This window comes from Microcebus murinus, chromosome 1, assembly GCF_040939455.1.
Source record: "Microcebus murinus isolate Inina chromosome 1, M.murinus_Inina_mat1.0, whole genome shotgun sequence".
Lineage (NCBI taxonomy): Eukaryota > Metazoa > Chordata > Mammalia > Primates > Cheirogaleidae > Microcebus > Microcebus murinus.
In genome coordinates this window covers 27,690,260-27,834,438 of record NC_134104.1, presented here as the reverse complement: position 1 = coordinate 27,834,438, position 144,179 = coordinate 27,690,260, and the positions used below count along the sequence as shown (strand labels likewise).

At 33.8% G+C, this 144,179-nt stretch overlaps 2 protein-coding genes across 7 annotated transcripts; one reads left to right on the top strand and one right to left on the bottom strand.

Moving 5' to 3' along the window:
• Nucleotides 1-53,582: 53,582 nt before the first annotated feature.
• On the bottom strand, nt 53,583-112,470 carry LIPI (lipase I). 6 transcript variants are annotated; one of them, XM_076005386.1, is made up of 11 exons: nt 108,450-108,539; nt 104,841-104,856; nt 97,600-97,985; nt 96,310-96,418; nt 93,323-93,424; nt 87,907-87,996; nt 86,834-87,001; nt 85,002-85,106; nt 71,848-71,959; nt 66,764-66,940; nt 53,761-53,848 (listed from the first exon to the last, which is right to left on the bottom strand). In XM_076005386.1, exons 1-11 carry the CDS (start codon nt 108,537-108,539, stop codon nt 53,761-53,763), a joined length of 1,443 nt encoding a protein of 480 aa, XP_075861501.1. The 6 variants fall into 6 exon arrangements, with proteins under 6 accessions (XP_012641438.2, XP_012641439.2, XP_012641442.2 ...); XM_012785984.2 differs by lacking the exons at nt 104,841-104,856; nt 108,450-108,539 and adding an exon at nt 112,315-112,470 and having other exon boundaries at nt 53,583-53,848; XM_012785985.2 differs by lacking the exons at nt 104,841-104,856; nt 108,450-108,539 and adding an exon at nt 112,315-112,470 and having other exon boundaries at nt 53,583-53,848; nt 85,020-85,106.
• Nucleotides 112,471-117,584: 5,114 nt separating this feature from the next.
• On the top strand, nt 117,585-132,840 carry RBM11 (RNA binding motif protein 11). The gene is made up of 5 exons (XM_012786030.2): nt 117,585-117,768; nt 121,151-121,313; nt 122,711-122,783; nt 128,160-128,256; nt 129,902-132,840. The coding sequence occupies exons 1-5, from the start codon at nt 117,673-117,675 to the stop codon at nt 130,187-130,189; spliced, it is 717 nt and encodes a 238-aa protein (XP_012641484.2). The 5' UTR covers nt 117,585-117,672; the 3' UTR covers nt 130,190-132,840.
• The last annotated feature ends 11,339 nt before the right edge of the window (nt 132,841-144,179 follow it).

Sequence of the window (144,179 nt, the reverse complement as noted above, 5' to 3'; positions counted from 1 at the left end):
AAAGTCAAAGCCTTTGTGATATTTTAAGAAACAACTGGGGTCTGGGTGCTGTGCCTCATGCTTCAGCCTCTTAAAGTGCTAGGATTGTAGGCATGATCCTACGAGTTTGAGTCTACAGTGAGCTATGATGATGCCACTGCACTCAAACCTAGGTGACAGAGTGAGACCATCTCAATAAAAAGGAGAAACAACTGGGGAAGTTTATTTTTTAAAAACAGATTTTTATACTTATTCATAATATATCACCAAATACATTACAGATGTTCATGACCAAGTTATTTTCACACAAACATAAGCTGTTCTTACATAGAATTGACATTTTATCAAAAAGTTAAAATCTTTGAAGTTTATTTGAAGGTTATTTTCTATTTCCTCAACCTTCCCTTTTGGAGTTCTTTTCTTCCCTGAGTGGTTATAAAATTTTCCCTAATTTCAGGCATCTCAAAAAGTTCTGGGCTTTTCTACTCTTATCACTCACATAGATTACAAATGACCTGATAGCAGACAATTACTAGAGAAGCATTTGATCTGTAAAATATGTTTTGAACTTTCTGAAGATAATGTGTGTGTTAAGCTTTTTTTTACCTCCAAATGAGGAATAATGTCTCATTGACCCTTAAAATTACAAGGCCTAGTCAAAATGAACTAAAATTCATCCAGATGAGAATGCTGCATGTCTACTTCAAGGGGTTCATAATAGTGATAGCCTATAGATCACATTTGGCAGTTTACTTCCAAAGTAAGCAGGTTTCCAAATTAACCTACCTTGGATAGGTCTTGTGATTCATGGTGACCTCCTGTCTCTAAATAAAGATCTTATCGTGAGTTCCTCAAATCGTTGATATAGTGATTAATATATGATCCACTAATGTAGAAAAGGATGCTGATTTATTTCTGAATCATAAAGTTTTACTGATGGTCTTGCATGTAGATATTTTAGCTTGCATGTTGCAGTATGTAGCTAATGATTTTAACTTCTGTGTTTTACTCTCTAATGAAAAGGAAAAACTCTAGTATGAAGACCTCTTCTCCCTTCTTCCAAACTCTCCTATAAAAGCCTTCCAACTTGTAACAGACTCCAGAACACTCTTATCTTTATTGGTATGTCTTCTCATGTTGATCCTCACATTTGGCTTCCAATAAACTTTTATCAAATTATTTCTGCTTTAGCTGCCTTAATTACAGTTGAAAGCAGTAAAAGCATCCTTTTCCTCAATAGGTGGCTTCATCCATGATGCTTCCAGCCTTGTTCTTTTACTAGGCTCTCCCCTTCCAAATACACTAATTTTGAATGCCAGTTCTAGAAAGGGACTTGTTGGGTTTGAATCTAAGCTATAATGATAATGAGAAATTAACTTTAACCCTAGTCTCATTTTCTTTACTGGTAAATTAGGGGTGATCAGAGAATATACAGATGGGATCAGGTAGTTCACACATACTAATGGGTAAGAAGACAGAGTATATGGGTACAGATGTGGGAAAGTTTAGTCTTTCCCACATCTGTACCCATATACAAGTTCGTTTCTCTTTGATTCAATGTTTTCAAGGAAGCAGGAACCAAAAGGGAATGATAATTTCTGAGAAGGTGCTGCAGGTTTAAGAGACAGGAGAAGATGCAAAACTATGATTTAGGTAAATTAGAGTGAAACGACTGGGGCATATGAAATATGATTGAAAGGCAGCACTGAGATTCTTAGTTATAAATTTCAAGTGGGATAAAATACTGTGGTTCTGTAATTTCTTCTACATATCCAGTTGCTCAAGTGTAGATGAGGATTAGGTAGAAATCTGGATCTCACCAGGGTTGATTATTCTCCAAGCTGATTCAACAAAGTGAATAAGAAACAAGGAGGTTGAGAGTACATGGGAATGACTGACCATGGAATTTAGGTAAGAAAAAAAGGCAAGAGATTAAAGGGTGAAGGCCAATGTTAAAAATCAACGTTGAAAAGCTAATAGTTTGGAGGTCCCAGAAACATTGGAAGATTTTTAAAGTCAGGGTATTAAAGGGAATTAAAGGAGGAGTTTAGAGAATGAGGCAAACAAAATTGTGAGTATAGAAAAAAGTTGCTGTCATATGACAATGTTTTGGCTAATGATCCTGAAAATGTCTTTGGGCCAGCAATACCAGCATCATCACGTAACTTGTTAGAACTGTACATTCTAAGGCTCCACTCCAGATCTATCATATCAAAAAGTCCAAGAGTAGGACACAATTGTCTCTTATTTTAACACGTTTAGGCAATTTTGAGGCGCACAGTAGTTACAACCACTCAACTACAGTATGTGCTATAAGAGTGAGTGCCCAAGGTAGGGTGATATGACATTGAGATATAATATGAAGTATATATTTGGTCTTCCTCCCTAGTTCATGGCACAGAGTTCCTAAAGGCAATTTCAGGAGTGATAGGATTGAGAGGGACATCTTGTGTTATTCATAATAAGTCTCTTTCAACCATACCTGAGTTTATGCTAATGACATGATCGGTGGCTGGAGGCTCCTAGATGGCTTCAGGCTGGGTGCTAGTCATCAGAAAGACCACAGTATGATTAGAAGGTTGGCACTGTCAGCCCCCTACCTCCTCACTTCTAAAGAGGCAAGAGGGGTTGGAGATTGAGTCAATCACCAATGGCCAATGACTTAATCAATCATGCCAATGTAATAAAACCTCCATGATATCCTCTAAATGATGGAGATTGGATAGTTTCTGTTTGGTGAACACATCACAGTGCTGGGAGGGTGGTTCAGTCAGAGAGAACATGGAACCTCTGTGCTCCTTTCTTTTTCCTATACCTTGCCCTATGCATCTCTTCCATTTGACTGTTTCTGAGTTATATCCTTTATAATAAGTAGTAAATGTAAATACAGTGCTTTTTTGAGTTCTGGGAGCCATTCTAGCAAATATGGAACCTGGGGAAGGGGTTGTGGGAACTTCTGATTTATAGCCAGTCACTCAGAAGTACAAGAAGCCTGAGATTGCGGTTTAAGCAAGGAGACGGGGTATGAGTTTTGTGGGACTGAGTCCTTAACTTGTGGGGTTTGACACTTTATCTAGGTAGACAGTGTCAGAATTCAACTGAATTGTAGGATGCCAGTCGATGTCTTGAGAATTGAAGAACTGGCTGGTGTGAGAATAAACCCACACATTTGGCATCGGAAGTGCTATGAGTAGAAATAGTTCAGGTGGATAACATTGTTATCAGAGCAGAGGAATTCAAAGAACTGAAAAATCAAGATGGCAAATAGTCATCTCTTATTATACAGTATTCATATCAGTTAGAATTAAAACAGGAGTATGTAGGAGAGAGTTACATTGAGCAAAGGGTAAAAATGGTCAATCTATTGATTAGAATTCACTAAAGGCAGTTTTTTAAATTTCTTAAAAATTACCTCCATTTTGACTTGAAATTTTTAATGGAAAAATTGCTATTTTATCTAACTTATCCCCAGTCCAGTACCCTCCATAAATGGAAATTGACAAAGACTACCAAAATACTTTGACAAAATATCTGCCCTTTTTATTCCCAAGAGGAAAAATAGCCAACCACATTAAACACATATTTAAAACTTTCATAATTTTTTAAATTATCATATTTTACATAATTGAACAAGGGGAATTATTAACCAGACTGGAGAATGAAGTCTTCTGTTTAATGCAGTTTTCTTGCTTTTTGGATAAGATCGTTGTAGAACATCTTAATCTTCCTTTGATAATTCTGTTTTCAAAGCCTGATGTTAATGATTCATGGAACTCTCATTAAATGCCATTGTGCATCTGATTTGGGAATCATAGCAACTCTATATTACTATGTCACTAGATATCTGTCCTTGCTGCCCATGTCACTACTTATAAGTCTAGTCTTGAGTGTTTGTTACATATTTTACCTTTGAAGATTAAAAATAATGTATTTTTTGGTGGAAAATTATGTTTCCTTGGTTGCAGGAGGGACCAGTTTCTGTCTTTTCTGTTTAGCTTGGAGCTATGAAAGCATGTGATTTTGGAATCACACAAACCTGAGTTCCACCATGGTTATTTCTCTGGTAAGCTATGAAATCTACAGCAAGTAAGTGAACATTTCAAAGCTTCTTTCCCCACCTTTTTTCAAATGCAAAAAAATAATATTAATTAGAAGAATAGGTGTGATAATTAAAAGAAATGGTATCAATAAAGTTCCTGGAACATAGTCAGTCCTAACAAATGTTAGCTATCTTCTTTTATAATTCAAAATCTAAATAGATATCATCTGGGAATTCCAAGATATTAGTATAAAGATAAATAGAGTTTGTTAGCTGTCCTTCAAACATTGAGATCTTACCTTATAGGAGGCAAAATTAGCAAACATTTTCTTCCTTCCACACCCACAAAAACTCTGAGACAGAAAGACAGGGTTCCCTTCAAGATGGGGATAGTATTCTGTGAGGATTTAAGAGGAGAAGAAGAATATCAGAAAAGAAGAATGATTTTATTATCAGGTACTCTCTTGTTACTGGCAATAACATTTGAAGAACCTAAGGGCATAAGAAATAGATGTTAAATGGACTTAATGCTGGGAAATTTTCATAAGGGTGTCTTATTTCTTCTGTGGTAAATCTAGGAACCAATAAAATTGCTTTGATAACTCATTCAGCAGATTCTTTCCAAAGTAAACTACTTATATTATAAACTTTATTGATATACTATGCTTTTGAATTAATAATTAGACTGTATCTCATTTGTGAATGCATGAAAACTAGCTATATAACAAGGAAAATGTAATTTAGAAACATCTCCAAGGAGGGCTACATAATTTAACAATTGTTTATGAATTTCTGTCCTTACTGTAAAAGACAGTATATGGCTGAAGGTAAAATTACCTCTTTCAGGAATCTGTTTATCATCATGAGCTATGTTTTTTATTTCCACACAAACTATAGTGGTGTTGTACTATGATTAAAAAGAAATCACTTGAAAGTGAGAATAAAGATATAGCTTATTAACACCTCATTTTGTGGATGAGACCTGCAAAATTAAACCTTTCTTCTAGAGACAAAGTGGTGTTAGCTGTGTATTATAGAGTGCGAATAGATAGTGTCCATATTTTACTCTAAATATTTAAGCAGAACTACACAATTTGCACTTCAAAATCCTATTACAAATTAGCTGTGTCATAAGCAATTATTTGGAAGTGTTAAAATTAGCTCATTAATGATCAAATCGGCCTTTGGCTCATTATAATGAGATGTTCTTATAAACCAAAGTTGAAAGATAAAGATAGATTTAGGAATCTTCAATCCTTGGAAAAAATCAGCAGTCCTAATTAGCGTAATATTACAGAATACTATTTCTACTTAAACATATTTTCATTTACAATGCATTTTATAACTGTTAACCACACAAATGTTTTTACCTATCAGGAATAATAATGATAGTTATAGGTAATTATGCAGGGATAAATTAAACATGTAGATTGAAAGAATTTTCAAGGGTCCCAGAAATAAATGTAATATTGGGCATTTCTTATCTAGTACTATATTTGAGTGCCATTATTGACAATTATAAAAATCATAAATGGCTTGGGTATTTAGTTTAGTTATCAAAAAATATGCCAAGGCATGATTATTTTATAAGTGTGTCACATGTGTAAATCAAGGCCAAAATCTCTAAGTTTAAAATTGTCTCTAAAAAAAGGAATCAAAATCAACAAGAAGCCAATGGGTTACTGTTTTTGGACACACTGATCACCAAGTAACAAGAGGACCTTTGCTAATAAAAATTCCAATTATCCACATACCTTATTAAAACCATTTTCACTCACAAAGGCTTATAGGAGAAAGAGAGAATTTTGTGGAATCCCATTGTATTTAAACCATAGATTTACCAATTATTAGTTACAAACAACTTGAAGGGCACTGTTAGGGTCTGAAATATTTGGCCTTCTTCTAAAAAAAATATCCATTAAGATAGTCAGTTGGATTTTAATTTCAATATTAAATCCCTTGGAAATAATGCATGTTCTCTTGAAATATCAGAAATTATCCATCTTTCTTGGATTATCCTATGTTTGAATTACACAGTTCAAATGCCAAGATTTATCAATCTGGGTGAACACATACCAAATTAACCCTTATTTAAATCTCAAAATTTGGTTGATTATGACAGCTGAAGAAATTTTCCAGGATTGATATATTCTGGTAAACTATGGATGATAGCATGTGCCCTCTTACTAACTAAACTCACTATTGAAAACACTATTAAATGGAAAAATCCATTGAGTGACTGAGTGATTATTTTTAATTCTGATAAATTAATACACAGAAAAAGAAATATATCTATTGTGTACACCTGGAATATACATTCTCCATCAGTCTATGATTATGGTTTATAATACGATTTTTAAATTACTATTTTCCTTAAATTTTCACAAAATCCATAGGTTTTTAATCTGGGAGAGCTTTGACGAAGTGTTCAGATAATTTTATATATAGAAAAATAAATTTAGGCATGTAAAATTCAGTTTGTGATCTAGCTAGTGGATGGAAACGAAAAGTCTTCAAGTCCTATAAACAGAAATGAAAGGATAATTTGCCTGAAAATGTTACCTGGACTGTCCTAAAACTCACACAATATGGTATATTCTATATCAGCAATACATAAAGATAGTTTTGCATACCATATGGAATTTATACTTACACTAAATTTAAGTAAGAAATGCATACTTTTTATTGGAGTAGGATAATAGGCTTTCACCAGAACTGATTTGCATGAATAGCTATTAAAATATCATTGTTGTAGAAATTAAACAATATATTCAGCCCCATATGTATGAGAGACAAAAAATTTAAATTTAGTAGTTTGGCTACTAAATTCCTTCTCCAAAAGATCTTTGAGTTTGAAGACAGCTTCAGCCATCACTTAGCCTTAGAGTCTTATGGCCCAAACCACAATCCATTGTAACTGTAAAGTAACCAAACATTTCAAAAGAAACAATCAAAGACCTTGGCAAGTAGTTATGATAAGGAAGTAGGGAGAGCCATGGCAGGGGTACAGAGTGAGCCAAATGATAGGTTTACCAGAAAAAGAACAAAAGAACATATCAAAAGTAGAGTCCCATTTACAAGTGGAGCCCAGGTAAATGGCATGGGATTCCCATTTCTTACAGTTAGCAACTAGAATTTTAATGTCCTCTGAGGCAGAAGTAATATCCTTCAATCTTTTTTTTCTTTTTAATTGCCTGCATAGTTTAGGACTATATGTTGAATTTAATATCTATTTGTTGAATAAATGATTAATTACTGATGGTGAAAATCTGTCCTCAGGTGCTGTGTAATACTGAAGAAGTATCTCATCTGTTGAGATATCTATTATAAGTCTTACTCTCTAAAAAGCCTCTGATCAATTATGGGTATGTGTTTCTGGCTATTTCACCCTCATAAGGTAGAGGAAACAATGGAGTTATCTGGCCTCTTGGTTCTTCTTCTTATGCCTTCCACAACTTTCTCCTCCCCTGGTACATAGAGAGACACTAATCTGGCTCCCCATTCATCTTGCACTTCTGCTAGAATCTCTTTCCATCCTCAAGTCTAAACAATTTGTCCTATGACCAACACTCATTCATGAAGGGACAGAGAATGAAAAGATATCACACTCCATATCACAAAAGGAAAAGTACATCACTTGGCCCAAATGATTGTCTGTTACACTCAGGATGGATATTTCTGATTGCTATCAGCACTCTTTTTTCCCCCAGGATATTGCTGGGGTACAGATGTTTATGTTACACATATTGCCTTTGTCCCACCTGAGTCACAGCTATAAGCATGTCCATCCCCCAGACAGTGTGTGCCGTATGCATTAGGTGTGAATATACCCATCATGCCCGACACCCAATGAATGTTAGTACCATATGTGTACATAAGTGTTAATCAGTTATTACCAATTTGATGGTGAGTACATGTAGTATTTGTTTTTCTATTCTTGTGATACTTCACTTAGTAGAATGGGCTCCAACTCTATCCAGTATAATACAAGAGGTGTTATATCACCATTGTGTTTTGTGGCTGAGTAAGGTGCCATGGTATACATATACCACATTTTATTAATCCATTCATGTATTGATGGGCACTTGGTTTGTTTCCACAACTTTGCAATTGTGAATTGTGCTGCTATAAGCATTCGAATGCAGGTGTCTATTTTTATAGAATGTCTTTTTTTCTACTGGGTAGATAGATGCCCAATAATGGGACTGCTGAATCAAGTGGTAGTTCTACTTGTAGCTCTCTGAGTTATCTCCATATTACTTTCCATAGAGGTTGTACTAGTTTGCAGTCCCATGAGCAGTATATGAATGTTCCTATCTCTCCTCATCCACACCAACATTTGTTATTTTGGGACTTTTTGATAAAAGCCATTCTCACTGGAGTTAAGTGTTATTTCATTGTTGTTTTGATTTGTGTTTCCCTGATGATTACAGATGTTGAGCATTTTTTTCATATTTTTGTTGGCCATTAGTCTATCTTCTTTTGAAAAGTTTCTGTTCATGGCCTTTGCCATTTTTAATGGGGTTGTTCGATTTTTTTCTTGTTGATTTTCCTGAGTTCTATATAGATTCTTGTTATTTGCCCTTTATTTGATGTGTAGCATACAAATATTTTCTTCCATCCCATAAGTTGTCTATTTGCTCTTGTGATAGTTTCCTTGGCTGTGCAAAAGCTTTTTAATTTGACCAAGTCATATATATTTATTTTTGTTGTTGCTGTGATTGCCTTTGGGGTCTTCCTGATAGATTCTTTGCCTATGGTAATGTCTATAAGAGTTTTTCCAACATTTTCTTCTAGAATTCTTATGTTTTCATGCCTTAGGTTTAAGTTTTTATATATTGTGAGTTGATTTTTGTGAGAGGTGTGGATGCTGTTTCAGGAATTGATAAACAAATTCACCAAAGTCTCATGTTACAAAATCAGTGTACACAAATCAGTAGCATTTGTATATGCCAACAGCAGTCAAACTGAGAACCAAATCAAAGACTCAATACCCTTCACAATAGCAACAAAGAAAATAAAGTACCTAGGAATATACTTATCTAAGTAGGTGAAAGACCTCTATAGGGAGAACAATAAAACACTGAGGAAGGAAATAGTGGAGGATGTAAACAGATGGAAAACCATAGCATCAGCACACTTTTCCACCAGGCCCATGTCCCAGAAAGGCCCTGAGTTAGTTAGAGGACAAAAGAGCTGGAAGTTGTTTACTCAAAACTTCCCTAATATAATTACCAAGTTGAACAAAGTAAACACTCAGCCCAGCCTTCCTCATTTATCCATCTCAGGATTGCTGGTTGTATTGAAGCTCCTATTCATAATAACCCACAGTTCAAAATTGTTAATAATTTGCCCAATTTCCTTCTCTCTTTGCGTAATTAAGCCTCAAGTCCACCTCCCAGCCACCCAGTCCTGCATCTAAGCTGAGTCCTCATCACAGCCAACTTCAATTACAAGTAAGACCATATCAGAGGCCGCAGTATCCTGAGACCCGATTTGCTGCCATCATCATGGCTAAAACAAAACATTCTGGCCTCTAGAAAAGTTAATACATAGGCAATTCCCATTGGAGATCAATTTTTTAAGTTTAAAATTTATGATATCACCAGCGTCACATAACTGAAATAAAACTAGGATTACATTTAAAAAGGATAAGAATACTTAAAGACTAGAACTTTTTAAAATTCATTATTTTTTCCTGTGTCTTTTAGATGTTGTGTTTTGTCAATGTAATTCTTATGTTTTTAATGAAGCATCCTTTTTATAATACTAAATAAATAGAAAATATACCATAATATTTACATCAAAAAAGCTATAGGAGGAGTATCTGTATGTCCAACAATTACCATCATTTACCTTGTGGCCACTTAACCAAAAACCAGAAAGAAAGAAAGAAAGAAAGAAAGAAAGAAAGAAAGAAAGAAAGAAAGAAAGAAAGAAAGAAAGAAAGAAAGAAAGAAAGAAAGAAAGAAAGAAAGAAAGAAAGAGAAAGAAAGAAAGAAAGAAAGAAAGAAAGAAAGAAAGAAAGAAAGAAAGAAAGAAAGAAAGAAAGAAAGAAAGAAAATTTGTGATGTATGTCTTAAAAGCCCAAATCTATAAAATGAGGAAAAACTTCACAATTATTCATAATTTTCTCTGTGGAACTGTAACAGATGGATTATAAAGATGATTCCATGATAAACATCTAAATGTGGTTACTACCTTCTGTGCTTTCTTGGTTCATATTTTTATTGTTTTTTTTCTTTATAAACAGATAAAACATTCTTTTCTGTAGCAAAGAAAAATTTGCAGATGTATTGAATATGTCATAGTTATTTTTGTTTTCTTTATTGTAGGTGTCTCTGCGTAAAGGTGGAGAAAACAAACAGAGCAAAGTCTGGTGTTGGAAAGGGAAGAAAGAAAAATATCTTGAAAAACGAATGGAAATGAGAGCTATTTAGAGACAAAAATTCTTATGAGATAGGGAAGCTAGTTACTTAATTAGACTAAGGTTCTTTTCTAGTTTCTCCTATTTGTTTATCTCTTAGAAGACACTTAATGATAGCAGAAAAGAAAGAAAGGCTTAGAAATAAAATACCTACGCATGGTGAGACTGACAATTTCACAAAGGCATTACTGGAAACTCGCCTTTTCAGACATTAGTGATCACAGTATTATACATGTATGCAATGTGAAGAAAAGTTAATACACATTGTTATTTGAATGGGTGATCAAATCATGATATCCAAAATAGAACCAGGCATTGATTCATTTTCCATCTGAGATTCCATAATCTTTACATCAAGAATTAAAATTCAGAGGAGGTTGAATTCATCTAAGTTTTTCAAAGTGAATAATTAACAGGAGCCTAGTATGCAGATAAATTTGTTTTATATCATAATCAACACTAAAGAACATCATAGATTTAAAGAATATTTACACAGTTAAAACAATATAATCAAATATGAAATATATTATGCAATGTTTTACAAAATGCTTTCAAACATGAAAATTGACCTTTAAACCATTATTTTTAATTTCAGCACATTATGGGGGTACAAATGTTAAGGTTACGTACACTGCCCTTTCCCCCTTCTCCTCTAGAGTCATAGCTTCAAGCAACTCAATCCCCTAGATGGTGTGCACAGTACACATCATGTATGTATATATCCATCCCCTCCTCCCCCTCCCATCTGCCCGACACGTTATTCCTAATGTCCACTTAGGTGTTGATCAGTTATTACCAATTTGATGGTAAGTACATGTGGTGCTTGTTTTTCCATTCTTGGGATACTTCACTTAGTAGAATGTGTTCCAGCTCTATCCAGGAAAATACAAGAGGTGCTATATCACCATTGTATAGCTGACTAGTACTCCATGATATACATATACCACATTTTATTAATCCATTCTTGGATTGATGGGCACTTGGGTTGTTTCCACAACTTTGCAGTTGTGAATTGTGCTGCTATAAACACTCAAAAGCAGGTGTCATTTTTATAGAATGTCGTTTGTTCTTTTGGGCAGATGCCCAGTAGTGGGATTGCTGGATCAAATGGTAGATCTACTTGTATCGCTTTAAGGTATCTCCATGTTGCTTTTCACAGAGGTTGCACTAGTTTGCAGTCCCACCAGCAATGTATGAGTGTTTCTATCTCTCCGCATCCATGCCAACATTTACTGTGTTGGTACTTTTTGATAAAGGCCATTCTCAATAGAGACAGATGATATCTCATTGCAGTTTTGATTGGCATTTCCCTGATGATTAGAGATGTTGAGCATTTTTCGTATGTTTGTTGGCCATTATTCTGTCTTCTTTTGAAAAGTTTCTGTTCATGTTCTTTGCCCACTTTTTGATAGGGTTGTTTAGAAAAAATAATTTTATGCTTTGTATAGAATCAGAGAAGACCCCAGGTAGCAAAAGCAATTCTAGGCAATAAAAACAAAATGGGAGGTATCAATTTGCCAGATTTCAAACTATACTACAAGGCTGTAGTAATTAAATTAGCTTGAAATTGGCACAAGAATAGAGACATTGACCAGTGTAACAGAACTGAGAACCCAGCTATAAAACCATCCTCATATAGCCATCTAATCTTCGACAAAGCAGACAAAAACATACACTGGGGAAAAGAATCCTTATTTAATAAATAGTGCTGGGAAAACTGGATAGCCACATGCAGAAGACTGAAACAGGACCCATACCTTACACCTCTCAGAAATATCAACTCATGCTGGGTAACAGACTTAAACTTAAGGTATGAAACTATTAGAATTCTAGAGGAAAACCTTGGAAATACTCTTCTAGACATTGGCCTACGCAAAGAATTTATGAAGAAGACTTCAAAGACAATCATAGCAACAACAAATATAAATAAATGGGACATGATCAAACTAAAAAGCTTCTGCACAGCCAAAGAAACTGTCATGACAGCAAACAGACAACCTATAGAATGGGAGAAAATTTTTTCATGCTACACATCTAATAAGGGGCTGATAACTAGAATCTATTTAGAACTCAGGAAAATCAACAAGAAAAATTGAACCATTTTTTGATGGAATAATTTTGCAGGTGAAAGAAAAGAAGTGATATGGTTAAGGCAAAATTTTCTATTCAAATTTCTTACTCCTACGTAACAAGTCGTAGTATAGAAAAAAATATATCACACCTGAAATTTGAAGTTTTCTTCACATTTAGACATATTTATTCTACTTTAATAAATATAGATATCAAACTATTTGGATAATTTTATTCAGCAGTTAAAATATCAAATAGTACAATTATTCTTTAATTGATTTCTAGTTTATAACATTTATGTTTTTAATGTCATTTTTAAAAATTGTTTAAAATTCTTAATGCTGACAGGATTGCTTCTAGAGGTTCTAATTTGAATTTTATATACTTATATTTTACATTAATGTGACAATTATTTGTGTCCTATTTCATCAAAGAGACTTTTAAGGAGTCTTTTTGAGTAAATTTTTAAAAATCAAATATCACAAACTTCTCTGAAGAACTTCCTAAAACAAAAACAATTAAAAAACCTCTTTCTTAGCTTTCATGTACTTAAATTTTTTCATAGTGCCTGAAGAGAGTAACAATAAATTAACCAACATAACTAAATTAGAATTTTTATTTGTATATCTTATGAAATATTATATAAAATGTTCACAAAATCTAGTGTTGATGAGATTTTACAACCTGGACATTCAAAGTACCATTTGTGGAAATGAAAATCAGCCCTGGCATGCTGGATAATGGTTGGCTGTGAGTACTAAAAGGCTATGGTCCTTTGAAACAAGAATCCTAATTTTAAAAATATGCCTAGGTTTAATCAAGAAAGTTTCAGGGCTATAAAGAAGAGCATTTATCCTAGCATTTTATATATGTGTGTATATATATGTATATATATATACACACACAGGTATATATAGATATATATGTATATACCTAAATATACATTATATTTATACGTAATCAGCCATACAAATCAGATAGCGTTAAGTGAAAAAGCAGAAAAAGAGCACACAGAACATGTTTCTCTTTGTGTAAAACTGTAAATGTGTATATCTATCTATGCAAAATTTTACATCTTGGAAGGCTAAGCACCAAAATGTTAACAGTGCTTGTAGTGAGAGGACAAGAAATTTTACTTCCTTATAATTTCATATATATATACACACACAAATACACACAAACATAGATATGCACACACACATATATATATGCACAGATGGTCCACAACTTACAATGATTCAACTTGTGATGTTTCAACTTTATGGTGGTGCAAAAGTGATAACCATTCAGAAGAATACAACTATTCTGTTCTTTACTGTCAGCACAGTATTCAATAAATTACATGAAATATTCAATACTTTATTACAAAATAGGCTTTATGTTAGATAATTTTGCGCAACTGCAGGCTAATGTACATGTTCTGAGCACATTTAAGATAGACTGGGCTACACTATGTTCAGTAGGTTAGGTATATTAAATACATTTTTGACATAATGATATTTTCACCTTACAATAGATTTATAAAGACATAAACCTAATGTACATTGAGGAGCATCTGTATTGTATTAAACATGTAAATATATTTCACTGAAATTATTTGCAACTTTGGAAAGAATGAAACGAATTAAGGTGCTTTGTTTTGGTTAAAATGATTTTTTAAATTATTTCAGCGTATTATGGGGGTACAAATGTTTAGATTACATATATTGCCTTTGCCCTACCCAAGTCAGAGCTTCAAGCATGTCCATCCCCCACATGCACCCAATAAATGTGAACATACCCATCCCCATCCCCCAACCTGCCTGACACCCAATGAACGTTACTACTATAGGTGCACTTAAGTGTTGGTCTGTTAAGTCAGTAGTTACCAAATTGATGGTAAGTACAAATGATACATGTTTTTCCATTCTTGAAATACTTCACTTACTAGAATGTGCTCCAGCTCTATCCAGCATAATACGAGAGGTGCCAGATCACCCTTGTGTTTTGAGGCTGAGTAGAACTCCATGGTATACATACACCACATTTTATTAATCCACTCAGGTACTGATGGGCACTTAGGTTGTTTCCACATCTTTGTAATTGTGAATCATGCTGCTATAAACATTGTAGTGCAGATGTCTGTTTTAGACAATGTCTTTTTTTTCCTTTGGGTTGATGCACAGTGATGGGATTCTGGATCAAATGGTAGTTCTACTTGTAGCTCTCTGAGGTATCTCCATATTGCTTTCCACAGATGTTGTACTAGTTTGTAGTCCCACCAGCAGTGTATGAGTGTCCTTATCTCTCTACATCCACCCAAACATTTATTGTTTTGGGACTTTTTGATATAGCAAATGTGATAAAGGTTTACTTTTTGGCAAATGGAATAAGATTACTTATCAGCCTGGAGGCTGGACTCATCATTGACTGCCAGATGCACGTCCCATCCTGGTAAAGCTAGCTTGTAACTTACACACACACACCCCCCCACACACACACACACAAAGACACACAACTGTTAGCCTGAGTTGTACAATGATGATGGCTTATGTGAGGGGAGAAGACAGACAAACTATGAGGTCTCCTTCAATTTGGAGCACCATGAGGAGCCATTTCCCAGCATGCCACTGATGGGGCCATGCCAGCCTTACTTGGTGGGTGTTTCTGACATGCATGGCACCTTCCTGAACATACAAAAATGACTAAGGCCATTCCTAACTTTAAGGAGCTTACACTTCAGTAGAGAGCACCAGGCTTAAAAACTGGCTGCCCTTTGTGCACACAGCCTGAACCTCATCAAAACTGATTCAGACTCATAGTCACATCACACTTCTCTTGTGATCAATGGGACACTCTTGAAATACAACTGTCTGAGAGATAGTTTATAAAATGGCCCATGGATGGAGGTTTAAGGTGAATGGCCGTGTTTGTAAAATGAATCTCTTCTTAAAACATGTATTCTGTGGCTACTACATATAAGCAAGCTAGAGGCTAAAAATTCAAAGATAAATAAATAAGGCCCTGATGCTGACTTCAAAAAGCTTACATTTATTCCAGGGCACTAACACATTCACAGTTTTAATATGATGTGGCATTCTATTAGAAAAGCATATTAGGCGCAAAAAGGAGGACATCTGGGATAATCAGGAGGCTGGGGGAATGCTGAGCTGAGTCTTAAAAAATGTATAAGCAACCTGATAAGCTAAAGCGATACAAGGGACTGGCATATACACAGGCTTGGGGGAATTCAACCATTCTAACAGCTCCTGCCAAACATTCCTTCAAGGTTTCTCATTCAGAAGTCCCATGCTGCTGCTGTTGCTGCTGCCGCCACCAACGCTATGATCAACCACACTCCACAATGACATAACTTGGAAACCTCCACATCTGTTAGGGGCACTAGTTACCTTTGGCCTTTCCCCAAATAACCTTCATGAGTATTTATGCTACTTGTTATTTGGAACAGTGGGTTGGTCAGGCAAATACAGAAGGGGCCTCTCATGTTCTCACCAATAACAGGAGCTGCCTAAAGCTATGATTGCCAGTGACAGGGGAGGTGGGAAGGAAAAGCAAGGCAAGAGATTGGAGAATGGGATGTATAAAAAAAATCCCAGGGAATGGCCTGGGAAGGCCATGAGGAAACTTTCCAGGAAGATGGACATAGATGTGGGTTACAAAAGCATATTCACTTCTCAAAATTGAATAGTTAAAATGTGTGCAAGAAACTGTAAAAAAATAATAGTAAAATTGAGTGGAGGGTGGACAGTGGACAGAGGGATGAAGAAAACAAGAATGGCAAAATGCTGATCATTGTGGCAGCTGGAGGATGGATTCAGATACTCCTGTGTTCGCTGCATGCTGTACATGTAAAGACTATATTCTTTGTCACGTGTGCCCATCAGAGTCTCTGCTTTGTTAGCTTAGCGGTCAGCTACTGATTTGACAGAGACATCCCTAAATACCTGGAGCCAAGGGAAAAAAAAAGAAAAGAAACAAAAATGAAATTATTCTCCGAGTTTTTGCATATTGGCTATTTTGCATGTTGGGCACTCCTTCAACATTTAGCCAGGCCATTTGCAATTCTGCCTTAGTCTTCACTTCCTGCTTGCAAGGAACCTAAGGTCAGCCAGTGAAAGCTTAGGGTCTTTTCAGGTCTTCTCTGAGCATGTGCCCAACCCTGGGCACGCCATGGCCTTCTAATTCCCTGGTATGCACCAGAGCTTTTCCCAGCCTCTACTCCCCTATGTATCTCCTTCCCCAGCCTCTTCCCTCCCAGGATTTCCATCTCTGCTTGCCCTGATTTCTATCCCTTGCCACAGGTGGCTGTAGCTAGTATATTTGCTTATAAATGCTTCTGACAAACACAGGCTGGAAAAGCCGCTTCAGTCAGGAAAAACAAAGGCAAGCATATCCTGATTGTGTGTTTCAACAAACACAATTCATTAAACTAACTGATTATTAATTCACCATTAATTGTTTTGTTGTTTTTAAAATTTCTTTTATTTCAACACCTCATGGGGGTACAAAGGTTTAGGGTACATATATTGACTTTGCCCCACCCAAATCAGAGCTTCAAGAGTGTCCATTCCCCAGATGGTCTGCATCGCACCCATTAGGTGTGTATTTACCCATCCTTTCCTGCCTCCTCCCAACAGCCACTGAATGTTATTACTATATGTGCACTTAAGTGTTGGTCAATTAATACCAATTCAATGGTGAGTACATGTGGTGCTTGTTTTTCCATTCTTGTGATACTTAGTAAAATGGGCTCCAGCTCTATCCATGATAGTACAATAGGTGCTAGCTCACCATTTTGCGTGTGTGTGGTTGAGTAGTACTCCATGGTTTACATATACCACATATTATTAATTCACTCAGGTATTCATGGGCACTTGGGTTTTTTCCAAATCTTTGCAATCATGAATTGTGCTGCTATAAACATTCTAGTGAAGATGTATTTTTTTAGAGTGTCTTTTGTTCCTTTGGGTAGATGCCCGGTAATGGGATTGCTGAATTAAATGGTAGTTCTACGTGTAGTCGTTTGAGTCTCCTCCATATTATTTTCAACAGAGTTTGTACTAGTTTACAGTCCCACCAGAAGTGTATGTATGAGTTTTCCTATCTCTCCACATCCATGCCAACATTTATTTTTTGGGACTTTTTTCATGAAAGCCATTTTCACTGGAGACAAATGATATCTCATTGTGGTTTTGATTTGCATTTCTCTGATGATTAGAGATATTGAGCATTTTGTCATATGTTTGTTAGCCATTAGTCAATCTTCTTTGGAAAAGTTTCTATTCATGGCCATTGCCTACTTTTTGACAGTGTTATTTGATTTTTTTCTTGCTGATCTTCTTGAGTTCTATATAGATTGTAGTTATCAGCCCTCTATTGGATATGTAGCATGTGGATATTTTTTCCCATTGTATATGTTGTCTGTTTGCTCTCGAAATCATTTTGTTTGTAAGTACCAGAAAATCAACTCATTTTAGAGTAAAATAAAGAGCAATTTTTATCAAATTGCACAACAATTAGATGGTACAAGGGTTAGTAATTCAACATGATCCATTTCTCTATTATTGTCTTGTCTTTCTATCCATGTTTTCAAGATGGCTATAGCAAACCCAGCCTTACAACTTCATGTGACAACATCCCGTGGCAGGAAAACATACGTGGGGCCATTTTAAAACTTGGGGAAGAATTTGAGGGGCTGTAAAACAGGCATACGAAGTGTCCCAGAATGTGAGTATTACCATTCCCAATAAAGGATTGCCATGTGTCCTGAAAGACTTTCTAATATAATGAAGGTGAATAACCTGCATTTTTTTTAATTATTTGAAGTCAAATCTAACTGCAACTAACATATAAGTGTCAAGTACTTTTGCATGGTTTTAATATACCATGAATTTTCCAGGCATGAAACTATTATGTCCATGAGCGAAGATAGTAGATTTTGTTTAGAGTCTCAACAGGAAAAAAGCATATTCAAATGAAAATCATTTAACAAGGGTTTGTTTCCAAAGAGACTATAATACTTCCAAAGGTGTGAGGAGAGAAAGATGGAGGAATCACAATGTGTAACATTGTAACTCTAAGTTAGCAGAGCAGAGTCATGGAAAATAAGAAAGAGAGAGAGGCCAAGGAGACCTAGTAGGGAGGCTATGAAATAATCCCTGAATCTATTTCCTCCTTCCCTTCAATCTCTTAATACATCAAGAAGCCAAAGAGCAAGGGAGCCTATGATATATTCAATACAAGTCATCCTACTTGGACAAAGCTCATAAAGGGAGGAATACAACTAGAAACAAGGAACAAACAGAAAATATCTATCAACTCTGCCAGATAAATCATGGCAAGAATTGGAAGGCAGTTTTTGGATTTGGTTATCCAATAAAACATGTGCATCACTATATTTGTAGCTTTGTATTAATAACAATTCAAGATATGAATGCACATATGAAACTTTCATTATGTTCTATTGTATTTAAGCATGTAAATTCTGGCACACTTACATACATTTTGAATTACAAATTGATTTCAAGGTATTTCTCTTTTGTGTTATCTGCAACATTATATTAATTTTTAAGTAGAGGCATTGAGTCAGATAGAGCTGAAAACCATTGGCTTAGATTATCACCATTCACCCTAAGGTTAAGGCAGGCCCATTGAAGAACACAGATGCTTAATACCTATATGAAGTGGAAGTTCTACTAACCAGAGAAATAGAGAATGGCTCTTAAGAAGGTAATAAGTGTTTCTTCTGTGGCTTATAACAATATGCATTGTCTTATGAATTAACAATCTAATAATTAAAAGTTAATTTCCACCATCATGTGCAAGACATTTGATAAGTACTTTGAGAAAAAAATATGATTCCTATTTTCAAAGAGTTGACAGTCTAAAAAATTGGTGAGGTAAAATAATATGCCTTTTGAAGGGCATTAAATAGCAGAGAATGTAAGAAACTTATCTCCATAATAATGTCTGCAATGTGGATATCCTGTGTTTCCTGAGGGCATATTCATATGATCTAATAACTAACTGAGCAGAGAACAACTTTTGAACAACTTAAAGAAACTTTTGTATTTTTGATTGTTTTTGCCAACTAATGAATTTCTGGATCAAATCCACCATCCTTTCCTCCAAAACTGGCTGTAGGAAAAACTGGAACAATTGTAGCTCCACAATAACTTCACCCTGGAAATATCTATATTGTCTATATCTAAAGCCTAATTTTCTCAGTCAGATCACAATGTCAAAGAGGTAAGCTTGGCACAATTCCTCTTTGTGAATCTCTCATGCCAGCTCTTTATCCTAAGTGTTCTCAAAACACTCATTTAATGGACTTTCTTGAAATTGTGCTCAGGATCAATATAAGGCTCATTGATACAGCATTTCTGGAATTTGCCATTTGTTTCTTTATTAAAACTGGGATAGTTGCCCAGCTTTAGGGTTCTGGCATCTAAAATTCTCCCCATGACTCCCTCAAATCACCAACTTTGTTCCAACACCATTCCTAGAAGACTTTTCTGTGGAGTGTCTTTATTGGACACTTGAGTTCATTTATTGCAAGTAAGAATCTATAATTATCTCCCCTAAAACTAAACTCACATTTACATATTTTGGGTCACTTTTGAGGGTCTTATCCTTAATAGCACAGATGTGATCTATACATTTTAGATTTAGAAACAATTTATACTAGCTTCTTTCTGAATTTAACTGAAATTCCTTACTTTTATTCTTTATTACCCAAATCACATAATATACTGAAGGCTAAAAACTGTTTTCTGACTACATTAATGTGGAAATAGGAATATGGCTTCTTCTTTTCCTAACTCGGCAAAGATCCTGTTTTCCCATGAAGAAATACAAGCATATTTAAGCATTCAGGCTCTGAGATTCTGAGATACTTGAAATTTAACAAGCAGCTTTAATCTAAGTAATTTCAGTCTCTAAATTATATATACCAGTGAACATTAACAGAGGAAAAAACAACTAGCAATTTTCTATAAACATTGCCTTTGGGATGTCCATTCAAAGGAAACCAGGTGTCCTTCTGCTTGGACTCAGAGCAAGAATGTTTAACTTGTTTTTGTATCATTAACAGAGATGTGTGACTATTCATAGAATTGTAATGCTTTTAAGTAATCTCCAAAGTAGAGCTCATGAAGAAAATTATATAAGGAAAGTTCATTGTTTTTTGATATGGCTTTTCTCTGGATTAAATTTACCACTTTCTTAAAAACCCTGCCCCTTTGCAGATCATGTATGATAAATATTCATCCAAATTTCTAGTTGTACACACAAAGCTACTTCCATAGGAAGAGGATGTGTTTGAGTATGTGTGGCTGTGTATGGGTGGGTGTGTGTGTGCATATGGGTCTTTGTGAGAGTGTGTGTGTGTATGAGTGTGTTGGGCATATGGGAGTTGAGTGCATGTTTCTGTGTCTAAAGGTGTGTCACAAACAATGTTCATTTGGATCCAGGTTCTTCTACCAATTACACTCTGAAAATCCCATCTGTTTATACTATTTGTAAAACTACATTAAGTGTTCCCAACTCTAGCACTCACAGATTTTAGATTTTGGCAAATAATTACAATAATAATTTGGCATTAAAGTTAAAAGGAGATTTCTTTATTTGTTTGTTTTTCCTTTTACACACAGCCATAATGCTGTGTTGCTAACTGCCTTCTAGGAGCAAAGTCACACCAATAATAAATATATAATCTAAAGTGAGATGCTTACTACTGTGCTGTGAATTCCATCTCCTATCATGCCTTAAAGATGCTACGAACTTGAGACATTACTATCTAGATGACATTCCCAGCAAGCCCGCCAAAACAATTTATGAGATTTCAATTTCCATGATTATGAAACAACAAAAGATGTAAAGAAATAAAGAAAAACACAGTATATATATAGAAGACATTAAAACAAATTTCAAAATTACAAAAGCATATAATAAGTGCCAAGTTTTATTCTAAGTACCAATTAAATCAGAACCACCATACAGGAAATAAAAGCAAATATTAAACAATTATACTAAAAACAACAACAACACACTTTTTATCTTGCATGAGAGAATTTAGTGTACTATAGGAAAGCAAAGTTCAAGATGCCTATAAGAATCTTTCTACCAAATTTAATAAATGTGTACACTAGAAGACTTAAAAAGTCTTTGTCTAAAAAACTAGAAAAGAAAAACACTAAAAAGCAAAATGAGTATTAGACAACAATAAATAACTGCATTTGTTAATATTACATTAATAATATATTAAATGTACTATTATGCATTAACATTTCAGTTATTCATTGACCCAAAACTCACTTAACATCAACTATGCACAACATTGATAAACTATTGATAAATTATTGAGAAAATAAGAGCTTGTTTTTCAGTCCTCCTAAAGCCTTTACATAGGTCATTTCACACAATTCTTACAATGAATCTATAAGTATATACTGACTTCATTATTTTACAAAGGAAGAAATTGAATCATATAGAGAGTGAGAATGTCACCCAGATAATCAGTGGCAAAGTTGAAATTTGATGTCATATTCTAGTAGAGTACAATTTAGGGAAGCAGCACAAATGATTGTTGAAAGCGGGGAATTTGGGACAAATGGCTTAAATACAAAACCTAACTCATTTCCTAATAATTGTATGATCTTGGGTTATTTCCCTTACCTCTCTGTATCTTAGTTTCTTATTTATACCACTTTATGCCTCACCAGCACATATGAGCTGGTGAGCATTATACTAGTTTATGCTTCTAGGAGACTTAGAACAGTACCTATCTCTCAATACATATTAACCATCTTGTACCATTTTCTTCACCTGAGTAGTTCATGGCCAGATAGAAATCAATGTCAACATGGATAAATGTTCGCAAGTCAACAGGAAGAAATACAAAACCATGTAAACATCTCCATTTTACTGGAAAGCATATTTGAAAGCCATTTTAAATTAAGAAGGGGAAGGAAAAGTCTCTAAAGACATTGATGAATCAGTAACTGGAAACTTTGAGGCTTGTCTGGAATATTGTCTTGGAGACTCTGAGACTTAAAAATAGTTTTGACAAAGGGAAGGAGATGACTGAATACTGTTGTGGAGAAGACATTTTCTGAAGTCAGCAGAGATAGAAGACACAAATATGGCGTGAAAATGATATTAAGTAATAACGTCTACAAAGTACTTTTTAAAGGGTAACACATGTAAAATATGTTAAGTATAAATGATCATGATAATTATAGTATCATCGTTTCCTAATACAGCCACATCCACATCACTTGGCCATGTGAGATCAATTTTCCCACACCTTGGGAAATACCCGTGACTTCCAGTCAGAGGTATCAGAAATGTCTGTCCACAGCTGAGCAGACTCAATTAGCTATTGGATAAAATTGCCTATACCTTCAAATGCAACTTTTCTCAAATTTTTATTGTGAAAAAATACACATAACATAAAATTTGCCATCTCAACCACTTTTAAGCATAAAATTCAGTATTATTAAATGCATTCTTAGTGTCATATAACCATCACCACCGTCCATCTCCATAATTATTTTTGTTTTATAAAACTGAGCCTCTGTACCAGTTAAACAATGGTCCTTAATTCTATCCTCCTCCAAAGTAACCAGCATTCTACTTTCTGTCTCTATGAATCACACAGTATCAAATGAAATTTTTAAGATATTAAAAATCTGTTGTCAGTGAGCAAAGCGGAGGTTAACATCAACACCTATTCCTTCACTGAGTTCTCAGACCACATTAGAAAATAGTTATATATTTATCTTTTATTAAATTCCAGCCTTATTATTTCTTTCTGGTGCAAAAGTATCTTCTTTAAAGATTGTGGCATCTACTGCTATCTGTATACCGTTTTGAGTGTCTGTCTCACCTCTGTCATCCATAGGTCATTAGCCCCTTGTTTCATCTTCAACTTAATGATAAATTCTGTTTATCATATAACAGCACTCCTTCCCTCAGTGCAGTTCCCCAACTGGCTACTCATCCCTGTGACCCACAGTAGTATATTCTCAAATGACTTCACATCTAAGAATATAGGCTCAATTTTTTGCTGACTATACTTTCCCAGTATTTCAGGTGTCCTATATTACTTTTTCATCTGTTCTTGCTTTTCATCTACAAAGAGATCCTAGGTTCATTGGTCCCCTCAGTTTATCAATTTTTAAAAATTTAATCCAAGCCTTTAGGAATCTCTACAATATGTATATGTTATCAGGAATTATGGTCTTATAACGTGCATATGGCAATAGTCCCTGTTCCAGGCATTATGGACATAAGAATAAATAAATCCTAGCCTCTGCCTAGGAGCTAATTAGGAGCAAGCACAGCAACAATAAAAATAAATAAATGGGACCTGATCAAATTAAAAAGCTTCTACACAGCCAATGGAATAATCATTAGAGTAAGTAGACAACCTACAGAATGGGAGAAGATATTTGCATGCTATATATCCGATAAAGGGCTGATTACTAGAATTTATAAAGAACTCAAGCAAATCAGCAAGAAAACATCAAACAATCCCATTAAAAAGTCGCAAAAGACATAAACAGAAACTTCTCAAAAGGAGATAGATTAATGGCCAACAAGCATAGAAAAGAATGCTCAACTTCTCTAATCATCAGGGAAGTACAAATCATATGAGATATCACTTAACTCCACTAAGAATGGATCTTATCCAAAAGTCCCAAAACAACACTAGAGTGGATGCAGAGAGATAGGAATACTCATGCACTGTTGGTGACACTGTAAACTAGTACAACCTCTATGGAAAGTAATATGTAAATAACTCAAAGAACTAAAAGAGGAACTACTGTTTGATCCAGCAATCCCACTGCTGGGTATTTACCCAAAAGAAACAAAGACATTCTATACAAAAGACACCTGCATTTGAATGTTTATAGCAGCACAATTCACAATTGCAAAGATGTGGAAACAACCCAATTGCCCATCAATACATGAGTGAATTAATAAAATGTGGCATATGTATACCATGAAGTACTACGCAGTCATAAAAAAATGGTGAACTAATACCTTTTATATTAACCTAGATGGAACTGGAGATCATTCTTCTAAGTGAAGTATCACAAGAATGGAAAAACAAACACCACAAGTATTCACCATTAAATTTGAACTAATCAATCAACACTTACATGCATATATGGAAATAACATTCACCAGAAATCAAGCAAGTGGGAGGGGGTAGAGGGGATGGGTAAATTCACACTTAATGGGTACAATGTGCACTACCTGAGGGATGAGCACACTTATAATTTTGACTCAAATGGTACAAAAGCAATTTATTGAGCCAAAATGTTTGTACCCCCATAATATTCTAACATAAATAAATAAAATGAATAAATAAATAAGAAACAGGTAAATAATATACCAAGTGGAAAGACTAAGGATACAGATGAGGATATACCTAATTCAGATTGAAAATATCAGGGAAAACTTTTTGAAAGTGGCAATACTTGAGCTGTGTTTAAAAGAATAAAATAATTATCAATAAATAGAAATGAATTATGGGATGAGATAGGTGTGATAGAAAAGTAAGTCTCTTCAAGTCAAGGAAGCTGGGAGAGGAGAGAAGGCATGAGAGCAGATAGGTAAGTTCATCAGCTTGGTATGGTTTGAGAAAACGGTTTACAAGGAGAAGCGGGAGAGAAGACTACAAAGGGAATTAAATAGGCTCTATGTTATGGATTGAGGAAAAAAATAAATGTGAAATATGACCTTTAGATATTGAATAACCCAGATCTTGGATAAGCTTGTGGTAGCTTGCACAAAAGATTGAGACATAATAGCCAGGGATGAAAAGAAAAAAACTATCACAGGGTATTGTATTTCCTTCTTAGTATTATAGAAACCTAAGAAAAACTTACAATTAAATACTTGATCTTTTAACTGTCCTCCACTTAGATTGCTGTTGGTTTAGCATACACACTCTTCTGCCTGCAAAACTTCTCAAGACTTTAGGCCCGTAGGTCTCTTACTACTATGCCCAAGCATTTTAAACAATAGCTGAGTTATGGGTTTATTAAGGGTGCCTAGGTTGTTTTCCATATGTATACTATTTCAACTTATCATTGTACTCAGAAAATTTAAAGAAATATTATGTATATTAATAACATGAGCACAAATTTAACTGTAGATATTATAAAATAAATTGATGTCTTTTGAAAGACTGTCATGTCTTTAGATGCTGAATTTGGAATATGTGTTTCTAATAAATGAATAGTTCACTTTAATTGTTTTGATTCATGAGTGTAATATAAGAGAGTGGTTTTGATCTTGCCCTTAAACTTAGAAAACAAAATACTATAAGAAGAGTAAATGGAAATTTAGAGTCTTTGCAACTTTAGCATAAAACACAGCTTACAAGACTCAACCTTTGTTATTTTAAGGGATAATGCTTATTAGTTAATATTCAAAATTTGTAATTTCAAAAGCAGAAATATTAGTTTGGGTAAATTGCCATGTTTATATGAAAGAATCTTCTTAAGCATAGCAATTCTAATGATGCTCTTCAAATCCAAGCTCATGGTAAGTCTACATAAAGAAAATCTGAAGGGACATCTGAAGGGATATGCAAAAGATATGCATATCCCTAGCTCCTCAATACAGAGCTGCAAGGGAAAAGGCCAAGGAAACTGTATTGTCTTAATAAGTTTGAGACTGCTGTGAGTTACATTACATCCTGTCTAACCATATTAATACATATATATGCATGTATATACACACACATACACACACATATACATACACACACACACACACACATACATATACACACACTTCACATTGTCAGTGAAGTCCTCTAACACTGTCTCTTGACTGCAAGGATTTGAAAATGGCTAGAAGAAAATAGACCCTTCTAAACAGCACTTACTATTCACAACACATATTAAGAGAACATCTACCAAATTTAACATTGTAATAAATAGGCAAAAAAAAATCATAGATATTATGGACTAACTATCAGGTTAGTCCATAATAACTGCAGAAACATCCAAAACAGGCCAATGCCTGTTGTGTTTGGAGGGTGACAAGAAAGTTCATGTTTTCCTAATCTAGCATTTTACCTGATTCACCAGATGCCCTTCATGATGCAGGCCATAGAGAATTCCAGGATTTGTCAGAGATTCCATGTCCTTAGAATGCTGCAGTATTTCCAGAGAATAGCCATGAACGTAGGAAGGAAGCCAATTCCCATTTCAGGTGATCAGAATTTACATTTCCTTCCATCCTTAAAATATCTATAGGCATTTCAATACTATCTTTAATTAGTAAAATTAATTTTCATTATAGTCATGTACCACATGACATTGCAGTCAACAGTGGGCCCCATATGTGATGATGGCCCCATAAGATTATAATACCATATTTTCACTGTACCTTTTCTACATTTAGGTATGTTTACATACACACATACTTACCATCATGTTAGAATTGCCTCCATATTTAGTGCAATAACACACTGTATAGATTTGTAGCCTAGGAGCAATAGGCTATACCCTATAGCCTCGATATGTAGTAGGCTATGCCATCAATGTTTGTGTAAGTTCACTCTAGGATGTTCACATGAAGACACAATTGCCTAATAATGCATTTGTCAGAATGTATCTTTGTCTTTAAGTGATACATGACTGTATGAGGTTATACTGTGGGCACTTCATGAGAAATGGACACTATAGCTCCATCTTATATAGAAATAACTATTTATAGGGAAAAGCACATAAAAATTACACTTGCAAAATTACAACCACTTGCAGATATTTTTTTTAGATCTCCACACATCACAAATTGTCTGAACAACATGCTTATAGCTTCACTTATTCACATTTAATTCCAAGTCATTACATCAATTGTCATAGAAGTATCATACATTAACTTCTCAACTACTGCTTTGGATTGTGTCACCGTTATCATTTTGGATAATAAGAACAAAAAGGTTCATTCAGCAAGGTAATATAGACACTGCCCAGTGAAGTCTTCCTAATGGATGGCACCATTTTCCACCAAGACCAAGGGCAGTCATGCCTACATGCATCTGTATAACATTGAAAAGGGTGAGTTCATAGATGAAAAGTCAATGACAAAGGGTTGTTAGAGAATGTGCAGGCCACCTTGACTCCTGCCTAACCTGAGTCTGATTAAATTCAAAGTGAAAGTCCCATGCATGCCTCTTAGCTCCCTATCTACCGATTTTCTGGCCTGAATCTTCTACTGCTCAAGCTGCTAAATGTATAAAAATTATCAGTGAATATTTATAACCTGGTTTTGTTCCTTTGAGTGACTTTATCTATAATTACGTGCTCCAATCATCTAACTTGGGATTGACTCTAAACTTTGATAAAGTAGAGTTGTTAATACCGGGCTTATTCCTTAATTATCGTTATGCTGATAACTGGTTTACTGAATGCCACAGTGAGCCTAACAGACCTTGATGAACATACTTAGACATGTCCTATAACCTGGACATACCTTGACCAGATATGTTCCTTGGTCTTGCTATGTACAAGAGTGTGTGAAGATTTAATAACCTACAGGATTGCAATTATTTCCTGCAAGACTAATGTAATATTTGGGCCATTGAAGTATGCTTATGCATGGCCTATTTCCCACCAGCAATTTTAGGAATCTCTACCCACAGCCCATATGTCTTTTGGCATGTGAGTTACCTCTGAGAGAGAGAAAAGAACTCTGAACACAAGTGTCAAATGCTTCACAGACTTGTCCCAAAGCTTTTGCATAAACTTGCTTGATAAGCAACTATTGTCCACTGGCACATTCACTATACAATCAACACACCACCAAACTTTACAACAAACTTTACAACTAAATTTATATTTCATGTTTTGTATGAATGAAAGGTATTTTGAATGAAAGGTATTTTTCTTTAAATTATACTGCCTTATGAAAGCAATTATGAGATTATTTTATGCCCAGGATATATGCCCAATTAGAAAATTATTTCTACTTTAACTAGCCCTGTGGGTGGGCTAATTAGTTATACAACACAGTTATACTGGTGGCCAAGAGTCTCAAAAGAAGGTCTCCAGAGTGTTGCTCTACCTTGAAGGACATGAATGAAAAGACAAAAATATCATTCATTAAGTTAGAAGAACTAGTGGCCTAGATCTAATTAATGTTACCATTTAATATTTTATCCTGGTGGGCATTCATCTTAAAAATTTGTAAGAACAGTAGAACTTGAAACTTTCTAAAAATAGAACTATAGATATTCTGTTGACATCGATGGAAATAGCTGTTTGGAGCTGGGCTTTTACCAACTGGACACTCTGAGAAAATCTGTGGGGGTATATTTTCAGGAAGTCATTGTACCATCTAAAAATCAATTTTATTGTTTTTACCATAAACATAAGTAATTTGTCCACTATCAACCATTTTCAGTAGTCTAATAAATAGCCTTTATTGTTTATTTCATTGGCATGATCTACATAAACACATGATCCATCTTCATCTATGATAAGCTCAAAATATGCTACCTGGAAAAGTTGTGTCTTAAAATTATCACCTATCTGATAATTTTCTTATAAAAACATTTCCACCCAAGGGCTTGTTTCTATTTGTTCTTTGTTTTTACCTCCACTCCATCTTTTGTCTTCTGCATGTACCAATGATCAGTGCCCTACATAAAGATATTACATCTAGAAAAAATGAATCACTATAAATCTTTGTTTTGTTTTCTTTGGTTCTGGTTTTGAGACAGAATCTTGCTCTGTTGCCCAGGCTGGAGTTTCCTGGCATCAGCTTAGCTCACAGCAACCTCAAACTCCTGGGCTCAAGCAATCCTTCTGCTTGGCTAATTTTTTCAATTTTTAGTAGGGACAGGTTCTCACTTTTACTAAGGCTGGTCTCAAAGTCCTAACCTCAAGCAATCCTCCCAACTGGGCCTCCCAGAGTGCTAGGATTATAGGTGTGAGCCACTGCACCCAGCCTCAATCTTTGTTTTATTCATAGATATCTTTGCCTACTTACCTGTTAGTAACTTTTTACAGTTTCCATATGCTACTAATTTATATGCACTTTTAGAATTTTCTTCAAAAGCAAAACTTTTGCATAACTTAATTATATGTTATTGTTACTGTAGAGTGTTTCTATTTGCATTTCACAATTTACAAATTGAAGTAATTAATTTTCAGTTGCATAGGATTAAGACTAAAAGGTGCACAGGTTGCTACTGAAAGCTGTCTGCTGTATACCTGTGTCTAGTTACTGTTTATATGATATTATATATACTGATAACTCTGGATGCATGGACTGTCCAGTAACTATATCAAACAAAAGCAAGAAAAGCTGCTCAAACTTCAACCAACAAGCTATGGTGAGGAGTTGACACATTTGAATAAAAGAGACACTAGAAGCCTTTAAAAATTAAACATTTTGATTGTTCTTAAAAATCATATAGCCATGACAGTATGAGGAAAACAATGAAATAATCCATTTTAACTTTTGCCATTTCATTAACCTGAGAGTCCTTACATCCTAACTTCATTAGTGCCCCTTTAAGGTTAAAAGGAAAACTTTCATTGAAAATTCAGATAAATAAATTCATTTCACCATTTATTTGAGGTACTCTTTCACCTCTCAAGAAATATTTTGCAAATTCATTAGCTACATATTGCCATAATACAGGCTAGTAATAAATGGAAATAATGAGTTCATTGGAATGTTTAATCTATTGATAGCATGGTCCAGAATTTTTGTTAACCTAGAATACATAATTAGCTCTAGAGGTGAAATAAAAGACAAAATCACTCACACATTAGTTTAAAAAATGAATTAGAACATAACTTTATAAACTACTGCTATTCTTTTGCTATTAAGAATCAATAGAATCTATAATTAGGGAACATTATGGAAAGGTTAAAGATGAGAATGCATGCAGTCTATCTATAGGAAACTTAAACTGTTTAGGCTAATGAAATGTCTATGAAAGTCATATTAATTAGCAGGTTCACAGGAATCTAACTTTTATTTTATAAATGCCATGGTAGAAAGTAGTAGGGCTCCATGCATACAACTATCTCCCCTCTCAATTACTACACAATGCCTACCTCTTTCAGTCTTCTATCCATTTTTCTCCTAATGATCTATATGTTATTAAGCATTGCATAATTCTAGAAATCCTTCATAAGGCAGAAATTTCATTTACTCATATGGATTTGAAGATATGGGAAACAATGGAAATTTTCAATTTCTTTTTATAAGAAAGGCTAGTTGAATTTTCAAAGTTTCTTTAATATAATGTTAGAAGATGACAAACATATTTCCTTATTTTTCTCTTTCTTGTTATTTCTACCTAATATAACCAAAAACATTTCTGTCATTCAAAAGTGAAAACATTACCAATTAAAATCCAATTTAAGTTGGGAAACAAAGCCAGAACCAGAACCCAGCAGTATATGAGAGATTATGTATTGTATAGGCATGTTATATAGCAGGACTAGAAACAAAGGTGAGTTAGTATTTTAAAAAGACAAAACATTATCTTCAGAATTGATCATTACCACCAAGTTAATTCCACTTTTCTACTCTAAAATTAACTACTTAGTCATAGAAAAGCAAGGATTGAAGACAGAATTCACCAGTGAAAGTTGGTGACTTTTTCCCCTTCTTGCATCAACTAAAACAATGTTATAAATAGTCCTTTTATCATTTTTACTACTTTCAAATATGTGGATGTCTGATTAGTTGAGGCTAGGTTTTATATGGCTACAAGGGAAATTGGGAATTTGAGCCCTGATTCTAATGTTTGCAGAGGATTCAGAACTTGGAAAATGTCCTAAATATACACGGGTTTTTTTCAAAAGTTGGCAGACAAAAGTTTCAATTACATGATATGGTAGTAGAGCATATCTGACTCAAATGCAGAGGGAAAATTATAAACTCTACAAAAATTTAAAACATTTTTGATGGTAATGAAAAACAGAAAATTGGCAGAAATACTAAGAGTATTCAACCATAAACAGTATTCGAACATTGAAAGAAGATAACTGCAATGGTTTAAATTTGCATTAATACAGCTGTATATCTGATGACACTACTCAGTCTGTGCAAAATTAAATGTCTACAAGTAAAGCAGAGAATTTTACTAGCTTCAGTAATAAGAAAACAGATTCCTAGGTCGATGGAACAAATGAGTGGGGAAATTGAGTGGAGTGGGAGGGAATCCCATACCAGTGAAAATCAAAGAAGAGAATGTCACAGAGAGTAAAGATCTAAAATCCACTTGTAAACTCAATTCAGATATATGGGTGGCTCTTAAATTGCAGATATATAAAAGAGACTCCATAGACTACAGCAGAAACCAACAGCTGCATGATTAGAATAGGGCAGAGGTTTCAACTGCTGCATATACTTCAAGGAATGAAAGTTTGGTGTTTGAGTATAATAAAGTGAATAATGTTAGAAAAGGGTCACTCTTCAAAACAAAATAACAGAATCTAGAGTCTCTACAAAATATCAACCACATAATCTTGTCTATAATTTAAAATGCCTAGACATTAAAAAAAAAAACAACCAGGAAAATATGACATGTAAGAAAAAATGTAAATATCTGAATTAGACATTGAAATGGCTCACATGTTGGAATTAGAAGAAAAGTACTTTAAATGAGCTATTAGAAGCATGTTTAAGAATTTAAGGAATAGAGGGTCATAAGGATAAATAAATGGGAAATATCAGCAGAAAATTAAAAACTATAAATAAGGAAACAAATTCTGAAACTGAGAGAATATCTGTTATTAAAAATTCACTGTATGGGCTTCTCAGTAGATTAGATATGGCAGAAGAAGATACCAATATACTTACTCAAAGACAGATAAAGAACAATTTTCTGGTAAAGTGTTAAGAATATAGAGGAAAAAAAGAATAAAAATAGAGCCAGTTTAGCACTAATGTAATTGGAGTCCCGGAAAGAGAGTTCAAAAAGAGAAAATGAAATGGAAAACAGTGTTTGAAAAAGTTAAGACCAAAAGTTTTCCAAGTTGTATGAAAACAACAACTTACAGATCCAAGAAACTCAAAAAACCCTACACAGAATAAAAATGAAGAAAACCAAATGTAGGAATATCATAGTTAAGCCACTGGGAAATAAAAGAATAAATCTTGAAAGCAGAGCTAAAGGGAGAAGGAACATAAGTTACATATATGGGAACAAAACCAAAATGACAGCTGTCTTCTCCTCAGAAATGATAAAGTCTTAAAGTAATGAAACTACGATTCAACCACAACAACAAAATACACATTAGCTCCGAATTCTATAACTAGATAAAATATTTGTTGGAAAAATAAAGATTCACTCAGATAAAAGAAAGCTTAGAAAACTTGTTATCAGCAGACCTAAATGCAAGAAGTGCAAAAGGAAGTTTTTCAGGCCAAGGAAAGACAACACCAGATGGAAATTTTCATCTACAGGAAGCAATGGAAAACATTAGGAATGGTATGTCAGTAAATACGAAAAACTAAGGTTTTTTAATTTTCTTTTTATAAGAATCAACTGATGGTTTAAATAAATAATTAAAAGCATCGTGTAATTGATAATGTATGCAGAGTAAAATATTTTAAATTACAGCTCACACAGGAGGCTGAGTGGAACAATTTTGCCACAGTTTTTCTTGTTACATGAAAAAATTCATTATTAAGTATAAGTGGACTGTGATAAGCTAAGGATATTATAATTTATAATAATCCCTAGAGATTTATTATAATCCCTAGAGATCCATTGCATAATAGAAAAATATTCTGGTAAGATGTCAATAAAGAAATTAAAATGGAATATTGAAAATTTCTCAATTAATGCTAAAAGTCATGAAAGAAAGAGCAGAGGAAGGAAAAATTATAGAACAAATAAAATATAAAGACCAAAGTAGTAGACTTAAGTCCAACCATATCAGTAACTATTTCAAATGTAAGTGAAATAACTACTCCAAATAAAAGGCAGATTGTCAGAGTAGAAAAGAAAAGTACTTACAAGAGTTGCATACAAGAGTTGCATGTCAAATCTAGGATACAGATGGGTTGAAAGTAAAATTATTTTAAAAATATAACATTCAAACAACAAGCATAAGAGAGCTTATGTGGCTACAGTAATACAAGAAAAAGTAAGCCTCCAAGCAAGAAATATTACAACAGATAAAGACATTTTACAATGACAAAATATCAATTAATCATGAAGATATAATGCAGTATTGCTAATTTATAGAATAATTAGATTAAAAATAGAATAAAATGGTTTTGACAACACAATTAACCACCTTGACCTAGTCAATATTTATAAAGACTACATAATACATGTTCTGTTATACTATACATAAAATATTTATCAAAATGGACTATAACTAGGCCATAAGATATCTCTCAATAAAGTTCAAAACATTGAAATCTTAGAAAGCATGCTCTCTGATCATAAAAGAAATAAGTTGAAATAAATAAAAATAAGCTATTTAGGAAAGCCCAAGACACTGGAAGATTTATGCAACACATGTTTAAATAACTTATAGCTAAAAGAATAAATCAATAATAAACATTTCACAATATTATGGACTGAATAAAATAAAACTATGCTATATCAAAATGTGTGGGATAAATTAAGCTGAGCTCAGAGAAAATATTTTTATAAGTATTTGTTTACTTTCTACATTAAAAGACATATAAAACAAGGAGAGCAAATTAAGACCAAATCAAGTAGAAGAAAAGAAATAAACCAGAGAAGATTAGAAATCAATGAAGTAGAAAACAGACATAGGAGAAAATTAACAGAAAGAAAGTAAAAACTATAAATATCAAGAATTAAAGAGATTTTATATTTATAGATACAAGAGACATTAAATATGATAATGGAATATTGTGAAACATTTTATATCCATTTTCATCGCTTGGATGAAATGGTCAAATTCCTTGAAAAAATCTTACCAATAATCACAAAGTTTTCAAAATATTAAATGGAACATTTAAAGTACCCTACATTTACTAGAGTAATTAAATTTATTGTCAAATAACTTCACATAAAATTATATTTATATATATATATACAAACTAAAGAACAAACTCCAGATTCGGATGGTTCCACTGATAAATTCTTTTAAACATTGAAGAAAATAATATAAATTTTAAATATCTTCAGAAATAAAGAAGGACAAAATTCCAAACTTGTTTTATGAGGCCAGAATTAAGCTGACACCAAAACCTTACAAATCCTAGGAATGTAAAACTGATTTTAATTTAAAAATCTATCAAGATCCAGGCCGGGCGCGGTGGCTCACGCCTGTAATCCTAGCACTCTGGGAGGCCGAGGCGGGCGGATTGCTCAAGGTCAGGAGTTCAAAACCAGCCTGAGCGAGACCCCGTCTCTACCATAAAAATAGAAAGAAATTAATTGGCCAACTAATATATATAATATAAAAAAAAAAAAAATCAGCCGGGCATGGTGGCTCGTGCCTGTAGTCCCAGCTACTCGGGAGGCTGAGGCAGGAGGATCGCTTGAGCCCAGGAGTTTGAGGTTGCTGTGAGCTAGGCTGACGCCATGGCACTCACTCTAGCCTAGGCAAGAAAGCGAGACTCTGTCTCAAAAAAAAAAAAAAAAAAAAAAAAAAAAGTCTATCAAGATCCTACTCTCTGTTTTCCATGAGTTTGATTAAATTTTAGATACTTTATATAAGGAGAATCATTTAGTATTTATGCTTCTGTGACTGGCTTACTTCACCTAGCATAATGCCTCCCAGATTCATCTATATCTTTGCATATTATAAGACTGCCTTCTTGTATAAAGGCTAAATAACATTCCATTGTATGTAAATACCACATTTCTTTTACTTATTCATGTGCCAATGGACATGTAGCTTATTTCCACATTTTGACTACTGTGAATAATGCTGCAATGAACCTGGGAGTATAAATATTTCTTTAAGATCCTGATTTCAATTATTTTGGATAAATACCCACAAGTGAGATTGCTAGATCATATGGTAGTTCTATTTTTAATTATGTAAGGAAACTTCGTACTGTTTTCCATAGAGGATGCACCATTTTACATTCTCACCAACAGTGTACAAGTGTTCCAATTTATCCATATCATCACAAACACTTGTTATATATTGGGGTTCTTTTTATGTTTTTAATAAGGCCATTCTACCAGGTCTGAGGTGATATCTCATTGTTGCTTTGATTTTCACTTCTCTGATGATTAGCGATGTTGAGATATTTTCATATACTGGTTGGCCATTTATATGTCTTCTTGGAGAAGTGTCCATTCAAGTCCTTTGCTCACTTTGTAATCAGTTTATTTATTATTTGCTATTGAGTTGTAGGAGTTCCTTATGTATTATAAATATTAATCCTTATCAAATATATGGTTTGCAAATATTTTCTCCTAATCTGTAGGTTGCTTTTTGACTCTATTAATTTTTTTTCTTTGCTATATAGAAGCTTTTTAGTTTGATATAGTCTCACTTGTTTATTTTTGCCTTTGTTACCTGTGCTTTTGGTGTCAGATCCAAGAAATCATTGTCACGACCAAGAGTCATAAGACAGATTAGAATGATTAGATTTCATGGCAACACCAAATGTTAACAACCAAGAAAGACTTACTTGTATTGGGTCTTCAGTTATTAGCCTAGGCAGAATTAACTTCCATGCCCATTTTGTCCTATGCACCACCACAAGGCCTCTTCAGATCTGCCATGTCTGTGGAACACAATGTACTCATCTCAGGTCCACAGGATCACAGTGATGTTCATTGGTTATTATGGAATCGCAAAGAAGTTATATCAGGCCAGTATGCTTCCACCATCTCCCAGATATTTCTCTTGCTTTTACATAAGCCAGGATGGGGAACTTTAGGACCTTCCTTTTTACCACTATTCTTCTATTCTCCAAATCCATATCCAACTATCTACCTTCCCAATGCCAACGCTGGGCTCAGTCTAAAATGAGGACAGGTACTGACCATCAATATCTAAGTTGTCTTTGCTTGCTTCTGTGTCCTCTCTCCCTACAACCTAACCCAAAGGATTAAGGGTCAGGACAACTTCTCTTCATATATAGTTCCAAAATGCTTTAGGTCCTGACCTAAGCATCAAAACTCAAGTGCCTGCTAAGAAAATTGACTGGTTTCTTCTTTGTCCTAGGCATTGCCATCCATATTCAAATAACAACACATGAAGTTATAATTGTTACATCAACTAACAATTGGTTTTTTTCATCTTATTCTCAGCCACTTATTTCGAAAAAATGTCAGGCCACTTTCAAGTTACAATAAATATTCGAAATATATAGTTAAATTAAAACAGGATATAAATAGTTATTTAATTTAGTTTTCTTCCAAGGAATAAATGAGTTCCCTAGAGTCCTAGAGCAAATTCCTAAACTCCTTTGAGTGCACTTATTATAGCAGTCTAAATACAGCAAATATTTTCACTTGCAAAAAAAATAATAAAAACTCAAAAAGTAAAATTAAATGAACACTTTAAAAATAGCAATTTTTAAAAATAAGGAGGAAAATGTAAAACACCTTTCAAAACTCACCAACTATTAAAATTCTGTCAGAAATGAAAAACAATTCTTCCTTTTCGCTATTACATTGTAATTTCATATGGGTGTGTATGTGTGTATGTATCTCTGTGTAAAACACAGAGATACAGACATATATATCAGATCTATTGCATAGCTTATATCGACCCTAGAATTGGTTGGGCTGCTCCTGGGACATGAACATTGGAGTCTGGTGGGACAGATCAAAGAGGAAAGGGTCTGGTTCTAGCATAAAGCCTACACATGAAGTAGGACACATGCTATGAGACTGACCTGCTTTCAACATCACATGAAAAGGGTCCTTGCTACTGGGAAGTAATAGAGATTAAAACTATTTAAATTACATTCAAGATGAAAGGATTAGCTCTGGTATGTAAGATGAAAAATCATCCCACGGGAAGTTAAAGTTCCACAAAAAGGACATTTAGACTAGTCAATACTTTGAAGTTCAGGCAGAAATTAGGCCTGTGGGTGGAGTAAAACTAGCAAGAAGAAAATGGAGACCCATTCCTGAGAGAAAACAGGAGGTTATTTATAATTCAAAACTCAGGAGAAGAAGCCCAGACAGCAGGATACATTGTGGGGCCTTCAAGGCTGTGAGAATAAACTATTAATTAAACTGATCACTTGTGGGGCTAGAGTAGTTGAGGCAGGCCTGTGAGGAGATCAGCTGCTTCTCCCAATGGAGCCAAGTCCCTAAGATAGGGGTCACCACAGAGGAAAAGGAAATTGCTAGACAACAGAAAGAAATAAAAGAATACACAGGGACTAAGATATAGTTTATAGTTTTAGATAGATAGATAGATAGATAGATAGATAGATAGATAGATAGATCAGATAAAACACAGCAGGAGGTTTCTAGGGGGCTGGCGAATCCCCATAACCACCAGCAATATGGTTAGATTCATACAGGTTTTTATAATTATAGACATCAATTACCAGTTGTCAGGGTAACATATTTGCATATCAGGAAATACAGTTGCTAGGGGATACAGGTAGTGGGTTAGGATCAAAAGTCCTCTCAAGGGGCTTCTAATCTATCTAGGTGAGCAAACAGGTACAAAATCTTTCAGGGGCTAGCTTCTAACTTCTAAGAGGTAGTTGTCAATTAACAAAGATAAAACAAAAAAGGTGTAGTGACTCAATATATCTTTCATTAGTTATGGTGGACTTAAAGGTAGACAGACAGGAGAAAGCAGGAAGCCCATCTCTAATAAAACAGTTGTTTATAACTACCGGGTGCTTTTCTGGGTAAAGTGCACTCATTGTCTCTGGCTCCCATCCTGTGGACCATGTTTGCTTTGTCTTGTCTTTTAAGACACAGGGAAGCTCACAGATTTTGAGGTACGGGGAAGCCTTTTTGGGAAACATCCCGACCAGAGATTTGAGAGCTCTGCCATAGTAGCAGCCTTTAATAAGTGAACCATTGAGTCTACACATTCCTTTAGGACAAAACCCTGCAAACTCTTGTTTCTGTCTTTATTATAGTAATATTGGGTTATACAATAAAATAATGGTCATACGAGTCACATTTTATTAATTCCTCAATCATAATTTCCCAACAATCACCAAAGCAGGAACTCAGAAACACGCATTTAATTAGGGAAGAAGATTACTTACCAGAGATTGAGATAATTACTAGGCAGAAAGTGGTAGAGAAAAAGAGCACAGGACTGGACCAAATAGGGTATCCTCACGATTATAACTAGAATAACTCTATCAGAGATGATGCAGAAATAAGTCTTAAATAACATCTCTTAAATCTCATCTGCTTTAGGTCAGAGCTAATCCTGGATGCAGGGAGGAAAGTATGGCCTACAAGTGAAGGGGAGGGAATGGAGGAGTGGACCCAGCTGTGAAAAGGAGAAGGCAATAAGGCTGAAAACCAGATGGGGGTCTTTAAAGCACACAGGGGATTTAGGCCTTTGTAGCTCTCTGCCAGCAGGGGCCAGTAGTTCTCACAATTTAGTTTGCATCAAAATTATCACGGGGGCTTGTGAAACCACAGGTGGCCAGGAACCACCTGTACAATTTCCAATCCAGTAAGTACAGAAAACAAACTGGAGCAAGGTGGAGGTCAGGCATTTGTAGTAGTGTGGTTGCTCGGGGGACATGGGCATGACCTTGGGAGGGTGGCTCTACTCAGCTGAGGGCCATCGCTGGTCAGCTAGAGATGCTGATGCTGCTGATCTGAGGCTGCTCTTTATATGTCTTAGAGATCAAGACCAGCCACACACCAGGAATCCTTGCAATTTACTGTTTACCAACATTTCCAAATAACATTGTGTCTTTAAGTGGGAGGTTAAAAATTAGAAACATACAATTCAGTGACATTCATTGACCCTAGGTTCACGCATTGGTCTGGTTCTTCCAGATAGCCTTTGCTTGGTTAGAATTTTAGGTAGATCAGAGGGGAATTCACATGTGTCAATGTGAGAGGTCTGGTAAAAACTCAGACATTGACCTTGGGGTTTGAAAACTACAACCTACAGAATCTTGGGGTTTGATCTTGGGGTTTGCATCTTGGGGTTTGAAAACTACAACCTACAGAAACCTATCTTTCTTTCTATTAATAATGAGATCATTCACCCCTTGTGTTCCTTGTAGATTAACATTTTTCATTAGCATTAATAACGAAATAACATGCATAAGGCAAAATATCTGCTTGAATGTCCTGTATTGTTTTATTATTTAGTTGTGTGGATTACAGTAACTGCCTCAAAATTTCAAGAAATGGCTAAGAAGCAATTCATGTTAAAAGGCTGCCCTCTTGTGGCAATATGTTGTATTTTTATTGGCAAAAGTGATCTTTATTTTACCATACACCCTCTGCAATCCAACTCATAGCATGAAAAGGAAATAAAACCTTATATAGTTTGGATTAAAAAAATATACCCCATTCATATAGCACCTTTGGATAATAAGGAGTTCAATTTAGGTATATATTCCAGTGAGCTAACGGTTTAAATTCATCTCATTGTTTAACTAGTTTAGTGGATGTATTTCTAAACATATACAACCCACTTCTCTGCTTTAAAAAAAATAAAGTTAGTTGTAGATTGAGATGTTAGGGGCATAGTTTATAGAACATAGTAACTTAAGTTGTCATCTATATTACTGGAGCTACAAATGTTACCCTCAGATTGAAGAATCAGTTAAGCAATGAACATCTCTAATGGAACAATAAATAGGACGTGACCTCTGGCTTTGAAGAGCTGTTGGTTTAATACATGGGATGAATGATGTGAGCAAATAATTGCAAAGCAAAATTACAAATGTTATAGTACAGGTATACACACTATACATGGAAGCAAGGAAGAGAAAGTACTTTGCTTTGGAGAACCAGCGAAATTGACTAGAAGGTTAACATAGGAGTCTATTAAGATGTGAATAAACAGGATTTTATTATGTGCCTAGTAATCCTTAGATCCTGATGATATATTAATGAGAATGCCTAGTCCCTAGGCTTAAGGAAACAAGGTGTACTGCAGAAACCATAGCTGTAAATTTGATTGCAATGTGAAAATAGCTATAATCTTCTGTGGATTCTCCCTCCTTCAGATCTCTTGAAACTATTTCCTTTGTTACATTTTTATCTATTCCATAGTGCAAATACAGTGACTATAAAGTTTTTGTCAAGTTAACTTTTAAAGAGTTATTTTTTTTCCAGTATTTTCCCAGGTCCCTTTGTCCAGTTTCAGAAGCAAAGCTATTCTATCTAGGCTCATTGATTGAAAGGGTTGGGAAGAAAGAGTTTAGTGGAAAGGAATAATAACTTACAATTATTTATGGCTTTTGTTTTCTAAAATCTTGAGCCTTTCTGAGAATTTAGAAGGATTGTGGAACAAATGGTAAGGAGAAGGTATTTGCCGAGTGAGAGAAAATGCTATACATGTAAAAGGAGAAAGATTTTCCCTAAACTAGAAAAAAATATATTCCCTGCACTATTACAATTCCATTCCCATTGTTAAGAGGGGAAGAAAACAGTTAAGCCTCTTGGTGTGCAGTGAGGATCTAAGCACAGTTTCTAGAACAGCGGCCCTCGACCTTTTTGGCACCAGGGACTGGTTCATGGAAGACAATTTTTCCACAGACAGGGGTGGGGATGGGAGGGGAGGCGGAGCTCAGACCATGATGTGAGCTATGGGAAGCAGCTGTAAATACAGATGAAGCTTCACTTGCTGCCCCAAAACTCACCTCCTGCTGTGTGGCTGCACGATTTTTCCATGGATGGATGGGGGAGAGTGGAGGGCAGGGCTCAGGTGATGATGTGCCACCTGGTTCCTAAAAGACCATAGGCCAGCATTAGGCCACTGCTCAGGGGTTGGGGACCACAGAAGGCATAAAAATCCCAGAAAAAGTAGCTACAAGGTTGTGTCTAGGCAGAAGGGCCATGGTTAGACTCATGAGAAGACCTTTTCCCTCTAAATATGGTAAAGAAACAGCAGTGAGCTGGTGGGCCTGAACAGGCCATGCAGAAATGGACAAAGGAGAGGTCAGTAGCAGCTTGTGGGGACAGGTGATCAGACACCAAACATCGAACCAACCATCCAGCCTCCAAGCCCTGGGTCTGTTTAACAAGGCTATGCTATGCGACTCTATGCCTCCCTAGTGACTGAAGCAGCATTCCCCAGCTCCTGGGAGTGCTGAGAGCTGACTCCTGCTGAGTAAAGTCCCCTCATCCAAGTTCACAAGCCATTCCCAGGAACACCCCACATCCATGGAGGTAGAAAGGCCTAGCCTCCCTGGTCCAATATGAGATAGTTTTGCAGATCCATCAACATCCCCACAGATGGGGGCCATGATTCTGACTGAATTATTCTCAACTTCTTGTTCTGCCTAATCTGGCCACCTTCACTCCATATAAGTTGGGATATCCCATTAAACTTTCTACATGCAAATCTCCACCTCAGTCTGCTCCCCAGCATATCTGACTGGTGGCATCTCTATCGTTATGGAACAACCCAGGAGAGAGCATCTCAGAACTGTATGAAACTAACTTTCCTATAGATGTTGGCTTGAAATAGAAACTAAGATTGAGAAAACATGAAGAAAATTGACATTGCATGCTTATCTGTACTTATGGATTGAGCTATATATATGATTCCCAAGAACACTCATGCAGTACATATTTGTACTCTGTAGAGATTACAGTCTCTTTCATTGAAGCAAATAGAGTTTAAAATGAAGTATGAACTTATAGGAAAAGTTGCCTTTGTAGATAGACTAGACTCTGGAGAAGCACTCATGATTTGGGAATAATGGTGGACTGGCTGGGCTATGAGAGGAGAAAACAGTGCATATAGAATATTGGTAAATAAAAAGATTACCATAATATTCAAATTAAGGTGATTTTTTTTCTAGAATTATTCATCAGAAAAATTATCCTCCCTACCTTTAAATCCTCACAAATCTTCCTCTGATGGGTGCTTTTATGATTACTTTGAATAACAAAGCAATATTTAACGAAACTCTATTGCCATGAATATACTTTAATCTATATTAGTTGCTGATATTTATAAAGATCAGTGAAGTCAAGTTACCAAAATAAAAAAAAAAAGGAGAAAAATAACTTAGCAAAGACTTAGGGAATTATTCCTAATAGTGTGACATCAAAATTGCAAGAGAGGAATTAAATATAGCTTTTAGTAATTACTTAAAATGAATAGTTTAACTCTAGTTGGACATATAAGAAATTCGCAACAGCTTTGGCTCTAGGACCAGAAAATCAAGATGCATGTCCTTTAGTATTTTTGGATTCTGCATCATATTGAGATAGAAACCCTTGAACAAGTAATGGGAAATTTCCTGTGACAACATAATACATTCAAAAACCTCTATAACTCAGACATTTTAGATATACATGAAGACTATGGCCTAGAAAAGCCAGTTAACCCTTTAAAAGTTTAACTAATGAAAAAGACATTTATATTAAAAATGCAGTGAAGGGTTTAATTAAAGCATTTCATGAAATGTGATAATTTCTTAATTAGTATATCATCTTATATATGCAATATGCATGTATAACTAATTATTAAATATAGGGTAAACATTTGACTATTTTATTTGCAGCACGATTTACATATTCAATTTACATATTCAATTTTGTACGCATGAAAATCTGGATCTACTCAATGAGAACATTTCCAAGATCTTTAATTCCTTTCCCCCAGGGATGTAAATAAATAAGTTGATATAAATAGTATAAATCAGTGGTTTTTTCCTACGAATAAAGTGAAAAGAAAAATAACATTTTAGACCTCTTATCATTGTCAATGTAAATAACAGAAAGAGGTTCTTAGAAAAATAAAAAGATATTTACTGGGGGTAGGGTATTGCAATAGGATACATGAGCATATTTAGGAAAGTAAACAAAGACAAAGGTTTCTTTTTTTTTTTTTCAAAGCGAGTCAAATTTAGCATTGGGAAAGACAAAGCTTTTGGAAGAAAAAATGAGGAGGATTAGGCAATTGTTTTGTGATAATTATCCTTGGCTATGAAGATGAACAACAAGGGTGACAGCAGTCCAAGGTTAGACAAGCAGTTGCTGGGCAGATGTCCTCTGCAGAAGTAATGTTTGTGTAAGGTTACTACGGCCTTGTGCAAGGTTATGGTTTTGCAAGGTCTTTTGTGATTGTTTTTTATCAGGCATACAAGCATGAGAACTCTCCCTTTATGACCTTCCCCAGCTCTATTTATCAGAGTTTTTTTTTTAACATTAGTGACTCTATTTTGATTCTCACAACTTTCACATCATGATCTCCAATGTTAACAACTACAAAAGTAAAACTCCAAAAGTAAACAACCACAAAAAAAGACCCTTATTCTGGAGAAGGAATGGCAAAGACATGATGAAATTTGGGCCTAGCCCCAGAGAGTATGAATCTAACTCCTTTAGGATATGTTTGATAGGCATGGATTTGTGAAACTCCTCTACTCTCTTTAAATAGCAAATACAATCCAGATTTTTTTCTACTTCGGGGGTCAACTCAACCTACATGTTCCCATATCCCGGCTAATGCCAGAAAGAGAGTCTATTTTTTTTTTAAATAAAACCCACATAATTGTCTAGTGTATGATATACAGCAATATTGAGTTGTTTTCTCTGGTATTTCTCCTCACTGTATTTGAGTTCATTGTTATAGGACTTGCACTAGGATTTCCCTTCAGTGGGGCTGGGAGAGTGGGTTTCAACATGCTCAGAAGACGGGCATGAGAAAACTGTGCTGCAGCAGAGGGCCACGTCTATGCAGTACATGAACTTTTCTTTTGCTCTTGCCAGGCCATTGTAGCAAGATCCCAAGGTATTATATGCTGAATGTCTCCACCTTCTGTTTTCCTTGCACACCTAATACCTCATTTTATTATTCTGCCCCAGTATGTCTAGGGCCCCAGCTTAGGGGTTGATAATAACCTCCCCAGAAATAGTATGAGAGAAACATCTTTTAAAAAAAAACAAAAGTATGCTCATCTCCTGTCTTTACTGGAGAATCTTTTTTTGTTTTTACATAGTCATGTGATGTATTTATTTAAATATATTATAAATTCAATTTTACAAATAATTGCATTTATATTTGCAATTGATTTATGGTTTTCCTTTATTCTGTACTCCTTTTTTCAGCTATTTAGAAAATAGTTGAAGTATCTCTTTTTAAGAGATGTGAAAGGACTCACTGGGGAGAGTATCTGTGCCCATGACCTTTTACGGACTCAATTCTTTAATAACATTTTCAAATTTTTCCCTATGTGTGAAACTTAAAGTTTTCCATTTCTTTAAGATTTCTAAATTCATATATATGAATTTAAAAGAAAATTGTCCCAGATATGGAAAATATGGTATTTTCCTGGATAGAGCTGGGACCCATTCTGATACTTCTAAGTGAAGTATCCCAAGAATGGAAAAATAAGCACCACATGTACTCACCAGCAAATTGGTTTCACTAATTAACACCTAAGGGTACTGGAGAATCTTAAATAGCTCCTGACTAGAATAATGCCTTTTCAATAATACACAAAACTTTTTATAATCTGACCTGTCTATATCACATTGGCTCTCTAACTTCCTGCCTCCTACTCTATGACTATACCAAGCTACATTCTCTCCATAGTTCTCCCTTTGCATGTGCTAATCCTTAAACATCCATCAAGAACCAATTTAATCATCTCTATAATCCACCAAGCCTTCCCAACCCCCTCCCCCCATTTCAGCTTAGCATACTCAGCCTTTTTATTCACACCACCACCATTGGAGTAATCACTATTTCTGCAACCATCACATATTTTTTGCAACATATATTTATACAGGTAGCTTCCCTAATAGAATATAAGTTCCTTGAGTCTAGGAATTTAAACATTTCCCTCTTGGTCTTCCAAATAGCTGTCGTTCAGTTGTAGGAGTTGAGAAAGGCTTTTTGAAGAGATTGATGGAAGTGATTTAGTATACAGTAACTACACACTTTTCAAGGACAGTGTCTGAAAATTTGAGTGTCTGCAAATGTTTTAAAACTGCAAAAGCAAGTGTCCTGAGATATACTCTCTAATAAAATGTTTGAGACCATATGATTTATAATCAATCTGTGCCATGAGAAGCTCCTAATGACCTCCAAGGACACCCCTGGCCTGACGTATCCTGTCCTTGGAGCATATCTGCTCTGTAACTCCTGAGATAGCTGCCTCCAGTGACCAATGCCTGCCTCTCACCTCTACCATACATGCAGGTAATAATTACCATACGTGAAAATAATGATTATAATTATTAGATCTCTTCATATTCCATTAATATGTGCCAGACATTCTAATTATTTAATCCTCATAAGAAGTTTATGTCTCCATGGGATATGATTAATATTATATTTTAGCTGAGGAAACTGAGGCTGTTTACATAAGTATGATTAATATTACAATTTTTCAGCTGAGGAAACTGAGGCACAGTTTCTTCAGGCATATGTGGTTAGATTAAAGGCACACAGTGGTATATGGCTGAGCCAAGATTTGAATCATGGACAATTAGCTCTTGAGTTTGGTCTTGAAACTACTCTCAGTTACCACAGCCCTGTTGCAGGTGCCACCTCCAACACAGTCAGAATCCCAGACATCCCTGTTCAGTGGGAATGTGCTCTGAAGTGCTCAAGACATGGGATTCCTGGGGAAGGACCAATTTCCTTTTACAGCTTATTTCGTAAGGTTTATTTCGTAAGGCTTATTTCAGGGAGGAAATAGTGACTTAATATAGGCATAGAATGTTTCCCCTATAGATTTATTCTTCATAACAGTTGATGCCCAAACTCATAGTTCGTATGTTCATTCCACAATTATAAATAAGTACATTCAATCTGGTAAAAACCTAGAGAAAGTGGGCAGAGCACTTACAATCTTGACAAAATATTTCAAAACAGACCCATTCCTTGAGACGTCAGTTCTTTAAGGCCAGATACAGAGGCAATCATGAACTAGATTCGTCACCCTTTGCTTAATAGCCTTGAACAGGGCATTATGTTGAATTTAACTCTGAGTGTTCTTAATACCAGAAGAGTTGGTACATCCAGACTTTTACAGAGTTTCTCTAGCTCTATCACTCAGTGTTCTCGTGTCCTGGCGGTTCTAGCCATGAAAGGATAATGCTTCGTGGGTGTTTCTGCTGAGATTTTATTCTCAGAAACCAATTCCATTTATCCTCTGTGCATTTGAAAATTTATTATTTTAACTCATTTATTCTACACAAGAGTGATAAACAAAATTTTCTTCTTATGGACAACCTGGCTTTATGTCTTTTGCCTTTCAGGGTAATTAATTATTTGAGAAGTTGTGCAAAGGCAGAAGAGAAAAAGGGGAACAGGAAAAAAAGTGGGACTTGGGAAGCAAGAAGGAGAGAAGATTTATTATATCATGAAAGGAATAGAGATTGTTGGAACCTGTAAGTAGCAGAAAATCAAGTTCAGCTTCCTAGAGCAGCCAAAAGGGGATAAATAAAACTTCAATGTTAGTAATACTGTGGAACACCTAACCAAGCAGTCAAGAAAAACCAAAGTTCATATTTTTTCTCTCTCATTTGTATCTTTAATATTTAAAAAACATTTTGGTCTTATTAATAAATAGTTAATAAATAGTTATTTTCTAAATAACTATTTATAGTTTCCTTCTGGGTATTGAAAGTATATTAACATGTTCTAATTTACCTATTTCTCAACCATTAGGATTCTTTCTTGATATCACCTGAAATTATAAAACCAGATTTTAATTAATTTTTATGTTATGTCCACTCCTTCCACCAGGATGTCAAGCATTTACATTAATTTTATTTTTATTTAAAGTTAGAGCCATATTTCAATGGTGAAAACAGTCACTGCTAGAACCTTTTTATTCTAGTGATTTCCATGTTCCAAAATCTTTTGGTTTCTATCTTAAATGCTGAGATTGTCTTCCTATTCACCTCACATAAACAAATTTGGCCCACATATTTTATTCCAATATAACAAAATTTCAACCTCCCTTCCTCCTTCAAATATTAGTTTTTCTAGTTTTCTTTGGATTTTAGTGTGGCAGAGAATTTATTGCCACAATTTCATTTTTTTTCTACTTACAGTGTTATTTTCTTTATCCTTAACACAAAATCTTTACCAAGCATATATGTAATTGCTTCAGTTTCATTAATTTCACTAAGCTACTTAATATTTCTTATCAATATGCTCTATATTTCAGTATTTTAAAATTATACATTAAATTTATCTTTTCTATTCTACTTTCTGAATGTCTTCAGGAATATTAATTACTATTAATTTGGAATTTTATTCTTTGTCTTTCCTACTTATATTGTTATCACATTTTATCATGTAATGTTTTCCTTTCCAATTTAGAAGCATGCCTCAAATATTTGAACATATCATTTATAATACTGTTAGTGGTACTTCTACTGCTAATCTAAAATGGTTTTTAGTTTCATTAACATATTTTCTTCAGATCTTTTATCATCTCAGCCACTTTCCATTTTCATATTAGTGCATTGGGTTTCCTTCCTATTTTATAATAATTCTTTCTTTGCCCTCTGTATGTTCTCATTTTTGAGAACTCAGTGCAGATGCTCCCTAAAATATCATTGGCTTCTTACGACAATTATGTCAAATGTAAAATTTCATCTACTTGACCCAGAAAACCTTCTTCCTCTATATGTCAGTTATAACATTTTCTTTGTTTTGTTTTATACTACTTTATAATGCATAGAAGTATAAATTTTTATAAATGTTATAATACTTTATAATGCATAGAAGTATAAATTTGTTTTTGTTTTCATAGCTACTGATTATCCAGTGTAGCTGTTGCCAACTGTCCAGGAAAATGGTTTATTCTTGGTCACCTTCAGTGTTCAACTGCTGTAGTTTATGTTTCTAACTCACAAGTTGATGAGGATACAACCAAAGAGATCAGCAGAGTCAGCCCAGATCCGAAGATTCGCACAACTGATTCACAGAATCATGAGTTGAATAAAAGTGGTTGTTGTTTTAAGCCACTGAGATGGTTTGTTATTAAGCAAAAGTTAAGCAGTATACTTTCTGAAATGCAAAAAGTAGAGATGGATGGTGGCAAGAAAAACTGCTGCTTCTACAAGGATGTATTACAGAATGTGTAAATCAGGCATATCTGCGTAGGCAATCATTCATTCATTCAGTAGATATGCATCGAATGTTTATTGTAAGCCTGACATTTTTACTGGAGACATAGCCATGACCAAAACATACCAAGTTCTTGAATTCATGGAGCTTAGTTTTTAGTTGATAAAGAATATAGTAACAAAAAAATATAACTTCAGAGACTGATCAGGCAGTGAGAAAAATAAAGTGGTGAATAGAAATACTGATATTAAAGGGATTGAGATGGTCAAGGGAAAACCTCTCTGAGAAGGTAATATTGGGGCAGAGACCTGACTTTCAAGACACAATCACTCACGCAAAGATCTAAAGAATAACATTTAAAGCAAAGTGTATAGTAAGTATAAGGACCTGAGGTAACAAAGTGCGTTGGGGAAATAGGAAGAAGGCCAATGGAGCTGAAAGAGTAACATTTTGTTCTTCTAAATTGCCTGCAACCACTGGTCTCTGCCCACTTTTCCTCCACTAAGCCAAAAATAACTTACTGCTTCACTTGTTTAATTTTACATTTATCATTCCGCAAATATTTATGGAGCCCCTGAAATAGGCCAGGCATTCATCTAGCCCCTGAAGATATCAAGATGTATACTACAAAATTTCCTATTCTCAAGGCGTTCACATTCTAGTGATGGATACAGACAAGTAAGCAAAGAGCTATAATACCCCATGCTATTAATATAACACAGACAGGAAATAACATTTCTAGTAAACAAAGGAGGAGGCAAAGGCAAAAGTATGCATGTGCTTGAGACAGATAAAAAGTTAACCATGAAAAAGGGCAAGAAAAAGCCCAAGTGCCAGGAAGCTGCGAGGGCAAATCTGAGCTAAGAACTGGAAGTGCTAATGAAGACTCAACAAGGAAACCTGGAAGAGTATTCAAGAGGGTCCTAGTGAATGTGGGTGAATGGTCTGTTGCTTTCAATCTTGAAACACTTCCTGCAATATCATGTTCCATTTAAAGCGCTTCAATCATGACTACTAGCCTGCATGCAAACACATTTTCCCATGTCCCTGTGAGATAAAATTCTATCTCTAGCCAAGAGCCAAGCCTTCCAGAAGCTACGCCATGATACAGAAATCCAAATTCAACTCATCAACACCATCTGCATAACCAGCTGTTCACCTCCCAGATTTTTTACAAGTAGCGCATGTTCACAGGGGAAAAAAAAATTTATGAATGAAAATGTTATCTGTGCTTTGAAGTCCTGCATTTTATAAATTCAAAATCATCCTCTAATGTTCTCTGACAATGTTATTTATGCCACCTGGAGAAGCAGGTTGTATGTGTCTTAAGGCAGGACTTGGATCTTTGGTAATTTTTAGCAATGTCTTTATCCTAAGAATCTAATAGCACATGCCAGGAAATCAGCATGTGTGTTTGTCAATTTGTCAAGATGGTCACATTCAGCAAGCTCCATGTCACCTACAGGCATTCTTCAGCCACAGCACAGTGTCTCAGAACCTCCTGTTGTCCCATGCTTATTTTCCAGAGGATTTGATTTCCTGTTCATTCATCCATCTATTCATTTATTCACAAACTTTACATAACACCTATTATTTACTCAATAGATAACAATCAAAATGCAATGAAACATGTCTTCCCAGTATTGTCAATTGTCCAAAGGATTTTTTCTCTGTTCCTTTCACTGAGGATGATAAAAGTGCATAACATAGGTCATTTGAAAGAATAAATGAAATATTGCAAGTAAAGGACTTAAAACTGAAACTGGCACATAGTAAATACTCATTATGTGCTTGCTATTATTACTGTAATAATGTATAAAAACAGGATAATGCACAAGACATATATTATGACCCACAATATAGGAATATAAATAATTGTAAGCACATGTACATAATTGTGCCTCATCTATATTGGCAACACATACATACATTTAAACAATTATCCAATAAATTACAGTAGCATTACAGCATATCTGAATAATGTAATTTATTTTTTATGTGTAGTTTATTTTTTAAAAATCCAATTGGCTTTGATTGTATTCACTTGCCATTTCAGTCTATCATTGTGGGTAACAAAGGTATGATTTGTTGCTTTCTTGATTTATTTGTAATATAAGTTTATAATTTAGTGGAAACCCAAGAAGGAACATCAATAACACAGATAATGTTATTTAATTAGATAATTTATTAGGTTAAAAAAATTAACCTAAAAAGCATCAAACTATGTTGTCGAGGAGACTTTGGAAGGCAATGTTCAGTCAGATTCTGTGACCTATGCCAAGTAGACACTCTTAAGGATAAAGAATTTAAACACCTCGTCCCTCTGCTGCCTGTGTCTCTGATCCAGAACATCACGTCTTCAAGGCAGCCGGGTGTAACAGATTTTGGTCATAATGGCTGCTTGTTCATGTTGTTGCCCCAGATAATTACTACAGAATTCCTGCATCTCATTATAGTACTCTCAAAAGTACATTTTTTTCCCCTCTTATTTTTGGTCTGTGGTTTCCACAAATTTGGGAAAGTCGAACACAATTAAAAATACTGGATGAAGACTATGAATTTGAGAGTCAGAAGAATTTACTCTTCTTACCTTCATCAAGACAAAGTCCAGAGGTTTCTTTTCATGTTAACCTTTACCCTGAAATATGTGAAAGCAGTAGGATACTGGAGAAGACAATGCAATATGGACAGCTATGAACAGTTTACAAGTTTACATCTTCAACCTATCTAGGCAGGCTGTTATCACCTATGACAAGGAAGGCTCACTATGAGGGTAACGGGGTCTAATATAGTAGGAGGCCAGTTGGATATAGCTTTCTCTGTTATCCAGAGGCCCTAAACCAGGCGTCCTCAAACTACGGCCCGGGGACCACATGTGGGTGTTTTTGCCCGTTTGTTTTTTTTTTACTTCAAAATAAGATATGTGCAGCGTACATAGGAATCTGTTCATAGTTTTTCTTAAACTATAGTCCGGCCCTCCAACAGTCTGAGGGACAGTGAACTGGTCCCCTGTTTAAAAAGTTTGAGGACCCCTGCCCTAAACAATCATGAAGACTGGAACAAGATTCCTGCTCTCGTAATATATCTACAGTGCATTTTATTTAATTTTAAGTGACATCGTTGTCACAAACTGACATTCAAAAGCTTCTGGGGATATATGTCAAATTAATGGGGGCATTAGAAAATCAAAATTGCTTTAGGTGTTTGTGTGTTTGTTTAAATATATGGGAATATTGTGAGCAGATGCCTGAGTGGTAGAGAAATGAGAGACAGTATTTCTGTGAGACGGGAGATGGGGGCCTGTGGAGGAAAGGACTGTAGTGGAAACTGAAGGAGCTGTTTTCTTGAAGGACTATCAGACAGTAATAATGCAAGTTGCACAATTTAAATCTCTAGGGATTAAGTGAAGGGTCTTCTCCTTGCTTCTGCCTGGAACATACATCTAATCCCTCACAGATCTTCACATCTTTCCAGGTGAACACCAACAATGGCCCCAATTCACCTTCATGTGGACTGTTAGGCAAGGTATTTCATTATAGTGCTGATGAGTAATGGCAGGTGTTATGGATGGGCTGAACTGTCCTCCCAAAGATTCATATTTTGAAACCCTAATCCCTGGTACCTCAGAGCGTGACTATATTTAAAGATAAGGCCTTTTGACAGGTGATTAAATTAAGATGAGGCTATTAGGGCCCTAATCAAATCTGACCGGTGTCCTTAAAAGAAGAGGACATTTACACATACAAAAAGACACTAGGGGTTTGGGTGCACAAAGGGAAGACCATGAGAGATCACAGCAAGAAGGTGGCCATCGCGAGTCTAAGAGAGAGAGGCCTTGTAAAAACCAAACCTGCTGATATCTTGATCTTGGACTTCTGTCCTCCAGAATTGTGAGAAAATAAATTTCTATTGCTTAAGTCATCTAGCCTGTGGTATTTTGTTATGGCAGCTCAAGCAAAGTAATACATCAGACATAAGAGTACAGAGACTGTAATTGACAGATTGGTTTAGAAACACACAAAACCTTGGTGGCATTCAGGCAAGTGAGAGGGAGATCAGCCCAAGGAATTCCTGGACTGAACAGGTAAATTAGAGATTGCTAGAGACATTTAGATCATTATTTTAAATGGGATCATTTGAAAATCCACCTATTAACAACTAAAATATATTGAACTTTGGAGATGCACTTAACATAGGAGTTAAGTACATAGACCCAGACTTCCTAGGTTTGAATCTAGTTCTGTACATGATCCTGAGTAAGTTAATTAGCCTCTTTGTCTCTCAGTTCTTCATCAGTGGAGATAACAAGACTAACTGCATAGGGTTTTTATAAGGATAAAATGAATTAATATGTATAAAGCATTTAAATTGTTTTAGGAATACAGTGACATACATAAGTGTTAACTATCACTACTCAAAGTACCTTATTAAATCAATTTTTAAAAAAACTCTTTAGGCAACTGAGACATGGTAAGGTAAACTAACTAAATATCACAGCATTAGTAAGTAATGGAACCAGTATTTGACCCATAGGTTATTTATTGTACTCCATAGAAACAAGGGCTTTATCTACAAAGCATTACCAAAAAAATGCCAAGTAGACCATTAAACAGAAGCTGTCTTTAGGTTTACTAGGTTCACATGAATACAAAAAAATGACAAATTTACAAACAAAAAAACTGTTCATTTACTTTGTAACTACAATTTGACCGTTTTATATGATAATGTTTAAGACAATGTATTGAAGCCACTCACTAAACTTCCCTATTTTTCTAAAGACATATTTATTTATGAATAATAAGTAACTAAGGTAAATGGTTAATAATAAATATTTGATTGAGGAAGCAAATAAGGTAAACAGAAATAAACAACTTTTAAAATATATTCAGAATGCTTTACTATATGCATTTTTTATTTTCTATGTTTATTCTTAAAAATTTATTCAAGAAATAGAAATATCTGAATCTTTGATTGAACAATGCCTTCTAAAAGAAAGACTGATTGCACTGTTTCTATTTACAAGTCCATTAATTAACAAACAAGTACATTTGATGAAAGAAGGCATTTTATGTTTTCTTTGGTATACATGTGTCTAGATTAAGAAATACTTCCTCATTTTCTTTAAGTGCAATATTGTACCTGCAAAGTGGTGGTCTGTAAAAGAGAAAAAGAGAGAGAACAAAAAAACAACTATTAGTAAAACAACAAAGTTTATTTCCTTCTCACATAAACATTAGAATAATCTGAGCTTATAACTAGCTAGTTCTGCAAATGCAGACAGTGGGAATAAATCTATAGGGTCATTTCCACTCTACCTCATTTGGCTGTGTAGGGATGATATGCTTATGAGAAAGAAAAAAATATCTGTTTCAACTTCTCTCCTTGCTGCTTCACTGGAATATTAATACTCACAGTATATGGGAAATGTATTTAGGTACTGAAATAGCTGAAACTCGAACTCAGTTCAGTGGCCAGGCAGTTCCTTCCATCATGATCGCCAGCATGAAAGAGTTGGGGTGAATTGCATAGACAAATTTTGCCAAAGTTATATAATCAACCTTTTGCCACATTTATATACCCAATGTTCTCTTTTTTGCCATAAATATAAGAGCCTTTAAATTTTATTTTACTTATTTTAAATTGACAAATAAAATTGTATATATTTATTGGGTAAACCATGATATGTTGAGGTGTATATATACTTCAAAGTACATAATACATTGTAGAATGGTTAAATTTGGCTAATTAAAATACTGATTACCTCACAGAGTTATTTTTGTGATGAGAACATTTAATATCCACTCTCTTAGCATTTTTCCAAGAATAAAATATATTGTCATTAACTAAAGTCACCATGCTGTATAATAGATCTCATGAACTTATTCCTCCTATCTCACTGAAATTTTGCAGCCTTTGACCAATATTGTCCAAACACCCCCTCCCGGACTCTGGTAACCACCATTCTACACTCTGCTTCTATGAGATCAATTTTCTTAGATTCCATATATGAGTGAGAACATGTAATATTTGTCTTTTTGTGACTGGCTTATTATACTTAACATAATGTTATCCAGGTTCATTCATGTTGTTGCAAATAAAAGATGTCCTTCTTTATCATGGCTTAAGTATTGATTGTGTATATGTACTACATTTTTCCTAATCCACTCATCTGCTCACGAACACTTAGGTGGATTTTTATATCTTGGTTATAACTAATGCTGCAAAAAACATAGATGTAGTTATCTTTTCAACATACTGATATTCATTTCCTTTAGATATATACCAAGTAGTATGATTGCTGGATCATATTGTAGTTCTATTTTTAATATTGTAAGGAACTTCCTTACTCTTTTCCATAATGGTTCTACTAGTTTTCATTCCCACCAACAGTGTTTAAGTGTTCTTTTTTAATTTTATGCCACAATCTTGCCAACACTTGTTATTTTTTTGTCCTTTTGATAATAGCCATTCTAACAATGAGGTTATATCTCACTGTGGTTTTCAGTTGCATTTCCTTCATGATTAGTGATGTTGGACATTTTTTTATAGACCTGTTGGCCATGTGTATGTATTCTTTCAGGAAATGTCAATTCATATCCTTTTCTCATTTTTAAATTGGGTTATTTATTTTCTTATTATTGAGTTGTTTGAGTTTATTATATGTTTTGGATATTAACTACCTTTCAGAAGTATAGTTTGCAAACATTTTCTCCCATTTGGTAGGTTGTCTCTCACTCTGTTAATTATTTAGTTTGCTGTGATCTCATTTCTCTATTTTTGCTTTTGTTGCTTATGCTTTTGAGGTCATTTTTTTAAAAAAAATCATTGTTAAAATCGATGTTATGGAGCTTTTCTCTTATATTTTCTTCTAACATTTAATAGTTTCTAGTCTTAGATGTAAGTATCTAATCCATTTTCAGTCGATTTTTGTATATGGTGTGAGATAAGGGTCTAATTCCATTCTTCTGTATGTGGATATGTTGTTTTCCCAACACCATTTATTGAAGATACTGTCCTTTCCCCTTTGTGTGCTCTTGGTACCTTTATTGAAAATCAGTTGGCTATAAGTGTGTGTCAATTTATTTCTGGGTTTCCTATTCTTTTCCATTAGTCCATGACTCTTATTTAATTCCAATACCATAACGTCTTGCTGGGTACAGTTTTGTAGTATATTCTGAAGACAGGTAGTGAGATTCCTCCAGTTTTCTTCTTTTTGTTGGAAATTTCTTTCACTATTCAAGCTATTTTGTGGATCCATGCACATTTTAGGATTGTCTTATATATATGAAGAATGTCATTGGTATTTTGAAAGATATTGTATTACATCTGTAGACCACTTTGGGTAGTGTAGACATTTTAATAATATTAATTCTTCCAAGCTATGAATGCAAAATATCTTTCCATTTGTTTATGTCTTCTTCAATTTCTTTCATCAGTGTTTTATAGTTTTCAGTGTAGAGATATTTTCCCTCCTTGATTAAATTTATTCCGAAGTATTTTTTTTGTAATTATTGTAAATAAGATTGCCTTCTTGATTTCTTTTTCTGAAACACTACTAATTTTTGTATCTTAATTTTGTAATCTTAATTTTTGTATCTTAATCCTGCAACTTAACTTCATTCCTAATATTCTGTTACAATGTTACTTAGGATAAATGTCCCAATAATAACACAAAGACAGAAAAAAATGCCTGTTTCCACCAGACAAATGAGAAAACCTAACAATTCATAGATCACTGGGTAAAGCACACAGCAAAGTCTTATCTAAGTAGTGGGACTAATTAAGCCTGAACTAAGCACTTATCCAATCCTGTCTAATAAATCTTGAAAGTAGGACCTTAATGGATCAACCTCTTTATAAAGTAACTTAACAGCATCTTAAGAATAAACCTCAAGAATATTTACAAGAATACAACAATATAGAGCACCTAACATAATAAAATTCACAGCATCTGGAATCTAATCAAGAATTTCTAAATATACAAAAAAAGTAGGAAAGTGGACCCACATGAGGAGAAAAATCAACTAATTGAAAATAACCCAGAACTAGCACAGATGTGGAAATCAGCAAATACATTAAAACTGTATATTTTATATGTTCAAAAGTTAAGTAGTGACAAAAGATATAAAAACATGAAAATCAAACTTCAAGAGGTAAATACTACAATGTTTGAGATGAAAAGCTCATTAATGGAATTAATAACAGATTAGACATTGCAGAAAAAAAGATCAGTGAACTTGAAGACATAGAAACAGAAACTATACAAAATGAAATGGAGAGATAAAATCGAATTAAAAAATTAATAGAGCATCTATGAGCTGTGTGACAACTTTCAAGCAGCTAAAATTCATGAAATTGTAGTCCCCAAAGGGAAGGTAAAAGAGAGACACAGGAAAAATAGTCTCAAAAAATAGTTGAAAATATAGATGAAATTTGTTGAAAACTATAAACCCACAGATCCAAGAAGGTCAACAAACTCCAAAAACAAGAAGTATGAAAAAATTACAAGGTACTTCATGATCAAGTTGTTCAAAATCAATGACAAAGAGAAAAAAATCTTAAAACCAGCCAGAAAAGTAAAGCACATTATCTTCAGAGCAACAAAGAAAACGTTAACAACAAATTTCTCATTAGTTTCAGTGCATGGTAGAATATGGCACAGCAACATCTTTCTAGGAGTGAAAGTAAAAATCTCTCAAACTAGAATTCTATATCCAGAGAATTTATCTTTCAAAATGAAGACAACACAAAGACTTTTCAGACACAAAAAGTTGAAAGAATTCACCATCTGCATTATACTACAAAAATATTAAAGCAACTCATTGAATCAGAAGGTAAATTATACCAGATGAAAATACACAACTAATTAAAGCTTTGAAAAGCATGAACAATGGTAACTCTGTGTATAAATAAATAAGATTTTACCTAATTATTAGTCTCCATTTAATGGAGAGTTTTAACAAAAATGATTCAACATATTATGGAATTTTTAGCATAAGTACAAATAAAATGTATGTGAACATAGCACAAAAGCTAGAATGAGAGAGATGGAAGTATACTACTTCCAAAGTTCTCATGATATATATGAAGTGGTAAAATTCACTTGAAAGTAGACTGTGATAAATAAAAGATTATAATACAAACACCAAAGAAATCACTACAATAATAAAATGAAGAATTATAGCTAACAAACCTACAACAGAGATAAAATGGAACCATGAAACTACTTGATTTATCAAAAATAAATAAAAGGCAGACAAGGAGAAAAACAGAACAAAATACAAATGGGACAAATAGAAAACAAAACAGCAAGATGATAGGTTTAAAACAAATGATGTCAATAATCACATTAAGTTAAATGATGTAAATGCCCTCAATCAAATGGCAGAGATAATCAACATGATTTGTTATTTGAGAAATGCAAATTAAAAACAGAGATACGTCTACATATCCACTAGAAAGGTTAAAATTAAAATTAAACAGAAAACATACAAACAAAAAACTGATGAAGGTGCAGTTTGGGTACAGGAGAGCATGGAATTCTCATATATTGCTGGTAGGAATGTAAAATGTATAGTCACTTTGGAAAACAGTCTGTCAGTTTCTTATAAAGTTAAATACACACTTACCATATGACCCAGCAATCCCACTTCTGGTGTCTATCCAAGGGAAATGAAAACTTGTGTTCACATAAAAACCTATATGCCAAATATTTATGGCAGCTATATTCACAGACATTAAAAAGAGCAATCAAACTATTTGTCTTCTTACAGGTGAATGAATAAACAAACTGTGGTATATTCATACAACAGAATATTATTTATCAGTAATATTCCAATGATATGAGTAATATAAGGGAAAGAAGCAATACTTAAAGACCTCATACTGTACACAGCCCCCCATTACTATGGGTTCCACATGTTTGGATTCAAAGAACCAGAGACCAAAAATATTTGAAAGAAAAATGGATGATTGTGTCTGTACTGAACACAAATAGACTTTTTTTCCTTATCATTATTCTCTAATAAATATGGTATAATGACTATTTACACAGCATTTGCATTACATTAGGTATTATAAGTAATCTAGAGATGATTTAAAGTGTAGGACAGGATGTGTGTAGGTTATATGTATAGAGTATTCAATCTTTTATAAGGGATTTGAGCATCCGTAGATTTTTGTACCCTCAGGGGTCCTGAAACCAATATCCCATGGATATTAAGGGACAACTGTAATTCCATTTATATAATGTCCAGAAAAGGCAAAACCAGGCACAGTAGTTGCCAGCAGTTGGGGTTGAAAGCCAAGGGGCAGCATCAGGGAGTTTTTTTGATTGAGGGAAATGTTGCTCTGTATTTATCAAAATCTATAGAACTATACACCAAAAAAAAGAGTAAATTTTACTGTTATGTAAAGTTTTAAAAAATAGCTTTAGTCCAACTTTTTTTCCAGAAGTCATCCCAGTTCACCTCCATCATGCATATTCCTCTCCAACCTAAGTTCCAAGACTCTACTCCATGGGAAGTGCCCAGAAAGAAAGCTCTGTTGTGGTCTCTATCTCAGGATATTGCAGAGAGATAATTACTTGTTGCTTGTAGGCAAAGTTTAATCTGGACCATAAGGCATCACATTTTTATAACTCACATTCACAATAATTTGGCAGTGCTAATTCTTACTAATTGCACATTATCTGTACGGACAGATCTAAATAGGAAAAGCAACTAGATGGTTACAGCAATTATCTAGGTAATTAAACTTAAAGCATACATTCATCCAAGCATCTGTTAGCGTCTCCAGCCAGCAGGGAATATAAAGAGTTTGCTCAACACCCACATAACGTGTTTTACTATATTTTTCCTGAGTAGAAACAATTGCATCCAAATTTCATAAATTTAGTAAATTTTAATAGTCTATCCACTGTTTATAATTCACATAAAAATTTAAATTACGTGCTTGCTTTATATTTTTTTGCTCTCTAGCGTATCACAAAGACTTCATCCTATTTTTCACTTAATTTGTGAATGAATTGTAGATAGCATTTGTCTATATAAAACATGATTAAGAAGATAGTAAGACAAATATTATAATGGACATATCAATTTGCCTTTTCCTTACTTAATAAGTGACAAAAAACAAGGAAATGCACACAGGGAACAACGGTTGCCTGTGGCCTCACCAACATTCTGTATCAAGGTGTGAATATTATGGGATGACATGGAAGATTTGAAAATATCCCCTCTGTTTGATGTCCCTTCTGTGAATACATACCAAGAAAATTCTTTAAAATGCAAACAGTTATCTATGCATACATAGTCACTGTTTACGATAACCAAACTTTGGAAAAACACAAAGGATCCAACAATAAAGGAATAAGTAAGTTGAATATTCCATAAAAGACAGAATACAATGTAACCATTAACTTAGAAAGAAAATTGCTTATAACCAGGTCCATGGTGTAGCATAGCCGGTTACATTGCATTCATATTATTTTCTATGTGAAAAATGAACCTTGAGGCCGGGCGCTGTGGCTCACGCCTGTAATCCTAGCTCTTGGGAGGCCGAGGCGGGCGGATTGCTCAAGGTCAGGAGTTCAAAACCAGCCTGAGCAAGAGCGAGACCCCGTCTCTACTATAAATAGAAAGAAATTAATTGGCCAACTGATATATATATAAAAAATTAGCCGGGCATGGTGGCGCATGCCTGTAGTCCCAGCTACCTGGGAGGCTGAGGCAGAAGGATCACTCGAGCCCAGGAGTTTGAGGTTGCTGTGAGCTAGGCTGACGCCACGGCACCCACTCTAGCCTGGGCAACAAAGTGAGACTCTGTCTCAAAAAAAAAAAAAAAAAAAAAAAATGAACCTTGAGGCAATTATAGCAAATACACTGCATGATTATATACAGAGGCCCTGCTTATAATATAACGTAAAAATTAAATGCATGATCCATCTGTAACATCTATGCTTATAAGTATGACAAAATATTAACAGTTGTTATCTCTTAGTTGTAGGATTACATAATGAATTAAATTTTCTAAATGTTCCACATGAGAATAACTGAATATATTACTTAAGGGGGAAAAGCTAGTTATTGTAAAAATAGCACAACAGGAAACAAAAAAAAAGAACAAGAAAAAATTAAAATGCCCAAAAATGGTTTGGCCTCAAATCATTGTGAAGGCACTTCTTGGCTGAGAAACCTTAGATATGTATTCTACCACCTCTGTTTCCTTTACTGATAAAACAAAGAAAATACCTCATAGGATTATTTCAAGGGTTGCAAAAATAGCATTGAAATGTAGTAGATGCTAAATAAATTTATCCACTATTATTCATCTAGAAAACAGTTCATTAGTATAAAAAGTTATCAGGAATATCTCTTTAATGATGAAATCTTCAAAGAAATCATCAATCTTTTGTTCACAATATACTCATAAATCATGTGCATCATTCAAAACATGCATTTTAGAAAAACTAAAAATCCCTTCCTTAGGTACTAGTTCCAAAAGGAAAAAGTTGAGTTTGGGGAAAATAACTCGGAGAGAAATTTTACCTTATGAGATGAAATTGCAATTAGTGCAGATTTCTTTTTCTAACTTTGTTAGTCAACTATGCTCAGAGTCTTCCTATATACCCCAAAAGTCTAGTGGGTAAGAGTACTGATCATTGTAAAAAACTATTAATTTAAAACAAATAATTTTATAAGTAGAATATGAATGAAAATGTCTTATATTTCAATATGATTGAAATTGAATTTCTATTGAATTTCTAAATTGAATTTCAATTGAATTTCTAAAAGTCTCTAGGTATAATAAAATTTTGGTTCAATAATTACTCTAATGGTACACAAAAGGAAAGCTCATCCCCAGAAAAACCACTTGATTCTTCATATGTTAGGCATAGCTCACACCACATACGGAAACACTCATATGTTACTTACACTGTTGGGACCTAGAAAACAGTGGAAGGCAGAAAGTGAGGGTGGGGAACACGTTTTAGGATGAATGAACAAACTTTGTAAAATTGTAAAGTTAGTTTTTCTAAAATTGCTGCCTTTAAACAACCTTCAGAGTTCTGGGCTCCCAATCCCCACATTCTACCAAAGTACTTTGGCCTTTCAGCCATGAGTTTAAAAGACAAAAGTGGTATATTAAAAGATTTCACCACAAATAATGTAACTGTAAATCAGTTTTCTGAGGTTATTCTCTAAATTAAAGACAGCTTTTTGGCCGTGTGTAAGCAAATATTTGCCCTTATCGAAACTCAAGATCATATATAATATTTTCAAAAGAATCTGGAAACTATTGAAATGCAAGTAGGCTGAATAACTAGAGAAGTTAAGATAAAATAAAGCATTCATGGTGGAGCTGCAAAATTATTATCAGTATAAATTTAATTTATTTTTATCAAGGTTTTTTATGAGAAAAAATAATTTCATTACTTTTCCCTAATTATGTAGTACATATATATTTATTAGATTTTGGAAAAAAATTTGAGTCATTCATTAACTATTATGTTGTGATAATTTTGCCATTATAATTATTACCTAAACATTTCATATTGTAGATATTCCACAATTAACTTAATAATTACTGTTATTGAACAGTTAATTTATTTATAATTTTCAGCATTATAAATTAATTTCTTATGTAGAAATACTTATATGTATGTCCAGTATTTACTTCTATTTATTTTATTTTTTATTTCAGCATACTATGGGGGTACAAATGCTTAGGTTACATATATTGCCCTTGCCCCACCTCAGTCAGAGCCTCAAGCTTGTCCATCCCCCAGACGGTGCACACCACACCCATTAGGTGTGAATATACCCATCTCCTCTTCCCCTCTCCCATCTGCCCAACACCTGATGAATGTTATTACTATATGTGCATTTAAGTGTTGATCAATTAATACCAATTTGCTGGTGAGTACATGTGGTGCTTGTTTTTCCATTCTTGTGATACTTCACTTAGTAGAATGGGTTCCACCTCTATTCAGGATAATACAAGAGGTGCTAGATCACCATTATTTTTTTGTGGCTGAGTAAAAGACTATTTTTACAATTCAAAAATTCTATTTTAGAATTTTCCACTTATTCCATTAAACTGTATTTATACTCTTCTTTTAGTATAAAATATTTTTAGTTATTATTGTTTTGAAGTATGCTTTACTGTTTCATAGTTAAAGTTGTAAATATTACACTCATTATTCTAACTTTCTTGGCTTATCATAGTATTTATTTTTTATTTTAGTGTATTATGGGGGTACAAGTGTTAAGATTACTTATATTGCCCATGCCCCCCTCCCCCCTCGAGTAAGAGCTTCAAGCATGTCCATCCCCCAAACGTTGCACATCTTACTCCTTGTGGTATCATAGTATTTTTAATTCTAGATTAAGAAGAGCCAAGAAATATTTCTCATTGATTTTGATGGGAATCATGTTAAACTTGTAAGTACATTTAATAAGAACTGCTATTGCTACAAGATTATATCTTCTACTCCATGAAAATTTTTTTGAATACTTGCAGAATTTTCTTTTTCCTCAAATTTTAAAAACAGCACTTATAAGATTGGGTCGAAATGTTAATTCTTTTAGTTCCCTGATTCTTAGTTTATCCTTTCCATTTGAGATCATTTTCTTCTTTTCCTCATCATACTATGGGGGTACAAATGCTTAGGTTACATATATTGCCCTTGCCCCACCTGAGTCAGAGCCTCAAGCTTGTCCATCCCCCAGACGGTGCACACCACACCCATTAGGTGTGAATATACCCATCTCCTCTTCCTCTCTCCCATCTGCCCAACACCCGATGAATGTCCTCAGTTGAAGGGTTTTGTCTTTTTCACATCTGCAGTTAGTTACGTTGTGTCTCCTCTTCAGTAACATCACGTGTATCCACATTCTGCATTTCAATTATTTTCCCCTATCTATATTACTCAATCTCCTCTATTATTATTATTATTATTATTATTATTATTATTATTATTATTTGAGACAGAGTCTCGCTTTATTGCCCAGGCTAAGTAAGTGCCGTGGCATCAGCCTAGCTCACAGCAACCTCAAACTCCTGGGCTCAAGCAATCCTGCTGCCTCAGCCTCCCAAGCAGCTGGGACTACAGGCATGTGCCACCATGCCTGGTTAATTCTCCTCTATTATTTATAACTCTCATTCCATAGGTTAATATATTTTTAATTACTGATTAAATCTAATCTTACGTTTTTTTTTAACTTCAAAGTATTACAGAGGTACAAACATTGTTGGTTACATGGATCACTTTTGTAATGCTTAAGCCAGGGCTTTAAATGTGCCTGTCACCCAGATAGTGTTCATTGTACATGTTAGATAGGTTTTCACCCATCCCCTTCTCCTTTCTCCCCTCTGCCTGATTTCCATTGAGTTATACTTCACTCTGTGCACCTGAGTGTTCATCAGTTAGTCCCAATTTAATTGTGTGTACATGTGGTGTTTTTTTTCCCCATTCTTTAGATACTTCACTTAGGATAACGGTCTCCAGTTCTAGCCAAATTGTTGCCAAAGACATTAAGTCATCCTGCTTCATGGCTGAGTAGTATTTTATAGTATATATATATATATATATATATATATATATATATATATATATATATATATATCACATTTTGTTAATCCATTCATGAATTGATGGGCATTTCTGTTGATTCCACATCTTTGCAATTGTGAATTGTGCCACAATAACATTCGAGTGCAGGTGTCTTTTTGATACAATGACTTCTTTTCTTTTGGATAAATACCCCATAGTGGGATTGCTGGATAAATGGTAGGACTACTTTTAGTTCTTTGAGGAATCTCCATACTGTTTTCCATACAGGTCGTACTGATTTGCAGTCTCACCAACAGTGTATAATCATTCCTTTCTCTATGCATCTGCACCAGCATTTGTCGTTTTGGGACTTTTTAATAAAAGCCATTCTAACTGGTGTAAGGTGATATCTCATTGTGGTTTTAATGTTGAATACCAAATCGGATGTTATCTTTGTCTTTTTAAACTCCTTGTTACTTACAATCAGTTGTTCCATTGTTTCATTCCTCACCTGTTCTTTCATGGATTTGTGTTTCCTTAAATATTATAGAAAACGTTGAGCACAATTTTATGTAACTTCCTTCTATCTCCTATAATAAATCTTTTAAAAGGTCCACCTTATTTCTCAATCTTGATTGCTATATTCTTCCTTCTTGTATTGCTGCTGCTGATTTAGTCGCCATTTTGTTGATGTTGTGTTTTTTCTTGTTCACTTCTGCTTGAATGATGGGAAGACTACCTGCTGTTGCATTTGCTAATATATACAAATTTGGATTATCCTTGGTTTCTTTTACTGTCTACATATATGGACTTAATTTCTCTTTCTCATCTTGAAATTGTGTGTTGTTTTATGGGCAAATATTCTAGCTAAATTTCTGGTATCTGGCCAATTTACATTGTATGATGCTTCTGGACTGAGGAAGAAATTCTTTATTTCTCTTTTCTATTGATGATCTATAGGGAGAATACTTTATTCCTGTTGTCCTAGCTTTGTAGGAAAACAAATATAATTTCTATTGTTATGTTTAGTGAAGGCTTTGCATCTTTAAAATAATATACACAGAGATAATTTGGGGCTTGAATATCTTAACAACTCTAGTCCTTCATGGCATGACCCCTCCCTCACTGCATGTACATTTGTAGGGAAAGATGTTGTTAATGTTCTTGCTGAAAATGTCTGTATATTTTGCTATTTTTATAAATATTTCCATAAAAGGCAAAGGACAATAAAATTACCCTGAGATTTTTGCCATTATAATGACATCTTATTTAATTTTGAATAACTGAACACTATCATACCAAAAATTATAAGATGACTTATATTTCAAAAATTTTCCCAACTCTCATATCTGTCTATATAGACCTTATCTAAATGCATATTCTTCTCATTTATTATTGTTACTTTATTTTGCACAAATTATTATTTATTATGTTCAACATTTATAGAAAAGGAGTTGGAAAATAAAATATATAAATATAGGAACACAAAGAGAGATAAAGAGGAGGCATGGCAGTCAAATAAAGAAGAGAGATTTTCAGCCAGGTACAAACTCATTTCTATTGGCTCTCAGCTGGTGCTCACTATTGTAACAACTTACATATCCAAGTTGACAGATGACCAATACATAGGTGAGATTTTTAATGGTTCTTAATGATTTCACAGGGGAGTTGTCGATGGAAATATGAATTTTTCTATGGCAAACATGTACATAAATACCATGAAGACGAGGATAGGTGGAAAAATTCTATGGCTGTGAGGACATGGCACCAAGAACAGTATATGAAAGGGGATGAGAAAACAGTGCTAGAGCCTATCATCTTCAAGAAAATGGTGCCCAAATAGCCACAGTGGTATCAAATTTTAATAGGAATGGATATATTTGTGATATAACTGATAAACCAAGACAGGTGACTATGTAAAATGAAAGTGTAAAGAGTCAGCTTCTCCTCAGGCTATCATTGTGTATAGCCCAGAGCTTCCTTCCTGCCTGTACACTCTTCAGGTTGAATCTCTCTGTGGATCTTAGATAGAGCAGATGAAAATGGGATTTTTTTTTCTCTTCCCAATGAAGTTGGGGGAAAAAACAGATCATAGGGAGTCATGATGACTCTGTCTTCTGTGACCATGTGTTTCATTACAGTTTTTAGTGATTGGATTTCATATACAGGATTGTGTAAACCTCTCTGTGAATATATATGTGTATATATAAGAAATTATTGGTAAAATTTGAAAGTAAATATTTGTCTCACTTGTTTTCTCTTTGTTGCATCTTATGAAATGATTATGTGTGACTTTTTTTTCTTTACTTAGGCATCGTGACCCCAAAATAAATTTCATCCAAACAAAAAATGCATTTGACATCTTTTTCATATTCTAATATTTATGTAACATAGTATGAAATACACAATAAATATATTTGAGTACATGAATTCTTAAACCATTACTTAACACACCAGTATTTTCAAGTTTAAAAGATAACATATTCAAAGTAATCAAAATTTAGTTTTCTTACCTTTCTGGATATGTAAGTGATTTTAACATGAGACTCCGGATCCTATATTGGCATGTGGAACACTGCAGATTTGAGCTTTGGAAATATGTCAAACCAATGCTTGAAATATTTACAACATCATTTAGAAATTGAGCAAGAATCTTGACTTCTTGGAGTTTATAAAATGGTTGGTTCCTTCTAAATAGAAAATTTAATATACTCAGCATATTACAAATTTGAAACATAATTTAATTCTGAAATCAATATAATCATAATTAGGCAGGATATAAAGAACAATATTATAAGGAAATGGCCAAAAAATATTTGCTGATGTATTAATTAAAATAATTTAAACTGTAATTCATAACAGAATCAAATAATTAATAATAATAAATGCATTCCCTCATAGAAATGGTTTAAAAATGCTTTTTTGGGGAAAAAGTGAGATATTTTGTCTTTCTAAGTAGATATCTAGATTGCACATTTATCTAAGATCAAAGCAGACATTTTATGTGTTTTTAGACCCTTAACAACTATCACAGTTCCTTGAATAGACCAGGTGCTCAATTGATAACTTTTTGTTGTTCTGTGCTACTTTATCAAATATTTTTGACTTAAATGAATACTTATAAAAGCCTGAGATTAAAAAAAAAATAGAGGTGGTATTTAATAAGTGCAATTTTCTGAGCATTTACAATGTAACAAAGCTTCACTTACTTGGCCTCATTTAACTATCTCATTGAGTAAGTCCTTTTATTAAATACTATAAACATCATAGTGCAGATGAGAAAACTGAGTATCAGAGCATGTGTCTTTCCCAAAGTCACACAGTGAGAGGTTACTCAGCTGGGCTGTAAATACAGCCATCTGAACACTCTTCAGAGTTTTCTGCTCAATTCCTCCTCCCTATGTGCCAGAAACAGAGTCATTTATGTCAATATGGGCCTGTCTGACCCCAAAAGGAACTCTATCTGCTCTCATTGACTTTCTTTCATGAGCTAAATCTAAGCACAAAGGAAAGGAAAGGAGGAGAAGGAGAAGGAGGAAGAGTGGGAGGAGGAGAAAAGGAAGGGAGAAGGAGAGGAGGGGACAGAAGAGAAAGGAGGAATTTTAAAAAAAACTGGTTGAAATAAGTTCCTCTTTTGAGGCGTGAATGACTTGCCTAATCAAAGGTGGCAATCACACAGAGAACAGCTGAGTTGAGACCAGTAGGGCACCCAGCACAACCTGCCAGTTCCTATTTGTTCCTTTTCTCATCTTCTTTTCATTCCTCATAGCAGCTAGACCCAGAAAAAGGATGTCATCACTCCCCTCCAGGTCCATCTCTACTCTCTCCTGGCAGGGTTACCACCTCCTCTCTCACAGACTATAATGCCACTGGGCAGATCTCTAATGTCTTTCCAGGAGGTTACCTAAGTTTCTCAGGGATATTTTAAATTCAACACAGCCAAATAGGAATGTGTTATCTTCCCCTACAAATTCATATCCGCCCCAGTGGTTTAAATGATCAACAAAATAAGTTTGCTATGACCTCCAAATCTCTGCCTCCAGCTGAGGCCTATCTGCTGAGTTCCACATGTACATATCCACTGTCATTTGCCATGTCCATCTGGATATCTCAAGGATGCCTGAAGCTCAGTAGGTTTAAATCTAAATGAATCATGTTCCTCAACATTCTCCCCCACACACAAATAAAACCCTACAGACACTAAAACTTACACATTTTATTATAGTATTAAATGGCATTACCATCTATTGCCCAGGTCAAACGACTAGGAAGCACCCTTCAAAGCATCCTCCCCACATCCAAGTATCATAAATTCCTACTGACTTTACCTTTGAAATATCAAATCTGTTTACAATCCATCCTCATTTTTCTATCTCTACTGCAAATCCTCTAAGCCAGGACAACATTGTTTCTTGCCTGTATTTTTGCAACAACATCTTGCTTTTTCCCTCTCCAATCCACTGTAGTCAAATTGTTTTCCAAAATAAAAATCCATTCTTGCCCCCAACTAGACAGCCCCAGGTAAAATACTTCAGTGATTTTCATCTTCCCAGGGAATGAAATATAAATTCTGGAACATGGCCTATGAATTCTAATTCCTGTAATATCTAGGTGCTCTCTACCTCTCTTGCCACTCAATGGCTTTCCATGCCTCAATTCTCAAACATACTGGACTTCCTTTAGCTCCTGAACCAAATCATGCTCTCTCCTGCTTCAGGTTCACTGCATTTGTTGGTCCCTCTACCTGGAATGAAACAGGGCAGTGACTCTTAGTCACCATTTATGTCTTAGCTAATACAAACATCCATAGAGAAACTTTCAGTGACCCCACTAATACACATCTCCTATGTTAAGTGCCCATACCCACTATAATTTGCATCAAGACATTTTTCATGGATGGATTTTATTTATATAATTTTATAATTATTTGATTATCTTTATATGCCTCATTATTCCGTTAGCTTAATGAGGGTAGGATCATGACTGTTTTTCTTAGCACTTAGCATAGTGCCTGGCTCAATGTAGACATTCATTAAAAATTGTTTGAATAGAGGAATGATGGACATCATCATTTTATTTTTATAATTAATTGAGTCTACCTGCTGCACTAGACTGAAATTATGTAAGGGAAGATATCTAATTTGTTCCAAATTTTATCTTCAATTCCTAGCATAGTTTCTGGTAAATAGATGCTCTCAAGAATTTTTATTGACTAATTAAAGTGGATCCTTTCCAAGTATCCCCTAGCTCAGTGCAGAACGGCACGATGCTTTTTAAACAGTCACAAAGCTTAGTACTTGAAGTCACTGTAGATTGATTTCTTTGCTTTACTTTCAAATATTAACCATTAAAACACATCACACACCTATTCTAAAGCCCCAAATCCTCTAGATTCTAACTTACCCTTCTTTTCCACTTCTAGTGACCTGGGCCAGGCCCCCATCATATGTCACACAAATTATTACTGTAGCCACCTCTGTGGACTCCTGCCTTCATTCTTGTTCCCTCTAATCTCCCCATTACTTGTCCATCTGGGGGATCGTTCTAACCTGAACATCCAAAATCGATATTGCCTGTTTAAAACCCTATATTGGCATGCATTAATGTATTTGGCCTCATAATGCGTAAATGATTTTTAGTGACCTATAAAACTAACTACACTACAGCACTAAGTATGGAAATCAGGATGCAGGACACATTTTCAATAAGATTCTAATTTTTCTAGATAAAACATAATGTGTATGCACACAGGGCCATGCACAAAAAGGAGTACATTCTCCTTATTCCCCAACTGCATTAACTTACCTCAAATCTTTCCTTGCTTCTCCTCTATGTTCCAACAGCACATTAAGTGGTCTTCTATTATAAAACATATTACTAAGAGCCGTAACTATGCAATAGTCTCATCCAGTATTCTGAGACCCCCTTGAGAATAAAACACTATTTATTTCAGTTTGAGTCCTCATTTTGTGAAATGCCTGAATAAGTTTGGTGCTGAATAATTTGTTGAATAACTGAATTAATTCAAAAGCTAACAAAGCAAGTTTTTGATAAGAATAAATAGAACATAGATATATATATACACATAGAACATATGTGTATATACAAATATATACATATATAAATTTTGACCAATTTAAATAAATGAACTATTATGGAGTAATATTATTTAATATATCCACTGCTCAAAATTAGGTTACAAAGGGCTTAAAATTTCTCTTAATAAAAGATGAGTCTTCATGTAAGTGAAGAATTTGGATTGAAGTTCTGCTTTAATTTGTTTTTCTTCTTGTTTGGGTGATTGAAGGTTACTTACAAAGGGAAAAGAACAAAGAATAATTGGTATTCTTTTACTACCAGTTCTATCTAACTATTAAATTATTTGAAAAGCTTTTATTCACTTTAAGAAAATTAAATTTATAGAATCTAATACTAAAATATGTTTAGCTTAAAATTTTAAAAATTTTGCCTGACTTGTAACCCAGGATGCTATTGCTAAGGATAACCAGGGCAGTCCCTGATGGAATGGTCTTTATGTTACTTCAGTACAGATGTACTCAATATTTTTGCCATCATGAGCTTATTCTATCATTATTTTCTTTGTGGATTCCAAAATGTAAAGATTTATCTACTAAACAAACTTCATGTATCATCAACTATGGCTACATTTATATTTTAATGTTGGTTTGGATTTTAAGTATTAATGATACTGCAATATTAAATACATCACTGCCATTGTTTGTGAATATGCAAATAAATAAACAGGCAGGGACATTTTAGTGGCTCACGGCTAATGGTTGAGTATGTTTGGAAGTCACTAGATACCCAGGTCCAAGTTCCATGAGATAGAGTTAATCAATTAGTTAATTCATGTACTACTACAACTACCTAAACTGTGACTGCAGTAAATGTTGGTGATATCAAATTGTGATTCCTGAAATGCCAATGTCATCAATAACCAGTAAGATCTTAAACCAAATTGTTACAAGTTTAGGCACAATAACTTTACCTTTTATATAATCATTAGAAATGGCAGTGGTGAGCCCTTCGAAAAGAGTTTCATTATTTAATGGCTTTCTAGAAGCCTAGCACAGCAGATTGGAAACCACAATTATAATAGTAACTTGAAGTTTTATATTTCTCTTTTGTTTATGATAAAATTAATTTTCTAGCTAATGGATTTATTAAAAACACAAATATACATTCAGCAAGCTCAAGCTGAGAACATTCTTTGAAATTATTAAACTTATAAATAAATGTATAGACCGACATATACATATGTACATACATATAAAGTTAAATAGAAGATTGAGAAAAAACAAAACCCTGCTTTGAAATACTATTAATAAAACGAGGTCACTATATTGACAGAAGTTACTGGACATTTATTCACATCACTGAGAACAGGATGCTGCCTGAAAGCTAGAGAGAATTAGAAGGCAACCTGGTTAGGAAGAACACTGGAATGAAGCTCAAAAGAGAGAGTAAGAAAAACTTTTTTTTCCCTTCATCTAACTTTTATAATCACCAATGAATAAGATACTCAATAAAGCAAACATTAAATTTATGAAACAAAAAAATATTAAAATGTACTTACTTGTAGAGCTTTGGCTCTTCAGTCATTCCAAACTGGTTTAATAATTTAAATGAAATATAGCCATACTTCATAGTTTCATCCAGAACAATTATACTGAGAACAAAATAATAGGCTACAAAACAAAAATATAGAATACAATTCACATTATTTTTTTAAACTTTGTTTTGTTACATATGCAAATATGCATATACATATGCATATAGATGTAATCTAGATGCATAGAACAAATGCAAATAATTTTACTGAGAGACACTCATTTGGTAAATAGGTAACACATTTTACTTCATGTTTGCCAACTTTTGACTAGTCTTAAAAATGAAGAATTGAAAAGCCTCTCAGTCATAGGTATGGGGAAGAGTTGACCAACTAGCTTCTAAATGCTCATTGTTTTGCAAACCAAAAACATTCAGTATTTAAGCCAATTAAGCAATGTCTCTTCTTCAATAACAAATCTAAATTAAATATGATAAAGTTTCTTAATTATCTGCTTAATATTACCAGCCATGTTTGCTTGGTAAACATAATTCCCAATTTCTCTAGCTGTTCAAGAATAATGGTGAAAGTGAATAATCCTATAAGGAAGAAACTCATGGTAGTTCTTATTCAGATTTCCCTTACTAAAATTTAGTATAGTGTAGTATATCTTTCAGAGTCAAGGATGCTGAATTCACCCCTATATTCAATATTGCCAGGGCTAAACAGGAAGTATTAGCTGTCTGTGAGTTATTCCAAGTATTGTGCACCCCATTCTACAAGACAATGTATATACATTATGTTAAATGTAACATGGAATGCACGAAATTATCTGGTAAGAAATATACATACAAAAATTGTGCATGCTAGCTGTTAACTGTTGCTACTAAATAGTCAAGAGTAACCTCATGCCTGTGACTGATGCTTAGTGCTACCTCAAGTAAGGTAACGGACTTATAATTGTACCTTGTCAATTTCTGACACAGAGATATAAAGAAACACTTCTTACTACGGAGTGGCTGCCCAGCTTCCAGCAAAATACTTTGATTCACTTTACCCATAAAGTGGGCATTCAGATTTGCTCAAATGATTTCTGGTAGTATGACATATTGAGTTGTTACAAAGTAAGCCCATAAATGTGATTCACCAGATAAGCAAAAATGAAGATCATATCATCATCTCAATAGATGCAGAAAAAGCATTTGACAAAATTCAGCATTCTTTTATGATAAAATCTCATAACAAAATAAGGACAGATAAAATATACTTCAAAATTATAAAAGTTATTTATGACAAACCCACAGTCAACATCATATTGAGTGAGAAAAAGTTTAAAGCATTCTCACTCAGAACTGGAACAAGACAAGGATACTCACTGTCACCATTTCTATTCATAGTGCTGGAAGTCCTAGCCATAGCAATCAGGCAAAAGAAGGAAATTAAGGGTACCCAAATGGAGAAAGAAGAGGTCAAACAACAACTCTGTGCTGATGATATAATCTTATATCTAGAAAACCTCAAAGATTCCACCAATAAATTCCTGGAATTGAAAAATAACTCAGCAAAGTCTCAGGGCTGCAAAATCAATGTACACAAATCAGTATCATACCTATACAGCAACAATCATTAAGCTGAGAATCAAATCAAAGACTCAATAACTTTCTCAATAGCTACAAAGATAACAACATACTTAGGAAAATATTTAACCTAGGAGATGAAAGATCGCTACAAAGAGAAGTATGAATCACTGAGCAAGGAAATTGCAGAGTAGATAAACAAATGGAAAGACATAACAGGAAGAATCAACATTGTTAAAATGACTATACTACCCAAAGTGCTTTATAGATTCAATGCAATCCAAATAGAAATACCAATATCATTTTTCACAGATCTAGACAAAATAATTCAATGCTCTATTTGGAACCAAAAAAGAGCCCAAATAGTCCAAGCCACCTTAAGCAAAAGGAACAAATCTGAGGCATCACTTTACCAGACTTTAAGCTATACAACAAGGCTATAGTAATGAAAATAGCATGGGAATGGCACAAAAATAGAGACATAGACCAATGAAACAGAACAAAGAATGCCCACATAAAACCAATTACATATTGCCTTCTGATGTTTAACAAAGTAGACACCAATATACATTGGGGAAAACAATCAATAAATGGTGCTGCAAAAAATTGGATAGCCACATGGAGAAGATGAAGGATTCACATGTCTCACCTCTCACAAAAATTAATTCCAAATGGATAACAGACTTAAATCTAAGATATTATCCAAAGTGAGGTGACACAAGACATGGAAAATGGGCCCCACATCTACTCGCTATAAAATTGGTACTGACTGATTAAAACTATGGTTCTCAAATGGTGGCGATGTTCAACAGGAATCTGGGGGTGGGGGCGTGGGGGAAGACCCAATCTTAGGGATGTGGTGAGCATTTTGGAGGGGAAGGGCATCACTCTAACCCTTCTTAGGGAGAGGCAAAGATATACAATGTAACCAAAATGTCAAACAAACAAACAAAAAAGAAAAAAAAAATTTTTATCAGGTGGGGGGCAGGCGGAAGGGGGGAGGAGGAGAAGGGTGTATACTTACATAACGTGTGTGGTACGCACCACCAGGTGATTGGACACGCTTGAATCTCTGACACATCAGGGGGAGAGGGGGCAGGGGCAATATTTGTAACCCTAACAATATTTGTACCCCCATAATATGATGAAATAAAAGGAAGAAAAAAAATTATAAGAATTCTTGCAGAAAATGTAGGAAAAACTCTTCTAGATATCGGCTGAGGCAAAGAATTTATGAAGACCCTAAGGGCAATCATAACAACAACAACAAAAATAAATAAATTAGACTTGATTAAATTAAAAAGCTTCTGTACAGCCAAGGAAACAATCAACAGAGCAAATGAACAACCTACAGAATGGGAGAAAACATTCACATGCTATACATCTGATAAAGGGCTAATAACCAAGTCTATAAAGAATGCAAGCAAATCAACAACTAAAAAGCAAACCCCATTAAAAAGTGGGCAAAAGACATGAACAGAAACTTTTCAAAAGAAGATAGAATAATGGCCAATAAACATGAAAAAATTCTCCATGTCATAATCATCAGAGAAATGCAAATCAAAATCACAATGAAATATCACTCCAGTGAGAATGGCTTTTATCAAAAACTCCCCACACAATAGATGCTGGCATGGATGCAGAGAGAAAGGATCAGGTATACACTGTTGGTGGGACTGCAAACTAGTGCAACCTCTATAAAAATACTATGGAGATTCCTCAAAGAACTAAAAGTAGACCTAACTTTTCATCCAGCAATCCCAGTACTAGGTATTTATCTAAAGGGAAAAAAGTCACTACTTCATAAAAAAGACACTTGCACTAGAATGTTTATTGCAGAACAATTCACAATCTCAAAGATGTGGAATCAAACCAAGTGCCCATCAATTCATAGTGGATTGATAAAATGTGGTATGTGTATACCATGGAATACTACTCACCCATAAAAAACCCAAGTTGATACCTTTTGCAGCAATCTGGATGAAACTGGAGATCATGCTCCTGAGTGAAGTATGGCAAGAACGGAAAATCAAACACCACAGGTACTCACTATGAAATTGGAACTAACTTATCAGCACTCATGTGCACAGAGGGAAGTATAGCTCAACAGAATTTGTACAGGTGAGAGGGGGGAAAAGGAGATGGGTGAAATCATACCTAACAGGTACAATGTACACTATATGGGTGATGGGCTCACTTATAACTTTGAGTCAAACAATACAAAAGCAATCTATGTAACTAAAACAGTTGTACCCCCATAATATTCTGAAGTAAAAAATAATGAAAAAAAAAAGAACAAATGCAGTGATGGTCAAAAGATTCAGGCTATCAGAAAACCTGCAACACAAAAATAATTTGTGCTGGAAAACCACTAACTTCCTGTCCTCATTTTTGTGACTTACAAATACTCAATGCAGAATACTAGCATCTTTATCAGATCTACATTTTCAAACATGTTTCAAAAGCTTTCTGTTGAAAGATTATATAATCCCACACCTGTTTAAATAATGGATGTAACTGCATTCAGATTAAAATGAATATTTGTATATTCTTCACTGTTGTATTAACAAAGCTGCTAGCTTTCTAAAGAAATAAATTGGGTGATCGCAATAAAAAGCTTTTATCATGTTACAGACTGAATAGAAAAAGAGGAACTAGAAAATTTTACTGGTTATGTGGGTGAATAAAAATTGTTTCCTGAGACTAAATAGAAATCCAAATAACTTGGAATTTAAATTTATACTAAGTCACATGGTGAAGGACACCTAAACATTTACATAAAAATACAAGGATTGAGGTAATATCTTTCTGAGAAAAAGTCTAGCTTTCTGCGAAGGGAGAATTTTGAATTAGAGCTGACTGATGAGAGTTTTCTATGTTAATGAAAGACATGAGTCTACTTTGAAATAGCACAAACTTTTGTTTCCTTAATTTTTAATTCAGACTTAGATGATTTAGAGTGGAAAATAATAATAAAGCAAAATAAATCAGTAAACAAATTCAATCAGAAGAGAACTACAAATTATCTTTAGGGAACAATCAGATTGAAAGTAATTTATCTAAAAACAAAAGAATTAGTCTATTAAAAAGGTTGAGCTAAATTAATTCTGAACGTGGAATTCTGTCTGAATTGTATTTTCATTCTGGAATAAGGGAATGGTAAGTACATTTTCACAAGAAAAACAAACAAAAAAAGACTGGACAAACTACTAGTGAGAAGTCACTGGTGAAAAGTGGCCTTACTACCAACTTCTAACAGAGGAAAATAACCTCTCTAACAGAAAGCAAGGGAAATAAACTCACAGCACAACTGCCCTATATTCAGTTAAAACACCTGTGACCTAACTTCTTGTGTCTAAGAGTTCTTTCTCAGCATTGAAGAGCCCTAAGTGGACAGTAGGGATGTGAACTCCCTCCTCCAGCTCTCTGCCTCAGTTCCTGTCCCCAAAACCCAGATTTCAAGAACTCAGATAACCCAGCCTCACAGAAAACAGAAAAAGTAAAGGGCTCCATGACATCTTGCAGCTGCTTCTATTATCAGTCTACTGAAACTGACGAGAAAGGGAAAAAAAGCTCTTTTTACCCTTTAAAACACCAAGAAACTTTCTCTCAGCTACCCAGCATTTTCACTCCTTCTTCTGTGTGCTATGGCATCTCTCTCTCTCTCTCTCTCTCTCTCTCTCTCTCTCTCTCTCTCTCTCTCTCTCTCTCTCTTTCTCTCTCTCTCTCTCTCTCTCTCTCTCTCTCCCTCCCTCCCTCCCTCACACAATCTTTCTTTCTTTCTCAGGAAAATAAATAAATCTTTATTTCTATATATCCTAATCATTGTGTGAGAAATCTTTCTCAGACCACATTGAATTCCCCACCCTAACAACTGGAAGGATATATTTCAGTAAGAATGAAGTTAAACCTAGAAGAAAGGAGTGGGAAGGGGAAAGAGACAAGATAAACTGTAGAAAACTGAAATTGGACTAACAATTCCAAATTGTGGTTGGGTTGGAGAAAAAATATATTGCTAATACATTTCTAATGGGTATGTAAATATTACAACCACTCTGGAAAACCATTTGACAGATTCTTAAAAAAAATGAACCAATATTTGCACTACTAGGCATTTATCTCTAAGAAATAAATATTATTTACATCAAAATCTGTAGAGGAATGTTTAGGGCAGCTTTATTCATAGTAGCCCAAACTATTTACAACCAAGATGTTCTTCAATAGATGAATGAAGTTTTCCATTAAAAATAATGAACTGAATGTTAATGAAATTTGGAAAAATTTAATGGGCAACTCTTCAAGGTCATTTTTTAAGAGAAGAGTATTGAAGTGAAAGTATACCACCAAATATTAAAATATGTAACTACAATAGGCAAATGATGTGCTATCATCTGAAATATTTAAGGATATAGATATAAAACAGAACAAAAACTGCCCAGAAAATAAATGGCTATCCTGTGTGTTATATGTGTGTGTATCCTATTACATAACATGATACACTTATTTACATAGTATATTAAAAGGGCTTAATAATATGCACAAAAGAAAATTAAAAGGGCCAAGTGAACTTGAGGGCAAATCAATCTGTCACTCAATCTGAATGACAGAGAGAAAATAGATGGAGAAAAATAAATAAAGCCTCAGGCACCTGTGGGACTATAATAAAATATGTAAATTTTGGAGTATTAAAGTGTCAGGAAGAGAAAAGAGTGTGGGGCTGAAAGAAAATTCAAAGAAATGATGGCTGAAAACTGTCTAAATTTAGTGGAAGAAATAAACACACAGATTCAAAAAGTTGAGTGAACCTGAAATAGGATATACCTCAATAAATCTTCACCAAGGCACATCACAATGAAACTGAAAAACTACAAAACAAAGGAATAAAAATCTTGAAAGCAGATAGAGAAAAATGATGCATTATCTTCAGAACAGAGATTCGGGTTGTGATGGATTTCTTAATTGAAGCCTTTGAAGCCAAAAGAAAGTGGCACATTTTTGAACTGCTCAAAGAAAAAGCTATCAACTTTTAATCTTATATCCAGCAAAAGTATATTCTGAGAATAAAAGGGAAATAAAGACATTACCAGGCAAAGAAAAACTAAAAGAAAATCTCACTTAAAGATTTTTACAAGCAATTTCTTCAAACAGAAAGGAATAGATTAAATAAATTATCTTAGAGCTCCAGGAGGAAAGAAGGAACAATGAGAAGAGAAGAAATATGAGTACACAATAGGTTATCCTACCTCATTAACTAAATAAATCTAATTTGATGATTGAAATGAAAGAATCATCACTCAATTGGATATTTAAGACAATGATACTTAAAAGCAGGGAATGCCAAGGAAACTAAATGTAAGTAAGGTTTCCACATTTCGCCTAGAGTGGCAAAATATTGATACCACTAGACTTTGACGATTCACATACACATATTGTAATTGTGGTAGGCCTCCCCAAATATGCCATGTGTCTAAATATGTCCAGATATATTCCTGGAACCTGTGAGCATATTACCACATATAGCAAAGAAGAATTAAGACTGTGAATGGAATTAAAGTTGTTAATCAGTTGCCCTTAAAATAGGGAGATTATCCTGGTTTATCTAGGTGGGTCCAAAGTAATTACAAGGAGCCTTAAGAGAAGAAAACAGAAGAGAGAATCAGAAAAAGAGATGTGATGTAGAAGAAGGGCTAAAGGGGATGATGCAATGTGAAGACACAACCCACCACTGAGGAAGAAGAGGCCACAAGCCAAGGAATGTGGACATCTTCCAAAAGTTGGAAAGGGCAAGAAAATAAATAGATAATGTCCTGTAGCCTCAGGAAGGAGCGTAGCATTCCAACGACACCTTGATTTGAGTACACTGACATCTGTGTCAGACTTCTGGCCTACAGTAATGTAAGATGATAAATTTCTGTTGTTTTAAGCCACTACATTTGTAGCAACTTGTTATGGTAGTGACAGAAAATGAATACAGATATGGTATGAAGAATGAGATGCTGCTATAACTAACACATAAAAATAGGAAAGTGGCTTTGAAATTGGCAATGAGAAGAATCTGGGAGAATTCTGAAGAGCATAATTGAAAAACCTAGATTGCCTTGAATATATTGTTAACAGAAATGTGGATGCTAACAACACTTGCTAGTGAAGACTCAGGAGGAATTAAGGAACATGGTAGAGAAAACAGGCATTGTGAACAGACTGTTGGCAGAAATGTGCATGTCTAATGGAGTGAATATGGATGTTAAGAGCGCTGCTGTTGACAACCCAGAAGGAAATGAGAAACATGTTATTGAAAACTGGAAGAAAAAGAAATCATTGCTACATAGCAGTATATAACTTAGAGGAATTATGTTCTGCAATTATGCAGAAAACAGATATTGTAGATGAAGAAATTGGACATTTACCTGCAGGAGTTTCTAAGCAAAGGATTGAAAGTGAGGCCTGATTTCTTGTTGGTACTCAGAGTGAATTTTGAGAGGAAAGACAGAAATTCATTAACAGAAATACGTAAATGAAAAAGGATCCCAACTTGATAATTTCAGAAATCCTCAGCCTAGCCAGTTTACAAAAGAGGCTGAAACTAAGAGATTGACCATAAGGAAATTGTTCCCCAGAGAAAGAGCTGAGGATGTGTCTGAACAATCTTTTCCCTCAGTAAAATCAAAGTCAGAGTATTTAGGCACACAAAAGGCTCTGAAAAAATAGTAAGTGACTCACGGATTCCCCCAGCCGTCTCAACAGAAACCAATAATAATAGAGGTAGTATTCTCTAGAAAAGACATATGGAGAAGGTTTTTGTCTAATGGAGTGAATCTCTGTGACTGAGACAGAGATCCATGAGGTTTTTGAGAATATTATAGCATAAACTCTGCCAGTTCAGACTGAAACAGAAAGAGTATGAAATGAAAGAGCATTGTGAGACCCTCCCAAAATTCTACAGGAAACAGGTTGATAAAACTACTCAGATGCAAAGTTTGTGCTAACCATTCATACCTGTAAAAAAGAAGGAGGAGAATAACTCTGAGAGGCCAAAATGTGAAACTGTGAATCCTGGGAGCAGAGCCATGAAACGCAGGGGATTATTCTCAGCACTGGAAACTAAATGAGGTTTGCCTGGTTGTATTTTTAAATTGCTTGCAGCTGTTGACTAATTTTTTTCCATTTTTTTAACCTTTTGAACAAGAATGTCTATAATTGATATCTTATGCTTGTTCCATTATCATATTTGGGGGGTAGATAACTTGATTCTTGACTTTCACAGATGTAGAGATGGAGATAAATTGTGCCTAAGGGTTGATTATAGCCAGAGCTTCAGCCAAACCTGATTTAGGTGAATTTGATATTACAAACTTTTTCTCTGTTGAGTTTAGAACATATTTTTGACTTTGAGTTGATGCTGTAATGAGTTGATGATGTCTGAGACCAAAAAAGTCATATATATATATATATACAAATATATTATATAATACTTTATAATACATATAACATATTTTCTATATAAACACATAAATAATATTCTACACAAAGAAAGCAGAATACATATGTATTTCTAGTACCTATGAAGCATTCACCTAAGTAGAGCAATACAGGACTATTTAAGAAACCTCAACAAATTTAAGAGAATTAAAATTACACAGAATTTGTTCTCTAAGTGTAATGAAATCAAACTAGAAAATCATTAACAGAAATACAACAGGAAAATATCCAAACAGTGGAAATTAAACAACATACTTGTAAATAACCCATGGTCAAAAAGGAATTTTCAAAAAAATATAAAGAACAGAATACAAGAGAAAATACAATATATCAAAAACATGGAAATATAGATATAGTGGCGCTAAGAGGGAAATTCTTAGCACTAAATGCTCACATTACAAAAGATAAAATATCTTAAATCAATAATCTAAGTTTCTGCCTCAAGAAAATTGAAAAAGAGGAACAAAATAAATCCAAAGAAAGCAGAAAATTTAATGAAATTTGATAAATGAAAACAATAGGAAATAAAACAATAGTTTCACTGTAAAACTCTGCCAAACATTCAAAGAATTAGAACCTATTTTGCACAGTCTATTCCAGAAAATAAAATAAAGAAGGGAAAATTGCCAACTCATTTTATGAAACTGTATTACTCTTGTATAAGTACACTATTACTTTTATGGCAAAACCAAAAAAAGATATTACAAAAAGGTATGCTACCAACAAATGTCTCTCATTAACTTAGACACACAAAAAAAATCCTCAACAAAATAGTAATGAACCAAATCCAGCAATGTATGAAAAATGTGCACTATGACCAAGTGGGATTTATTGTGGGAATGCAAGCTGGTTCAACTTTCTAAAATCAATTACTATAATCCAACCAACATATTAACAACCTAAGATGAAAAGTCATATGATAATATCACCGATGCCTGCAAGATGTTTGACAAAATCCAACACACATTTATGAGGAAAAGTTCTTAGCCAGTTAGTAACAGAGGGTGAATTAACTCAATTTTATAGAGTATCTACCTGTAAGTAACATCACACTTAATGGTGAAAGACTGAGTATTTTTACCCTAAGGTAATGATGTCTGCTCTTTCCCCTCTTATTCAACATAGGATCTGGAAGTTGTAGCTACTGTAGTAAGTCAAGAAAAAGAAATAAAATGCACCCAGATTAAAACAGAAGAAATAAAAGTATTTCCATTTGCAGATATCATCATTGTTTACATAGAAAATTTTAATAATTCTATGTTTAAAAATCCTAAAAATAAAAAGGAATTCAATAAGGTCCCAAGAAACAAATTCAATATAAAAAATTCAATCTCATTTATATATACAAATAATGAACATGGAGATATCAAAATGTGAGCATACCCTTTACAATCATGCCCTCAAAAACAGAACTAATTGGTATACATATAACAAAAAATGTACAGGATCTGTTGGCTGAAAATTACAAAATGCTAATGAAAGAAATCAATAAATCAAAGGATCAAAGTAAATGGAAAGACATATTATATTCTTGAATTAGGAGACAACATGGTGAAGATGTCAATTCTCCCCAAATTAATCTATAGGTTTAATGCAATTCCTACCAAAACACCAGCAAAATTTTTGTAGACATAGACAACCTTAGGCTAAAATTTATATTGAAAAGCACATATGCTACAATATCCAAAATAGTCATTACAAAGAAAAATAAAGAGAAAATAGTCACTCTACCTAATATTAAAGCATGTTATATATCTATATTCATCCATACTATATGGTACTGGAAAAGGTTTAATAGATACATCAATGGAACAGAATAGAGAGACTATTCTGTTCTCTAGAATACGCCTAACAGAAATAGACCCAAACAACTATGCTTAACTGATTATTGATAAATATGCAAATATACTTAATAAAATATAGGCTTTCCAAAAAATGATGTGGAGCAAATGCATCTAAACCTCACATCTTATACATAAACTAAATCAGAATAGATTTCAGATATAAACGTAGTATATAAAACTAAAAAATAAAAAACTTTTGGAAAGATTTATAGGAGAAAATCTTTAGGATCATGGACTCAACAAACTCTTCAACTTGTCATCTAAAACAAGATACTTAAAAGGAAATAATAATCAATTACTTCTCATCAAAACTCAACATTTTTGTTACACAAAGGACTTTGTGAAAAGGATGAAAAACAAGTTACAGATTGTAAATAATTTTCAGACCAAATGTCTAACAAGGGCTAACTTCTAAAATATATCATGAATTTTCAAAACTCAACAGTTAAAAAAAGTAAACAAAACAAACACAAATTTAGAAAATGGCCAAAATAACATGAATATACTTTTCACCAAAGCGGATATATAAAAGAAATATTCAATATAATCAGCCCCAGGGACTTGCAAATTAAAACCATAATGAAGTATCATTATACATCTATCAGAACAAATAAGATTTTAAAAATAATGACACCACCAAATTCTGGGAAAAAATCAGAGCAATTGGATTACTTATACTGTGAAATGTTATAGCTACTTTGAAAAACATTTCATCTTTTTTTAAAGCTAAATATGTGATGAGTTTATATCTAGAAATTGTATTCCTGGGCCTTTATGACAGAGAAATGAAAGCACATTCACATAAAAACTTGTGCACAATATTCATAGCAGCTCTATTTGTCATAACCAAAACCTAAAAACATCCCATATATTCTCCGACAGATGAATGGATAAACAGATCATTATATACATACACATATATGTACACACACACGCATATATGGAATACTACTCAGCAACCAAAGGAAATGAATTATTGATACATGCTACAACACAACATGGATGAACCTCTGGGGAATAATGCCGAGTGGGGGGCAAAGGCCAATTAAAAAGATTACATAATGAATGTATGGTTCCCATTTTATAATAGTTTTGAAATGACAAAAATACATTTTAGAAATGTATTAATGGATGCCAGGGGTTAGAAACCATGAGGTAGGGGTGGTATATATGGTTATAAAAGCACATATAAGAGATACGTGTGCTGATGAACTGCTCAGTATCCTCACTGTAGTGGGACCACATAGTGCCATACATGTGATTAATTGGTATGGAGCTAACACACACATACACCACACACACACACACACACACACACACACACACACACAGTGTGCACTCCTGTGCAGAAATCTGACTAAGATAGGTGTATTGTATCAATGTCAATATCCTGCCAGTGATGTTCTTCTATAGTACTGCAAAATATTACCATTGAAGGATAAAGTATACACAGCATCTTTCTGCATCATTTTTTACATCTACATGTAAATCTAAAATAAACTTAATAAAAATTTTAGCTTGAAAAATGGGCAGGTCCAACTCTGTATGATACGACACATCACTAATGTTTAAAGAATAATATCTTGAAGTTGATAGTGACTGTGACTACAAAACATTAACAGCAACTGACCTAAAATATGTTATAATATGAAAATCTATTATAGATGTTTATTCCCTAGTAATCATGGCCAATGAGAATAACTTGAAACTGTCCTCATAAGATTAATAATATAATAGAATTCACTGTTACGTAGAAACAACTTCCAGCTTTTCATCTCTTAACAGAATAATTTTGCTTTCTTTAATACCTCTCCATAAATCTAATTATTTAATACATTTCTATGAGATTCTCTCTTGTTCTAGAAGTTTTCTCCTCTCGTCTAACACAAAATGTATTGGGAGGATTACTATGTATTTGCCCTTTTTTGTATTTATGGAGTTTAGTTTCAGTTCCCAAATAGGTGGTAACAGTGTAGACAGATGTGTTAGGCTCCTTAACATGTTAAATGCTGAAATAACTCTAGGGATATGAAGGATAATCATGCAAATATGGGAGGAGGCCTTGTCTCTTTTTGGGTGAGAAATATCACCCAAGTATCTGATCATTTTACCTAAAAAATCAAGTCCTTAGTTGAATTTGTCCAACTGGCTCTAACAAATTTTTAATTTCCCTGAAAGTGCATGATGAAATTTGAGTAGGTACAAAGAACATTTTGAATGAAATATAAATGAGTATAAAAACCAATGATTTCTTCATTTATTAAAAATGTTAGCAACTTACTACAGAATGGATATCTGCCACTAGTATCCAAAAACACAGTGGTCCTAAGAGTTCCTTCTTGCATTCTTTCTTTCAAAACTCCTTTTAATAGCTCAGCTTGATAACCTGAGATTTGAGAAATGAAACATTAGAAATTGGGCTTCCACCAAATATAATAAGAAAAATTTCAAATCACTGAAGTGACTAAAGGATAAATGCAAATAATCATCATCATAATCATCATGGATTTTTATAACTTACATGACATTTTTTTCAAATAATGTAGCATTCTATTTATAATAATTACAATAAAAATTCTTAAATTCAAGAATCAGTAATAAATTTGCTCCCTAAAACCTTATCAGAGTTTAACATACTCCATATGGCTATAGTCCACTTGCAGCAGCTTTTACTATTATATTTTAATTTTAGAAGTGTACCTGTAATTTTTGTAGTAAATTTAGCAGAGTAACTCGATTATATAAAACTTAAACTGCAATTTAGCTCCATGAGTACAGTCCCCAATTCTCTATACCTACATATAAACAGATATGGTATGCCTATATATACATTATATATAGTATATACTCACACATAGGATAATGAGACTTTATACACTACATATTGTGGATATGATATAATATATATCTCAGATACATACATTATATGTATATAGAGAAATATATATTATATATTTACATATTTATAAAATATAATTATAAATATATTCCTTATATTTATTCATGTGTTTATGCATGTATTTCTTTTTTCCCACATTGCTACCTTTAAATTTGAGATTTGAATGTAGTAGAAAGAATACTAAATTGAGAATTCAGAGGTTTAAGTCTATTTCTTACTATTACCCTTAAGCAATCCATATTCTCACTCTGGATTACAATTTGCTCGTGATATGAAAAAGGATGGGACCAGAAAAGCAATCCGTAACATAATGTCTAAAGAAAATGAATCCCACATGATGTCATATACACAGAAGAGGTCTATGAAAAAAAATAAAAATTTGACAAAGCCTGCATATTGCATGCCCCCCCTAGAAATTCTCCATGTGCATCAGTCCTACTGAAGAACACTAGTAGCATATGGTTTAATTTAGCCTCGTTTTGCTACCCATTCCTTGAACCCCTTTGGCTTTGGAAACATTTTGGGAAAATCCTATCCTGATACTGAGCAGATATTTACACACTCATTACGTGCTTGGGTCTTGCATTCTCTTTGAAAAATCCTAAACAAACAGCCTCTGAAATTCTTTCTAGTTCTTGTATTCTATTTTTATGTGGATTCTTTTTTCTGTATAATTTCCTATTGGCAGGCTTTATGTATCAGAAGCTTCAATGCATAACTGTTCTTACCAAGCTTTATCAATTTAAAAGGTGTGAACCATGTATGATTCATGTCTACTTGCTAATAGCAAATGAAAAGCTAACTATGGTTCACACGTCTTCACTTGCTTCTAAGCTTTGCCATTAAATAAAAATCCCCTCAGAGCTGCCAAGAATGTGCAAGTTTCTTTCTTTAAATGGAAAAATGGTTGGATGATACAGTTAGATCCTTTTGTACATCAAGAACAAGGATCATTGCAAGGCCACAAAATTTGCCCACTAAATTGAGCATAGAAAGGCAGTTGACCAAGTTCCTTTCATTAAATATCTGAAATTATTTAGGAGAAAATGAAATATTTATTCTGGTTGTACCACATCTCCATAATTTTTCCAAAAAAATGTAAACATATTAACAAGTAAATATAAAGCATAGTTTCGCTTCCAGAAGAAACCACAAACACAATAATGTTATTCATTTTCAGAAGGAATTATAGTAACTATAACCACATCTCTTACCTAGCCAAGGACATGATTTTTCGTTAAATCTGTCACAGTCCACACATAAGCTAGTCTTGTAATCTTTGTATGAATGACAAGGAAACGAAATAAAATTGCAGTGTGTTTCCAAAGATGCCATGAACAAGTAAACTGCTCTCTGGTGGTCACATTTAATATATTCAATTCCTAAGGGTTAAAAAACAAGCAAAATAACTGTAGGTGTATAAAGCCAAGTTCAAGTAATTAGAGAAAAGTTAAAGAATAAATTCTACTAAACACAATGTACCTTATTAATACTAAAGTGTTGATAATAATACACAGTTTTATCTCAAGTCACTAAAATAGTATCACTGAAACTTAAATTTAGTATGCCTTTTGTGTGATATTTATAATAAATTTTCTAAAGTAACGGTTAACAACGATGTTAAATTTCTATGATTTAATAAGCTCTACATGCACAGGGTCACTGTACTTAATAATTAGAGTACACATCTCTACCTTCTACATCTGCACCCCTAACATTTCCACCCAATGTCAGAGATGATTATGAAACCAGGTGATATTAAAGTTTTATAATCATCTTTCCCTTTCCAACCTCTCACATCCTGGACTTTTTGGCCAAACATCTCTAGCTACAGTGGCCTCTGGCCTTGTGCCATTTGGCCAGTTGCCACTGTGGACCGAATGACATTTTCTTTGCTATGCCTCTGAAATGAGCCATATTATACTCCTGGAGCAGCTGCTCAGTTATCTCTATGTACAGGACAAGCAAGTGTCAAGAGCTTATGTTTTGTGTTGTAAAGTAATATCGTGATAGTAAAGTTTAAATCCTTAGGTCAAACTTTGTTATACAATATATTCATGCTTCCTCAATGATTTGTAATTTCTGCTAATGTTTAAAGTAATGAATTAAAACTATTGAGACTATAACATAATAGGTCTCATCCATGACCAAATGAGATGTCTACTGGTTATCTTTGAGAACTAAGCAGGGTCAATTTAAACAATTTGTGGTCAATAACTCCCCTGCATCATGGGCAATGGTGATGAAACCAAAATATTGCATGTCATTCTAAAACACTGTCGTATACCTGAAAAAATTGATTTAGGACAGCCAGGTTGTTTTGTTCCTCCATTTGGGTAAAAATCTATATGTCCCAATGGTTCTTTGATACCTAAACCTGAGAAGAAAAGCAACCAAGAATCACAAAGTGTACATAATCAGGTCACTAGCTTGTACAAAACAAAATCTCTTATAAAATCCATTGAAAGTGACTCTTTAAAAATTCAAATTAAAAATAACATAAATGCTATTTTTTAAAATATGAGTTTTATTGTATTAATTCTTCAAATTAATTCTTCATGAAAGTTATATTTCATTAATTTAATATGTTTACTAGTCACCAGTTTACTATAGGTCAGTCACAATCTTTTATGCTATGAGGACATAAGTAAGTGAAAGCAAAAATTCTTGTAGTAGTGAAAAATACATTCTAATGGAAGGAAGACATAATAAACAAGTAAAAATACAGTATTTCAGATAATAATAAAAGCTATGGAAAAAAATTAAGTAGAGCAAGGGAATAGAAAGTGCTGAGTGAGGGTGATAGTTGCACTTTTTAAGTAGATTGGTTAGGAAATTTCCTGCTGAAGAGGTTGGAGCTGAATGAAGTTGTGAAGGAAGGTCAACTTTCTAAATACGAGCAAAAAAGCAAAAAAAAAAAAAAAGAAAGAAAGAAAGAAATTCAATGATATCCAACAATTTTAGAGATCTGTGAAATTTCCTCATACGTGAACTCAACATGGAGTTCCAACACTAGGGGTTCCGGTTTGAAGCCACCATTCTCCCATTCTCTCCAACCTGTCACTGAAGTAGAATCAACCAACAGGACTGCTTAGGAATCGGGGGGAAGCAAAAGATATGTGATTATCAACTTACAAGCAGCCCTTGATTCAGTCAGGTCATTTCCCTTTTATCAGATGGAGGGGGCAGGGCAGCTTGCTCTGCTTGGGTCATTCATTCCCTTGGTTTCAAGAAGGGTGGGGACAGCAGATATGGCTTTTTAATTTTCCTTTTATTGTAAAATATAACACACATGCAGAAAAGAACATAAAATGTAAAGCTATAGATTAATTAATTATTAGAAAGCAAATAGCCAAGGGAGTGGAGTAGCTACCACTCACTTGTCAAGAAATAACACCTAGGAGCCTCCAGTGTGCTCTTACCCAATCCCAAGCTTCTCTGCTCCCCTAAAAATAACAGCCATCTACTTTTTTATTAAATCACTTTTTGTTCTTCTTTATTTTTTAAGAATGCCTCCTAAAACCCTATAGTTTAGATTTGTCTATTTTGAAAATATATATCAGTTAATTCATATTTTACACATGCTTCTGTGTCTGGATTTTTTTTTAATTATTAGTATGTTTGTGATAATTAAGCCACAGTGTCAGGTGTAAATGTAGTCATTCATTGCTGTATAGTATCTCATTGTATTAACATACTACAACTTATTTATTCATTCTCCTATTTATTCTTTCTCCTATTGGTGAATATTTGTGGTGTTTCCAATTTGGAGCTAATATGTGTTAATACTATAAATATTCTTGACCACATGTAATGCATATATGAAGGTATATCTGTTGGTTATGTACCTAAGAGTAGAATTCTTCAATTTCTGTCAAAGTGGTTGTATTACATTCTTTTCAATAAATGGTCCTATCATGCTTTTTGATTTTAGGCATGTGGTATTTCACTGCAGTTTTAATATTTACTTTTCTTCTTACTAACTTTAAGAAATTTTCATATGTTTGTTGCCTATATGAAAATTTTTCTTCGTTAAATGTCTGTTCACATCTTGATTTTTTTTTAACTAGGTTGTCTTTGTCTTTATTATTGATGCATAGTGGGTTTTTTAAAATCACTTTTCCTACTTTTTTTGGCTTGCTGTTCACTTTCTTACAGTGCTTTTTGATGATCTCAATTTTAATACAATCAGACATTTTAATATTTTCATTTGGGTTAGAAATTTTTGTGTATTTTGGAAAAAATTATGTTCTTTATCGCAATGTTTTGAAGATTTTAAAATAATGCTTATAGACAATCTATTTTCCTTCCACATTTATACATACCATAGAAAAAGAAGTTTTGTATTTTATGTGAGTTAGAGACTTTTTTTTTCAACTTCAGTATGCAATTAACTAAAACAGAACGACTTCGTGTCTTCTTTGTCCTTTGTTTTTTTCTAAGAATTGATCAGTTTTAGACAGTGATATATGAAAGTCAAACATTCTATATTCTTTTCATTATATGAAGGTGAAAGTGACATAAATAAATTTCAAAATAATAATTATTTTTGTCCTTCCCAAAGTATAAAATTTAGCTTTTATAAGCATCTGTAATTCATATTTTTATTCCATTAATTTATTTTGTATGTTTAATATTTGCTGCTTTCTCCATTTCTATGCATTTATTTTATGTTTATTTCATAAATTCTCAAGATAGATGCTTAGATTATTGATTTTATGTCTGAATGTCAATTATTTTATGTTGTAGAGTAGGAACTTTCATTTCATTATCAATATTTACACTTATTAATTCTTTGTTGAAATTTTCAATCTTTTAACTCTTTGAAAATAATAAACACATTTTTTCATAGCCCAGTGTATAATGATTCTAATATCTGGATGCCTGTGGATCTTGTCTGTTGTTTCTGCTGGTTTTTATTCATGCTGGCTTGCTTTAAGTGTGCCTGGTTATCTATATTAGGATGCTAAACATTTATTTTTAAATATTTTTGTGAAAATAATTTGAGACCAAAGGTGATGTTATCTTCCTACAAAGAAACCAGTTGTTAGCTTCTGTTAGGTAACTGGGAGCTCCAATGATCTAGAATCTACTTTAAAAAACTCAGTAAATGAGATTTTTCTGGAAAACTCTGATGAAAGAACCCTGGATAAAGACCTTTAAAATGTTGGTTTACTTCAGGTTTGCTCTTACAGCAATAGTGCTATAGTTTGGAGTCCCAAACAAGAGTAAAAGATGAGATGCTGTGCAAGCCCTATGTGAGAATTTCAAAAACACTTTCCCGTCTCTGCATCAGAAAACCTTCCATCAAAAATGTGATTGCAGGCCAGCACAGTGGCTCACTGTAATCCTAGCTCTCTGGGTGGCCGAGGCATGCGGATTGCTCAAGGTCAGGAGTTTGAAACCAGCCTGAGCAAGAGTGAGACCCCATCTCTACTATAAATAGAAATAAATTAATTGGCCAACTAATATATATAGAAAAAATTAGCCAGGCATGGTGGTGCATGCCTGTAGTCTCAGCTACTTGGGAGGCTGAGGCAGTAGGATTGCTTCAGCCCATAAAAAAATAAAAATAATTTAAAAAATGGGATTGCAAACTACCAGCTCACCTCCCTTGATTTTTTATAACTTTTGGATGATGGATTTTGGTCATTTTCTTCAATATCTCAGAAAAAATGTTTGCCCAGTTTACCTAATCCACAAATCTAAAAGGCCACATGGCTTCTTTAACACATGGAACTGAATAAGGACAAGGATTGTAGGCAAATAGAAGATGAAGTAATTGGTCATAATTCAAGGAAAAGCCAGTCTGGCAGGTATGTGCTGAACCCAAGTATCTCATTCAGAAATTCCCTAGGACAGGTGAATATGCAGTGTCAAAAATCTGTGTTCCTTAATAGTGATTGGCATAAAAAGATCAATCAAAGGTGCCAGCCATGTGGCATCTAGTGGCAGATTAGACATGATGTGTTGAGTCATCAAAAGATAAAGTGGGGATGATTAATGGGTGCAAAAATATAGTTAGAATGACCAGGATCTAGCATTTGATAGTACAATAGGGTGACTATATTTAACAATAAGTTATTATATATTTGAAATTATCTAAAATAGTAAAATAAAAATGTTCCTAAGACAAAGAAATGATAAATGCTTTAGGTGACAGATACCCGGATTACTTTGACTTTACTATTACACATTGTATGCCTATATCAAAACATCACATGTACCCTATGAATATATACAACACACTATTACTTATAATAATTTAAAAATTTAAAAATATGTTGCAAACATAAGACAATCCAAGTTGCACTCTTTTAGGATAAGTCAAAAATGCAAACAAAATAATAAAAAGTATGAAGAGGTAATTCAAAAGGTCATTGGCAGAATTAAAGTTAGAGTTTCAGAAAGACTTAAGGCAAGGGAATACAGTGGAATTGGCCAATAGATGTGTTGTGTGTGGATGTACTAAGTTGAGATAAAGGGCTAGAAATAAAAAAGACATGAAAGGTTGAGGTCTCATACTAAAACTATGATTTTTTAGTCATTGACTTCTTATAAGAAGTAGGTAAACCTACATTCAAAAAAAAAAAAGGAGCAGAATTCTTCCATTATAAGTCTAATGGACATGTAATATGTAATCATGGAAGTTGAAAAATTGTTATCTATGGCATTTATATATTTCACATACAAACAAAAAAAAAACTGGTATGGATCACCACAAGATAAATTCAGAATAATATGGAAGCAATTATACCACCTGGATAAAAGAGAACCTGAGGGAACAGGGAAATAGGAGCAGTTTTAATGTCACTTCCTCTTGTCTCTCTTTTAACACCACACCCTCTCCATATCCACAACTGCAATACACCTTCTCACTGTTATTCTGATTCAGTTAACCAGAATAACATATTGGTTAAGTGCAGACACTGGAATCAAAAGATAGATTTCAAATTCTGGTTGTGCCAATCATTGGCCTTGTAACGTTGACTCTAGTTTCCCCATGTGTAAAAGGGGAATGTTAATGATTAACTATCTCACAAGGACTTGGAAGATCGCACAAAACACTTAAAACACTGCCTAAGGAATTGGAACTATTCAATAAATATTAGTACTATCAGATTCAAATCAGGAAATGCATAATGACATTCTATTCCTTAGAACTGCCTGTCCAACATACTCTTGCAAAAATTCCAATATCCTGTTAGGGATGTTTGAGTAAGACAACTAAGAATAGAGAAATTACTTCTGAACCGCTAGGGGTAACTAATCTTCTTCACCTATGGCTGAAATGCTGTGCTCAGCTCTGGTCAATATACATCAGAGCAAGAAAACAAGTGGAGAGAATGTCAACCTAAATATATCAGGAACATTAAACACTGGTGGAAATGTGATCAAATCAATAAAACTGTTAGTAACATGAACAGGATAAATTCTTATTTATCTGTTTCAATGTTTTAGGATGAAATGACAGTTCCTGAAACCTGAAGGAGGTAAGCTGAAGAAAAAGAGTGCCATTTGACAATGCAGAAAACCACTAACCCCAAGAAATATTGCTAGTGGAAAATATTATCATACTATAATTATAGATTTTAAATCATTTTATCTACAACACTTCCTCCTTCTATGTTCTTCTCTCCTTCAGAGTCTACATTTCCTTTTTCCACTTTCAAATAATTAAGCAATAAATCCTGCATGGTTACCATTGGAATCAGAATGGATGACATCCACAAACTTTGCATCAGTGTAGTCTAATCTGCTATATGACGGTTTTCCAGAGAATTTTGGGCCAGCCGGGTCAAGACCTGAAATGAAAGAAAAAAAACTACCAATCTAATCAAGTCTACAGTGTTAATTATATTGCATTCTTGCATTATTACTACATGATAAGCATAATAAGCATGTATAGTTTTAGTTTAAATCTATCAACAATATATCTAATGATAAATGGAAGTGGATGAATTCAAAATACCTTCATTATTTGAGTAATACTACTAATCTTCAGAGGTTATCAAGTTAAGCCACACTACAGAGGCATCAACAAAATATTATACAATTTTTTGGAGCATTTTTATTTAAGAAGTAATTAGGAGTAAACCAGTAGTAACTTTATATTAAATAATAATTACTACTTTTCCTGAGGTGAGGAAGGAAACAATGAATACCATCTTGTCCTCTCTTGAATCTGTACTTTACTATGAATAGTTCACTGTGCATATATCTGTAAGTCTAAAATGCTTTTTTATGTGCCAAATGTAATTTGGGCTATGGGGTAAAACATAGTATTCTCTTATCATTCATTACTCACAGGAGTTGCCCATACACTTTCAAATAAAAATATATTAAAAATTCCATGGAACTGCTGGTGGGATTGCAAACTAGTTCAACCTCTGTGGAAAGCAATATAGCAATACCTTAAAGCGGTACACGTAGATCTACAATTTGATCTAGCAATTCCACTACTGGGCATATACCCAAAAGATCAAATGACACTCTACAAAAAAGACACCTGCACTCAAATGTTTATAGCAGCACAATTCACAATTGCAAAGTTGTGGAAACAACCCAAGTGCCCATCAATACATAAGTGGATTAATAAAATGTGTTATATGTATACATGGAGTACAATTCAACTTTAAGAAACAATGGTGATATAGCACCTCTTGTATTTTCCTGGATAGAGCTGGAACCCATTCTACTAAGTGAAGTATCTCAAGAATGGAAAAAGAAGCACCACATGTATTCACCAGCAAATTAGTATTAATGGATCAACACCTAAGTGGACATATAGGAATAACATTTATTGGGTGTCGGGCAGGTGGGAGGGGGGAGGAGGAGATGGGTATACACAAACATAATGAGTGAGACGTGCAACGTTTGCGAGATGGTCACGCTTGAGGCTCTGACTCGAGGGGGAAGGGGGAGCATGGGCAATATACGTAACCTTAACATTTGGACCCCCATAATATGCTGAGATAAAAGGGTTATAGGGTTAGGGTTAGGGGATATGAGGAGGCCGGGCTCAGTGGTTCAAGCCTGCAATTCATCAAGGACTGAAAGCCCCGAGTCAGAGTGCCTGCGGACATTCCATGGAGTCACTCATTAATAGTTTTAAGCATCTACTATATGCCAAGCTTTTTTTCTATGCTCTGGGGACAAAGTGATGAATACAAGAGACTACAATCCCTGCCCTAATTAAGTTTACATTCTAGTGAGGACTGGAAAAAAAACAAGCCTCTCAGCTCTTTTTTAAATAACATTTTCATATAAAGCTCACTGGTTTTCGTTATTGGTCTTGACACTCCTACCTGCTTCTCAAAAGGATGTGAAGTGAATTTTAACAAAAATACGTGTATCAGTCAGTTGCAATAAAGACTTTTTAAGAGAGAAAAAAATATTCTATGGAGTATGGATATTATTTTTCAGGTATCCTAAATTCTAAATAAAAATATAAGTTCATGACCTTCTGGAGAGTATCAAAAAGATGGGGGAGGAGCTAAACATTTATGCAATGGAAGAAAAAAAATCATCTTGATAAGGTATTTTAAAAAGTAAAATATAATGTTTATCTCAGGCCCTTCTATTATCCCTATTTTATTTAGCTCACTTGACTGAATAAGACAGAAACTCCTCTCTTCCTGTAAATTATTCTGATGTAGAACTTCCACATTTTCTGGCCTTTTAAACCATAACAGTTTTCTGGTAGTTGGGGTCATTCAAACTGGACTAATATGTATAAACACAATTTAAAATAAAGTAGGATTATCACCAGTTTAAATTGAGCAAGTATAGTCCTTGAAGGGGAATGAGCTTCAGGTGCTAAAAATGTTTATATAAATCCTGGCTTAGCTGTGGCGTTGTGACCATCCTGCATTCATTCATTTAACCTCAGTTTTTACATAGGTACAATGGGGTCAACATTAAAACCGATCAGAGTAAGTCAGGGCATCCTCGAGGGTAATAAAAATCCTAACTATCTATATAAGTTATTCACCTCTCTCATCCCCCTTTTTTGGCAATTTAACTAAAGACTTGTTATTAACTAAAAACTTGCTATTACCTTTTATTCACACTTGAAATTATTACAAATCTTCTATGAACAGAGACATCAATAAGAAGAAGAGGTAAATTGGTTGGGGAGGAATATTATCCTTCTCTTTCTAAAATTACTAATACCACTAAAGGAAAGAGTGAAAATTTATGTCAGAATTATTCAGTTACTGACCTTTCTGGATGCAGTATATTTGTTATGGAAATATGAGGGAAACTTGGATCCAGACCCCTTGAACTTGGATATCAACTCTTGATTCTCTTCTGACATTTAAGTAGAATTTTTGAAGAATTGAAATACATCAAGGTTTGTGAGAATTAGGTACATAGTTAAATTCCTAGCTAATATATGAAGTATTTTCTATTTAATGGGCGAAATTTTCCTCTGTATTCTTACATTAATGTGTCCTTAAAATGTAAATAGGAGTGCAGAAATAAATCTTTTTCTCCCATTCTATCTGGGTAACTTAAGCTTTGTTAAAAACTTAATAAGACTTTCAAGTTTAACTAAAACAAAGACTAATAAATATTTGAGTATAAGATAGAAAAAAAGTTTATTGTACCTGTTAAATTTTAAATAAAGTAATTTCTGCTGATTAAAAGTGTGCTAAAGCAATACTTTTATAAAAATTAGTTTTACCTGTTATTCTCCCGAGTTGGCCATGAAATGTCTTTCCAACAAATCCACTAATATGAGCCCCTAAGCTCACACCTATGAAATGAAAATTGTCAAGAGATGCTCCATGCTTCTGCAATTGAAAATGCAGTGTTACAATATTCATTTGAAGTAATCACAAATCATGTACCATCCATCAACATTTAAAATTTTTTTTCTGGGTTAATTCATTTCTGGAAGATAGGGAAGGAGACTTTATAGTTTCAGAACAACTATGTATTTGTTCAACTTTTGCCATAAAATATTTGATTTTTCTCTAATTCATTTTTAATAATCATACCATTAAATTTCTATTTAAAAATTTAAAATTTTTATCATCTCTTATATAAATATATGTAAAATGATGATTTAATTAATAATGCATTTTTATAATAATAATTAATGTTACTAAGTGCTTACTTTGTGCTAGCTACCTTGATATGTGCCTTATAAATCTTATAATTAATATTCCCAATTACCTCATGAATTATTCATTTTTATTCTATTGCTTAAATGTCCTTGGTACCAATTAAATGGTAAAGAAATATTTGATCAATTCCCATTTTATTAAGGAAACAGTGTCAGAGGTTAATGACTTGCCCAAAGCCACATATATTTATAAAGGGAAAAGATAGATTTTAAGCAGCTATGATCTAAATATTTTGCCTCCCCAAAATTCCTATGTTGAAATCTGAACCCCCAAGGTGATGGTATTTAGAGGTGGGGCCTTCTTAGAGGTAAAAGAATTGTGTAATGAGGGTGGAGCCCTCATGAATGGGATCAGTGTCCTGATAAAAGAGGCCTGAGGGAGCTCCTTTTACTCTTCCACCACAAGAGAACTCAGTGAAAAGGCACTATCTATAAACCAGGAGTTAAGCCCTCACCAGATACCCAATCTTTAGGTGACTTGCCCTAGGACTTCCCAGCCTCCAGAACTGTGAGAAATAAATTGTTGTTGTCTATAAGTACCCAGCCTGTGGTATTTTGTTATAGCAGCCTAAACATACTAAGATACAAACCCAGGTCTGTTTAACTCCAAAATTTATGCTGATCTGCTAATCTTGTTTTATCTGATAAGATTGTGTCAAATAGGTCATGTCTAATTATATAATTATCCACTTAGACAAAAAGAAGATGGCTGAATACCTTAGCACATCAGAGCAGTAATTCTTAATACATATGGGGAAAATTATATATTTTATTACCACTTTGTGGTACTGCATAACACACTGTATATTGCATAGCATGTAGAATGCATAAAATTCCCAAACTTACCAAAAGATTTTTAATGTGCTTACTCAAATTCTCAGCAACTTTTCTGGTGTTTTTAACTGCTCTATTGTAAATAAAAGTTGTAGCACCCCGGTTCCAGTCTACTACAATTATGTTCACATCTTCTTCATTCAGCAAAATCCTTAGAAAGTTCTGAAGCCACGATGGAGTGGAGCCCATTGGTCTGTATCCATGAATAAGCCAAACTGTTTTCTTTTGTGTGTTGAAATTAATATTAAGTGAGTTATTTTGATCAAATAGTGGCTCAGCACAGTTTAGGTTGTTCCTTGTATACACCATCAGAATTATCTCTATTCTGGGATTAAATAAATCTTTGAAGGAATCCTTTACATTTAGCTGAGAAAATTCAAGGCATGGTCTTTTATTGTCTGAAATAGAAAATGTCAGTTAAACTGAGTACTGGGACAGTATTTGATTCCTATTGCTATTGCAAAGAACATAATCGAATGTAGAGGGTTGGGGGAATTTCATATCATCAGCCCTTCAACACGATTGACTGAGCAACTACAATGTTTAAAGTAATAAATTGATTAGGAAAAACACATTCCGAACAAAGTAATAAAAAAATTACAATTGAAAATCTGAATAAATGTAATTGTTTAAAAATTAAAAATAATTTTTTATCTTTACAAAATAAAAAACCATAGCAACAGAGATGATGGAAATCATTAATATTTTCAAAAAAGAAATTGTCATACACACTAATGAAAGTAGATAAGGTGATTATGAACTTTAATGGAAGGTTTACAGAATAGCACTTACATATGGGTAAACATTAGAAAAAATATATTTTACCTGATCAGTGATCAAATGAAAACAAACCAATAAGGTATCATGTTTCTCTATAAAATTTTAAAAATGGAAATGTTTTTTCTAATACTCAATACTGGTGAGGGTAAATAACAAATATTCATATATATGAATGTTGAGATTATAAGTTGATATAGTATTCTTTTGAAATTTTACATGTGTGTAAACTTAACAAATACTTTTTTCTTGATATTTTTAGGATTTACATTAATGAAATAAACCATTTATATTAAATGTAAAGACATTAATCACAGAGTTATATATGATAGCACAAAATATAAAGCACTATAAATCTCACAATTATAGTATTTTATTTCATATATACATTCTATCTACTATGTATCTGTCTACCTATCATATTAAACAGAATAAGAACAGGAAATAAAGTTACTAAACATGATTAATAGTAATAGTAATTGCTAGGCAGTGAAATTATGGTTGCTTTCTTTTTCTTTTTCATAGTTTTTTTTATAAATACAATTTTTTCATAGCAGGTATATAATCCCAAGAGATTTTTTTTTAATGAAAGCATGTTCTCATATTACTTTTGGAATTTTAATTTGGTAAGACTATTTGGGAAAGCAATTTGTCAATCCATATTAAAAATTCACAAAACTATTAGTACACTTCATCTCAGTAATTCAACTTCTAAGAATCTCTGCCAAGAAAAATAGCCAGAAAAAGGAGCTAACATATATTATTTTAACACTGGAGATGATATGCTCTACTTGTAATAATTATAGTTTTCAAGTATATATACAATATTGATATAATTATCTAGAAGAAGAAAAAGGAGGAATGCAATGAAGGAGAAGCAAGACCTTCATTCAATTCCCAAGCAGCTGAGAGATACTTGGACAAGTTATTTTCATTTGTTCTAAAGAGCAGGAGATGAGGGAATGGAGAGGAGACATATACTGAACCACAGTGCAATATAAATTCTTGTTATACTGTGAAAATTGTGTAGAAAGTCATGTACATCTGTCTTCCCACCAACTGGAACTTGGACAAGGGCCAAATGTTATCAATTCTTCCAAACTATTGGTTCACTGCAAGCCAAGGTAAATTTTACCTGGGCCTCAAATGAGTAATGAGGAATAATCCAGTAGAATCTCTGTGCTAAAAATAAGAGGAAGAAATTATCACTCAAAACAAATCTACAAAATCAGATGAAAAAGGGAATAATGAAGTATTTCCATTCAGAAAAGCTAAAAATTCACATTATAAATGCTAGAACAAACAGGGGAAGCTCTACTTATAGTAAGAAATGAAGGAAGAGAGAGTTCAAAATTATGGAGGGAAAAACATATATAGGACAGGGATTAATGATTTACATTAAAAATGATTGCTGTTTCAGGGGAGGCATTATTTTGGGAGGGGAGAGGGCAGTAAGCTACAATAATTAAGGAAATAATTGCATATCAGGGTTTGCGAATGAAAAATGCTCACCATAACCTAGAGAAAATCAGATAATGAAACTCACCAAGACACTTCCTAGAAACTGGTTTGGATTTCGATGAAAGAGAAAAATATCCTAAAAATATCAAGGCAGAAAATCCAAGTTACAATTCTCTATTTGTAGGAAGAATAAAGTTCTGAGGACTTCATATTTCTCTTCTAAAACAAAACATCAGATAAAAGTGTAATGAATGAAGGTTATAAGTAGAAGGGTTTGTGGCATAATATTTTTATACCTTTCCTAAAGTATGCCACTCATAAATGATACAGTACAGTTCCTGACATTGTCACTGTTAAATAAATGTTAGATTTTTTAAGACAAGATCCAGAAAAACTCACAGTATAAAGAGATTGAAAATGATCATGGAAACAAGTTAGACACTGATTTACATTTAAATATTATAAAACTATAAAACAAAAATGTAATATAAAAAGTTATTCTTTTATAGTATGTCCAAATTATACTAATAAGAGGGGAATGTTGGTTAAAAGGAGTATAGAGGAAGTAAGCATGGTGCCAAAATTCCTCAACTAAGGAACTTATAAGATTTTAATTTTTTGGCTTTAATAAGTGGAAAAGTATGGGCTTAAAAAGATATTAAAAATCTTAAATGTTAACTTCTGCACTATATAAAATAGCACACATAAATTTCTACACACTAAAAATATAACACCATAGCAAACAATGAATATATGCAAAAGGCAAGGTGAAATGGAAAAGAAAATATATAGTAAAAAGCATAAAACAAAATGATAAAAATTATACTAGAGAAAAAACATAGATGATATGTGAACAGTGATGAGCTTGTATAAACTCTGCCTATTAAAAAGCAACAAAAATCTGCTTTTATAAAAGAAAATTTAAAGGACGTATGCAGAAAGTTTTAAATCAATGGAGAAGTAAGTATATTCTACACAAAATAAAAGGAAAATAGTTTAGTGTGTTATATTGCAATGATGGCTCTAACTCATCACTCTTTCCTGAATCCATGTCATTTGCCTTGAAACTCTGAGTTACATCATAAGTGGGATAACTTACCTCACTCTTTGAAATAGACATAAACATAGGACTTGTCCTAGCAAATTGGACCTTAGGATATTTAATGCAAACAGAGTCTTGCAATGAACTTACACATAGGGGCTTAGACTCCCACATCTGTGCCAAATATCATCACAGAAACACCCATAGTCTGGCCTGCTAGCTGACAAGAGACAGATGTAAAAGAGTAAAGTTCCCCAGGTGTGCTAGTCACTAAGTCACCCCAACTGACTGACAGTCAACAGACAGACATGCTAGTGAACCCAACCAAGAAGAGCAGTGCTTCTTAAGCAACTCCCATCTGATTCCTACAAGTGTGGTTTTAGTTGTTGATTGTTTGTTTGTTTTTAAGAGACAGAGTCTCTGTTCCCCAGTCTGGAGTACAGAGCATAATCATCACTCACTGCAGGCTCAAACTCCTGGGCTCAAGAGATCCTTTTGCCTCAGCTTCCTGAGTAAGTAGAACTACAGACATGAGACCATGTCCAGTGTCCAGTAAGATTGTCAGTGTACCTCTCAGCATAAACCTTGCAGGCCAGAAGACTGTGGGAAGATATATTTAAACTGTTGAAAGAAAAATCTATCAACCTGGAATTCTATATCCAGAAAAATTATCCTTCAAAAATAAGGGAGAATTTAAAACATTCCTAGACAAACAAAAGCTGAGAGTTCATTACCACTAGATTTGCACTATATGACATGTTAATGCAAGTCCTTCAAATAAAGATTCGTAACTAGAAATCATAAGAAAATATGAAGTTCTCCGGTAAAGGCAAAAACACAAAAAATATACAAAACAGTATTATTGTAATTTTGATTTTTAGCTTTGCTTTCTATTTTCTACAGGATTTAAAAGACAAATGCATAAAAATAATTATAAATTTATGTCAAATAGTGCAAAATATATAAAGATGTAACCTGTGTCATCAGTCACACAAAGCAGGGAAGAACTGAGCTGTAAAGGAGTACAGAGTTTTTTGTTGTTGCTGTTATTAGAGTCAAGTTAGTATCAATTTAAGAATGGGTGTTAGAATTTTAGGTTATTATTTGTTATGCCCATGGTAACCACAAAGAAAATATCTATAGAATATACAAGAATGAAAATGAGAGGAGAATCAAAATATGCTGTTAATAAATTAACTAAACACAATGGAAGAAAATAATGGAGAAAATGAGAGACAAAAAGGCTTTAAGACATACAGAATACTAATAACAAAATGGTAAAACTGCTTCACTATCAGGAATTACTTTAAATGTAGATGGATTAACCACCCCTGAACCCCCAATTAAAGACATAGATTGGCAAAATGGATTTTAAAAAGTATCCAACTATACACTATAAGAAACTCATGTTAGACCTACAGATATGTATAGGTTGAAAGTTAAAGGATGGAAAAAGATATTCAATGCAAAAAGTAACCAAAGGAGAGCATAAATGCTACTACTAATATCCAAGGAAATAAGTTTAGGTTAAAAATTGCTGCAAGAGACAAATATTAACACATTATAGAGCCAAAATAGTAAAAACTTGTAGAATCAAACACAGGGGGGAAATCTTTATTACATTAGATTTAGCAACAATTTCTTTAAATATTACAAAAAAACCCCACAGGCAACAAAAGAAAAAATAGATAAATTGGACTTCATCAAAATTTAAAACATCTATGCATCAAAGGATATTATCAACAGAGTGAAAGGCAGTCCACTGAATGGAAGAAAAAATTTATAAATCATATCTCTCATAAAAGATTAATATTCAGGATATATAAAGAACCTCTACAACTCAACAACTAAAACACAACTCAATTAAAAGTGAGCAAAGAACTTGAATAGACATATCAAGGAAGATGCACAAATGGTCAACAAGCTCATGAAAAGATACTCAACATCACTAACAATTAGGGATATGTAAATCAAAGCTAAAATGAGATACTATTTCCAATGCATTAAGATACTTATTAGTAAAAAGGAAACAGAAAATAACAACTGTTGGCAAGGATGTACAGAAATTGGAACCCTTGTGCATTGCTGATGTGGATATAAAATGGTGCAGCTGTTGTGGAAAACAGTATGGTGGCTCCTAAAAAATTAAAAGTAGAATTACTATATGTCCCAGTAATTCTACTTCTGATGTATACCCAAAAGATTAAAGCAGGAACTCAAAGAAATATTTGTGTGCAAATGTTTATGGTAGCATTATTCACAGTAGCCAAAAGATGGAAGCAACCCAACTATTCATCAATAAATGAATAGATAAATAAAATTTGGTATATACATATCATGGAATATTATTTAGCCTTGGAAAGGAAGGAAATTCTGACACATGATATAATGTGGAATAACTTTGAAGATATTATGCCAAATGAAAATCAGCAAGTTACAGAAGGACAAATACCATATGATTTCACTTATATGAGGTACCTAGAGTAGTCAGATTTACAGATACAGAAAGTAGAATGCTGGTTGCCATGGATGAGGGAAAGGGGGAAATGGGGAGTTATTGTTTAATGGGTACAGAGGTTCAGTTTGGGAAGATAAAAAAATTCTCAAGATGGATGGTGATAATAGTTGCATGACAATGTGAATGTAGTTAATGCCACTGAACTGAACCTTTAAAGAATGGCTACAATGGTAAGTTTTTATGTATGTTTTATCAAAATTAAAACAAAATAAAACAGAAACTTATAGAATCCAGTTCTTGTCATGATGAGTACCTTATCCCAGATTTGCCTTACTTTTGTAAACAACTAGACCACTGAATAAAATATATGGAAAAAAGATTTAGACATTGGACAACAAAAAGCACAGGATTGTAATCTCCGAAAGAAGGGAAACAAATTATTTTAACCATAGGATCTAATAGCTTTTTGGCTGGAGGCAGTTTCCAGACTGCAGTGCAGGAAAGAGGAACCCAATCAGAGCATGGCAGTCTTGCCAAGTTGGGGAGAAACACTGGGGTTTGAAGGTGCTGAGCCAACTAGAATTTGAAAGCAGAGTGCAAGAGAGGAAGGAGCCATGCAGAGGAAGAGCTCTGAAATCTTAAAATTGCTGAATACAAACCTATGGAATCACAAAGAACTATATGCTGAATAATTCCAGGGGTCACAATAGGCTGAGAGACACTGAAGTTTCAACTACCTGGGGTAGACAGACCTTAATAAACAGTAGGGACTTTCAGTAGATATCCTAGGAGAGTCAGACTTTAGTTGTAATGGTGTTAACCTGGGTCTAGGATAAAAGACAATTTAGATCCATTCTTTTTCCCTTTCATTCTCTCAACTCTGCTTGCTTTCTATTCAGCCTCATTCTCTGGTAGGGAATAGGCTATGTGCATGAAATATTTAGAGAAAATATTAATAATCTTGAGGTAAGCAAGGATTTCTAAGATAAGATACAGTAAGCATTAAAACAGAAAAAAATGATAATTTGGACTTTGTCCAAATAATAATACATGTCTGCCCCTCAAGGACACTGTTAAGACTATTAATACGCAGGCTTGCAATATTTACATCTGAAAAGTAGTTGCATCTAGGCTATGTGTGTGTGCACATATGTGTATGATAAGCAGACAACTCAATTTTTAAAAATTGACAAAATTTGGAGACATTTCACAAAAGATGATATAATACCCAGTAAGCTAAACATCATTAGTCATCATAAAAATATAAATTAAGACCCAAATAGTATACCACTACAGATTAAGTAGACTGGCTACAATTATTATGAAAAGACTAACAAAACCAAGTATTAGTGAGGATGTAAGCAACTGAAACCACTGTAAATACATTGGGAAAATGACAAATTGTACATCACTTTGGAAAAGTTTGTTAATTTCTTATATGTTAAATATGCATTTATATGATCCTAGAATTCACTTCTAGGTGTTAACTCATATGAAATAAAAATATGTTATTACCACTGCATAAACAATACTTTTGCAAAGAATGGAAAAAATATACAGCTTAACAAATCAGGTTTAAAAGCTAGAATAGCCTTAATATCAAACAAAAAGATAGGACAAATAGACAAATATAAACACACATACACACACACACACGATATCATTCCAAATCATACAACAATCTAAAAGCAACTCACAAAAATATGTAGCATAAGACAAGAATAAGAAAAAACACTTCTGGTTAATATTATTTTAAATAAGTTAAACTAGATGCATAATTTATTAAAATGACAAAATTCTCTTTATTTCATACCATTAGTGACTATCATATCCATGATGTAACACTAGTGTCTCATTTCCACTACAATTAAGAAAGTATAAAAAATCTATCACACTATGAATTATTTTTAACACTAACTTATCAATGAGAGAATATAAAGAAATATTATTTAATCATAAGAATGTAGACATTCTTTTTTGCATGTGATGTTTAACCTAAAAATATGAAGAGAGCAACTGAAAAAATTCAAGTAAAAACTTTAGTATAATCATATAAACATATAGAAATTAAAAGTTTAGCTCATGTTGATAATAGCCAACATAAATATAATAAAATATATTCAGAATATTTTATAGCAATATTAAATATCAATTAATATTTGTATAACCATATTTTATAGTTTTATTAGCTCTCCAATCTTTGCTTTTAGAAACTTCTCCCCACCCTAATTGATGTTTTTATTGCAAACTCTAAAAGTATACACTCTCCATCCCAGGTAAATCTGAATATCCAATTACCCTAGACCCAGGAAAGGACCACAGGAGAGTGTATAACCCAAATAGGTCCATAAAACATTGTTTTGGGAGAGTTAATACTAACTGTGGAGAGATACTGACACTGGGAGAGAAAGTAGCTTCTTCTTACAAGATCTCAAGCTATAAGGAAATTTTTTAAAAAAGAATTTTTTTTCAGTATATGTATCCAGTAGTATTTGATTCAAAATTTTTAGTTAGGTGTATATAATAAATTCCTTTTTTGTTGTCATTGTCAAGTTAACAAGTCTTTGAAGAAGAAGGAGGAGGGAGATGAGGAGGAGAAGAAAGAGGAAGAAAGACAAAGGGGAGAAATGAAAAAAAAAAAACAGAAGAAAAAAAGAAAATAAAAATACATAAAAAGACTCATAAAAGAAAACTGCAAAGCTGAAAAATTTTATATAGGAATGGAGATTTGATTAAGCACTGAGATGTAGCATGATCCAGAAAGTAAGAGGTAATGCCATAAAATCAATTCTGCTCAAATTAATTTATATGTGTGATGCAATGCTAAATTAAGGTCTCAGTGGGATTTCTTGGGGGTGGGAGAAAGTGTATGAGAAAAATAAATAACATTTTGAAGATAATAAAAGGCATTACTAAAATTATGTTTATATTACAAATCAATTAAAAAGAGGCCTGTGAAACTGAATCAAGAATTGATAGACTAATGAAACAGAATGGGAACACCCAGAAATACATCATATTAGCTATGATAACTATGGCAAACAAAAGCAATCAAAGGAAATAGATTTTTAAATAAACAATGCTGGGATTAATAACTTGATTCTAGTTATTTTAAAACATTTCATGTAAAAGTAAAGTTATATGAAGTAGAATAAGAATACAGTTAATATGTACATGATCTCAGATTGAGGAATGATTTCTAGCATAAAAACAAAGGAAGAAACCATAAGACCAATAGATTTCACAGCACATATTTAAAATTTATATACATAAAGAAACACTATAAACTAGACCAAAAAACAAATTATAAACTATGAAAATATTTTCAATATAATGTGGGAAAGGAGCCAATATATATAAAGAACTATAAATAGGAGAAAAAACAGAATACCATAATTAAACACAAAGTGAAGGATATAAACAGATATTTTCCAAAATAAAATGTTTAAAGAACTCAAAAACGTATTAAAATAAGCTTATTCAAGAACCAATAAATATTAATTAAAATCATATTAGCATATCATTTTATCATCATATGCAATGACAACACCAATATATATCACAATATTTTTAATAATGAATATTTAAGATTCAACTAAATATATGACAATGAGAGAAAAATTAATTATGGTGTATTTATAAGGTGAGGACTGTGCAGCAATTAAAAAGTTATGTTTCAGAAAACTAGGGATAACATCAGAAAACATTTATGTAAAATGAAATATAATAAAAAGATAATGAAAACCATATTTATGAACCATATAAATAAATTCCTATGTATATCCATGTTTATATCACTCATTTTATCTATAATATGTAGTATATATATGTAGGAACTATAAACAAACATATATATGTATATATGCACACATAAAAATATTTATTGAATAAAACTGGGAGGATATTAACCAACATCTTAAGTGTATCTGTAGTGATGGTATTAGAGTAATTTTGTCCTCTATTTATCTGTACTTTTCTACGAATTTTCTACAGTCTGTATTTTAATATTTTCATAGCATTCTATATTTAAAATATTTGTATATTCATTTTATAATGAGGGAAATGGTTTCAATAGACTTTGGCTAATTAAATGAAAATACCCAATAGTAATGGTACTAGCAAAAAGCTGACTGAAACAGAAAGATTGTATTAATTTTTCAATCCTATTTGAAAAATAAACAAACTGAGGATCTGGAGACTGGAGTCAGTAACTCTATTGTGATTAGAATTTCACTAGCAGGAGCACAATATCAGATTTCATTGGCAAATACGTAGGAAGACAGGGACACACGCAGTAATCTCAGTAGAGAGGTACATGGAGAAAGAATGTTGAAAATCATGTTAGGTTTCAAATTATAAAAGCACTAAAAGTGTTAAAAATATCAAAGACACATAGGGAAGTTAGGAATAATCACTCCAGGTTGTTCAGGTGTATCTCTGAAGTATATTTCCATTACAGTTACAAAGTCTGTGAAAAGGAGAACCAAGAGATCAAAACAGACAGCCCAGCAGCAGGGACACTGCCTTGGCAGTGAACAGCTGACACCCAGATGCCTCTAGCCCCTCTCAAACATCTCTTGTAAGTCTGAGAAAATTCTTCTACCTCTCATCTCTGAACCTCAGTTTCCTCATGTTTAAATGGAAGGAGTTGGAACAAATGGTTTCATTTTATGTTAGCTTTTTTTTTTTTTTTTTTTAATATCAAGCTCATTTTCATGCTTGGTAAACTGCTAAGATGAGTTAGCCTGTTTTTCAACTTTTAGTATTTCCATTATTGATTTTATTATTGTGTATAAGGACAATTTAATTGGAATCCAAATAAACATAAAAGAAACCTCAGTGTTTCTGACTCAAGTCAAGAACAGGAAACCTCAAAATTCAGCCATTAAAAGCTAAGATGCTAACATATCCTAGAAAGATTTAACTCTTTTCTGATAATCTTCTGAAAAATTCTTTCAACCCAAAAACCCTATTTGAAAACCTCCCTCCATCTCTTTCCCCATCTCTGAAAACAAAATGGGATTGTAAACAACATTATCAACAATTTTATGTTATGTATTCTTTCCATCATTTTATACATGAAGAAAGTGAAGTTTAAAGAGATTAAATAATCTGAGGTCACACAATTAGAAGCCACACTACATTTCTCAGTAAGATCTGAAAAGCATGAATAGTATATTTATGGCACCAGTTATGTAAACATTTGAGTGACATAAATAAGACCCTATCAGAATTTCACTAGCTCATTTGTTTATTCATCTGTAATAAGAATGAAAACCCTTTAAAGCCAGCAGAATTCCAGGGACAAAACAATTGACCCACTTGATGCTACAAAGCACAGGTTTTCATGGCCATAGAGCCAGTGGAAAGACAAAACTTTAGGTGGAAGTTTAAAATCTCTGAAGGCTCCTGGCAGAAAGTTAAATAAAAGCCAAAAATATCTTTAATTCCCCAGTTCTGAAGCAATCAAAACACACTTAGAATACAAAATTATAGCCAGGTAGGAGGAGTAAGTTCTAGTGTTCAATAGCACTATAGGATGTCTATAGCTAACAAGAATATATAGTTTCGAATACAAGATTCTATGTATGTATACAAGAATACATTGTTTCGAATAGCTGCAAATAGGATATTGAATGTATACCATAAATATGTGCAAACATTTTATATCAATTTAAATTTTTTGAAGAAAAGAATGAAACCAATAAGCAAATGTTTGGAAAGCTGTTGGAAATGAATCTGACAATGCAAGCAAAATAAAGTAGGTTTCTAACCTTTAAGTCTTTAAACCAGAAATTTCAACCATTAGTTTAAAAATGTGTGTAAAAATAACAGGAAAATTTTGTTCAGAATGTAGATTTCTGTGGCCATCCCCAGAGATTCTAATTTTGTAAGTATATCTGCATTTTTAAAGGGGTAACCCATTTGATTCTGATGCAAGTAGTCCATAAACCACACATGGAGAAGCCTTACATCTGGAAAGTATCCAAAAGAATAAAAGATAAAATGAACATGGAGGAGAACACAGTGGATTATTTGAACCTTATTTATATTTCTTTAAAATTTACCAGATCACATATTTATGTTATTTCCTTTAAGCTTCACAGTGAGATAGTATTATAACTATTAATTCCACTTACAAATGAAGAAACTAAGTTAAGGAGGTTAAGTGACTTCCCCAGACAAGAAGACATGAACTGGGTCTTTCAATTGGAAATTTAATGTTCTTTCATATTGCTCTTATATTAAAGAGACTTTGGTACAATAAATCAAAGTTACTTGTGGGCATCTGATTTTGGTAAATCAATATAAATATATTACTGGTCACATCAGAAAGATATAATTTAGAGAAAAATAATGATTATTTTGTTTAGGCAGTGGGCTCAAAATTACCTGGGTTTTGGAAAGATAACTGAACTAGAAATAGGATACTAAGGTTCTATAACTCCTCCTTACTGCTCAAAATGTGGTGGTACCTATAGGCATCACCTGAGAGCTTAATAGAATTGCAGAATCTTGGGCTTCACTGCCAGCATATAGATAAGAATTTATGTTTTTACAAGATTCCTATGTGAATCCTTATATGGATTCCTTATATGAAATTCCACATATTTCCAAGTTCTATGATTTTAGAAAAATGACTCCATTTTTCTGAATTTCACTTTCCTCAACTGTGAAATGAGTAAGCTGAATTAATCTATCTTTAACATTTCCTCCAAAGTATATAGGAGTTGGCAAACTATGTCCTGTAAGTCAAGTCTGGTCAGCAAGCTAAGAATGTTTTTTGTGTTTTTCAACATATGGTTTTTGACATGTGAAAATCACAATAAATTCAAATTTTAGTGCCCATAAAGTTTTATTAGAACATGGGCACACTCATCTGCTGTGTATTGTCTACATCTGGTTTCATGCTATGATGGCAGAGTTGAATAGATGCAACAGAGAATGTACAGCCCACAAAACCTAAAATATTTACTATGTGGACCTTTACAAAACTATTTGCTGACATTTGCTATAATAATAATAGCAAATACAAAAGTTGCAGTATAAGCAGTTACTATGAGTGGGCAACTCTACTAAGAATAAATGTGCATATAATTTGAATACATATGTATATACCTGTATTGATATACTCTATATTTGTATATACTGTATATTTGTTAAGCTACCTCTCCACTTCAATTTTATTCTATTTACAATTTTTTCAAAACACCTGACTAATGTCGGTTTTTCAGAAGGTTTTTTCCTTTTCCAAAAGATGTAATCAATGATTTTTCATCTTGACAAGTATGATGTATATATACATCTAGAGGTATATATCAGAATCTTTAGTGGAGAAGGGAGCATGTGTAATTCAATTAAAACATATAAAGTAAATTACTAAAAAATCAACAAAATTTATTGTGTAGTGATTCAAAGAAAATGAGAGAAAGCATAGGTCAGCATGGAATAAAAATGATTCTGAGAATCACTGAAATCTTCAATTTCTTTATGCTCTATTTACTGTTTTTAATGTCTAAAAGTTCTGCTATTCTACCACATGTACTCACCAGCAAATTGGTATTAACAGATCAACATTTAAGTGGACATTTAGGAGTAACATTTACCGGGTGTTGGGAGGGTGGGAGGAGGGGAGGAAGGGATGGGCATATATAACCACAACAAATAAGATATGCAACATTTGGGGGATGGACACGCTTGAAGCTCTTACTTGAGGGGGAAGGGGGGGCATGTGCAATATATGTAACCTTAACACTTGTACCCCCATAATACGCTAAAATAAAAAATAAAAGTTCTGCTATTTTATTTTAGTTATTATCATGCAAGAATTAAGCAGGCAACAGAAACATACTTAGCAATTATTAATATGCTTCAGTTTTCCCAATTGAAAATGTAGGCAGCTGCCTAACAATTAATCAAAATAATAATCTCAGAAAGTCTGCCAAATAAGTTTGTAGTATTGATTATGATATTAAAATGACTATACACTTTTAAAACAAAATTATGGGCCTAGACTTTAAATTTCTCTGACTTTCAAATTAAGGTGCCATTATTATACATTACACAAATGTAAAATGTCTATCAATCTTCCAAAGAGTAAAATATAAGTTATAAACTGGATATTAGTATCATTTACAGAATTTATGATAAGCTCAAGTATTCAATTGAATGCATAGGAAATAATGTTAAATTTTAGTTAATATTTTTAAGGTTATTCAAGTATTCATACATTTTTAATAAACTTAAAACATAATGTAAATAATCTGCTTTCACAAAGTCTGTACACAAAACTATCTTGAGTTTTAAATTTGCTACTGTTTTATTACCATAAAGTAAAACAATTAGTTCTACTTATAAGGTAGAACAAGTAATTCTACTTTATTACCACAAAGTAGCAAATTATACTACTAAAATTGGTGGGCTTTTTAACCATAAACCAATAAACCAGGAAATTAAAGTTCTACCTTATTATCATAAACCAGTTTAGCTTTTTAGTATGCTAAATAAGAAAAAAAGTTGTAGTATATGGTTACTTTGTTTGCTTTGCAATTGATAATTTATCCATGTAAGAACATTCCACAAAATTAATGCTGTTTGAACAAATAAAATTGAAACAAGATGTATGTTATGATTTTTAAATTCTGAATTAATTTCTCTGTTCTTGAATTATTATTTCTCTTATATATTCTCTTATATATTCTGTATTCACAGCTTTTTAAAAGGTTTCCTAGTTTCTAATTATCTGCAAAGTAAATAAATACAAAATTTCAACTTATCCATCACATACATACACACACACATAAGCACACATATACATAAACAGGCAAACTTTCTTTATGATAGTGTGTTTGATATAATTAGTACCCATAATCATAGCATATTTTTTCATAGCATTATGTCATAGCATTCTTTATCACAAAACATACTATACTGATTATTTTATATGCAATTTTTAAAAGGTAAATCAAATTATTAATAAGTGTCTTACCAGATCTTACCCAGCACATCAAACAAAGAAAAATGTACACTCTCATTTGGAATCTGATAAAAGTAAAAGAACCACTCAGATTCACCAAAAAGGAGGTCTGTAATTCATTAAGATTTCTCTTTGGTAGAATTGTCACAGTCTGGCAGGTTTTACTGTAAAAGCTCACTGACTATTGCTCCTCCCTCTTGTTGAAAAAGGTGAGGTAGTTTGTTTTTACTCATTTGGCTTGTAGTTTTGAGAAGGATTTTTAAGTCAAAGACTGTAATAAGTCACAAACAAATCTTCAGCTACACAAGTTGAATTTGAGGGAATAAAAAAGCTAATTATATCTTTCTTTATTCTTTTTAACCTCAGGATTTCAGAAGTGGTCAGGAAGAATATGTTTACTGAAAGCCTAGACCAAATGTGATGTTATAAAATGCTAGAAATAGAAATATGGATAAAAAGTTGTGGCTTATGTTCATTTTGATTACACACTAAGTTGTCTTTATATACTATAATAAAGCCAATAATGAAATCCATACCCACCAAACTGTCAAGTGTAAAATACATGGGCTTTTCAGGTTTGTGTTCTTTTGCATCCCAACACGAGGCTACTTCAAAATTATGGCTTGTTTCTTGAGGCTAAAATTTGAAAATAAAACACATATTTTTTTTATTTTACAACCATTTAAAAATTATTATGTTTTCCTTTTATTTGTTTAATTAACTGTGTTCTTATTTTCCTGTCAGCAGTAGATTCCATTAATAAGCAAGGAAAATTAAGAGTTGTTCTAAGAACATGCATTGCAACTTCCAATATTAAATTTGTTTTTAGAAAATTCAAATGTCTGTAAAACTTCAAAGGTACAGGAAGAACAGAAGTGTTTAATTAACATCATAGATTAGCAGAAACTAATCTGAGGTCTGGAGAGGTGTTTCAGATGTACAAATAAAAGAGAATTCATTTAAAAATCATGATAATTTAATTGTTGATGAGACTCCGTAATTATTTTGACCTGTTTGATGTCTGAGTTTTTTAAGTAAAACTTCATTTTTAAAAGGGTGACACTATTATAATTTGTTTGGAGACCACCGAATATTCTAAGTCCTTTCACAGCACTTACTGTAACAAATGCACTTCTCTAGCAAAGATGTAAACTATATCATTTTGGAATGTAAGAAGAAAGATAATGTGTCATACATATTAAATAGACTTTTCTTAAAAAATTTTGCTTAATAAATTAAAAGGTAAATCTTTCCTATTTAACACATAATTTCCTTTTTCTTTGTGCTTTTGCTGTGACACTATTATGACTCTTGCACATCATTTTCATTTTACTCTTATAAAGAGCTAATATTAAAAATATAAACTTGGCATTTTAACAAGTATAATACATAGCATAGTTTCAAAATATAAAATTTTATTTCTTCATTATATATTTTACTTACTGTCAATATGAGCAAGTTGGGGTCACTAATGCTTATTCCATTAAATAGGAAAATATTGGAGAATGACAAAATATATAAAATGCCAATAATTTAGTAAGACATTATTTGTTGATGTACTGATGTAGTTTTTCTTGGATATGAAAAATGATTATAAGCAGCTTACAGACATGCATATAATGTAAACAATAACACAAAAGTGATGCTGCTGCTGCTGCTGCTGCCAATAATGATGACATTGATGGTTGAGCCCTATGCACCAGGCATTCTTCTAAGTACTTTATAGGTCATTATAATAGGTGGTTAAGTTGTGTTTATTGAGGTTAGAAGTCATTGCTATGACAATATATTTTGTCACAACTTATTATTTAATTTAGCAATGAATCAAAAATGTTTAGTAATCTTATCTTTTGACTCAGTAATTCAATATCCAAGGTACTTTCCTACACATCCAAGGTCCTTATATGTGACTAATGGTCCACATGTGTACAAGGATACTTGAGCAAGAATGTTCGTCTCAGCATTCTTATAACAGCCAAAAATGAAAACAGTATAAATGTCTGACAATGGGGGATTAGTCTAATTATCTACATACTGTGGATTAAAATTAATGCTATAGATAGACTAATATGTATCGGCATAGAAAGCCTCCATTACAGTTTTAGGGGGAAAGAGACAAGCTAAAATATTAGTACAGCATATATAGTGCTGTTTATTTGCCTAAAATGGGCTATATATATATATATATGCATGGTTCAAAGACTGGAAAGTTTTCCTCCAAAATGGTTATTTCTGCATGATAGATTTATTGGTAATTTTTACTTTCTCATTTATTTCTTTAAATTTAAAAAATAATAAATGTAAAACAACAACAAAAAAGTTATGTTTACTTAGGCAAAATATGGGTAGGAAAAATCAGAATAAAGATAAAATGAGAGTTAAAAAAGGTGAAGACAAAAGTGAGGTCAATCAAAAAAAAAATCATCTAAGAGTCCCTTATCAGTAATTTGCCAAGTTTCTCTATTTATTCATTCAGTTGTTCATTCATTTATGCAACTTTTAGTAAGCACTTGTTGATTTCCAGGCATAGACTTAGTTGTTAGGTATAGAACTTAGAGATGTTCATTTATCCAAACTTTCTTATTTCAACAACTATTAATTATACATGCACAGATATATTAGAGATTGTCTGAGATACTGAAATATATTTGCCATATAGCAGTTCACAGTGAGGAGGGCTTGACACAGGTGTATCTAGGAAACTATGGAACCACACAGGTGGAACAGCCAGCTAATCCGGAGTGCAGAATTCAGGGAAGCACTGCAGATCATGCTGCCTGGACTGAAAAAGAAAAGAGAATAAGAGGTAGGAAAAGAAGAGAGAGAAAGAAGCTCTAGATATCCATAGTGTGTGTGTGTGTGTGTGTGTGTGTGTGTGTGTGTGTGTGTGTGTGTGTACATTTTCATTTTTAGTGTGTTCATATAGTTAGGGGCATAAGATATCCTAATAGGAATGAAGGAAAGCTAATTCTTTATAGAGTGTTCCATGTATTTAAGCCATTAAAACCTTGTAAGTGACTAATGGTCCAGTAAAGGCTGAGACTAAGTGAATTATATTTTAGCTACTGCTAGATTTATTGCCATGCTTGCATTCAAAATGAATTAGGAAGGACCGTATGCTCAGTATGCTTTGTAAGAAAAATGATATATTGATTTCATATTCTGAACAAACAGCTAAGTGCATAAGCTGATGTTTAGAGTTTATAAAAGTGAATAAGTATTTTAGAATTATGAGCATCATAAAGTTTTGTAAAGTCAGTAGATAAGAGGTTGTGATAAGAACGCCAAAATCATGCAATATGTAGACAAAGGATGATGCAAATTTCAACATAATATAATATGATCATTAATTATTTACAAGTATAGATAAAGGTTTATAGCATGCACAATCATATAAATGCACTGAATATTTTATAATGAATTCTGAAGATTTAGCTCTCACATAAGCAGCGTCTGAGGGGGAAGGTAAGGAGGAAATAAGATTTATGAAATAAATCAAAAGAATATCAAGAGATCTACATATAACAGAGACTTGCAAGTATCCATTCATTTGATCAGCATATATTATTTGTCTACAATGTGATAGTTACCTTAATGCCTTCCTATCCTACTACAACTATATTGATTGCAGAGGAAAGAAAGGAAAAAAGGAGACAGGACTGATAGTTTTAAGATAGCTGAAGGTAGCTACTGAAGGTACTGACACTTACATTATACTTTTATGTATAAAAAATCTGTCTCTCACAGACTGTAAGCTTTAGGAGGGCAGATTTTTATACTTACCTTTCTTTTCCAAGGATTAAAGACTGCGTAATACAAAGTAAGCACTCAGAAAATACCTGTTAAATGAAGTAATTATATTTAGTTCAATCCATTCCTTAAGAAATATGAATTTCAAAGAGAAATCATTACCAAGGAAAAGGGGCTTGCTGCTCAATGCACTAGAAGCCTTGGGCATGTGCAGTTATCTTATCATGCTTTCTCAAGGGTAACATATGCAGATTTGGAGGGAGTTAGTATGGAACACATGGTGGAAATTCAGGCTGTGATATCAGCAAGCTCACTTGCAGACTCCAGTTGGCCATATTGGTTCCAATGGAATTCACCCAGTTTTGTTATCTTACAAGAAGACAAAGTTTCAGCATTTCAACAAGTTGTTTCTTTTCCTATTTTTCATCCTGTAAGCTCAGGAATTTCTGTTAGTCACTAGTTTCCTTAATTCTTTGGGGGACAGTTTCAAAATTACTTGTTCAAGTCCTAAAACTAAGTAATGTCGGAGTTCAATTAGAAATTAGGGTTTCCTAAGATGTGACCCTTTTCATTAGAAAAGATGACATTTTGGGGGAGAAAGGTCCACCAACCAAGTAAAAGCATGCATCCTCAATTCAAAATGAATTTTCATCACTAGGCCACACTAGAAGCCAAATGGTGCCCTAATTACTTACATGATAGTTATAGGATGATTTCAGGGCTCTAGGAAGATATATGCTATTTTCAAAAAGGAAGCCAAATTAACAGTTGGCAGCTGATATATCAAAGTACTGAGATTCTAAGTTTTCTTTCCCCTTTATTTTAATTATCTTTATTGTTTTTAAGATTTAAAAAACCAAATCCTCCCCAACTCTTTACCTAAGGACACAGTACACAAAGTACAACCATTGGATCCTATCACAAGCCCTCTGCCACCATCCTCAAGAACTCTGGCTTCAGGCACAAAATTGCCCTACTCTTACCAGTATTTCTTGATATAGGCTGATTTTGATGTCCATTTGAAACCTCTGTGGGCCACTTTCAAAGACTCATCTAGGGAGCACTTTTTAGATAAATAAACCTTCATTCTAGTACTCTGTTGTGTTCACAACCACGTATGCATTGATTTTTTTCAAAAATTATTTTAATTATTTTATGAATAATGTAATCTTAATCCTAATGATTTATTCATTTAATTTTTGGAACCAAAGAAATGAATCTTCTCTCATCAACCTGGGAGCTTCCACAATGAAGTTACTGTGTTTCAAATTATCTATACAACGATCATTTTATTTAAAATGTTGGTTGAATAAATCCAAAATAAATTAATAATGTGCCAGAGAAAATGGAAGACTCCGCACAAGTACAGGAGGAAAGCACCTCGCAAATTAATCTTTCTTACTCTCACTGACTCTACCATGGCCCAGCCGGATCAGGGCGGGGCGGCAGCGCGGTGGGCGGGTCCCTAAGGTGCTGGGGGCGTGGCTTAGCAGCCTCGCCCCGCCCCTGGCGCGCACGCTCTCGTCGCCGGCCCCGCCCCCCTTGGCCGGGCTATGCAGTAAAACGGGGCGAAGGGGCGGGATCTCGTCGCCACCGCCAACCTAGAGCCGAGACTGGAGGATGTTCCCTGCTCAGGAGGAGGCCGACAGGACCGTGTTTGTGGGGAATTTAGAGGCCCGAGTGCGAGAAGAGATTCTTTACGAGCTGTTTCTTCAGGTACCGTCAGCTGGGAAGGGGCGGCGTGGAGGGGCGGGAGGCAGACCGTGGGGGGGCCGGAAGTGCAGCCGGAGGGGCGGGGCGCACCTGGACCACCGGGAGCCCGGCCCCCTTCCCGCCCCATCCTTCACCTTGGTTTGTATTCAGATTCTTCTCGGTGCACCTGTCTCCACGTGAGCTGCTGGGGAGTGAAGTGACATGGTATGCGTCCCATCCTCATCCCCACTGAGGAGTCCTGGGGGTGGACAGTGACAGGGCTCCACCAACCCCCAGCCCGGAGTAAGGGCCTCCTGGAGGCTGCCTAGGCCTTGGGGATGCAGGGACAGAACAGAAAACAGCTCTGTCACTGTCTTTCTTGAGGTAATAGGCCCCCCTACGCCTTACATCCCGTGAAATGATAAGTACAGCTTTTAAAATGTTTTCTTTTATACATTACTCATTCCTTCGAGCCCCCTATGCACAGTATTTTGATTCTAGCATGGTAAATGAAATTTGAGAAGATTTAGCAGCCAATTTACCATGGCTGTGACCAGTTGATTTTCTGGCTAAGGCCTTTTATTTCATACCAAGAGGACCTCCGGAAACTTTGAGACCTTGTACCTCCATGATTAAGTCTTCTGTGTCCTGTAAACACACTTTTACATTGTATTGTATACATCTGAGTCTCACTTGCTAAAAAATATCTTCATTCAGTCATCCACCTAACCATCTAGTGATCCAGAATTACAGGACAAACACTAAGGGAAGTACTGGACATACAAATTTAAGAGATACCCTTTGATCTTTATAAAAGGGGGAACTTAAATTATAATGATTTAGGATAATCTACAAAAGAGAAGGGTACATAGTATAGAAAAGTGGTTCAGAGTGTGAGTTCTAAGGTCAGCAATGTAACTTTGGGCCTGTAAATGAATAGCTCAGTGCCTCAGTTTCCTTAAATGTCAAATGAGAGTTAATGGTGTGAGGAATAAATTACCTAATCTAGGTAAAGAAGTTAGAGCTGAGCCTGAGACTTTCTATTTGCTGCTGCAACTACTACTACTAATAGTACTCTCAGTAGTAATGCTAACATCAAGGAGAAATCAAGTTACTTCCCCGTATCAGAATAAGGGAAAGTTCCAAGGAAGACAATAGCAGAACAAAATTTCCAGGGTTGAGTATGAGTTACAGAGGTGAAAGGGTATCATTATTTGGTTGTGAAAGAACTTGGCTTTGTCTCTAAAGAAACCTTCTGTTAGTTATAGATACACACAATTAGGGAAAGAGGATTCTCTTCAGGAACACAATTTCTTTCCTGGACATATTTTTTTTTTAATTTGAAAAATGTGGTTGATTTTAAGACTTTTATGTTTCTCCTTCTCATTTACCGTCTTTTAAACTTGCCATTTCTTAAATCAACTCTAATACATGTCTATATTTTTATCTAATATCATTTGAAACTTGCCATCCCTACTAAAAAATAAATTAAAAAAAAATAAAAAAGGAGGTAAAGTCAGTTTATGACTATTTTTCTCCAGAAGGCTTCTTTCACATTGAACCTCTAAAAAAGGAGGTGGGGGAGATAGTGATGGGGTTGGAGGGTTGTCATATCCCATGCAACACATTATTTCTAGTCAGTTAGGGCTGGATCCATATCAGTTGTGTGGATACCAAGACTATATATATTATCCTCTCATATTTTATAATTTCCTTCTTCCACCAAAGCAAAATGTAAATCTCATTTAATAGATCATGCAGTGAAAGGATTTGCTAAAATGGGGTATCTTTTAGAAAGGCTTCAAATCAGCAAAACCCAGTAAAACTGCCACACTATGTCTTTTATTCTGGTTTTAAAAGACTATAACATGATCTGAATGTTGCTATAAGCAAGGCTTCTTGTTGACATTTATCTTTAAAAGTGCTTTGGCATATCTAAATTCATTTATGTCAAAATTCAGATCATTCAAGTATATCCTGTCCCTTTGTGATTCCATATATTTAATATCAGTATTTATTCCTGGATATTTATGCTTTTACCAGTTTCTTTCAAATTTCTGATTGTACTTGGAAGTGAGAAAATCATGTTTATTATCATTGTACGTTTAAGAAATAGTAAAGTCAAGATTTAGAAGGAAAAGTTCATGAATTAAGTTTCAAATATGTTGAATTTGAAGTACAATCACATAGAGGTTTCTAGGAGGCTGTCTCCATGAAAGAGACATGAGTGGAAAAAATATTAATAGATTAATTGATGAAGTGGTCCTTGAAGCCAGAAGGGAAGATGAGCTAGTTCCTAGGAGAGCACAGAGAATGAAAGGAGAAAGACAATGTCTTAAGATACTATTTTTCTTTAGATGTATTTATCTAATTCTATAAGGAAAATCAACCATTCACCATTAAATAAGCTGTTTGTAAGTCTTTGACTGCTTCCCCTGATCATTATCATGGCAGTGATATAACTCTTTCTTAGTGTTATTAACACTTTTCTATAATATTTGGCTCAGCTATTTTTTTTTACTCTCCATTGTGAATTATAGGTTTTTCTCTTTTTTTAGAGTAAATATGGTTAACTATAATTTATTACATATCTTTAAAAAGCTAGAAGAGAAGATTTTGAATGTTCATAATGCAAATAATTTATGTTTGAGGAGATGGATATGCTAATTATTCTGGTTTGACTTTTATATACTGTATACACATATCAAAATATCACTTTGTGAATTATAGGTTTTCCTAGCAATACAATCTGAATATTTATAATTTATAGCATCTTATTACATTTTAATAATACACCATGGAGTAATATCTCCAGTTAGATTTACAACCTTTCTAATTTTTAACTCATATAAGTAATGTGCCTATTTAAAAGTCTTAAACATGTTAAAACATTTTTCTTTTGGGAGTATTTACAAAATGAGGTTACCAAATAAAAACTCATGATAATTTTAGTTTCTTTGTAAATATTTTTAATATTCTTCACAGAAAAAAATAAACTATGACATAATGTTGTCTGCCTTTTTGAGGATAACTAAACCAACATTATTTCTCATTTCAATTTATTTTTTAATTCAACACTGCTAATATATCTGATACAAAGTAGTCAGTATTTTAACCTTAGATTTAAATGCTTTCTAAATTTGTTTGTAAAGCCTAAGAGGATAGTCCACCACTTGAAATTTGGATATATTAAATATTACTTAGAATTTTCTGTTCTTAATATGTTTCTTTGATGAGCCAGAAAATACAAAGAAAGTGTGATGAAATATATTTATTATTATGAAGATGTATTATTAGCAGGGCTATATAAAGCAATTGGTAACTTTTTTTTAGCCTAACTTTGAATTTATTTGAATGTAAAAAAATCTTTGGATTTATGAGAAAATAATTTTTAAGTTTCTTACAGGCTGGGCCACTAACCAAAGTGACTATATGTAAAGACAGAGAAGGAAAGCCAAAGTCTTTTGGATTTGTCTGCTTTAAACACCCAGAATCAGTGTCCTATGCCATAGCTTTGCTGAATGGAATTCGTTTATATGGAAGACCAATTAATGTGCAGTATCGATTTGGTAGGTCATGTTACTGATGAATCTTCAAAGTGTTTTTCTGGTTGCTGCTATTCTCAGAGATGTAAGCATTTTGCTTTCTATATAGTATAAGATTTTAAAAAGGTACCTCTCTGGTCACTGTTAAATTTTCTTGGAACACATCTAATTCATATCATATAATTAATTAATTTTGCCAAGTATATTGCCAAACCTGTAGCATATTTTCTATATTAAAATTTGAAATATCCTATTTTGTTATCAGCCATAAGTAGCTGTAATGGTTGCTATCGGCTCTTATAAATTGAGCAAATCTAAATGAACTGGGGACGCACAACTCTAGCATTTATATAGCAAGGCTATTTGCTGATCTGCTTGTCTCTGCTAATATATGGTATCAAATGCTTACTATTTGGAAGATAGAGTGGGTGCATTAGTCCTTATTTTAGGGAACCATAGCATTCTCTCCGGGCATTCTCTGGAAGTATAACATTCTCTGGGCATTTCATTTAATCATAGATGTTCTGTTGTAGACATGTGTACAGGACAGGTATTTGAGGCCATTAATGTCAGGAAGTTTTTCACCATTAGTAAAGGTAACTCCATAGCTGCCTTTAGCCATTTTGGTCTTGCAGAGACTTACATCCGGTGCAACATGTACATGGCCTCAAATACCTGTCCTGTACACATGTCTACAACAGAACATCTATGATTATATGAAATGCCCAGAGAATGTTATACTATTATTATTTAGCCCTTTTATGTTTCAGGGGCCTGATGGAGGCCCTCTATTTAATAGTAATTCTTGCAATGCTTACGTTGCCTCCCCTAAATGGTTCAGGCTGACTGATGTGTCACTTCTTTGTTTTTTATACCTTTTGCCATACAAAAAACAAATACAATAACAAAAATAATGCCTTCTTGTAAAGGGAAAGCTGATTTTACTTCCATTTCATTTTTATCTTAATGCAGGGCTGCATCATGCTCTCTGGTACTGACCAGTTAACTCACACAGGCTGGTAGAATAGGCCAGATATATTATTTTCTGACACATACTGTGTAAGGTTGAATTGGCTTTTGTCCATGCAGATTAGAGAGGCTTGGCTTTATACACTGGAGGTAAATAATACTGATCATTTGCCATTTGTAGAACAAAACAGTATCACGGATGTTATATCGTCCCATGTCAATGTAATTCTTACGTATGGGCATTGCTTTAGACAAAGCTTGATTATAAGTCATTCATTTATAATGTTGTAAACAATCCTTAAATATGACTTGAGAGGTCAAATGGATATGCAAATATCTTATAGGAGAATGGAATTTTAAATCCTAAAAGATTTGGGGTTATTTTATGCTTTCATGTTAGAACTACAAAAAATTGTGCCATGAAGTAATCTGTTATTCTATTTCTTTTTAAGGGAGTTCTCGCTCTTGTGAACCAGCTAACCAAAGTTTTGAGAGCTGTGTTAAGATAAATTCACAGAGCTACAGGTAATTAAAAATATATTTTTCATAAAAGTAAAGCAAATAAGTATATTTTTATGCTAGAAAGAGTTTTTATGTATTCTGGGCTATTGTAAAACCGTATTCTGTAGACATAGAATAAAATTAAGGAAATCATTTTTTTCTAAGCCCATGAAAAGTAATAGAAACTATTTTCATTCAAAGTTCAGTCTTAATATTTTCAATAGCAGCTGGTAGAGATTTGTATATAGTATTCTTTATAGTTTCCCTTGTGTTTTTATAGCTATTAAATAATTTAAGCATACAACATCTCGTGATAGATTGTAGAGATACTGTTATTTATATTTTATATTTGAGTAAATGGAGACACAAAAGTTAACCAATTCTCAAAGTCACAAGCATGTTAAAGATCTAGCCTTGAAACTAAGCCTTCTGATGTTAAGCCATTCAATTGTTTATTCTACTATTTTTTTTAGAACTTCTCTGTGTTAATTTTCAAAATATTCTAGAATTTTGTATAGTAAGATATCTTGATGCATTGGTAGACTCCGAGTACACTGTCCAGAAAACTATCCCAATGTTCATGGAACAAAACTGTTCCCAAACCAAATTAAGATACTCAAATCACACAGTTTACTAAATCAATTTAAAAGATATGGTGAAAAGCAAGAGGAAAGATATTAAATAGGTTCACACACTTAGGATAGAGTGCAGGTGGGTAGAGGGATCAACTAGCTGAGTTCTGGCTTCACTAATATTCATATGCCCTGTTTCTCTCTCATATCAGCCTTCCACTGGTGGTGTGGTTAAGAGGATTAGAGTTGCAGTTTGAGTAAGGCTATACATTAAGATGGAAAGTTCCTGGAGCTAATATCTTACTTTCTCAAAGAGACAGAGGGACAAATACACCCAGCCATAGAAGTAGCTTACTGGTTTATCTGTCAGGTGCCTGTGGGTTTTATCTGAGTTTGGCAGAATAAAGACAAGAAGAGAAGCATAACTGTTAGCCCAGGGGTGGCATGATCAGGACATGATATTTCCTTCCTGTTCCATCTGTAAGTATCATTCCTATTTGTTTCATTATATTTTCTACTTAATCTGTATATCTTTGGCACATCTTATAGGATACTAACTTATTTACTATCCATATTTAATATATATTATGAATTCTGCCTGTGTCTCACAAGTTACTTACTCTATCCCTAATATAGTTTCATCACTGCCTCATAGAGTACTAGGCTTACTTTCAGTCTATGATAAATATTTCTTATGAGTTCCATCTATTCTATTTGTTTTCTTATTTTCTGTAGCAGAACTGAATATTCTCAAGTAAACTAATAATAGCTGAACCTCCTGTCCCTTTTAATTATATCAGTGCTCTGAGGCATAGTAGAGTAGCCTCTTAGGACTAGCAAATGCCCAGGCCTATCTTTAGAAGTAGGATACCCCAAATAAAACATAGTATACTTCATATCTTCATTCTCTCAAGCATTTCTATATCAGTAAAATCAGGACAGGTTAAGTAAGTAGGTGGTAATATCAGATTGCTTGAATTTGAATCTTGCCTCTGCCACTTTATTAATGGTGTGACCTTGGATGAAGTTATTTTATCATTCTGTACCCCATCTCTGAAATGAGGATAATGCCTCAAGGGATTACTGTGATAATTGAATTCTATAATTAATTCAAGGTACTTAAAATACTGGGCACATAGGAGGATGTGGAGAAAGGGGAACCCTTGTACACTGTTGGTGGGAATCTAAATTAGTTTAAACACTGTGGAAAACAGTATGGAGGTTCCTGAAAAAATATTATAGAACTACAATATGACCCAGCAATCCCACTGGTAGGTATATATCCAAAGGAAAGGAAATCAGTATATTGAAAAGTTCTCTGCAATCCCATGTTTATTGCAGCATTATTCACACAAACCAAGATCTGGAAGCAATATAAGTGTCCATCAATAAATGAATGGATAAAGAAAATATGATATATACACACAATGAAATATTCCTTAGCCATAAAAAATAATGAAATCATGACATTTGCAACAACATAGATGGAACTAGAGAACATTATGTTAAGTGAAATAAGCCAAGCAAAGAAATCTTGCATGTTCTCACTCATATGTGGGAGCTAAATATTAAAATAATTGATCTCATGGAGACAGAGAATAGAATGATGGTTACCAGAGGCTGGGAAGGGTAACAAGGAGGGAAAATAAAGTGGGGATGATTAGGGGCGCAAAAACATAGTTAGTTAAATAGAATGAACAATATTTGATGGCATAACAAAGTGACTAATAGTCAACAATAAGTTATGGTATGCTTTAAAATAAATAAAAGAGTGAAATTGGAATGTTCCTAACACAAAGAAATGATAAATGCTTGAGGTGATGGATACACCAATGACCCAGATTTGATTACTGTATATTGTATGCCTATATGAAAACATCACATATATCCCATAAATATGTACAGCTATCATGTATCCATAATAATTAAAAATTTAAAAAATTAAAAATACTAAGCTCATAGTAAGTATCCAGCAAATGTTAGCAAAAGGGGGAAGATTTACTATTTCAATAGGGGAACCATTATAGACTTATAAATGGAGATCATGTAAGACTGCAGTCCCCAACCCTTGGGCCATGGACCAATACCAGTCTGTGGCCTGTTAGAGACTGGGCTGCAGAGCTCCTCCACTGTCTAGCCCCCAGGTCTGTAGAAAAGTTGTCTTCCATAAAAGTTAGGAAACAGGATGGGGGTGGGGGAGACACACAGCTGGAGGTGAGTGGCTGGCAAGTGAACAAAGATTCATGTGTATTTACAGCCACTCCTCATCACTGGCATCATTGCTTGAGCTCTGCCTGCCCCCACCCCAGCCCGACCGTGGAAAAATTGTCTTCCATGAAACCAGTCCCTGGTGCCAAAAAGATTGGGGACTGCAGATATAAGAGCTTCCCCTCTTCTAGTACCAAATGGGAAAAGATACTTCCTTTTTTCTCAGGAGTTGGAAATGAAGAAGGTATTTGTAGGATTTGGGCAGAGGAGAAAAGACTAGATTGGCACTAGGAGACAGCAGTAAAAACTCTTATGTCCTCTACTTACATTTAAAGCACACTTGATCTAAATTATCACAAATTCTAGGGTAGAAGATATGAGTTATATGTATATTCCATGATACTACATTTTATTGGTTATACTTTATTCTTCTAGTATTTGTTATAAGGAAAGTGTTAAAATTGTTTATCATATCCTAGAAGTGATGTGCAGAGAAAAATGGTACTCACTTTGGTCTTCCTTGGAAATTAGTTTTTGTACTTCTTATTGTCTCTTATCTCTTATACATTTAATGAAATACTAATATTTTGCTAAGATGGCTATAACAAAGTACCACAAACAGAATGCTAAAACAACATAAATTTGTTGTCTCACCATTCTGGAAGCAAGACGTCTAACATCAGGGTGTCAGCAGGATTGGTTCCTTCCAAGAGCTATAAGGAAGAATCTTTTCCATGCCCCTACTCTGGTGATATGATGGCAGTTTTTTTTTTCCTTTGCTGATAGAAGCATTACCCAGGTGTCTGTCTTTATCTTCACATGGTGTTCTCTATGTATGTATCTGTGCTATGGGTTGAATGTGTCCCCCAGAAATTCATATGTTGGAAACTTGATCTCCAATGTCTCAATGTTGAGAGGTGTGACCTTTGTTATAAAACCAGTTTGCCATGTCTCTTGAGCCTGACTTGCCTGTGATACTTTCCATCATGTTATGACACAGCCCAAAGCCCTCACCAAAAGCCAACCAGATGTATCCACCTGATCTTGGACCTCCCAACTTCTAGAACTGTGAGCCAAAATAAACCTCTTTTCTTCACAAATTACCCAGTCTCAGGTATTCTGTTATAGTAACAAAAACAGACTAAGACAATCTATCTCCAAATTTCTTCTTTTTATGAGGACATCAGTCATTTTGGATTAGGGGCCCATCCTACTCCAATATGACCTCATCTTAACTAATGACATCTGCAATAACCCTATTTCCAAATGAGGGCACATTCTTAGTTGCTGGGGATTAAAACTCCAACAGCTGAATTCTGGGGGAACATATCGACACAGAGCAATTCCCAATTTACAAGAGATTCCTCCACACAGATAATGTGCATGCCCTGAGATTCACGTAGGAAAGATAGCGGTTTTAGAAAATCTGCAGCTGTTTTCATAACAGTGCTAATCTCACCACCTCTGCTACTGAGTCATAGCTTCCCCACTCCGTAATCTTTCTTTATCTTGTTCCTTTGCTGTCACTTTGCCCCCATACACATGTTCTGGTCTCCTTGAACCCTGTGTCCTAATTAGGCTATTATTTTTCTCCTTCCTCTCACTGAAATATTTTTTAGCTTTCACATCCTTTCTTCCCATTCACTTCTCAAACACATTGTTGTATAGAATTTGTTCTTTTAAATGTTGTCAAGAACCCTTTGGTCAACAATCCTGTAGCCTCAATGCTTATCAGGTTTACTTCTCTGCAACAACTGATACCTAATTCCTTTCTTAATGAAATTCATGCTTCAGCTGGCTTCTCTGATCATAATCTCACTGCTTATAGATGGGGTCTCTGCCCACCTGACTGCTTCCTGTCTTTCTCCTTCTGTCGTCTTGCCTCTGCCTGTGCTGATTTGAACCTTCACAGTACACTTCTTATCCTAAAGATTAGTAGTATTAGCATTGAAGTTATGATATGCTATGGAGCAAGTAGACTATTGAAGAGTATCTATAGAATCTAGCCAGTATTTGCAACATCTCCACAGAAGCAAATATTACATTTATAAATGAAACTTTAGGATACTACAATTTTTTATATTAGGGATTTTTTGTTATTTTAATATGTCAAAGACATCAGCAAACATGTTCATGTTAACATTAGTACTTCCTTTACAAAAGAGTATAATTTTTATAGTTAAACAGTATAGGCATTTTTAAAATAAATTAATTAATAGTTATTTATTTTTTTACTTTTTATATCTATAGAAGGTTGAAGTATACCCTTAGTGATTATTAATAACATGCTTTGCTCTGTGAATATCTAAGTGTTCTTTTTTATACAGATTATAGCATTGTCTAATATTTTCCTATCAGAAAGCCAAATATGACTCCAAATATTGAAACTTCAATATTTAGTAATTAATGTATTGCTATGTAACTACACTATCAATACTAATAACTGATGATTTGTGTGTGCATTTAAGGTAATTAATTAATCTTAATTGAATGTTATTAGGGAAGCTTGCTTTCTCTCTCTTTTTAGTTGTGAAGAGCTTTTATTTTTTTCTCAAGAGAAAAGGACATGTATACATAAGAATTTTAACATTTTATTACTCTTTCTTTTATCTCCTCAAAGGAATGAAGAAATGGTTGGCAGATCTTCCTTTCCCATGCAGTTTTTTCCAATTAATAATACTGCTTTACCCCAAGAATATTTTTTCTTTCAGAAGATGGTAAGTTTATTATGCATTAGATTCAGCATATAATATGATATAAACTATGAAGAATGTGAAAACTATTTCTAAGATTTTGGTGCTCAAATCTAAACCTAGGATGAAGGCACAAGATGGGCCAGATGTCCCCCAGTGGCATTCTTCTCCAACAGGGTCATCTTATATCGCATGCATAATACCTCAGCAGACAGCTGGGGCATCAACAGAAAAGGAGTGGATGGTAGTGATGGACTACATTGTAGTCCAAGTGAAATTTGAGTAGAGACTTCATTTCATTGACTGTTTTTAAAGATGATTTTAGAATTGAATAACTTCACTTGGTGAAGCATTTTTATATAATGTAATCAGTCTCAAATAGATTGCTTTTGGACATGGATTTTTTCAAAATAAATTTCTCTTATTAACTAAAGGCAAAACTTTATGAAGGTTCTCTATTGGAGAGTAAACTACATTATTTCCAAAGACTGAGAAGTTGGTTCTGGCCTAGAAATCTTAATGATGGTCTTTATTATTAAAGGGGAACTTAATTTTTTTTTTCTTTCAACTCTTTTAGATAAGAAAACTGAAGTCCAGGGATATTAATATACAAATCCAAGATTATACAGCTTGTTAGTGACAGGTGTAGGATGAATACAGGTCTTCTGATTCACAGGGTGTCTTCACAAATAACCCAACATACGTGTGAGCTTCAGACTTTTCAAATATACGTTTTAAATTTGTAAAGAGTAAGAATTTTTTTCTGTAAAATGATACTTTAACTTTTAGAAAAATCTCTTCTGAATTATGGTAAAATATTTGCAAATAAGCAGTTCTCACCTGAAATTGTAAATGTCCCCTTCCCAGCATTTTCATCTTTTGGTAGAGATGGGGGAGGGGGAACGGAGACACAAGTTCAAGGTATCTCAATTAATCTTTAATCTGCTTTGAATAGTTAGGAATTTGAGTTAAAAACTTATTTTTTAAAAGGAAGCATCTCTCTATCTTAATAGTTAAGATAGAGATCATAACTGTGATGTGCCATATAGGGGCCATTAGCCACAGATGCACTTACGGAGCTGAGTTTTTAGTTTTATTTAATTTTAGTTAATTTAAATTAAAATTTAAAAATAGATACACGGTTCAGTTATTAGAAAACTTTTAAGTATATTTGAAACAATTTGGGTACGTGAATATATTTTTTCAACTGTAAATTTTACATAATCTAAACTCAAGTATAAAATACACACCAGATTTTGAAGACATATGAGAAAAATATATCTCAATAATTTTTATATTGGTGACATCTTAAAATGACAATATTTTGGATATATGGAGGTAAATACATTATTTAATTTTACCTGTTTCTTTTTATTTTTGTATTGTGGCTACTAGAAGATTTAAAACTCTGTGGTTTGCATGTATTTCTGTTGGACAGTGTTAATCTGTATCGTAGTAAGCTCCATACTACCTTGACTCTTTATGTTGACCACTTAAGGAAACTCCTGCATCCCTACTGTGAGAAGTCATTGTATTCCCAAACCAAAACACAGTTTAGTTTACTCATGGCTATATGTATAAAGCATGCAAACTGTTAGCTTTTATATTTAACTTTTTGTATTTGTTTTGGTGGATGAATGTCTTTCCTTCTTTTTTTTTTTTTTCACAGCAGTGGCATGCGTATAATCCATTGCTGCAGCTTCCTTATTATGAGATGACAGCTCCCCTTCCTAATAGCACATCTGTGTCTTCCTCACAAAATCATGTTCCAGATCTAGAGGCTGGACCCAGCTCGTATGAATGGACTCATCAACAGCCAAGTGACTCTGACCTTTATCAAGTGAATAAACGGAAGAGGCAAAAGCAAACCAGTGATAGTGATAGTAGCACAGAAAACAACAGAGGAAACGAATATAGCCAAAAATTCCGAAAATGTAAGAAGAAGAAAAGATATTAATATTACCTTCAAATGAATTTTACCTACACTGGTCTTAATTCTCTTCAAAGAAAAAAAAAAAAAAACTATCTGTATTCTACCAAATCACCAATTTCATGCCTATCTTGTCTTTTTTGGAATACATAAGAATGTAAGTCATTTGGTTTGCTATTCAGTTTTTGCCTTGAATGACAAAAGCTTTTTAAAAATAATATAATGTACAACTTTTTGTATCTGTCATATTTTTGACCCATTGACAATAAGAAATACACTTTGTGTCATCTTGTTTTAGTAGTGATGATGAAATTTCACTAAACTATTAATCAAAAGTTTCTTACTGAACATGTAAGGGTAAAGCACCACGCTTTCTCTACTTTATCGCCTATAACCCTCAACTATAGATAAGCTGAGATTAGAAGTAGAGCAGTGGATTTTCTGAAAGAAACTAGTGCAAACACATAAGAGTTGCCTGCTGTTCCTAATGAAGATGTAACAAACAGGCTTTAGATTCCTTTCTTAATAATATCTTGTTTTTTAAGTCTAAATATGTTGTTTCTGAGCCATATTTTCTTTCAGGTTTATTTTATAAAGTGAGTACATATGACAGTGATACCAAAGTAAAGATAAGTATCATGGGACTAGCTTCTAGATCACTCTCTTTTTATACAATTGTATAAAAATAGGGATACTTCCCTCTTCTCACTTATTAATTGTATATTATGAAAATTAGTTGGCTATGTCAGTATTTATTATCCACTTCTTTTTCCAGCAGAGTTTGAGAGGATATATTTAACATATTTAAAGCTTGAAAATGAACAAGTAAATAAAATGATATTTCATGAATGTATGATATGTAACACTTACATTCCAAATCAAGTTTTCTATTTTTGGCTCATATATTTTAGAAGATAAATAGACAACATGCAAAATTAATGGTTTATTTGGGCAATTGTTAATTGTATAGCTCATCATAAACTAGAATGGTGAAAATTATATATTTAACTACCGCTAATTGAAAGAGTCATGTGACTCCATTGGGAGTTAACTACCCAATTCAACAGTAAAAACCATAGTTGGATGTTTCTTTTACATATCTCCCTAGTGTTTTATAGGTATTTATTATTTAAAAGAATAAAAATATGTTTTGTAACAAAAGTAACTGAATGTAACTCATGATTGTAAATACATAGACTAGTGGAGTTTAAAACATAAATATTTGTCTATCTCCTTCTGATTAATACAAAAAAACTAAATTTTGCTTTATGTAGCTTTCTCTACAATTTCATATTTTTGAATATTAAGACTGGAAGAGATGAAATTTATTTTCAAATTCACATTTTTTCAAGTTAGAATCATGCCAAAGGGAAAATATGTTTGTATATAATTAGAAAATAATATGTCTCTAAACACATTAACCTCACATCAGCCTTTTCTTCAGTTCTTCTAAAGTTTAACTTAGCTCTAAATTACTTTGTGATTGGTGTTATTGGAATATGTATAAAAGGATTGTCTCTTAGCAATTAAGAATAATGTGTGAGAAAATTATCTTGAAATATTATAACATAAGCTGAAATGTTAGACTGCAAAAAAATTCTTGTAACTCCTTTCAACATAGACAGGAAGTAACTCAATATCAATTTTAACACATCAACCAACTTGAACCAACCAGAAAGCTAGGAAATTTACCTACTTACTATTGTGTCTTCTATTGATAAAAAATACAAAACTTCCATAAAGTGTTCATATCTACTAAAATCCTATATAATTTTAAGTTATGAATTTTCTTAATGCTATATATTTAAGTTGTGAATCATTTATATTATTTGCCTTTAGATGGTTTGATTTTCTGATTTTAATCTCCCACTCTCAAAATCTGTTTTCTTACCTAAGTACATATTCTACTTCAAATGCTAGAAGAAGCTTGGAATTTGAGAACAAAATCAGACATTTTGTCAATTCTCATATTCACTAATTTATATCGTTAAAAAATGAGTGACTGTAATGCATCAAGCAGTAGCAAAACAATAGAAAAATTAAAAAAATAGGAGTTTCAAACATGCCCTTGAAATCTGCTGAAGTGACTCATTGTGAGCTATTGTTTCAATGTATAGCTGTCTAAACAGGGTTATCGCCTTTGAAATCACAGAGTTAAATGCAATTGTTATAAGCAGCTAATTTATTGTAGTATGATTTTTATAAAATGCTGATGTAAGAACTTTTTGGTTACCTGCTTACAGTTTAATGACAGAAAGTTAAACATTATTCTACTTTCTTTAGCACTGGCCAGGTGCATAAACATTGTACACTGACATGTAGTCAACCTCTTCCATGTATTGCTAATACTAATAAAATAGTGAGTGATTAGAAAGTAAAATTTCTCTCTCTTGCCAATAGTTACAACACTGTATCTCCAAATCTTTTTTTTCCATTGCATACTGAACATACCCACTTGTGTGTCTCACTAGCACTGCAAATTCAACATTTCCCATTGGACCCTAATTTTTCCCCCAAACATTTCCTTCTTTGCTCAATTTTGGCTAATGTTCTACTATTGACCATTTACTCAAGGGTTATGATACTAACCTTGCTTTAGTGATTCACAGAGAACTGTTTCAGTCTCTCTTAAACGATTTACATGCTTCAATCAAAATGAAGCACTCTTGATGTCAGGCACTTAAAGGAATAAAAAAAATGGCTCATTTGCTGGGAATATGAACAGAATGAAAAGATAGAAGTGACACTGGTTGCTCTTCATTTAAGTATTTAAGGGCTGGGCATATTCTTCCTAGTGAATATAGCTCAGAGTAGATGTGACTTAAATGGCTACTTCTGAATGATGGTTTAGCTGTTTGGCTCCCTAACTCCCTGTTAGGTTGGAGGAGTACTATTGGCTCCTAGAATATCATCTTAAATAACTGATAGGATACTAACTAGTCTCTGCCACTACTTTAGTCTCTGGTCAAAGTTCAGGCCCTTTACAGTGTCCACATTCTACTTCTATTACTATCCATCCCAGTAAAGCCAGTTACATCAGAAAAAAATCTGTCTCTCACTAATTTATACCTCATTAAAAAATCAACTAATCACTTGATTTTGATTTGGGGAAAATGAGCACTAATATATAAATGTGGAAATTATATTTTACTTCAGAAAGCTCAAAGAAGCTCTTTTTAACAAAGAATGTTTTCTTCCATACCTCAAACCCAGGGAAGTTCAGTGAGAACAGCCTCTCCAGTTCCCCCTGAGATTTGCTCAGGTGTTGTTGATGGTTCTGTTCTCCCTGATGAGAATTAGTTCTACAGAGTCACAAAACACCCCAACTGTGTGGTAAGTTTCTTTGTTCACAATCAATCATGTCCACCCACAAAAATTACCTCATGCTAAGGCATCCAAAAACTGCCTTAGCAAGCGAGGACAAATGATCTGTTATCTATTCAGGCTCTCAATGGGTTGTATAACACCTACCCAAATTAGTGAGGGCCATCTTCTTTCTCAATCACTAATTCAATACTAATCTCTTACAGAAATACTTTTACAGACACATCCAGAAATAATATTTTACCAGCAATGTGGGTCTCCATTAGCCCAGTCAGGTTGATACACAAAATTAACCATCAAATAATATTTCTCTGAGAATTTCATTTACAAGCATTATCACAAAATAGAATTAAGTCTGGGTTGTCTACGAAGCTATCTAACAGGTCTTTTTCCAGGTTTGAGACCATTTCTACAGTTGTAAGATAATCGTGGAATAGAATGGGGCTCTTCGTCAACAAGCAGGGGTGATAAGTATTTAGAGTGTTACAATAATGTCAGATGATGGAGGAATTGGCTAATCTAGGGCCTGTTCATGGGTAGCCTGTCATTGTTTAGGGAGGTGCTATATTTTATATAGTCTTGTAAGAGAGCTGACTCAGTATAAGAAACAAGGAGGTGAGCAGAAGAGCTGAGTGTAAAGGTACTGGCTTTGTCAATTGGATGGCAGACATACCTGATGCCACAGGGTCTAATTTACAGAAGAAATATGCTACAGACAGATTAATAACAGGATGTATTACTATGGTTCTCCAGAAAAAATATATACATATATATTTATTTATTTAGAGAGAGAGATTTATTATAAGAAATTGGCTCATGGAATTATGAAGACTGTTAAGTTTCAAGAGCTGCAGTTGGCAAGTTGTACTTCCAGGCTGAATGCAGGAAAAACCTGAAGGTCCAGCTTGAAGGGAGCCAGGCAGGAGGAATTCCCTCTTATTCAAGAATGGGTGAGACTTTGTTCTGTTTAGACCTTCAGCTGAGTGAGTGAGGCCCACCCACACTAGGGAAGGCAATCTTCTTTACTCATTCAATTGACTTAAATGTTAAACTCACGCCAAATATCCTGAAACCCTCACAGAAACACCCAGTATAATGTTTGATCAAATAGCTGGGCACCTTGTGGCCCTGTTGACACATAAAATTCACACAGGAGAAAAGTTTAATTCACGTGCATGCAGGAACACTTCATAAGAAGTGACTCTGAACATCCAGGGGTAAGGGTTTATATACCAGCTTAACAAAAGGTGAATATGTTTGGACTTTAGTATGGAAAGTTCTATTGTGCTCTTAGGCTCATTTACAGAATTTTTCATCCTGTGCTGATTGTCTTCTTTCTGGCAAGAAGCTCCCCCAAAAAGGGTAATTTATGGCAGTTGAACTAACATCCCAGTGCTAAGAGTCCATCTTCTGGCAAACAAGAAACTCTTGGAGGAAGATTTATGGCAGCTGAACCCAATAAGAAGAGAGGCTTTACTTAAGTCGGTAAAAGGAAGTGGAGTTGAGATGTCCCAGTGGCTGCTGTTTGTTCAGATGTCTTCAGTTTAAAGTAATTAATCCTTATACTATTCTGGTGTGTTATAGGGGGGGCCTTCAGTAGCAAAAATACTCACCTGTTTATGTAAATAATCTGGTGCTACTATTTTTTTAAAAAGAATTTTTTGTTATTGGTAAACATTTAGTATTTTTATTTGCATTTATTATGACATAAGGCATTTTGGTTCAACTAATATATGCCTCTGTGCATATCCAGACATGCATCATACATTATTTTTTAATTGTGCAAATGCCTGTAAATACTCTGGTCTGAAAAATCGGTGTGTTCCTTTGACCAGAGAGTCTTAAATTAGTAAATCTGTTGCTTCAAGATTCAATTCAAATCTTCTGAGCTTAAAACCCCATTCCTAAGTGGTGGCAAAGCTTATGTCACAAGATTTTGGATGCAAATCAGACCAGCCATTCTCCCCAACTTCTATCCTCTGAACATATGCACACAAGTAAAATGTGGTTCAATTAAATATCATATTCAGAAAATAATGATATAAGAAGCTCCAAAAGGTCAGCCTGTGGGTTGTACATGAAAACAGAAGACAGGCAATTATAGCCATTACTTTGATGAAAATCTCAAGCCTGTTTTTCTGGTACTACCTCCACCTTCTACCCACAGACCACCCAGCTTCCTGGACATGAGCTTATTCCCCCTTCCAATGCCCATATAAGTGTAACTTAGACAGTTATTCTCATCCACTGTACCCCAGGAGTAATTGGGAACTAAATGAAAGAATTTATGCAAAATACCATAATGTACTTTTCTGAAGAACACTGGAGATAAATTCACTGAACTGCTTCAAAGAACTAAATTTTCAGGTAATAGGAGGAAAAGAACATGATTCAAACTTTCTTTGCTTACTGCTGGAGATGGTCATTACTCGATTTGGGGAGTAGGAATGAATGAATGAATGAATGAACGAATGAGGGATTAAAGCTGTAAGAGGTTAATACTCAAAATGACTACTATTTATTCGGGCTACTTAATGCCAGGCATTAATCCTGAGAATAACACTATAGAGGTGAGGAAGCTGAAGTTCAGTTGCCCAAAAATACAAATGTTTTTTTCAGAAAAGAAAAGCTAGAAGATAAATCTTGTGGAACTTGTTCTAGTGACCTTAGTATATTAATGCACTGGTGGTACTAAAGATTTATTTACAGGACACTAACTGGGCAATGTTTTTGAATGGAAACTTGTTAAATAGATATGATTACCTTTTGCAATAATTGATTTCATTGTCACTTCTAGGTATAAGCTATGCCTACTAGTCAGTGTGACTGAGAATGAAGCTCTGTTTAAAGGCTCTGCCTTAGCTTAGTATAAATTTCAAATCTATTAAACTTACTTTGGGTAAATTAAATGGACGCATTCCTATAATTCTCTGTGCAAAAAAACCATTTTATAATAGACTGGTTTTTTTTTTTGTTTTGAGATCACCTAATCATCCCATTTCAGTTCCATATTTTTCCAAGTTTCTAGTCTTTTCTCTATATAATATACACAATTTAAGAAATTGTGTATATTATACACAATCATAGAAGCACAGAGAATTTTAGAACTGGTAGCATGTGTATTTTTTAAAGTAGAAAGGCATCAATGTTAGGTCTGGAGGAGGGTAAACAAGTGGCGAGGCAGTGGCTAAGGCTGGAGAGCAGTAACCGAATTGTAGCTAGGAACCAAACTGCAGCTAGGAACTGTTGCCTGGTAGGAACATACATAGTAGTAAGTTCCTAGTGACCTTTAACTGACCTAGAGTTATTACCATCTGATTAGCATGGCATGGGGGAGCTTTGTGAAGAATTCTGGGAAAGACACATGTGCAGAAAGGAAAACTGTTATATAGCCAAACTGTTATGTAACCTGTTAAATAACCAGTTATATAACCTCTACCTGTCAATCGCCCCCAAAAGATGGAAACCGCAACCAATCCTGCCAGGGGAAAGGCGGGACAAACTAGTGAACTTACAAAAGGCAGCTTGTATGCTCATACTTCAAAGTCTTCCTCCACTTGTGGACACTGACCCATTCCATTATCTTTGGAACATATTTTCACTTTCTGTAGTTTCTTTCTTTACTTGCAGTCTTTCTCATATGTGATAAACTGTATAAAATTGCTCTGTGTTTGTGATCACTGTGTCATGGGCTCAACTCGGTACCAGTACTCATTCTTGACACTGGGCACCGAGGGACCAGGAAACATCCACAAAGATGAACCTAACATCAGTAGCAAAACAAACAAAAAACCCAGAACTGAAATGAATTTTAAATGCACAAAAACTACTACTTATAAAGATGAATAATGAAATGCTACATTCTTAAAATTTTTTAAATACTTCTCTTTTTAAATTTTTGCTTGATTAAATGTTTATGTCACTTGCTTAAAGAAATCTGAAATTCGAGGCATGACTGTTTTGAAATTTGAAAGAAAAGCAAGGTTGTTGCCCAGAGAGTGTGGCCAGCTGTCTGACAAGAGGCCCTATGAGGTGAAATTGTTGAATTGAGCATAGTTCAGCATCAAGCCCTCAATTTTGAAATTCGGAAACCTGATTATATCTGCCCACCTCTTATGGATAGCCTCATACTACATAATCTCATTTAAAGACCAATGCCCATCTCACCATGATGCACATGTGTAACAACTATTTTGACAAAAGGATACAGCTTCCTTAGGCCACATGTTTGAGGTAGCTAAATGTACATTACCCAAGCTGAGCCAATCTTCCTTGACATCTTCCATTGTTGGCCAACAGTGGTTAGTCAGGATTGGCACACAATCCAGAGTGGGACAATGATGGTGGATTCTGCTGGAAAATACAACAGGGAATGAGTGGCTACATTCAGAAAATGTACATTTTGGAGCTGACAGTAGTCATGTTTTAAGATTGTGGCTAAATAAAACAAATACAATTCTACAGAATAGACTTAACGTAGATATGCAGGACATGCAGAAACAAGACTCAGTAATAAGATCTGGATTAAAAATCTTCCTAAGACCCAGTAATTTTATGATAAATTCCCCCTTTTGGCTTAGGGCTTTGATCCAAGTTCTAAATAATACTCTCCTCAAATCCAAACTTTTTTGTAAAGATCATAGATTTCTAGCTAGTAACGATCTCTGTGTTAAAAGCTGAGTTCTGTCACTTGCAATCTGTTACTTTGTATAAATTGCTTAATATTTCTTGTTTGGGTTTTATCTTTAGAAATATTACAGTAACTTGCATTTCTACCTGCTGTATATGAGACAACTTACTTTCTAATAATCTTACCCTCACTAGATATTTAATCTCTTTAATCTTTGCCAATCACCAATTTAATAAGCTAAGTATGTTATTAAGTATGGAATGTCCAATTTCCTTAAGTACCAAGTTTAACAGCCAATACCTCTGAACTATCACTTTGACACTTGTTTTATTTTTGTTGTGAAGGTACATCGTCAGTCTTTCAAAGGCATGTTTTAGCTTGTGATTGTCTTTCTAAAAAAATTTTAGAACAATTTTTGTGAAACCATGGATAAATCAAAAATGTATGTTTTTTTTTAATATGAATTCTATCATGGAACAAATGCAGGGCAAACAGCTCGATATATGAATGAAGTATTTGGGAGGGATGTGACTAATTAATGCACAATATGTTGGTGGTTTGTGAAGTTCCATTCTAGTGATTTTAATCTTGAAAATGAGCCATATGAGTGACCTGAAACCAAGGCAAATAATGGCGAGCTGAAAGCTGTAGTGAAAGTGAATCCATTTCAACCTATGTGTGAATTAACAGAAAGATTTGATGTTACTATTCCAACAATATTGGATCATTTGAAACAAACGGGCAAGGTAAAGAAGCTGGATAGATGGGTTCTGCATCAATTAAATAAGTGTTAGAAGAGAAACTGGCAGCTAGCCTTTCTTTACTGTCACAACATGCAGGCGAACCATTTCCATGCTGTATTGTGACATGTGATGATAAATTGTTCTTTTTCACAATCGCAAGTGTTCAGCACAATGGTTTGATAGAGTACCAAAGTATAGTCCAAAATCATGTATTTGTCAAAAAAAGCTAACAGTGTCCAGCACTGGTATTATCCACTAGAGCTTCATGAAACCTGGTCAGTCGACTACAGTGGATGTCTACTGCAACCAATTGGAAGAAATGATGAGGATACTTGTGATTTAACAGCTAAGAATGGTTAACAGAGATAGGCCAATCCTCTTGCAAGGTAATGCTTGACTATGTGTCACACAAACAACGCTGCTGAAACTACAGAAACTGGACTTGGAAACTCTCTGCCATTCACCATATTCACCAGACCTTGTGCCAACTGACTACCACTTCTTTCAGGTTTTTGACCACTTCTTGCAGGGAAAAATATTCAATTCTCAATAAGCTGTGGAAAATGCCTTCTGGGTTTCATCACTACCCACTCTCCAGGCTGCTTTGCTGCTGGCATAAACAAGCTACTGTTAATGTGACAAAACTTGGCGGATAGTTTAGGTGCATACTTTGATTAATTGTGCTGCTTTTTGTTGATGTTTGAAATTTTATATATTTCATTATAAATTATATTTATGAAGAAAAAGAAGGTTGAAACTTTTTTCTTATTTATTGTTCATTTCCTGAGCTATGTGAATTAAGTTCTTTGTCCATTCTTTCTATCGAGGGATCCAATTTTTCTCAAGCATTTTTAAGAGGTCCTTATATAGAAGGAGTTATAACCATTGGCATTTATCATTGTTGCAAATAAACTTTCCCTGTTTGTCATTTGATTTCAATTTTGCTCAGATATCTTTGAACTGGAGAATTTACAGTTTGTACTCAAGACTACTTTCTACATTTTGGTGAATGGGATGGGTGACTTTCTTAGGAAAGCTTTTTCAGTATTAAATTATGTCATTATTTCTAGCATTTCCTCTGGCATGTTATTTCACTTTTAATATTTAAATGTGTAATCTATCTATAATTAACATTATTGTGTGGTATAAGTTAACGATCTATCCTTATTTATTCTCCAAAAGGTTAAAATGATTCTTCTGTCATATAATAATTTCTTACTTGCATGTGTTTCTGTACTCTTTATTCTATTCCATTGACCTATCTGGTTTTACAACAATACTACATTGTTTTAATTACTCTGGATTCACAATATAATGTGCTATTTTCATAGGCATTTGTGTCTCCATAAGAAATTTAAACTAACAAATTTTATTTTGCAATTAAAATTTGTTTTTCTGCTTGTTTTATTTTGTTAGTGTAAAATATTTTAAATTTGAGAGCTTCGTAGCAATAATTTTAGAAAGAACCTAGCAAAATAATCACCTTGAATTTTGCTTTGAATTAATTTCCCCTCTTTTCTAGTCTAACCTAAAAGATCTACAGAATTGTTTTAAGTATTGGCAACTTATTTTAAAAACATGTGTGAAAAGGCTGCCCTCTTGTGACAATATAATTTATATTTTGTGACAATATAACTTATAATTAAGTAGTTTTAAATAGACTTTATTTTGGGTGAAAAGGATAAAACAGTAAATACTTTTGAAAATTTGTGTGGAGATATTATTAGAAATAAAAAATAAAGGAAAGTGAATAATACAAATTGATTTCTTTTTTTTTTCACTTTTTTCTTCTCTCTCTCATCTTTGTTCAAATGATAGCTCTTATAAAATGGAAAAATTTTTTTTGCAAATTATTTCCCAATTATTAAAGTGTAAATCCCATTGTCATGATATTGACACATAATACTTTAAAAAGGACTAAACATGGCACAGTCTTTGAACATCTATATCTGTTTTGGAGAAGTGTTTCACCATGGAGAGAGCTTCATTGAAGAAGTTGTTTTTCCTAGCTGAAAAAAACATGGAGGCAGGAAGGTTTTGTAGGTCTGCTATGGACTGCATATTTGTGTCCCCCCAAAATTCATATGTTGAAGCCTCCAGTGTGATGTGATTTTGAGGTGAGGCCTTTGGAAGGTAATTAGGTCATTAGGATGGAGCCCCTATGAATGGAATTAGTGTCCTTATAAGAAGAGACACAATGGAGTTTGTTTCCTCTCTCTCTCTGCTCTCTGCCTTGTGAGAATATGACAAGACTGTCATCTACAAACTAGGAAGCAGGCTCTCACCAGATACCAGATCTACAGCACCTTGATCTTGGTGTTCCCAGTCTTCAGAATTGTGAAGAGTAAACATTTGTTCTTTAAGCCACCCAGACTGTGGTGTATTTGTTTTAGAAGCCTGAACTGACTAAGACAAGATCTAAGCAATTCTACAACAAAGGATAGAAGCAGCAGGGATAAAAATTCCTTCCCACACGTGGAGCCCACAATACTTGACAAATCTCCCCTTTCGTGCAGCAATTAAGTTCCAGTAAATGAAAATCAAGAGCATTTTTCACATTGCAAATATAGACTTTTACCTTTGCAAATGTCCACACTTTGTAAGATGATAGCAATATTTCAATTGCCACTCTTAGGAAAAGGAGAGAACATGTTTAGGTGGGTTTTTCCCAGAAATATAGTAAATGTATGCTCCAAAATAATTCTTTTACCAGGGAATATCTCTAAATAGTTTAAATGTGCTATTTATATATCTATACAATGAGCATTGACTTCTTGGCATGAAATAAATAGCTTGAACATTCTGTCAGAGCTGAAACCAGCATACTTTCCATCTACTCCTCTTTACTCATTTACAACTAAATCTCTTGTGATAGACATGGCAATCCTAAATAATTAGGTTCTGAATAACAGAACTCATGAATAAGAATTGGCTTTTTACTAAATTTGCTGAGACTTAGGGCAGCACTGTGATATTCATGAGCATCCTATTAACTCTGAGCTTTTTAAAAAAAATTGTAGCCAAAATATGGAATCAACCTAAGTGCCCATACATGGATTAATGGATAAATAAAATGTGGTGTATATACACAATAGAATGCTATTCAGCTTTGAGAAAGAAAGAAATCATGTCATTCAGAACAACACAGATGAACCCAGAAGCCATTATACTAAATGAAATAAGTCAGGCACCGAAATAAAAATACTATTTGATCTCACTTCTGTGTGGAATCCAAATGTTTGACACATTTGGATGATGTACAGAGTAGGAGGGTGTTTACCAGGTGTTGGGAAGGAGAAATAGGGAGATGTTGGTCAGTGTACGAAGTTTCAATTAGGAGGAGTAGTTCTGGAGATGTATTATACAACATGGTGACTATAGTTAATAATTATGTACAGTATACTTGAAAATTGCTTAGAGAGTAAATTTTAAATGTTCTTACCACCAAACAATAGGTATATGAGGTTATAGATATGTTAATTGTCTCAATTTAATCATTTCATTATATTATCAATATATTATATATATCAAATATAATACATTATATTACATAATTTAATACATATAATACAAGATAATACATCAATATATTATGTATATTAAGACATCACATTCACCCCCCCCCCATAAATATATGCCATTTTAAAAAGAAATTGAGGCTTGGGCTTAACCAGCCTCTAAGGAATTAAATAGATTTTTGGTGATTTTGTAGTGTTTCAACTTAGTTAAGTTGGAACTAAGTTTTCCAGAATTCTCTTTCCTGTAACCTCAAGTTAGAGTCACCCACATGAGAAACAACATGGGAATGCAGCCCAGAAGGAGCTACCATTGGGCTGTAGATTTCTGTGCAGGGCATCAGACTACTATGTGCAACTCACATATTTTGTTACTGATCTGCTGACTCACGTTATTGACATGGGGCTGTAGCCAACCCACAGTCAGTCTGTATTCCCCATATCTCCTCATTCAGCTTTTCTGAGTCCCAAGGCAGGCATGTGTACAGTTCTGTAGTGATGGCAGCGGCTACTTGCACAAGTCACCCACATTATTGTGGTTAGACATATTGAGAAGTAGATATGGGTTCCAGTTTGTCCTAGGTCACCCTCTTTCACATCCATCATTCCTTTGGCCTTGTTGATCTATAGGAACTTCGGGTTCACTGCTGGATACAGTGGTAACATTTTTCTATAGATTCACCAGGTCCCACAATTGTATGATCCTACCCTATAATAAATCCCTATTCATTACCACTCATGGTAGTTCTTCTTCCCTGGTTGTATACAATAAGGTTTGGTGCCTAGAATAGAGGTACTGCCACAATAAAAACCTGAAACAGATGACATTGTCTCTGGGACAAGATGGCAGGAAGAAGGTGGAAAGAGCCTGAGGAGACAGTGAGGATATGGAAAACTGAGGAAATTGTTATTGAGAAGTTTAGACACACAGCTTGCTCCCTGTTGTAATGTGGAAATTAAATAGGATTCTAGCAAACTCGGAATGGGAAAAATGCCACCAGGCTTCTTCTAGTTTTCTGTTATTAAATACAAAATTGGTGGAAGGGGAGCGGCTAGGGAAGAAAGAGAGAAACTAAAGAAGAAATTGTTCCATTTTTATTCAGATTTTAGAAATTAGATAAAGAATCTAAGGATTGGTGAGTTTCGAAAGAAAATCATTTTTCGTACCCAGTTATTGCAAGCAAACAATTCTCAAAGAAAGAAATAGCTTCAGCAAATACAAAATCCAGTGCACTGAAAGAAACTCAGAGTAAAGATCACAAGGGTGTGGTCACTTTCAATCCCCTTGTTGAGACCTCAAGAAACCTAAGGACATGCCTTCTGGGGTTTTAAAGAATCTTGTGAATATTGTTCCATAACATCCAAGGTAGTAAGGAATGTGTGTGTGGTTTATGCTAATGACATGGGCTTTTAAAATACAAAATGAATGAAAAGAAGTCTATGGTCCAAACCCTCCCAATCTACTATGGGTGGGAATCAGGGTAAGAAGGCTACTTGGTTGCAAAAATTGGCCATTCCGTGTGAGTAAAGACGCAGAGGGCAGAATTAATAGCATAGGAGGCAGTGACAGGAGACAAAGGCAATCGTTCCCTGGAAGCAGAATTGTTCCCAATCCTGGATTTCAGAATTGCTGATGACCAGTAACTGCTGTGCCTCTTATTCCCTCCAATTTTGTACTGGAGTTTCTATTGCATGTATCTTTCTCTCACCATTGTGTGAAGGTAGAAAAAATTTGTCTTTTTACATCATAGCTCATCAGACACAGAGGAACCAAGGCCAGAAGGAAAGCCAAAGAGCCCCATCCA

Excerpts from the sequence above, each read along its gene's own strand:
- LIPI (XM_076005386.1), bottom strand. The coding sequence starts at position 108,539 with ATGTCACTCAAATGTTTACATAACTGGTGCCATAAATATACTATTCAT. Across the intron at positions 96,419-97,599 it reads AGCACATTAAAAATCTTTTG|AAGCATGGAGCATCTCTTGA; the intron begins GTAAGTTTGGGA and ends TTTCAATTGCAG. Across the intron at positions 87,002-87,906 it reads TCCTAAATCAATTTTTTCAG|GAATTGAATATATTAAATGT; the intron begins GTATACGACAGT and ends TTTAACCCTTAG.
- RBM11 (XM_012786030.2), top strand. The coding sequence starts at position 117,673 with ATGTTCCCTGCTCAGGAGGAGGCCGACAGGACCGTGTTTGTGGGGAAT. Across the intron at positions 117,769-121,150 it reads TTTACGAGCTGTTTCTTCAG|GCTGGGCCACTAACCAAAGT; the intron begins GTACCGTCAGCT and ends AGTTTCTTACAG. Across the intron at positions 121,314-122,710 it reads TAATGTGCAGTATCGATTTG|GGAGTTCTCGCTCTTGTGAA; the intron begins GTAGGTCATGTT and ends TTTCTTTTTAAG.